This window comes from Mauremys reevesii, linkage group 6 (genome assembly GCF_016161935.1).
Source record: "Mauremys reevesii isolate NIE-2019 linkage group 6, ASM1616193v1, whole genome shotgun sequence".
In the NCBI taxonomy this organism is placed as follows: Eukaryota; Metazoa; Chordata; order Testudines; family Geoemydidae; genus Mauremys; species Mauremys reevesii.
In genome coordinates, this window is record NC_052628.1 from 118,499,716 (window position 1) to 118,643,894 (window position 144,179).

The following is a 144,179-nucleotide window of genomic DNA, read 5'->3' on the forward strand; positions in this document are numbered from 1 at the left end:
TTGCTGAGCCATTTTGGCTTCTGTACTTGAGAAGTAATCACTTCTTGTTACTTTTGGGGGACTCCAGTTTATATCTCTGCAAGTTTGACTTTGTCCACTTCACGCTTTGGTTGCTTGTAAATGATATCTCCAAAAATCATTCTTGGACTGTCCTGTACTTTAGCTGCTATCTCAGAAACTTTGTACAGTTTGATGTGTTTCCCCCTTCACTTTTAGCTTGGATTTTTGCTCTTTAATCTTATTCAGCCTGGAGTGTTTCCAGTACTGAGCACTGACACTTATTCTCCTTGTAATCTTTTGCAAGTTTCTTAACCTCTGGTTAATTTATAATTATAACACTTTGGTTTTGCAGGGGCATTGAGGATTAAAGTTTATTAAACATATCAAAGAGAAATTCTTTAACTGCTAATTCTTGTTGTTCCATCCAGATCTCTTTCTCTCTTCTTGTTGCTTTTCCTTTGGTGCAATACTGTTGACGATTGAGATGCTAACAGGAAGTTCCAGCTCAGCATTCGTTCCAAATGCTACAGTTCCTATGACCGCTTGTACCTGTTCAATCACAATGTAAGTAGAACTGTATTTAGTTACAGGCTGACCTTGCCTGTCAGAAATGTTATTTACAGGTTAAATCACTGTTCAATGGGTAGCAGCAGCAGCAGAACTAATGTTAGGGCAAAGAGGTTACTGTGAGAAGAAACTATGGCCTCAGCTCTCAGTGAAGGGTCAGGACAGTCACTTCACACATTTGCTCTCAAGGGTATTTAAAAGTAAATTAATTCCTTGAGCAGACGTGGTCTTGTCGTCTCACTCCAGGGCCGCCCAGAGGGGGGTGGAGCAAGTGGGGCAATTTGCCCCAGGCCCCACAGGGGCCCCGTGAGCCCTTGCCCGGCAGCAGTCCGGGTCTTTGGTGGCATTTCAGCGGCAGGGGGCCCTTCAGTGCTGCTGAAGACGTGGAGCGACTGAATTGTCCCCCGCCGCCGAAGATCCGGACCGCCACTGGGTGAGTACAAGCGCCGCAGCTCCCCCGCTTTGCCCCAGGCCCCCTGAATCCTCTGGGTGGCCCTGTCTCACTCTGATGTAGACATCCCAAGGAAGCAGACTCTTACAAAATATTGTAACTAGAGATGGAGAAATATCTGTAACTAGAAGCTGCAGAGTTCAGGCCTTATCTTTGCCCAGCTGTAGGGTGAGATATAGGAGGTTTAGGCCCTTCAGTAATACAAAACATCATATAAACTTTTACAAGAACTGCTGGAAGGTATTGGAACCTTAAGGCCAAGCCAAGTCCTGGAGCCTTTGACATACGTACTGGGGAGGTGCTGATGGATTTGTCTTGCAGCTTTTGCTTGACTAGTTAAGTGTCTCTCTGACTCACACACCTCCTGGGTGTGGTGCTCTGTCCCATCTAGTAGCACCGAGACCACTTAAAGAGAGAGAGATTAATGAGTCTGCTCTACAGCCTTAGCCAGGAGCGCCAGCAGCCTTTTTGGTGCCCTAGGTGGCGGAAGGTCCCGCCCCCAAAATGGCACCCCCAACAGAGGTGGCGGAAGGTCCCGCCCCCCAATAGTTAGTCGACCGCGGCGGCCGAACATTCGGTCGCTGCCCCCCAAATGTTAGTGCCCTAGGCGACCGCCTAGGTCACCTAATGGGTTGCGCTGGCCCTGGCCTTAGCTAATACCCTTATGGCTTTTAGGTCATGCAGAGGTTCATGCAATAAGCTCCAGAGGTCCCACCTGCCGCCGACTGGGGTTTTTTGGTGTTGCATCTCCTCTTGTGACACTTGCACATTTGTTAGCTCTGCCATGCTTGCCCAGAGACCTTTCCGCACCAAAAAGGTAATTTGGCCTAAGAGAAGACACTAGGCTGGAAAAAGCCAGGAGACTATGGGTTCTAGTTTCATTTCTGTTAAGTACTGATAATATTTCTGTGCAGTTCACTTTTTACTGGTCAGTGTCTCATATCCCAACCCCAGGAGGCAGGCAACCATCAGTTTTCATGTTTTAAATAAGGTAACAGAAGAACTGCATACAGTCATTTGAGGCAAAACTGGGACTAGAACCCAGTTCTCTTCCAGACAAGTCTCCTCCACTTGGCCATACTGCCTTTGAAGCTAAATGTGCCAAATCTATAGGTTTGGCTTACTGTATGTACCCACTGATCTAGTCACTAGATAACACTTTGCTCTTAGAACCAGGAACAGACCTCAGGAATAGATACATAAATGTTTAAGACAATGGTGGAATATTGGGTAACCCATGGGCAAAGTGCTGTGTCCCCTCTAGGGACTGTAGCACACAGGACAGCCTACCTGTGCTACCAATTGCTCTTCTAGTTGAAGTGGAAGCCACCTATGCTTTGTTTCTGAAAGTCCTGGGTTAAAATACTGCTGAACAACTATGTGGGGAAAGAGTGTGTGAGCATGTAACTAAAGAGTACCATGGAACATATGCACAAGGGGGAGATGCAGGTTTGCACTGGTAATTTTAATTCGGAAAGTCTTAATTTTGGAGTACTTGTCTTGCAACCTTCATGTTCTTTTCTGTGGTTTTTGTATATGTTTGTGCCCCTCAGTGAAAATGTTTCTGCAATATAATACCATTTCCCATTAGAACTATTCCATGATCACAATCTGTTGAGAACAGAATTTGGCTGTTGTGTTAATATTGTATTAGAACTGCATTTAATAAATCTATATTTCAAGAAAACAAGCCTAATTTTTGAAGGTGTGTTATTAGCACTTTACTGAGGGACTGGATGCCTCAGGGCACTACTTACGAGCTACGGAGCCTTTCATCTATAGGTTACCAGTTTGACCCCAGTCCAGCTCAGCAGAATTTATAATTTTCCCTCTAAGGGATAATGATTAGTATCCCCTATTTGGGATGAGTTTGGGCCTCAGTTACAGATCCCACATCACAAACTCACCACCATGCTTGCATGCATTGACAGACTTGATAGAGAGACAAGGTGGATGAGGAAGAGACAAGCTTTCGAGCTACACAGAACTCTTCTTTAGGTCTGAAAATCTTGATAGAACGTAATAACTGCATGGACCGTGGAGTCTGAACGATACCCCCTTTTCACTCCTAGAGGAAGCTGCTCCCCCAGATCAGTATTGCTCTAATGGCAATGTGGGAAGCTTATCCACTAAATGCAGAGGACTTCATGTACACTTGTCAAACCAAACCAATGCTTTTCACCAGAACTAAATCTACTTAGACCATACACTACAGTGTATGGTCTATCTGCAAATTAGCTCATTGGGTAATTTGCATATAATTCAGTGTTGCCAGCTCTTGTGAGTCTCACAGTAACTGGTGTATTTCTTAAACCTCAGCTCATGGAGGTATATGATCGAATGTCAGTTTTCTTCTTTTTCTTTAAAAAGTTATGTTTCTAGCCTTCAGAGTTGTAGAAAAAAAAGCTTAAAAAGATGTGTAACCTGAGACTCAAACTGGAAGGCAAGTAAAAAGCTCCCAAAAACTAATTGTCTTTAAATGGTCAGGATTTTCAAGTGAATCATGATTTTGGGGGTGACTCATGATTTTGAAGGCTTGGGTTTTTTGGCAATGCTGTGTGGAGGTTTCAGTAGATGTTTTTCTGGTGCCTTTAGCAGGGTGTGGGAGATTGGTGTGTGTGTTTTGGAGTGGGCACCAGCAGATATTTCTGGAGCCTTTTGCTTGTGGTGGTGTTCGCGCATGCCTGGGTGTTATGGTGAGCTGGCACTTCAGGGTGTTTAGCCCTGTCTCTGAGGAGATTGTTGGGGTGTGTTTGGTGGGTTGTCAAGGAGTCTTTAGTGCTAGGGTGGAGGGTTGGGGGTATCTGGCTGTCTAATATGGGGGGTGCCCTTCCTCTGTGTGTGTGTGGGGAGGGAGCGGTTGTCCTAGAGCCTTTACTGGAGGGTTGGGGGGTCTCGCAGTGGGGATGGAGGTGTCCAGACCTGTGGTGTGTGTGTGTGGAGGGGAAAGAGGTTTAGTGGAGGGTTGGGGGTGTCCAGCCCTGTGTGAGGGTGTGTATGGAGGGTTGGGCGGTGTCTGGCAGTGGGGATGGGGGGGTATCCAGCCCTGTGAGATGAGTGTGTGTGTGGGGGGAAGGGATTTAGTGGAGGGTTGGGGGGTGTCTATCCCTGTGTGATGAGGGTGTGTGTGTGGGGGGGGGAAAGGGGTTTAGTGGAGGGTTGGGGGGTGAGGTCCAGCCCTGAGAGATGAGGGTGTGTGCGCATGGGGGGAGATGAAGGGGTTTGTTTAGTGGAGGGTTGGGGAGTGTCTGGCAGTGGGTATGGGGGTATCCAGCCCTGTGAGATGAGGGTGTGTGTGGGGGAGAAGGGGTTTGTTTAGTGGAGGGATGGGGGGTATCTGGCCCTGTGTGATGAGGGTGTGTGTGTGTGGGGAGAGGGTTTTTTTTAGGGGAGGGTTGGCGGGGGTCCAGCCCTGTGTGATGAGGGTGTGTGGGGGGGGCAGGGGAGGGGATTTAGTGGAGGGTTGGTGTCCAGCCCTGTGAGGTGAGGGTGTGGGAAGGGATTTAGTGGAGGGTTAGGGGTGTCCAGCCCTGTGTGATGAGGGTGTGCGTGTATCGGGGGGAGAGGTTTAGTGGAGGGTTGGGGGTGTCCAGCCCTGTGTGATGAGGTGTGTGTGGGGGGCAGGGAGGGATTGAGTGGAGGGGATTTAGTGGAGGGTTGGTGTCCAGCCCTGTGAGGTGAGGGTGTGTGGGAAGGGATTTAGTGGAGGGTTAGGGGGTGTCCAGCCCTGTGTGATGAGGGTGTGCGTGTATCGGGGGGAGAGGTTTAGTGGAGGGTTGGGGGTGTCCAGCCCTGTGTGATGAGGGTGTGTGTGGGGGGGCAGGGGAGGGGATTTAGTGGAGGGGATTTAGTGGAGGGTTGGTGTCCAGCCCTGTGAGGTGAGGGTGTGTGGGAAGGGATTTAGTGGAGGGTTAGGGGGTGTCCAGCCCTGTGTGATGAGGGTGTGCGTGTATCGGGGGGAGAGGTTTAGTGGAGGGTTGGGGGTGTCCAGCCCTGTGTGAGGGTGTGTGTGGCGGGGAAGATATTTAGTGGAGGGTTGGTGTCCAGCCCTGTGTGAGGTTGTGTGTGTGGGGAAGGGGTTTAGTGGAGGGTTTGGGGGCGTCCAGCCCTGTGTGATGAGGGTGTGGGTGTGGGTGGGGAGAAGGGGTGTGTGTAGGGGAGGGTTGGGGGGTGTCTGGCAGTGGGGATGAGGGTGTCCAGCCCGGTGAGATGAGGGTGTGGGGAGAAGGGGTTTGTTTAGTGGCGGGTTGGGGGTGTCTGGCACTGGGGATGGGGGGATGAAGGGGTTTGTTTAGGGAGGGTTGGGGGTGTCTGGCACTGGGGATGTGGGGAAGGGGTTTGTTTAGTGGCGGGTTGGGGGTGTCTGGCACTGGGGATGGGGATGAAGGGGTTTGTTTAGGGATGGGTTGGGGGGTGTCTGGCACTGGGGATGGGGGGGATGAAGGGGTTTGTTTAGTGGCGGGTTGGGGGGTGTCTGGCACTGGGGATGGGGGGGGAGGAAGGGGTTTGTTTAGTGGCGGGTTGGGGGGTGTCTGGCACTGGGGCTGGGGGGGATGAAGGGGTTTGTTTAGTGGCGGGTTGGGGGGTGTCTGGCACTGGGGAGGTGGGGGGGATGAAGGGGTTTGTTTAGGGGAGGGTTGGGGGTGTCTGGTGGCGGGGATGTGGGGAAGGGGTTTGTTTAGTGGCGGGTTGGGGGGTGTCTGGCACTGGGGATGGGGGGGATGAAGGGGTTTGTTTAGTGGCGGGTTGGGGGTGTCTGGCACTGGGGATGGGGGATGAAGGGGTTTGTTTAGGGAGGGTTGGGGGTGTCTGGCGGCGGGGATGTGGGGATGAAGGGGTTTGTTTAGTGGCGGGTTGGGGGTGTCTGGCACTGGGGATAGGGGATGAAGGGGTTTGTTTAGTGGCGGGTTGGGGGTGTCTGGCACTGGGGATGGGGATGAAGGGGTTTGTTTAGTGGCGGGTTGGGGGTGTCTGGCACTGGGGATGGGGATGAAGGGGTTTGTTTAGGCGAGGGTTGGGGGGTGTCTGGCGGCGCGGGGGGTGTAGGCTGCTGCGAGGTGCTTCTGGACCCCGCACCCCGTGTCCGTGGGCGGGGCGTTCCCAGCCCCACCCACTGGTGCGGGCACGGGGCAGGTTCCCATGGGGATTCCCTGCGGGGGGGGGGTAGGGCTCCCCGCACGGGGGGAGGGGGCGCGCGGCTGCTCTAACGCTCCCAGCGCGCACACGTCACCTCCCCTCCCCCGCGCGGGGCTGGGAGCCGACCCCCCGCAGGCGGCAGCACGAGCGCAGCCCCCTCCCCTCAGCGCGTGGGAAGGGAGGGGGGAGGCGGGCGCGGGCAGTGCGCATGCTCCTGGTGCGCGGCGCCCCCGCTCGGCCGCGCTCGGCGCCGCTCGGCTATTTCCGCCTCTTTGTTTTAAACTCCGGCCGGAATTTTTTCCTTCTTTTGGGGGAGAGTCGGAGGGAGCGGAGCCCCCCCGCGGGCGGACACGGCGCCCCGCCGCCCGGTCCCCGCGCCGCCAGGTCAGTGCCCGGGCCCCCTCCGCCCCGCGGGGCTGACCCCGCTCCGGCGGGCCGGGCCGTGGCAGGCTGCCGAGGAGCAGCCCCGAGACCCCCGGCGTGGGGCAGGGGAGGGTCCGGCGCCCCCTCCCCGGGGAGACATCGCCTCCCCCCCGCAGCGTTTCCCCGGGGAGGGGGCGCGGGGAGGGGAGCGGGGCCGGTCCCTCCGCCCCCACAGCCTGGGGAGGGGGCGCTTTAACTTTCTGTGTCGGCGGCGGCAGCAGCAGGGTTGGTCAAGGACGTCTGCACCCCTCCCCCCCGACTGTGTCTGTCTGTCCGTCCCCCCCCCCGTGTCTGTCCGTCCGTCCCTCCCCCCGTGTGCATCCATTCGTCCCTCCCCCCGACTGTGCCTGTCTGTCCGCTCCCCCCAGCCCGCCCCCGTCTGTGGTGTGAGTGTCTGTGCTCCTATTCCCCATCCCCCCCCATCCCCGTGTGGGTGGGGGGGTGTCTGTGCTTCTATCCTCCCCCAGTTCCCGTGTGTCTGTCTGTCTGTCCGTCCGCCCCTCCTCCTCCTCTTCCTCCCCCGCCTTTGCATGGCCAGGGCTCTCCTCTCTGCAGCCCCCCTTCTCCCAGTATGCAGAGCCGCCTGGCATGTGGGGGAGCCCGCCCGGCCTGTCCTGGTAGTGCCCGGCCCCAGCCGGCTAAGCTTGGCAGAGACTCCCCTGTTGTGCAGTGTCTCAGGTGTGTCTGGGTACGGTGAGGGGGGTTTGGGGTGCGGGTTGGCTGAGTCTCCTTCTGAGCCTCCCCCCTCCGCCCCCCCTCCAGTCAGGGGTTGGTTTACATTGCTAAGAAAAACCCAGCATTTGAAAAATGTCTGTCCCTGGGGCCATCGAGAGAAGTGGGGTTAAACTGGGTGAGACATGACCTTATCTGTGAATAGCTATGGCTCTTAGTGGTGTGTTTGTGTGGGAATCTGGAATAGCTCATAGGTTTTCAGGCTTGTGAAAAGGATCACCTGAAGTGGTACCAATTGGTAAAATAATGGATCTGTTTTTGCCAAAATTTTCTCATGGCCTGATGTTACACAGTGAAGTTCGGTTGTTTTCAACTGTAATGTTTAGTATCAGAGGGGTAGCCGTGTTAGTCTGGATCTGTAAAAGCAGCAAAGAATCCTGTGGCACCTTATAGACTAACAGACGTTTTGGAGCATGAGCTTTCGTGGGTGAATACCCACATCCGACTAAGTGGGTATTCACCCACAAAAGCTCATGCTCCAAAACATCTGTTAGTCTATAAGGTGCCACACGATTCTTTGCATCTGTAATGTTGTGTCTTCTCAGCAAAGTGCAAATTTAATAGTAACACTGCAGTGTCTTTTAGTCCACAAGTGATTAGTGTCACCTCAAACTGGCCTGTGAAGAAATGTAGTGTATCATGAACTTGACACTATCATGGTTAAAGGTCTTGGTACTTACACCGTATTACTATTTGAATGCCCTTTTACTAATGCAAGTGGAACTCAGTCTGAAAAAATTAAATACTTCTAGTTTAACATAACTTTAATTCAGGGACCCAGGGTTAGTGTAACTGTTTTTCTGCACTCAGGTTTCTGGTTACCAATATATCAAATCCAATCTTTATAGATTCTGCTTAATTATCACATTGTGCTCTGGAATTTTCCTTTAAAAACTTCTAACTTTGATGTTCTCCAGCTTTATTACTGCCAAACTGTCCTACTTGTTTTTCTTAGAAAAACAAATATACTTATAAATTTGAAGAGTTTTTCTTATAGGCATGTATACCTCAAGGTGCAATGTGTACTACAACTTGTAAATCAGATGTGTCACTTCCAATGTTCGTTCTACACTATGAAACAATCTAAAGTTCATATTATTAATGGCAATTCCATGTACTTTGAGGACTTAAGTACAACCTTTCTTAGTGCTAAGTGTTCCATATTGATAAGATCCCTCAGTGACTGATTTAAATAAACTGTTTTAACCAGTGATGTGCCTTGTAAAGGTTTGTTTGTAATTCATAAGACTTATTTGGTAGATGAGAAGTTTCCTTTCTGGGAATGGATGACTTGTACACTTCATAGAAGGCCTTGTTTACATTTCTTTAATTGCCCACTAAAACCTATTAATTAAAAGTGTATGTAAGGGAATACATTCTGTGTGGAACTGGAAGAAGTCAGTGATCATTTACCCCCATAAGATGAGGGACACCAATCTTTTTAAAGAGTGCTCTACAGAAGGTACAGCAGAAAAGTTAATTGATTTAAATTTGGGTGCTGGTATAAATACTGCATTTTTTTCAAAGCCCTTATTGGACCAAAAATCTGTCATATTTTTTATTCATATGGACTGATCTAGCAAAATCTGATCATGTGAGTCAAGGATGAATGCTTGTTAAATTCTGTGTTGTCTTGAAGCTGATTGAGATTCGGTAAGCATTTATATTGTGCTAGCATTGCTATCTAGATAAAACTAAACACCATTGTATGAAGGTTTTTTTACTACTAGATAAACTCTGAACCAGAACCTCAAGGTACAGTACTATAATCATTAGTTCTGATCAACTTAATCCTGCATTCTCATAGCCTTAGTCAGATGAGTCTATGTCTACACTACCGTGGTAAGTTGACCTACGCTATGCAACTCCAGCTATGTGAATAATATAGCTGGACTTGATGTACCTTAGGTCGAATTACGTGGGGTCTACATCGCAGGGGGTTGACGGGAGAAAAATCTGTCAACTTACCTTACTCTTCTTGTCTGGGGTAGAGTACAGGGGTTGACTGGAGAGTGCTCTGCAGTTGATTTGGTGGGTCTTTACAAGACCCGCTAAATCGACTGCCGGTGGATCGATCTCAGAGCGTCGATCCCCGTTGTAGTGTAGACCTGCCCAAACTGTGTCCACTAAATGTGAAATAGACTTATACTGTAAACAGGTAACCTTACTAAATATTATTTCTCCACTAACATCCTTGATTATTAAATTTCTGCTTTAATGGACTTCAATATTATGTTCCCAAATGACTCCTTACACTGGTTTTAGTTAACTGAAAAAATGGACAGTGTGGTGGTTACTCAGAGCTGAAAATTAGAATCTTATTGAAAATTTGACTCTACAGTAAACCACCCATGGAATACATTAAAATAAATCTCTGCATGGAAACTCCAACTGGCTTATTGATGTTAGGGAGAAATCACCTGTTGAATTGGTATGAACCTGTGTTTTGAAAACCATTCAAGTCTGTAATCATCTGCTTCCCATCAACTGTTGTCTTTGAGGCTGTAATATCTTAAAAACATGCAGTGGAGCAAGATGTCTTGCAGGAATTTGAATGCCAGCATTTTTTGGTGCTCTTTCATATTGGGCAGGTGGCCCACTTGGTACATAGTTTGAAACAGAAATACTTACAAGCATTTATTAATAATTTGGAGCACATAGTGCTTGGTGATATACAACTAACTTTAGGTCTTCCGCCGCCAGGTGCTCTTGAATGTTCACTACTTTTTGATATCCCTAATAAAAATGGTTGAATGTCATCTAGGGCTATGCAGTAGTGTTGGTATAAGTACACTGTCAATTTTGTCTTGTGCTAGTTTTCTCTATCTTTTCTGCCCTTCAGTCTGATCAAAATAAGTTCAGATCTGGGTAGATACTGTCAGTGTCCAGAATCTGCTAGTTATGTGTTTCATTTTTATTAACAAAAGTTCGGTCTAAACTAAATTCATAGTAAAACTAAAGGCAAATGTTAAGCCATTAAATAAGGGTCAGGCTGACTGGCTTAAAGACTCTCTACTTGCTGTGTTCATGTAGACTAGCGAGGATAAAAGAAAGTTGCTTTGCACCAGAAGACATCCCAGCTGTTGTGAAATGCCATTGGCTTTTTGTTAGAGATGATGCCACTAGTCTGGTAGAAGAGATCTATATGCTACACTCTTGTATTGTAGTGCAACGGTACTAATTTTCAACAGTTTAGAAACATTGCCATACTTAGATTCACTCAAGAAAATATAACTCATATTTCCGAATTAATACTCTACCTGTGTGTCAAGTTCACAGCGTACATAGTAACGAGGGGGAAAAAAACTGGAGAAAAGTGGTGAGAACTCATGGAGTTGAAAACATTGACTGCTATTGAAGACATTAACAAAACCTGTCATCTCAGAGGTTTAGAATTCTTCCCTCTGTTACAGGGCTAAGTTTGTCGGGAGGAGGGAGTGGAACAGAAGCAAACAATGGCTTGATAGTTCAGACACTTTTTTTTACTCTTTCACAAGAGAGGCTGCTGTTTGGGTGAGAGTAAGAGTTTTTTAACCTTTCAGAAGGAACTACAGAGACAGAACTATGTTTGTGCAAAATAGTGAAAATTCTCTTCAGGGGAAAATAAGAAAATTGTCTGTTCCTGAAGTGACTTGTCAGCCCTTGCCAGACACAATAGTTACTGTATTTGCTTATTGAAAAAGGCCACCTCCTACTATAACCAAATCAGTTGTAACGTAGCTGTGTATACCTGAACTAGTGCTAATAGTGCTTTTCCCCAGAGGTGCTTCTGATCAGCAGCTGCACTGATGTGTGCAAACTCTGGAAAGGTATCTACCTATGTATGTACTGCAATGAACTTGATTCATGAAACATGTTAAGTGCATTTGCATTGCTTTGATGATGGTATGAAGCATTTGATACTGGAATGCAGCCTTCCCATTTGTTTTTTGAGTGTTTTATTAATGAAGATATTCTCAAATACGTTTTTAAATGTTTTATAGAAGATTAATTTGAAAAGTGGATTTGCCGCAAGAGAATAGTTTACTTCAAGGAAACCCCAAGTAGCAGTTCCCTATCTTTGTACTTTTCATCATTATAGTCTTTGTGTGCGTGTGCGTTTTAAAAGCCCTCTCACCTGAAAGTTCCTTCCATATTTCTTTCAACTACCTCAAAATCATTATTTTTATCTTGCTCTAGAGTGACAGGAAGTGAATTTATGATATCTCCATGGACATGCGTTTGAGCTGCTATTGACACATAACTTTATGATCCTTTCATATTCTAACCTTGTCACTGACAGTAACTTAAAATGTCCGAAAGTTTTAAGGTTAAAACTTGTAATTCAATGGCAATAACTTCTGTTAGTATCAGGTGAACTTGGGGATAATTGTCTACACTTCAGAAATAGCATAGCTTTTTCTTGGTTTCTGTTAAGATGGGAAACATTTATTCCTTAGTATACACCTGATGCTGCTGTGCAGTAGCAAGTTTTTTTAGCTAGTTAAAAGTGAATACCGTTGAATTGCTGACTTGCAAATGATTATCTTGTCAACAAACCTCTCAGTTTAACTAACACATGAATAATTTTTCACTGTTATTCTTATATCCAGATATTCAATATGTTACACTTCCGTATCTTCAGTAGAACATATATCTATATCCATAGAACATATATCCAAATTATGACTGTAATTTAAAATTAAGAAAGACCTAGCCCAATAGATTATCTCTGAGGGATTCTCTAACAGCGTGCATTCAAAAACATAATCTAACCGTGTACAAATATAAACCTCAACCTATTTAAAACAATATGTAAACCTAGCTGGTGTCCCCAGATTGCACAGCTTTTGTATGAAATATTCTTATACAATGCTCTTTTCATTTTGTCAACTGAAGGAACAACTTGAAGTTAGTTAGTTCTCTTGTACTTTCAAGTATTTTATCTAGAAAAGCTATGGTTCACTTTTGCAGATAGTGTTTCCTAGTATGTGGGAGTCATTTATTGGTTTAAGTACATAGATTGGCATAATTGAAGCTATGAGTAAATTGATTACTAATTCTGTGTGTGTTAACGTATTAGACAGGAGCAAGGCATTTTTCATGGTGTAATCAGGGTGGATTTGATTTAAATCACTAGTCAGGAAGACTCGATTTAATCATGGATTTCTACATAAAAGTGCATTCTTGTTAGTTGTTATAATATTAATACATATTCTTCACAACTCAGAGATAGATGTAGATTTCATTTTTAGAAGGCACACACTATACATTTTTAAGTGATTTATTTTGAAAACTTTTCAGATTAGTTTTACTGCTATATCAGAAAATGAATGATTGCTTGGTTATTTCATTTACCAAAGGTAATTCTGCAGAAAAGGACCTAGGGGTTATGGTGGACGAAAAGCTGAATATGAGTCAACAGTGTGCCCTTGTTGCCAAGAAGGCTAATGGCATTTTGGGTTGTATAAGTAGGGGCATTTCCAGCAGATCGAGGGATGTGATCATTCCCCTCTACTCAGCACTGGTGAGGCCTCATCTGGAGTACTGTGTCCAGTTTTGGGCCCCACACTACAAGAAGGATGTGGATAAATTGGAGAGAGTCCAGCGGAGGGCAACAAAAATGATTAGGGGGCTGGAGCACATGACTTATGAGGAGAGGCTGAGGGAACTGGGATTGTTTAGCCTGCAGAAGAGAAGAATGAGGGGGGATTTGATAGGTGCTTTCAACTACCTGAAAGGGGGTTCCAAAGAGGATGGATCTAGACTGTTCTCAGTGGTAGCAGATGACAGAACAAGGAGTAATGGTCTCAAGATACAGAGGGGGAGGTTTAGGTTGGACATTAGGAAAAACTTTTTCACTAGTAGTGTGGTGAAGACCTGGAATGGGTTACCTAGGGAGGTAGTGGAATCTCCTTCCTTAGAGGTTTTTAAGGTCAGGCTTGACAAAGCCCTGGCTGGGATGATTTAGTTGGGTTTGGTCCTGCTTTGAGCAGGGGGTTGGACTAGATGACCTCCTGAGGTCCCTTCCAACCCTGAGATTCTATGATTCTATGATTTGAAGCAGATAGTTCAGCTCCCAATGACTTAATAAATATCTCCAATTCAACAGGTTAATCATTAATATTTGGAGGATTTTCTTGCTATGCTGTATTAGGAGGAGAGCATCACCAGACAGACATTTAAAATTGTTTTATTTAACTAAAATAACAATGTTATGTATTCTGGATTTTGTTCTTCAACAGCAAACATATAATATTTTAACAAAACAAGCGCATGAATTTTTGAATTTAGTTAAACAATCAAGTTTTTTAAAATCAAATTTGTTTTTGTTAAAATTGATTTTTAACTAAAATAGTTAAATGAAATATTAAAAAAAATATTAAATCGACTATGTCAGCCAGGTCAACATGAGAAACTTAAAATATTGGCTTCTGCAGCTAACTCAGTTGGCTTCACCGTCATTTTCCTGTTTGTTCATAATCTGGAAAAGAAAAACAAACTTTCCTGCTTTTTCAGGTCCCAAACGATTTCTCAATTTGGAATGAATTAGTCCAAAGGCAGAAAATATTCTTTCTACACCAGAAATAGGCTTCAGGGTACTCAATATGTATTCAACATTTCTCTTAAGCCCAGTGTTGAGAACTTTGGCTGTGACAGTACCATCTATTTTTTCACGATTTTGTTCACAAACTGTCATCAGATTAGGCCAGTCCAAACCCCAAAGTGTATCAGGCCATTGGAAGTGAGGCTTCCAATGGTAGCGTTTAATGCCAGAAGGTGCCATTAGATCATCTAGTCTGACCTCCTGTATATCACAGGCCTTTAAATTTCACGCAGCTGCCCCTGTCTTGAGACGTGTAACTTGTGCTCCAGAACTTTTGATTTGAAGACACCGCTTCCCTTGATAGTTTGTGCCAATGATTAATCTCACACTCTGTTGAAAATTCTTGCCTAATTTCTAATTTGAATTTGTTTGGCTTCCACTTCCAGCCAATTGTTGGTATGCCTTTCTCTGCTAGATTAAAGACCCTTTAGTAACTGGTATTTTCTTCCCATGAAGGTACTTATACACCATAATCCATCTTTTTTGATTGAGCTTTTTAAATCTCACTGTAAGGCACTGACTCTAGCTTGTGAATCATTTTTGTGGCTCTTTCCTGCAACCTCTCCAACTTTTCAGCATCCTTTTAAAAATATGGATACCACAACTGGATGCAGTGTTCCATTACTGGTTTCACAAATATTGTACACGGAGGTAAAATCTCCTCCCTAAGCCTGCTCATTACTCCTGCTCCTGTTTAGATATCCAAAAATCACATTAGCTCTTTTTGCCAAAGCATTGCCCTTGAATCTTGTGATGAGTTACTTGTCTGCTGTGAACCCTGAATTGTTTCCCCATGTACAGTGTTTCCCAAACTCCTGCTATATAATCCCCCTTCAGGAAAATAAATAAAATGTACACCTATGCCATGTGCTAAAGGCCTACCCATCTTACACAATACTTCCACACATCCCAGTTGGTGGTTTGCTTTCCTGAAGCATTGTGTCCCACAGTTGGAGTAAGGCTGCCTTACTCCAACTGGAAAGGACAACCTAGTTGTGATAAAGTTGGCAAAGTATATTTTAACTCTCAAAATTAAATCCAATAGGTGCTCTAACTTGCTGTATTTTAATGAATTGAGAAGAATTAATCTCAGTAGGCTAGCATCTGTTGAATGTGAGACACTTCTCCTAAACTGCTTTGTAGTAGTTTTCACAGAAAGTGGTGGCCACTCCACACTCTGGAATAGTCTTCAGTCTGATGAAATCCCAGCTAAAGTCAATATCATGAAGGCCAGGTACAGAGATGCGAAGCGCTCTGTAAGGGCGAACCACCAGACAATAGAGTGATTCAATGTGGACACTGGTGTGAAGCACGACTGCATTTTACCTTTGTTATTTGGCATTTACATAGACTGGATAATGAAGTGAATTCAGTGGAACAGGTGCAGAGAAGGGCTTCTGTGATGATCAGCGAAATGGAGAATCTGCCATATGAGTGGAGACTTAAGGAGCTTGGCTTGTTTAGCCTAACCAAATGAAGGCTGAGGGGAGATATGATTGCTCTCTGTAAATACATGAGAGTGATAAACAGGAGGGAGGGAGCGGGAAGATGTAAGCTAGACACTAATGCTGACACAAGAAGAAATGGATATAAACTGGCCCTCACAAGTTTAGGCTTGAAATTAGATGCTGGTTTCTAACCAGCAGAGGAGGGAAGTTCTGGAACATCCTCCCAAGAGGAGCAGTGGGGGCAAAAAACCTAACTTGTTTCAAGACTGAGCTTGATAAGATTATGGAGAGGATGGTATAATGAAGTTGCCAGCAATGGCATATGGCCCATCTACGACTACTAGTAGCAAATATCTCCAGTGGCCAGAGATGGGACACTAGATGGGGAGGGCTATGAATCTACAGTGAATTGTTTCCAAGGTGTCTGGGTGATCGGTCTTGCCCATGTGCACAGGCTCCAACTGATCACCATATTTGGGTTTGGACGGAATTTTTCTACAGGTCACATTGGCAGAGATCCTCTGGGGTTTTCGCCTTTCTCTGCACCACGGGTCATCAGTCACTTGCTGGCTTAAGTAGAATAAATGGTGGAGTCTCTGTAACTAAAAATCTTTATATCACGATTTGAGGACTTGATTAACTCAGCCAAAGTTATGGGTCTAGTACAGAAGCGGGTAGGTGAGGTTTTGTGGCCTGCAATGTGCAGAAGGTCCAACTAGGCGATCATGATGGTGCCTTCTGGCTTTAAAGTCTGAGTCTATGGGCTTGTCTACACTTGTGGCGCTGCAACAGCATAGTTGCAGCACTTAGTGAAGATGCTGCTTATGCCGATGGGAGAGCTTGTCATGTTGGCATAGGTATTCCACCTCCCCAAGAGGCAGTAGCTATGTCAACATGCCACTGCCTACGCTGGGGGTTAGGTTGGTATAATTATGTCGCAGAGTTGTGGATTTACTGAAATTGGTAGTGTAGCCCATGCCTAAGTGTATTAGCAGCACAAAGACTGGAATATCATGGGCATATGGCAAATGCCCAGAAGACCTAGACTTTGCTGATGATACTGTGCTACTGAATGACTCCCCCGAAAAGTTACAGCCAAAGACAGGCAAGCTGGCAGAAACTGCAGGTTAACCAGGCTTAAAATTTGTTATGCTAAAACAAACATCTTTGAAACTCAGACATCAGGCAGTAACATCACATTAGAAGGCAAAAATATCAAGAAAGTAGAACAGTTCATCTGGGGAGCAACATATTGGTCAACAGATCTTAAGAAGAAAGTGACATCAAGATAGGAAAGGCACCCACAGCATTTACTAAACTTTAATATATGGAGGGGGGGAGAAGAGAGCATCAGAACAAAACTGAGAGTTTGCAATTCAAACATAATCTCAGTGCTAACATATGGCTGTGAAAGCTGGAGATCTGCCAAAGTGATAGACAGAAAACTAGAAGCTTTGAAAATGAAGTCTTTCCAACCAATGTAAGAACTTATTACCTGTGGAGAGATCAGAGAAATCACCAACCAGTAAGCTTGTTTTCCCCCAGAATCAGAAGGAAGTGCTGGATGTATTTGGGACATGTACACCGGATGCCAACATACAGACTCTCACATGAAGCTGTCAGGTGGAAGTCAACTGCTGTGAAGAAACAAGGGCGCCCAGAAGAAACAGTTAAGAAAAACTCCTAGCAGGGAGGACAGAACAATCTATCTTAACACAATAGAGCAGATGGAAGCAGCAGCAAATGACAGAGAAGAATGGAAAGAGACTCATTTCTGTCCTGTGTGCCAACATTAGTATGGGAAGGATGTAAGTAACGTAAAACAATGGCTATACCTTTCTCTGACTTAGAGGTGACTGGTGCCAACTGGCCCTGCTGTTTGACCCAACCCATAACTCTGATATTTCTGATATTAGACTGCCAAGATAAGAACTATAAATTCACAAAAGCTCAGCTTTCTTTAAAAATTAGTTTAGAATTTAGAAGTTTTTGGCCAAAGCACATATCAAGCTATTTACATTTTTGTAGGGTTTTCAAACTTTGGGTTAGGGTAGCTACCAAAATTTGAGTGTTTCAGATAATCTGATTATGACGCATTTCCCTCTTTCTCCTCCATTTCCTCTCCCTCCCAAAGATCCATAAATTGAGTGAACTGTCATTGTGTCATTTTTAGCTATAGGGAGCTAAAAATGTTACGTAGATCTCTTAAAGGGAGCATTTACAAATGCTATCTCATGAATTGTTTACTTGTGACTTTTCAGAAAATAGTCTATACTTGGAGTAAGTGCTGTAAGCATGTAGAGCAGGGGTTGAAAACCTTTCAGAAGTGGTGTGCCGAGTCTTCATTCGTTCACTCTAATTTAAGGTTTTGTGTGCCAGTAATACATTTTAACGTTCTTAGAAGGTCTCTTTCTATAAGTCTATAATATATAACTAAACTATTGTTGTATGTAAAGTAAATAAGGTTTTTAAAATGTTTAAGAAGCTTCATTTAAAATTAAATAAAATGCAGAGCCCCCCGGACCAGTGGCCAGGACCCAGGCAGTGAGAGTGCCACTGAAAATCAGCTTGCGTGCCGCCTTCGGCGCCCGTGCCATAGGTTGCCTACCCCTGATGTAGAGGATAACACTGTATTACCAATATTCAAATTGGATATTCATTTATCTCGGTAGCAGTCCCAGTAAAGTCAGCAACTCTTAATGAGACACCATATTCTGTTTGGAGTTACTCTATACTTATGACCTCCATAATGTAGTGTCTGAGAGCCTTGCAGTGTGTTTGTCCTCGCAACATTCCTGTGAGGTTGGGAAGTACCATTCCCATTTCACAGATGGAGACCTGAGGCACATAGGTTAAGTGAGTTACCCAAGTTTGTTGAGGGACTTGAAGCAGGTCTTTTAAATCCTAGGCTAGTGCCTTAACCACTGCATAATCCTTCCTCTCATATCACGGAAACATAAAACAAGATTAAATTTGTGTAAATTTAAATACAGCCATAATGATGGAGCCACTATGATGCCTCTATAATATGAGCAAATTTGAACTGAATACATTACAGTGACCAAAAATGCATCATGCAGATATGTTTGTACTCTTTTTTTACCTTTTGAAGTGCGGATATGCAATCTTTTTAAAGTGGTTAAGAGGAAAGTATTTCTCCATTTTAGCCTTAATCCGTTGGCCTTGTTCTGTGACCTCTTCATTGGAGCCAAATAAGTAAGGTGAGCTGCTCTGTGAGTTTTCTCACAACTGCCTTAGTCACTCAAAGCTCCCCATATTAATGAACCACTTCCTTAGCTAATCACCCGTATGGCCATTAATAAGTAGTAAAGATTTTTTTTGATAAGGAAAGAATTTTCAAAAACATTCCCTGGATTTTCTCTAGACCTAAAAGCAAAAAGGGACCAAATGCCTCTGAACAGAGTATCTTAGATCAGTGGCTCTCAACCTCTCCAGACTACTGTACTGAGTCTGATTAGTCTTACAAGACCCCCAAGTTTTGCCTCAGTTAAAATCTACCTGCTTACAAAATCAGACATAAAAATACAAAAGTGTCACAGCCCGCAATCGCTGAAAAAATGCGTACTTTCTCATTGTCTGTATGACATTTTAGTTTGTACTGACTTTGCTGGTGCTTTCTATGTAGCCTGTTGTAAAACTAGGCAAATATCTAGATTAGGTGATGCGCCCTTGGAAGAACTCTATGTTCCCCCAGGGGTACACATGCCCCTGGCGGAGAATCACTCTCTTAGATTATCTGGGTGTATTGTGTGCAGATCTGTTCATGTGGCTTCCCAAGTGGGATCTTCGCTCCTACCAGCCATCCAAACTTTTCGCTTTTAACACTTCACGTTATAACAAAATGGTCCAAAAGGTTATCAAACAAAGAGTAAGGAAAAAAATCTGGCAGTAGTGGCAGTGTTGGATAACTATAAATTTCTGATTGTCACAATGTGCAAGTCATATTTTAAGAGGTACTTTCAACCTAAAACAAAAAATAATAAAAAAAATCCCTCATACAGATCTTTAGATCTATCTTGTCCTGCTGCTGTTTATATTTTAATAGTTTTCTTCAGTCTGGTTTATCTTTCTATTTGATCTCTCAATTAAGTCATAATCCTCTTACTGCTGATATTTGTTACCATAGAAATTTTGTCATTCAGCATTATTATTTCACTGTAGATTTAAATAGAAAAAGGAAAAATGTTTGTATTAAAACAATTTAAACAGCAAAGATTGTAAAAAATAAAAAATTTGCAGTGTGGATAGATATAGGTTTAAATCTGATAACATTTATAAGTTTTTCCCCTAAGTATTAAAAGATTTTTGAATTGATTTGAAAGGTTTGTTTGTTTGTTTTTTGTTTTATTTTTAAATAATTGGTAGTGTCTGGGCAAAGCAGGAAAAAGTTAGTAGACTTCAGCTAGCCTTTGGGAATAACATACTAGTCAGAGGCCAGTCCAGTTCTGAGAAGCCACAGCTTTTCCCAAAAAGGGTGGGTGGAAAAAGGAGGCGTTAGGCATTATGCACCAAAAGGTAGGGGGGTACTTCATTGGTGCAAGAACAACTACTGGTTGGACCAGAACTCCTGACCTGTTGGGACTGGTGCATCTCTGCTACTCTATCTTTTTTTTTTTTTTTTTTTTAAATCTTCTCTTTGAACACCTCCCAGTGCCTACTTTAGGTGCTTGCAGCTTCTTCACATAGCAGCTAAGCAAGACTGGCCTGAATATTGTTTGTTTCACTGTTGCCCCCAACATTCTGAATAGCAGCTGAGAATGTGCCTAGTGTTTTGTTAACTTTGCTCTGCCTCTGCTTAGGGAAAGCAGCAAGCAGTAGACGCACTGGAGCTGTTTGTCTCCAGACTGAGGAAGGTGATATCAGTGCCTAGATATCATGGTGAGCAGCGCTATATTTGTATGAAAGCAAATTAAAAACAGAGACAGTTAACATCTGGATAGGTTTCAGAGTAGTAGCCGTGTTAGTCTGTATCAGCAAAAACAACCAGGAGTCCTTGTGGCACCCTGGGGACTAACAAATTTCACATCTGGATAGTTACCTTTGCAGCTAGAAACTATTTAAATTCTGCAGGAACAGTTTAGGCCCACCTCACCTCACCCAAGGAAAAGTGTGTGTTTTGCCACTTGTGCCTGGGCAAGTGGGTTTCTCAACATAAAGCACACAGTTCACTTCTTTTTTTAAAATAAGGGGAACATGTTGATAAAAACATATCTTTCGGCCCCTAAAATCAACAATGCAACTTGCAGCTCTGGAGCATCTGTGATCTTTTCTGGCCACCTTGGCGGATCAGCTAGCTCTAACAGGTGGTAGAACTCTAGATGGTAGTAGAGTTTATAGTAGTTGCACTTTCTGACTTTGTGAGAGCAAACATTTGCTTCATTAAATAACTTCATATTTTGTATAAATTCCAAGGATAGACATAAATTATACTTAGTCTAAATAAGTTATTAAATGGGCAGTTCTGTATAACAATTGGTCTCCTGTATGGATAGCCATAGACTGAAAGGAAAACATATCTCAGCTTGAAAAGGCTAGACTGATGCAGTAAAGTGAGATCCCACTAGATGACTAACACAACTTGGCTACATGTAGGTAAGTAAACTGTTTCTGTGAGTTAGGGTATGTTGGATCCTTCTGTCTGTTTAAGCTGAGCATAATGATTGATACTTCAGATTTTGCCTTATGGCACAAATCGATCAGCCAGAGTGCTACTTGATGACTTACAGCCAGGATCCAAATTCTATCATTGGAGTACCACTGAAGAGACTGCATTAGTTTTTGGCATCTTTACATTTAAAAATCACCATGTCCCCTCTCATGTCTACCACCTTCATTTTCATCCAGTGTTTGAACTGAGTAGTTTTGAGCTGGGGGAAGAATGAAGGCCAGTAGGGGGGCTTCAGGGTTAATCTCCCCAAGAACGCTTTTAGAAAGTACCTGTCATCAAATAATAGGATACTATAATACAAAGGCAAACAACTGGATTTTAGAGGGGTCTTGTTGCTAAGAATATATCATCTATGGTATGGAGTGTCAGATCCTTTACAGAAGGATGAACCCCATCAGAATGCAGGAAATCCCCTCCACCCAACATTTAGTTCAAATACTGGGTGTGTATACAGTATATGCAGAACCTTGCTAATTGGCACACTGAAAATGGTGGCTTTTACCTACTTATCAACAAAGCTGTTATATAGTGTCAAAAGTTCTCAAATTGACTTCATACCTCCAAGTGTATTACAAATATAATACATAAGAAAGGAACATAACCAAGTCGAACTATTTATCAAATATACTTTGATAGATCATTTTGCTCTTTTCTTTACTTGCTAGTTTCAATAGGCTTCTCAATCACTATTGTGAATTAGTGAGGTTCTGTGCTGTACATGAAGTTAGCTTATGTCTACATGTAATATTTGTGTTTGTAACACTGGCAAATTAATACATTAAAATATTCCTATTTGTATGTGAAGGGTCTGTACAAGCCTAATTGCACCATTGCTTATCTAACTTCGTTCTTACTTTCCCATGTATTTTAAAGTTGTCTTTAGAGTCTGTGTTTTGTCCCTTCAGTTACTCACATTGTCCACTTTCACTCTTTACTTCATCATCATCTTCCCATCTGTTCAGTTTTTATCAGATAGAACAAAGGGTCAGCAACATGTTAGCAGCCAGCTCTCTGCAGATCACAAATTGGGAACCTCTACTCCATCTGTTTTCTTTCCTGTATCTACTCCATCCTCATTCTTCCCCAGTGCTGCTTCCTTAGGTCGGGTAAAAACTAGTGTCTTCTGTGCCCTTTCTGGGGATTTTCTTGGTGGTTTTGAATATCACTATGGAGTAACTACATGAAAACAACATTTATTGAAGTTTGAGAATGGGCACATTAGACAAAACCTTTCCATTAATTGACTGAAGTTAAACTATCCTAAAAGTTAAAAGGGAAGGGATGACCACATTAAGGTTCGTGTTAAGCTTATTAGAAAACAGTAAAAAATGTCTGAAATCTAGAGTAGTTGAGTGTTGCTAATTAGAAGTGGGCTAGAGGGTGGAATCTACTATCATTGGCTCTTTAAGAAGGCTGTGGGCTGACTGTGAATGGTAGGATAGGGTGGCTTGGCTTGCTAGAATCTCTTAACTTTCTAGAATACCAGTGGGCATGGCATGTGGTTATATGGTTGTATGTAAAACTGGCACAGCTTCTAGTCTAGTGTTCACTTCATGATGTGCTCCTTTCTCATTCTAACTAGTAAATGCGAAGGTTGCTGATCAATAGTGAAATTAGTGTTGGATACCTTGACGCACAGATAACTGGTAATCAGTTTCCTTCCCTGAAGTGAATGAAGTGATTGGCAACAAGCAACGGTTCCACACTGAGATTCGTGCATTTGAGACTTTTTGAGACCACCACTGACCTTGATACCCAGCCACAATAATTTAGGCTTTTCATGCTGTTTTTCAAGATTAGCTTAATTGAAGAGTAGTTGCTCCTGTTTAATACCCAAGTGTCACATGAAAAATGAAGATTTCACCATTGCAAGTATTCATCGATCAGTGTAGCGGCATCTGCACTGGGGGTTCAGCCAGCATAGCTATGACACTTGGGGTGTGGATTTTTCACATAGTGCCATAGTTTTAAGCATAGACCAGCCCCAAATGTGCACCTTCTATGTGTCAGGGGATGGAATGTGGTCATGGCCGTGGGGGGAAAAAGGAGCACAAGTTCTGATTGTTCTTTGTGTTGGTAGCTCTTTCCTTTCTGTGGAAAGCAGACAGGTGTTGGTATCTTTGCAGTGCTCCTTAGCACTGTAGAGGAGAGAGAATCAACCTGTGATGTTGTTCTGCCATGAAAAAGGCGTTCCTTTTAAATAGACACAGTGGCTGTGGTGGTTTTACAGTTCTACATCTGGAGCAGGGCAGTGAAAATGGTGTTTTGACCCACAGGAGTTGTCAAACCACCATTCTTTATGAGGAGAGTTTTTAAATTTTGCCGTGCTTGGTATCTGCATGATATCATGGACCACAAGAAATCAGTGGCTACAAAAGGCCTATGGGGCTCACAATAAGTGCTAGTGTCTGTAAGAATAAGAGAGGGCATACTGTACTTGTCATTAAACAATTTGTAGGTCTAAAATGAATGATCATTTCCTGCTGGTCCATGTAAAGCACAGTTGTTGCTTAAATAATAGTGGAAGGCCTGCAGTGCACTTTGGCTTACAGAGTTGGGTGGCATAATTAAGGTTAAGAATTTCATGATAAAATTTGAAAAATTTCATGGCATTCTTTGTGCTCAAAATAGTATTTCACATTTTGTGATAGTGCTTTGAGTTTATAATGCATTAGAATTGTAATTGAAATCTTACTGCAGTATTGCAGGTTATTCCCTCAAAGCAGATTATGTACATTGAACTGATGCTTCAAATGTTGTCCTGTGGTGCCATTTACTTTTGTAGTTAATGAATGGGTATATTAATGAGAAATCTTAGATAACTGCAGTAATGCACATCTAACACTCGCAAAAGTGAAGGTGAAGTAATATTTATCGTCTAGAAACTGATTACTAGTTTCCCAAGTAAGATTACTGTCCCAAGTAAACTCAGAGGGCTTTACTTAGGTCAACTTTTTTTTATTGGTCAGTGGGATCTGTGTGCACAGTATCTCTGGAATTAAGGCTCTTTTTTTATTTGAGTGTTTAACTGTAAGTACTCAATACTGAAAACTTCAGCTTTAGTCTATGCTGGCTGTTTTTCTAGTGAGTGAAGATTTGGAGATGAATTTTTTTTAGTAGCTTTACAAAACTCAAGTTATTTCAAATTATTCCTTTTTAAGGGAGTAGAATTCCCCCCTCCCCCCCCCGTCCTGAGTCGGAGGACAAACAAATGTTTGTAGACTACATGAATTCTGTAAGCCTGTAACAACAGATCGGGTGACTGGCGGGGTGGGAGGAGGGAAGAAATAAGGGTTTTTTTTCAAACCTGTTCTACTGGTAAGGCATTGTCCAATTTAACAGGTTAAGTTCAAACAGATATGGGCTGTTTTGACTTCCGTGAGAAGTAAAATCCATTGGTTTGATTTTACCCATTTGCACTTACAGGGACTTTTGGTGTATTTGTAAACTTTAGGGAAACATTGGTAGGTTGAACCTATGACTTTCATAGCTAAAATGAGAATAGAGATCAATCCATTGGTGATGTGAACTGTTAATACATCGTTTCACAAAGGCAATGTACAGTCAGGTTTTAACGGTGGTTAAACTATTGCTGAAACAAACATCTTGGGAATTTAATACCCTCACAATTACTATGGTCTCTAACCTCCCTGTAGATTTTACATAAGGTTATTGAGAAGGTGGTATTGGGCCAACTCAGGAACGTCAGATTTTTCTTAATCTTTGTCAGTTTGTGTTCAGACTTTGGTATAGAATACAGTGTAATATCGTTGTTTATTGAACTTCTAGTGAAGTAGAGGGGTTCATGCTGATTGTACTGTGCCTGCCAGCAATTCTCTATACCATTGACCACAAGGTCCTCTTAATTCTCCTGTTGGGTCATGTAGGAGAGAACAGAGCAACACTTAACGGGGTTTGCTGCTTATCTCCCAAAAGTTTTGAGGGTAGTGTTGGATTCTGCAGCATTCTCTTTTGTTCAATGTATGTGTGAGAGAAATATGATTTTCTGTGCTGCAGTGTCCTCAATATGCTGATGCTTAGTTGTAAATACCCTTCATTTGTATTCTGGTAATGCCTAGAAGCCTGAATCTGGACCCCATTGTGCTAAGCTTTGTTTGAAAACGTAGAATCTTACCAAACCAAGATTCTGCAGGCTTTATTAGTCTTCTAGCATATGAGCTCTGGATTGAAGTGAACTGAAGCAGGGCATGAAGGGGTTTTCTAGTGTGTTGGCCATCTTTACCTTCTGCCAAAATGGTTTGCAACCTTAAAGTTCAGATATCTCCTTCTCTGTTCCTATGTTTTATGGATCGTAGTGCCTTATGATCTACAGCTGGAAAAGGCAGGTGTTAGTAATGGGAGATTCGATTATTAGAAACGTAGATAGCTGGGTTTGTGATGACCGGGAGAACCGTATGGTGACTTGCCTGCCTGGTGCGAAGGTTGTGGATCTCTCGAGGCATCTAGACAGACTTATGTGTAGTGCTGGGGAGGAGCCGGTGGTCGTGGTACATGTAGGTACCAATGACATAGGGAAGGGTAGGAGAGATGTCCTGGAAGCCAAATTTAGGTTGCTAGGGAAGAGACTGAAATCCAGGACCTCTATGGTGGCATTCTCAGAAATGCTCCCAGTTCCATGCGCAGGGCCAGGTAGGCAGGCGGAGCTTCAGAGTCTCAATGCTTGGATGAGACGATGGTGTAGAGAGGAGGGGTTCACGTTCATTAGGAACTGGGGAAACTTCTGGGATGGGAGGAGCCTATACAGGAGAGATGGGCTCCACCTAAACCAAAGTGGAACCAGACTGCTGGCACTAAACATTAAAAAGGTTGTAGAGCAGTTTTTAAACTAGGAGATGGGGGAAAGCTGACTGCTGCAGAGGAGCGTGTGGATCGGACACAGACTTCTCTTAGCGGAGAGTTTGATGATAGAGAATCTCCAGATTATAGTCAGGAGCAGAGGACAGAAGAGGATAATGTAAGGGCCGGATCAGATGATAAACAGTCACATAAAAAAGAATCTGGCACATCAGAAAAGGGCAGACAAATAAACAGGGACAAGTTTTTAAAGTGCTTGTACACAAATGCTAGAAGTCTAAATAATAAGATGGGTGAACTAGAGTGCCTTGTGATAAAGGAGGATATAGATATAATAGGCATCACAGAAACCTGGTGGACTGAGAGCAATCAATGGGACACAATCATTCCGGGGTACAAAATATATCGGAAGGACAGAACAGGTCGGGCAGTGGGAGGAGTGGCACTATATGTGAAAGAAAATGTAGATTCAAATGAAGTAAAAATCTTAAGTGAATCCACATGTTCCATAGAATCTCTGTGGATAGAAATTTGAAGCTCTAATAAAAATATAACATTAGGGATCTATTATCGACCACCTGACCAGGACAGTAATAGTGATGATGAAATGCTTAGAGAAATTAGAGAGGCTATCAAAATTAAGAACCCAATAATAGTGGGAGATTTCAATTATCCCCATATTGACTGGGAGCATTTCACTTCAGGACAAAATGCAGAGATAAAATTTCTCGATACTTTAAATGACTGCTTCATGGAGCAGCTGGTACGGGAACCCACAAGGGGAGAGGCAACTCTAGATTTAATCCTGAGAGGAGCGCAGGAGCTGGTCCAAGAGGTAACTATAGCAGGACCGCTTGCAAATAGTGACCATAATACAATAGCATTCAACATCCCTGTGGTGGGAAGAACACCTCAACTGCCCAACACTGTGGCATTTAATTTCAAAAGGAGGAACTATACAAAAATGAGGGGGTTAGTTAATCGAAAGTTGAAAGGTACAGCGACTAAAGTGAAATCCCTGCAAGCTGCATGGGCCCTTTTTAAAGACACCATAATAGAGGCCCAACTTCAATGTATACCCCAAATTAAGAAACACAGTAAAAGAACTAAAAAAGAGCCACCGTGGCTTAACAACCATGTAAAAGAAGCAGTGAGAGATAAAAAGACTTAATTTAAAAAGTGGAAGTCAAATCCTAGTGAGGCAAATAGAAAGGAGCACAAACACTGCCAACTTAAGTGCAAGAGTGTAATAAGAAAAGCCAAAGAGGAGTTTGAAGAACGGCTAGCCAAAAACACCAAAGGTAATAACAAAATGTTTAAGTACATCAGAAGCAGGAAGCCTGCTAAACAACCAGTGGGGCCCCTTGACGATCAAAATACAAAAGGAGCGCTTAAAGACGATAAAGTCATTGCGGAGAAACTAAATGGATTCTTTGCTTCAGTCTTCACGGCTGAAGATGTTAGGGAGATTCCCAAACCTGAGCTGGCTTTTGTAGGTGACAAATCTGAGGAACTGTCACAGATTGAAGTGTCACTAGAGGTGGTTTTGGAATTAATTGATAAACTCAACATTAACAAGTCACCAGGACCAGATGGCATTCACCCAAGAGTTCTGAAAGAACTCAAATGTGAAGTTGCGGAACTATTAACTAAGGTTTGTAACCTGTCCTTTGAATCGGCTTCGGTACCCAATGACTGGAAGTTAGCTAATGTAACGCCAATATTTAAAAACGGCTCTAGAGGTGATCCCGGCAATTACAGACTGGTAGGTCTAACGTCGGTACCAGGCAAATTAGTCGAAACAATAGTTAAGAAAAAAATTGTCAGACACATAGACAAACATAAACTGTTGAGCAATAGTCAACATGGTTTCTGTAAAGGGAAATCGTGTCTTACTAATCTATTAGAGTTCTTTGAAGGGGTCAACAAACATGTGGACAAGGGGGATCCGGTGGACATGGTGTACTTAGATTTCCAGAAAGCCTTTGACAAGGTCCCTCACCAAAGGCTCTTACGTAAATTAAGCTGTCATGGGATAAAAGGAAAGGTCCTTTCATGGATTGAGAACTGGTTAAAAGACAGGGAACAAAGGGTAGGAATTAATGGTAAATTCTCAGAATGGAGAGGGGTAACTAGTGGTGTTCCCCCCCAAGGGTCAGTCCTAGGACCAATCGTATTCAATTTATTCATAAATGATCTGGAGAAAGGGGTAAACAGTGAGGTGGCAAAGTTTGCAGATGATACTAAACTACTCAAGATAGTAAGACCAAAACAGACTGTGAAGAACTTCAAAAAGATCTCACAAAACTAAGTGATTGGGCAACAAAATGGCAAATGAAATTTAATGTGGATAAATGTAAAGTAATGCACATTGGAAAAAATAACCCCAACTATACATACAACATGATGGGGGCTAATTCAGCTACAACGAGTCAGGAAAAAGATCTTGGAGTCATCGTGGATAGTTCTCTGAAGATGTCCACGCAGTGTGCAGAGGCGGTCAAAAAAGCAAACAGGATGTTAGGAATCATTAAAAAGGGGATAGAGAATAAGACTGAGAATATATTATTGCCCTTATATAAATCCATGGTACGCCCACATCTCGAATACTGTGTACAGATGTGGTCTCCTCACCTCAAAAAAGACATTCTAGCACTAGAAAAGGTTCAGAAAAGGGCAACTAAAATGATTAGGGGTTTGGAGAGGGTCCCATACGAGGAAAAATTAAAGAGGCTAGGACTCTTCAGCTTGGAAAAGAGAAGACTAAGGGGGGATATGATAGAGGTATATAAAATCATGAGTGATGTTGAGAAAGTGGATAAGGAAAAGTTATTTACTTATTCCCATAATACAAGAACTAGGGGTCACCAAATGAAATTAATAGGCAGCAGGTTTAAAACAAATAAAAGGAAGTTCTTCTTCACGCAGCGCACAGTCAACTTGTGTAACTCCTTACCTGAGGATGTTGTGAAGGCTAGGACTATAACAATGTTTAAAAGGGAACTGGATAAATTCATGGTGGCTAAGTCCATAAATGGCTATTAGCCAGGATGGGTAAGAATGGTGTCCCTAGCCTCTGTTTGTCAGAGGATGGAGATGGATGGCAGGAGAGAGATCTCTTGATCATTACCTGTTAGGTTCACTCCCTCTGGGGCACCTGGCATTGGCCACTGTCGGTAGATAGATACTGGGCTAGATGGACCTTTGGTCTGACCCGGTATGGCCGTTCTTATGTTCTTAGGAAAGCTGTGACATTTCTCTCCAAAGTGGACTTTGCAATGGTTCTCCCTGACCTGGCCATCTCTGAGAAAAAGTAGTGAAATAAACTATGTTTAGGGTTACACTTGAAGTGAAACTGGAATGTTTGGGCCAAATTTTCCAGAGGATCTGAAACTGTACTTATAGCTTGTCCCTTGTTCACACATTTCTGTGTGCGTTACCCACCTTTGTATGTGACAATTAAGTCATCAGGAAGCTATCAAAACGTGCCCGCTAATGAGGGTTTGTTGCCTATTAGTTTGTGTGAAATATGGATTCTCAAATATTTGGGCTATATAGCTCATGTACAGTATAGTTGCTCACGACGTATGTGGGGCAAGCAGCTCTGAGTACAACATCTGTGTTCAAGTCTTTGTATTAGCTACTCATTTAATTTTCTTTTGACACCCTTTGGAGGCCAGAATGTTTGGTGCAAGAGACTGTGACTGTAGATTCTTCATCCCCAGGAGGCAACTGTTGGCTGCTTACTGATTGGTCAAGCCACTGAAAGGCTGTCCTCTAGGTTTTCCCTCTTGATGTGAGATCAGTAATGATAGGCAGAGGGAGGTCTTGATTTTTTGGGGTGTGTTTTGAAGAGCAGGGTGAAGAAAAGAATTCAGAAAACAAGGCTATTAAGTTTTTTTTTTTAAACTCACTTTACCGAAATTTTACACTACTTATTACTGTTTCCCCAGAAATTAACTTGACAAATCCACTGCACTAAATCTATAGTGCTGTAGAACAGTATACAAAATGTCACTAACTAGAAGTAGTTACGTTATTTTCCTAACATGTCACTAGAAGTATGCTAAGCTTGGGACTTGTCTACACTACATAGTGTACTTTCCTTGAGTTAATTGATTGCCAAAGTCATCTAGTGTAAGTTAACCTGTGACTTTTCTTTTCATGAGGAAAAAGATACATCTCATGATAATGAATACCTGGTAAAATCCGAGTGTGGACAAGGCAGCTTGTAATTTTTACATATATTAGCAGATCTAGCGGCATCCTACAGTTTTTGACCTGCTAATGTGTGAAAACTACAAGTTGCCCTGTTTATTCTAGGATGTTAATATGAGGTAAACCGCCAGTTATGTGAATTAAAACAACTTACTTAATGCAGTGGGTGTAAATGTGGTTTGTAGTTTAGGTCATTTCTATGCCGTGGGACTACAGCAGCATAGCTATGGTGCCATAACTATGCCAATATAACCTCATAGTGTAGAAGCAGCTACCCTTTAAATTGTAAAGGGTTTTTCAGTCACTGTAGGAATACCACCTCCCCGAGCAATGGTAGCTAGGTCGACAGAATCATTCTTCTGTTGGCCTAGCTGCGTCTACAATGGGGGTTGGATTGGAAGAGCTATGGCATTCAGGATATGTGGATTTTTCATGCCCATGAATGCCATAGCCATGTCAGTCTACATTTTAAGTGTATACCAGACCTTGGAGATCAGAAAACAAGGTAAACATTTTTTTGTACAAATTAACATTCTTGGTTAGGGTGTGATTATTATTTTTTTCTTACCCTGATATTGTTGTGGAGACATTACATGTTTGTTTTTTAATTCACACATTTATTCCTTATGATGGTGCTTATATTAGTATAGCTTATTTCCATAATTGGATGGAATAAGCTATGCCACTATAAGCGCTCTTATCAGTATAACTGTCTACACAAGGAAGAGATTGCCCATATAGCTATACTGGAAAAAATCTCCCAGGGGAGATGGAGTTTATACTGGCAAGAAGGTAGCTTATACTAGCTCTCTGAACAAAATCAGCTATTCCAGCAAAATAACTCTCTTTGCCAGTGTAACTGCATCTACACGAGATCTTTTGCTTGCATGGCTAGGCTTGTTATAAATGTGGGTGTGCTTTTTTTTCATCCCCGCATGCTAACATACATGTGTTAGGCCGACAAAATTTGTGTAGACCAGGCCTAGCTGGTGGTTCTGCTTTAAGTATATCTGTTTTGAAACAAGGCAAGCGCAACAGATTAGTGAAAGTTACATTTCATACTAGACTGCTTAGTGCTGTGTGTGCTCTTATGTGTTCTGATTTGACTAATAGCAAGAAAATGTTCTTATCACTATATGTGCAATAAATAGTAACTTCAGATGGCAACCTGTTGTACACTTACCTGAAGGTAAAACCTATATGTTTTCAACTGAAGGTGTTTAAATTGATTGAAATGTCTTATGTTCACATTGACCATGATTTCTTGGAAACCGTTACTGTGAAACTTTATTTTAGTTGACAAAGGGGAATTCTGTTAACACTAATGTTATGACAGTGACAAAGTAAATTAAGATTATAAACTTCTACTCTATCTAGATTAACCTGTAGTTATGTTATAGTTTCTAAACATACGGTATCTCTGCAGACTTGGTAATGTTTAATGAATAGCTTGACTTCTGAATTTATGGGCTATGTTTAAATGCTTTCTTGTAATTAAATTTGACTTCTAAACTTTATTGGAAATTAGAGACTATGCGTAGGCTAAATTCTGTTGCTCACTGAATTTTATAGTCTCTTTTCCTAGGTATGCAAAATCCTTCTGTATCAGCAAAGTAGAAAGTCCTTATATGAAGAATTGTTACTCTGGATACATTTTCAAACTTCTTACTCGGTAGCCAAGTAAAACAAGTGACTAATTTTCTGCTGATGAATCTAAGCTGTTTGCAATGTTTGTTCAGTCTTTTATTGTGGAGAAGAGAGGTGCTAGATGGCAACTGGAGGGAGCTTTGGAGTGTGGGACATTCTCCTGCTTCCAGTGGCTGACAGGTCTGGTTCCTCCCCTGAACTGCAAACAGGCTGAAGTATTCATTGTCAGGCATCTCTGGATCAAATTACATGAAGAAAAGAAACTTGCAGGTCAAGAGATCAATTTGCCTATTGTCTCTGAAAAAATTAATTTCTGTTGGACAAAGAGAAAATTTTGTATCTTGGGTGTAATACCACATTTAAATGCACATTCTGTAATTCTGTTCTGGTACTGCTGCAGGTATAGCCAAAAGCCCCAGTTGAAAAGAAAGTCCCATTGTTAGAAGCTGTGCATTAATATAGTAAGAGAGTTCCTGCCTCAATGCTTACAATCTAATAATTAATTTGTTTTGCCTCTTTAGCTGCATAGTTCTTTAAAGTTTAGGAAATGTATGGGATAGCTCAGTGGTTTGAGCATTGGCCTGCTAAACCTAGTGTTGTGAGTTCAATCCTTGAGGAGCCCATTTAGGGAGCTGGGATAGAAATCTGCCTGGGGATTGGCCCTGCTTTGAGCAGGGGGTTGGACTAGATGACCTCCTGAGGTCCCTTTCAACCCTGATATTCTGTGATCTATAAGACTTAAATGTGGAGAATGTTTAAAGATGAACTGAAAATCAATTAGTGGGGGCCTGTTAATACTTTCATGATTAAAGATAATCTTGAGTTTTAAAAAAAAGCCATATTAAAAAAAATTGTGTAAGTAAACAAAGCATAACATCAGGTTCTAACCTTCCTTTTTTGTTGGAGTTTGACAACATTGTTGGAGGATCAGGATAGTTAAATCACAGAAACCTGAACTGCAGCTTTTCCAGCCTCCAGATATAGATGTTAAATGAGGTCAACAAACTGTACAATCTGTATTCTCGTGGCTGCTTCAGTTTATCTCTGAAAGAGCAAAATGCTGGGGAGAGTAGGTGGCAAGATGAGAGCATAGTACTTCTGTATGTTGTTGCGGGCACCATCCTGTGGGTTTCAAGAGCTGCTGACCAAAGGAGTTTATGGAAGGCTCATTTTCCACTAAACTCTGTAAGGCTCTTGGATAACTTCACTTCATGCAAGTCTGAATGAAGGTATCCTTGGACTCAAATGTCTAAATATTAAACTTAGGAAGGGATTGGGGGGGGCGGATTTTCTTGCAGTTACAAGGATTTTTATGGACCATTTCACAGAATGACCTTTTTCACCTTCTGATTTACCAACTAATAGGAGACAGTTGTCCCTGGGTCAAAAAGATCAAGGAACGTGAAGACTTTGATCATTGTTTGAGACTTTCGGTAGCAGAAATATACAGATATTCAGATTTTCAGTTGAAGCCTGAAGTTTAGTTAGAGTTGAATGACTGTAATGCTCTAATTCAGGCTTTGTTTAATAAAACTTGTAACATCCCAGTAAAAATGAGAAGTTACAAATAAAATAGGAGCAATCAGTTAAGTTCCAGCACCGTTCTGCTTTTAGCAGCTAGTGGTGATTGGTGTCTCACCACAGCGTTGCCTTTTGTTGATGTCTTGATGATTTTGAAGGTACTTTGTCCTCAATGATGTAAGTATGAGGATTCTTTAAACCATTCTTTAATAACTGGAAGTTAAGAATCTTCATCTCCTTTTGATGCATGTTTTTACACAAGAACATAAGAAAGGCCGTACCGGGTCAGACCAAAGGTCCATCTAGCCCAGTATCTGTCTACCGACAGTGGCCAATGCCAGGTGCCCCTGAGGGAGTGAACCTAACAGGCAATGATCAAATGATCTCTCTCCTGCCATCCATCTCCATCCTCTGACGAACAGAGGCTAGGGACACCATTCTTACCCATCCTGGCTAATAGCCATTTATGGACTTAGCCACCATGAATTTATCCAGTCCCCTTTTAAACATTGTTATAGTCCTAGCCTTCACAACCTCCTCAGGTAAGGAGTTCCACAAGTTGACTGTGCGCTGCGTGAAGAAGAACTTCCTTTTATTTGTTTTAAACCTGCTGCCTATTAATTTCATTTGGTGACCCCTAGTTCTTGTATTATGTGAATAAGTAAATAACTTTTCCTTATCCACTTTCTCAACATCACTCATGATTTTATATACCTCTATCATGTCCCCTCTTAGTCTTCTCTTTTCCAAACTGAAGAGTCCTAGCCTCTTTAATCTTTCCTCATATGGGACCTTCTCTAAACCCCTAATCATTTTAGTTGCTCTTTTCTGAACCTTTTCTAGTGCTAGAATATCTTTTTTGAGGTGAGGAGACCACATCTGTACACAGTATTCGAGATGCGGGCGTACCATGGATTTATATAAGGGCAATAATATATTCTCAGTCTTATTCTCTATCCCCTTTTTAATGATTCCTAACATCCTGTTTGCTTTTTTGACCGCCTCTGCACACTGCGTGGACATCTTCAGAGAACTATCCACGATAACTCCAAGATCTTTTTCCTGACTCGTTGTAGCTAAATTAGCCCCCATCATGTTGTATGTATAGTTGGGGTTATTTTTTCCAATGTGCATTACTTTACATTTATCCACATTAAATTTCATTTGCCATTTTGTTGCCCAATCACTTAGTTTTGTGAGATCTTTTGAAAGTTCTTCACAATCTGCTTTGGTCTTAACTATCTTGAGTAGTTTAGTATCATCTGCAAACTTTGCCACCTCACTGTTTACCCTTTCTCCAGATCATTTATGAATAAATTGAATAGGATTGGTCCTAGGACTGACCCTTGGGGAACACCACTAGTTACCCCTCTCCATTCTGAGAATTTACCATTAATTCCTACCCTTTGTTCCCTGTCCTTTAACCAGTTCTCAATCCATGAAAGGACCTTTCCTTTTATCCCATGACAGCTTAATTTACGTAAGAGCCTTTGGTGAGGGACCTTGTCAAAGGCTTTCTGGAAATCTAAGTACACCATGTCCACCGGATCCCCCTTGTCCACATGTTTGTTGACCCCTTCAAAGAACTCTAATAGATTAGTAAGACACGATTTCCCTTTACAGAAACCATGTTGACTATTGCTCAAGAGTTTGTTTTTCTATGTGTCTGACAATTTTATTCTTTACTATTGTTTCAACTAATTTGCCCAGTACTGACGTTAGACTTACCGGTCTGTAATTGCCGGGATCACCCCTAGAGCCCTTTTTAAATATTGGCGTTACATTAGCTAACTTCCAGTCATTGGGTACGGCCGATTTAAAGGACAGGTTACAAACCTTAGTTAATAGTTCCGCAACTTCACATTTGAGTTCTTTCAGAACTCTTGGGTGAATGCCATCTGGTCCCGGTGACTTGTTAATGTTGAGTTTATCAATTAATTCCAAAACCTCCTCTACTGACACTTCAATCTGTGACAGTTCCTCAGATTTGTCACCTACAAAAGCCAGCTCAGGTTTGGGATTCAATTTAGAGTGTGATCTAAATTGAATCCAAGTGCCTTTTTAATGCCTGGTAATTTGTGGCTTTAAATTCCCAACAAAAAATCCATTGTAACGTTTTCTCCTAGTATATTACAAATTCTTTCTGTAACTTTTGTTAGAATACCTAATTTGGGATAGCATATGAAAATGAATATTTCCCCCCCCCCCCCCAAAAAAAAACCCCTGATGTCTGCACCAGTGATTTTGATCACTTATTAATGAGCTAGACTGTATTTAGAGAAGAATACAATGGGATTGGTTAATTTTAAAAAAAAATTGTCCCTGTGACAGTTCTTTATTTGGATAGGATTACTACGAGTTTAGAAAGGTTTGAGGCCTTAGCTTCAACAAAATAAATTACGGGTCTAAATTAGCTGTTAGCACTCAAGAAAAAGATCTTGAAGTCATCATGAATAGTTATCTTAAAACATCTGCTCAATGTGAAGCAGCAGTCAAAAAAGCTAACAATGTTAGGATCCTTAAGAAAAGGGATAGATAATAAGACAGTAAATATAATGCCACTATATAAATCTGCTCACACCTTGGATACCACATGCAGTTCTGGTCTCCCATCTCAGAAAATACATTAGAAGTGGAAAAGGTATAGAGAAGGGCAACAAAAATGATTAGACATATGGAACAGCTTCCATGTGAAGAGAGATTAAAAAACTTGGCATTGTTGAGTTTAGAAAAGACATGAGTAAGGGGCTGTGACAGTGTGTATCAGGCCCTTTGAGGTCCCCGGCTGGAGGCCTTTCCATCATACCATGCAAAGCATATTGTATTAGTGTCTTGTATGATTGGACTATGATTCCATCCTCATGAGCCCTGTGAACAGTAAAACTGTTCTAATTCTGGTCTTTGTTCTCAATGTATGATTATTTTCTTTAGAGCATAAATTCTTGAAGGTGTTACTGTTCTACAAAGCTTGTAAGAGGGGTGCTGATTGCACTCCGTGATTTACTGACTAACTTGTCTGGGGATTCCTTTTTGTGTTGAAAGGGTAATGCTGTGCTGTGCTTCAAACTATTCTTAATCATTTGCAGGAGGCTGGGCCTATGAACACTGATAGAATTGCCAAAAATAAAACAGATGAAAATAAGAATGGAGAAGTGAGAAATAAGTAGATCATGACTCTGTAGTAGTAAGACTGAGTAACATTGTGTCTTTCAGTGAAGGAGTTGTGTACTAATAAGCAACTTGTAAAAGCAAGTAAGTTTGACTCCACTTTATACTGACAGTATACATTTATTTACAACCAGCTAGCTATGCTCTGACCAATTAAACTGTGAAAAGCTGCTGACATCACTTGTGGAAAGTAACTTAACTTCAGAAGTGGTCTCTAACTCTGCTTTGGAGAGTTGGGGTATTTGAGTTAACTTGTCATAGCCAGTTCACACGTGGTAGAATTGACAGTGCACTTTAGACAGCAAATTTTATAGTCATGTGTGTCAAGTTATAACCCACAAACATAAATATATGGTTCTTGAAAATCACAAGCCACAAGTTTATACCACAGGGGTAGGCAACGCATGGCACATGTGCCGAAGGCGGCACGCAAGCTGATTTTCATTGGCACTCTCACTGCCTGGGTCCTGGCCACCGGTCTGGGGGGGCTCTGCATTTTAATTTAATTTTAAATGAAGCTGCTTAAACATTTTTAAAACCTTATTTACTTTACATACAACAATAGTTTAGTTATATATTATAGACGTATAGAAAGAGACCTTCTGAAAACGTTAAAATGTATTACTGGCACGTGAAACCTTAAATCAGAGTGAATAAATGAAGACTCGGCACACCACTTCTGAAAGGTTGCTGACCCTTGTTATGCCATATTGGCAAGCTGAAATATATTTCTAAGATTTAAGTATGCATTTCGTGAAAATGTATAAAAACTACATTGGCTCTTTATCCACAAAAGCAAATTGCTGTGATTCAGTCTGAAGGTGACAAAGGCATGAATGACTCTGGTGAGGTCTCCATTAGAATGAGCAGGTGGTCACCTTGCTGAGCTCAGTGCGAAATCGCATTAGGCAGCATCTCCTATTTGTTTATCAGAGTAGCAGAGAACAAGATTTTAGGTTGCCAACCTCACTGATAAATGACAATCGTACTACCTTGGTGAAGGGAGCTGAAATAACTTGTGTCTGACTTTCCGCTTGTTCCACCTAATTTCAGAATCAAATGGGCAGAAATGAAATACGGTCATTCCAAAAGACGATGCAACTTTTAAACCATCAGGCTGTGAAGTCATGCTTCACTTAAGTTTTGTAGAGGTTTTATTTATTTATTTATTTTTTAAAGGTACTCTTAACATCTATCATCCTGAAGAGCCAGATGGCTCTAGTACTATGAACACAACTATAAAGGCAGAGGGAGGATGAACTTAGTAGCAGTATAGACTTTAAATAGATTTAGAAGACCCTCCTAAAATACCCCTCTCCCTGCCCCCCATCCAAGATTGCCTGGTCCTAAGGTCTGATGTCTAGTGACTGACCAGAGCTGGAAGTCAGTGCTGTATTTAACTGGAGAGCTATGAAACTCAGGTCTCCAGTGATGAATGTTTCTAGATGTTGAGGTAATACGTCTTATATTGGTCACTGGTGCAGGATTGAATAAGGTAAATCTTGGCTAACAGACTTGTGACCTCTGTAGGCTGAGATTTCCAAAGGAGCCTAAGGGATTTAACAAAAATCCCATTGAAATTTGATATAGTAGGGTGCCAAAACTCCCTTAGGTTTCTTTGAAAAGCCTATCTGATTTTTAAGGCTTTTTTTTTCTTGACCCATATTTGTAAAAGACATCTCTTTTATGGTAAACACTTTAAAGAAAAAGGACTATTGGCAAATTCCTCCTAAATTTGGAGTTAGAAGTAGCCCTGCTTTGAGTGGTTTAGTGGGCATTGCACAGATGAGAAGGTCAAAGATATGAAATAGTATGCTTTCATATATCAATCTACAGTTGATTCCATGAGAAGGCGGGATGGTCTTGAACTAAAGATATGGAACAGGGAGACAGGAGACATGCCTCTTACTCCTGGATTTGCAACAGATTTTCTGTGTAACCTTGAGCAAGTTGCTCTTCATCACCTTTAAAATAGGGGTAATACTAGCCTATCTCATGGGTGATGTAACAAGTTTTTTTATGTTTGTAAGGTACTTTGAGAGCCTCAGATGGAAGGTCTTATCACACATTTCATGATTCTGCAGCCTACTGCATGGTTGTCACAAATTCAGGTATAAGCAGCCTAATACTTCCTTTCTTCTTAATGTTCATTATCACTCTAGGCTGTAACTTCAGTACTGCACTAGATCAAATGAAATAATGTATTGGTTATACCTAAGCACACTTGTAAATGAGTACAGTTCTTAGTGTTTTATGATTCCCATTTACTCTTTCTGCCTTCCTCTGTCACTGATAAACCAAACACTTGTTTACTTTGTCATTGGGAAAAGCTGTTACTTGACAATAACTTTGATTCACTTGTTACCAAGGATCTGTATGTACAGAAAACCTAGGTTAAAGTTTTTAAGCTTGCAAAGTAAAGCCCAGAAAAGATAAATGTTCAAAATAATTTTGATTATACATAATTTGGCTTCCTGCTTATGCATTATAGGCTTCAGTTACATGATGGCAGCAATGCCAGTCCCAAGCATTGGAAAAAATCATGAGATTGGCTGAAAAAAAGTTTTTGGTTCTTATTTGCATTTTTGGATTTTGAATTTTTAAGGTACAATTGGGTAATGTGTTCAAGCTTTTCTCTGCAAACCAGAAGGCTAGAAACTTTAAATGAAAGCTGAAAACCTCCATGTAGTTGCAGGACTCCAGGATCTGGGGCTTTAAGAAACACCAAATATCATGCAACTTGTCATAAAATTAATTGGTAGCGCTGTGGTTACATACTGTTTTTTTCATGGGCGTCCCTCAGCACACTTCTAGATATGGAGGGCTTTCATATACTGGGAACTGAGGCCCTCAGACCAAAACTTGTCCGCTAATCTTGTGTGCCTGATGATTGGTTGCCAAACTTGAGGCCTCAGGGATGAATTTTTCGAAGTTCTTAATGTGACCGATAGGGCAATTTCCTGCAATTTTCTTGAAAGACTGTATAGCATTAAGTTTATGTATTATTGTGGGCCAGGATTGCTTGTAATGTTAATAGTGGGGAGATGTGACGGATGGAAGACCTGAGAGTTCAAAAGACTGTATTGAAAATGTCTCAGGTGAATATGGAATTTTGGAAGGTTGGCTCGGGTGCCTGGAGCAGCCGGCAGAGATATAAATCAATGCAGGGGGTGGGAAGAGGGCTGGGCAGTCATGCGAGAGAGAGACACTGTCCCCCTCTCTCACTATTGCAGCACACTCGGTGTAGAGGGGCAGGGCTTCTGGGTGTTTCTGAGGAGGTAGGCATGGGGCATGCTCTGTCCCCTCTGCTCTGCCTGCTGAGTGAATTGTTCCCATTGTCTTTGTGAATTCCCCCAGGAGTATAAAACAGGTGTAAAAGTTTTAAGGCTCCTTCACATTGCCAGAGGGCTAGAATAATAGAATATCAGGGTTGGAAGGGACCTCAGGAGGTCATCTAGTCCAACCCCCTGCTCAAAGCAGGACCAATCCCCAACTAAATCATCGCAGCCAGGGCTTTGTCAAGCCTGACCTTAAAAACCTCTAAGGAAGGAGATTCCAGCACCTCCCTAGGCATCCCATTCAGTGCTTCACCACCCTCCTAGTGGAAACGTTTTTCCTAATATCGAACCTAAACCTCCCCCACTGCAACTTGAGACCATTACTCCTTGTTTTGACATCAGGTACTACTGAGAACAGTCTAGATCCATCCTGTTTGGATCCCCCTTTCAGTTAGTTGAAAGCAGCTATCAAATCCCCCCTCATTCTTCTCTTCTGCAGACTAAACAATCCCAGTTCCCTCAGCCTCTCCTCATAAGTCATGTGCTCCAGCCCCCTAATAATTTTTGTTACCCTCCGCTGGACTCTTTCCAATTTTTTCACATCCTTCCTGTAGTGTGGGGCCCAAAACTGGACTCAGTACTTCAGATGAGGGCTCACCAGTGTCTAATAGAGGGGAATGATCACGTCCCTCGATCTGCTGGCAATGCCCCTACTTATACAGACCAAAATGCCATTAGCCTTCTTGGCAACAAGGGCACCCTGTTGACTCATATCCAGCTTCTCATTCACTGTAACCCCTAGGTCCTTTTCTGCAGAACTGCTTCCTAGCCATTCGATCCCTAATCTGTAACAGTGAATGGGATTCTTCCGTCCTAAGTGCAGGACTCTGCACTTGTCCTTGTTGAACCTCATCAGGTTTCTTTTGGCCCAATCCTTTAATTTGTCTAGGTCCCCTCTGTATCCTATTCCTACCCTCCAGCGTATCTACCACTCCTCCCAGTTTAGTGTCATCTGCAGACTTGCTGAGAGTGCAGTCCACACCATCCTCCAGATCATTAATGAAGATATTGAACAAAACCGGCCCCAGGACTGACTCTTGGGGCACTCTGCTTGAAACCGGCTGCCAACTAGACATGGAACCATTGATCACTACCCACTGAGCCCAAAGATCTAGCTAGCTTGCTATTCACCTTATAGTCCATTCATCCAGCCCATACTTCTTTAACTTGCTGGCAAGAATACTATGGGAGACCATATCAAAAGCTTTGCTAAAGTCAAGGAATAACACATCCACTGCTTTCCCCTCATCCACAGAACTGGTTATCTCCTCATAGAAGGCAATTAGGTTAGTCAGGCATGACTTGCCCTTGGTGAATCCATGCTGACTGTTCCTGATCACTTTCCTCTCCTCTGAGTGCTTCAGAATTGATTCCTTGAGGACCTGCTCCATGATTTTTCCAGGGACTGAGGTGAGGCTGACTGGCCTGTAGTTCCCTGGATCCTCCTCCTTCCCTTTTTTAAAGATGGGCACTACATTAGCCTTTTTCCAGTCATCCGGGACCTCCCCCGATCGCCATGAGTTTTCAAAGATAATGGCCAATGGCTCTGCAATCACATCCGCCAACTCCTTTAGCACTCTCGGATGCAGCACATCCAGCCCCATGGACTTCTGCTCACCCAGTTTTTCTAAATAGTCCCGAACCACTTCTTTCTCCACAGAGGGCTGGTCACCTTCTTCCCATACTGTGTGCCCAGTTCAGCAGTCTGGGAGCTGATCTTGTTTGTGAAGACAGAGGCAAAAAAAAAAAAATAAAGGACAGTATGGCCTTATAAAGGCTTATGGTGCTTTCGTGATTAGAACTGATGTAAATTTTTGGACTGAAAGATTTCTATCAAAATGTGCTCCATGAACTGTTTGCTACTGACCTTTCTGGAGATGGTCAGTAGCCAATATAAATTGTGAGTTTTATTCCTCAGCCCTCACTTGCTCTTCAGTTACCTATGATGTAGCACTGAGAATATGGCTGCATATATTTGTTGACTAATAACTAGAAATAAAGGGTCAAACCTAGTTACATCACTATTTAGCAAGGGGGGTTGGGAATTTCCTCCATTGCTTCCCATTCTCCATCCATTGTATTGTACACCTCTACCCCGATATAACACGGGTTCGCATACAATGCGGTAAAACAGCGCTCTGGCAGATCAGCGCGTCAACTCCCAGCCGTGGTGCTCCGCTTCCCGCTGCCAGTGAGTGCGGGGAGGTTGGGGAAAGGACACCCCCCGTACACCTCTGCGGCAGGAAGCGGAGCGCCGTGGCTGGGAGCTGGTGGAGTGGAGCGGGCTGGGGCTGGGCTTCTGCCACAGCCGGTGAGTGCGGGACTTCCCCCCCGCCCCCCTCCCCAGCCCAGCGACACGGCTGGGGCCAGGGTAAAGAAAGCGGAGCGGGGTAGGGCTGCGGCGCTCTGCTTCCTACCGCTGGTGAGTACGTGGGGCGTCCTTTCCCCAACCTCCCCGCACTCAATGGCGGCGGGAAGTGGAGCGCTGCAGCTTGGAGCTGGCGGAGTGGAGTGGGCTGGGGCTGGCTGCTCTGCTTCCTGCCACTGCCGGTGAGTGCCTGTCGGGAGGCTGGGGGTGTGGATAGGGGTCAGGACAGTCAGGGGACAGGGAGCAGGGGGGTTGGGTAAGGGGTGGGGTTCTGGGGGTGATTAGGGATGGGGGCCTCTGGAGAGGGCGGTCGGGGACAATGAGCAGGGTGGCGAAAGCAAGTTTGATATAATGTGGTCTCACCTATAGTGCGGTATGATTTTTTTTTTTGGGTGTGGCTCCAGAGGATCATGTTATATCGGGGTAGAGGTGTAGTTTAAATAAATTACCAAAATAATTGAAACCAGAGCGATTATATTGTGGTGTTTTGACAACTTAAATATTTAAAATATTGGACACAGACATTTTTAATTTTTTGGTGCATGTGACAAGGTTGGGACTCACCACTGCAGTGCCTCCTACTGGTTGTCTCCGGGAATTAGCTCAGTCCAATGGAGCGCCCTCTCCTGGTGGTGTCTTGCCCTTGGTTGGCGTCTGAGCTCGCGTCACCCTGTTCCGGACCACTGCCCTCTGGCAATGCCCCTTTGTCCATCCTCACCCCTTCCGTGTGTGTGTGTGTGTGTGTGTGTGTGTGTGTGTGTTGATCAGCAGTCTTCCTACGCCCCAGCCACCATGTCCAACCAGACCCAAAAGTCTAATCCCTGTTGTCAGGGATCTGGCGTAGTCTGTGATGGCCGTTCCCCATGGCGTGGTGTACTGTAAGGGGGGGACCCAGGCCTGCCCTCTACTCTGGGTCCTGGCCCAGGGACCCTCCAGCAGCCTCGCTGTCCTCCTTCTCTCCCCTCGTCTGTCCACTTCCCCGGGCTGCTTCCCCTATAGCCCCTTGCACCTGCTAGGCCCTTCCCTTCAGGGCCTGCAGCCTGGCAGGCTATGGGCTAGAGCTCCTTTCTGCCCCACCCCCCCCCCCCCCAGCCTGGCCAGCACTGCTCTGTCCACGGTGCTAGTCTCCCAGCTCCAGAGACAGACCTTCCCCTGTCCAAGGTCTGGGACAGACTGACTCTCCCTTCCCTGAGCAGCCTTTTTATAGGGCTGAGGCTGGCCCTGATTGGCTGTCTCCAATCTTGGCCCCGATTGGCTCCCAACAAGCTCTTTTCTAATTGTCAGCCCGTCTGCGCAGGCGTACTGGCCTGCTGCAGCCTACACTCTCCGGGAGTGGGGCAGCTGCCCCACTACAGTACAGAATTTTTAATTTTTTGGTGCAGAATTCCCCCAGGAGTAGGTATTCAACTGCTTTAACCCTATGACCATCCTTTCTCTTTCTGCAGTCCCCGTCTCATTTGCTACACACGTTTCAACTTCTACAACAAATGAGACAGAAGTTCAACAGACAACAGCCTGATTCCCTACACAACCCTGATTTATTCCCCGAACACCATCCATCCTGTCCACTGAATGAAGCCGGGGTCCTGTGGAAAAACTAGTATGTTCTCATGTAATTACAGACTCTCATCATTCCTAGCAAGTGGTGGGGGGCTGGTGGTTAGTGAATTGAAGTTAAACAAGTAAGCTTTATTCTAGTTGTCCTAACGTATTTGATTTTTCTATCCTTAACTTTTTTTTGTCACTTTCTTTATGTAATTTACTAGTTTTTTTTTAAAGGTAAAATAAATAGAATTATGTGCAAATAACTCTCCAACATTATAGCACAGATTACTAGCACCTGTGCTACGATATTAATTACAAATGTTGGCAGAAAGAGTAACCTGTTACCATTTGTGCATCACCCACTAGGAGATGCAGCTGCATAATACACCATAACAGTTGGTTTTATGTGCCCGAATAGCCCCATTTTAAACAGCATAGCCGATAATTAAAGTTGGGCCAACTTTTTTCATAGAGACATTGGGTATGTCTACGCAGCGTTCTGGAGCAAGCGGGAGTGAGCCTTTCAGCTCAGATTGGCAGACTCGGACTAGAGGGGCTTGTGCTAGTGCTCTGAAAATAGCTCTCTAGACAGAGCTCTGAAGTTGTGCTCCAGATGCTGAAGCTCACCCTACTCTGGGTTTCAGAGCCTGGGCTCCAACCTGAGCTGCAACTTCAAAGTGCTGACTCTATAGTTATTTTTAGAGCACTAGAATGAGCTGTGCTGCACGGACTCTGTTAATGTGGGCTGGGAGGCTTGCTCCTGCTTGCTCCAAAACACTAAATAGACATACCCATTGTATCTGAAATGACTGGGACTTAGGTCTGTCATATTAGAGAGCTGTTCTATTCCCATCTGTATAACCTCTCAGTGGGTTAGGAGGCCTTGTTCAATTAGTAGTGAAGTAGATAGGACAATCACAAGTCGGTAAATGTTGAATTTGAACGCATGATTTCCAGGTTCCCAGTCTACTGCACCTTAGCCTAGTACAAAGCCTATTTTGATAAATCAGTTACATGTTTTTCTGTGGTTTGGCTGGAATAAGCCACAGTGCTGACAGAATTACAGAGGTTTTTGGCAGCAAACTGGGAGCAAGCTGTACTGGTAATTTTCCACCAGTGATTTGACCATCCTAATTTAGCTCCAAAACTTGCCCAAAGCTGGATTGGTTTTATGCTGCCAGCAAGTTTCAAGCTCTTGCTGCAGTGCCTGGAGGAAATAGATATCTCTCCCCCCTGCAGATTGGTCAGAGGAATTATTAAAAGTGTTATGTCACCATAGTTGCTGCTGCTTTAAAACACACGTGTATGTTAAAGACGCAGTTTCCTAATAGAGTGCCTTATTGTGAGTTGTGCTCAGTTTAATAGAGTGTCTGTAACTGTGGCATATAAGGCTATATCCTCAGTGGGGGAAAAAAGAGTGTGTTTTATAAATGTTAATAGCTAACACAACATATTTTGTGGTGAAGACATCGGAAGTACTTAGGTCAAGTGTCTAGCCAAGAATTCAAATTTTGTCTTTTCTCAATCTACAGATAAATTCTTTGTAGGTGATACACTGCAAAACTTGTCTAGTCCATCTATCTTCTGTCGTGACCGTTTCTTATTTGTTCATCACCATGTCACTTTTATTTCTCTGTCATGTTGAATGTCAGTAAACCTAATTATGACTTTCTTTAAACAGTCTTAACTGCCAGGATCACAGGAGTAAACTAAAATATCCCCTTAACCTAAGAATCAGAAAAGTCTATTCAAAGTAGATGTAAATGCAGCCTGCACTAGATCTGGCCCCTTGAGCATGCTAAGCCACAGTATTGAGTAAAACCTGGTGTTGACTTAGTAGTAGATACAAATTTAATAAAATCTATATATCTGATCATACAGTGAGTCTCACAGAAGATTTACACAGAAGTAATGTGCTCTACCATCTGTTTGTTCTTTGTTTTGTCTCACCTGACTGGTGATGTTACTGCTAAGGTCGTCTCAGTTTTTGTTTTTGTTTTTATTTTATTTTATTTATTTTTTTAACCTATATTTAAAGGTTTAATACCTTAACCGTTGCAAATAGCCTGTGGCTGAAGATCAGGCCTGTTTATACATATTTTCTTTTACTTAATAAAAGTTACATTGGTTCAGCTGTTTGAAGAATCCAATAAAAATATACCTCCTTGGGGTTTCTGATGTTTGACTGTTTCTGAATTGGCAACAGAACATAGAGTAGCATTAAGTGTGCTAGATAAACTCACGGAGGATAGGTCCATCAGTGGCTATTAGCCAGGATGGGCAGGGATGCAGAACCATGCTCTGAAGTGTCCTTAGCCTCTGTTTGCCAGAAGCTGGGAGTGGGCTACAGGGGATGGATCACTTGATGATTGCTTGTGCTGTTCATTCCCTCTGATGCACCTGGCATTGGCCAGAAGACAGGGTACTGAGCTAGATGGACCTTTGGTCTGACCCAGTATGGAAAGTCTTATGTTCTTATGTAAGTTGGATGTTTTAACTTGTCTAAAATAGTAAATACACCTCTACCTTGATATAACACTGTCCTCGGGAGCCAAAAAATCTTACCGCGTTATAGGTGAAACCGCGTTATATCAAACTTGCTTTGATCCACCGAAGTGCGCAGCCCCGCCCCCCGGAGCACTACTTTACCGCATTATATCCGAATTTGTGTTATATCAGGTCACGTTATATCGAGGTAGAGGTGTATTGCCAGTATTTCAAATTGGGCTAGAAGCAGTTACTCAGGAAGCCATATTAAGACCTACTTACATGGCAGTGACTACTTATCAACCATTTTACTACAACATTTATTGAAGTCAACAGGAGCTGTTGGGTTCTCAGCATCCATAACAAATCAGGCCACTTATGAGCTGTCTAATTATGGGCTCTTGCTTGGGATATTCAAAGGCGGTTAGGCACCCAACTTCCTGAGGCCCCTTAAAAATACTAGCCTACGAGCCTAACTTTACCAGTTTTCTAAAACCTTGGCCAACCATTGTGTAACAGTAGTGCTGTTGAGATATAGTGAAAAGTTTCTACCTATTATCTTAATGATTTTATTCTGCTGTCCATCAAACAAGAAATGTGTGTAAGTTAATGATGGTGTCTCTTAAAAAATCCTGCAATATTGAGTGAAGAACTGAGAGAGTCCCAAGAGTGAAGAACACTCTAAGGTCTAAAGCTTTGAATACAAATTTATTTTCCAGATGTTTTCATATTCCCACCTTCTGCTTGCCTCTTAAGTGTATGTTAAGAGTTGTGCTGCTATGCAAGTTATTTCTGGTCTCATTAGGAAATAGACAAAGTACGGTTATGTTAATAGAGTGCACGTAAGTTGTGAATTTCACCTAATGCACAGTACTAGGAAGAAATCAATAATCTGCCTCAGGCACTTAAGTCCTCCCTAAAGTAATTGTGAAAAGCATCTTTGTTCTAGTTTTAAACACGCTTCTTCAGGCAACAAGTGTGGTCTGCTTTTGTACCAGATTCAAAATTAATTGTGTTTTATGGGAGAATATTCTTAAAGTTTCTGCCACACTTAAAAAATACTTCTCTTAATGTGCATGTGAAGGCACATTAATTAAAGTGTTCAGAAGGGGCCTGGGACTTCACTTTCCTGCCTTTCTATGACGTGGTAAGAGATGTATGTTGATGTTAAGGGTTGTATGTGGAGATCAAAACATTTTGAGTGTCATCTCCTGTCCTCTTTTCCCTTTTAGTGAAGAGAACTTAAGACCGATTCTGGAATACTATTGGTAAATTTGTTCAGATGAGGAGACCCGGGGCTTAAATTGGATGGAAACTCAAATACTGGAGAAACTGGGGTAGGTTTATTCATCTTTTTAGAGTATAGCTTGTTGGACTTTATTCACATTACTGTACAGATGACAGGCTATCCCTGAGACATTTCAGGGGAATTAGTTTAGCTCAGTGTTAATGAACAATTATTTCTGCTTAATTGGAAAAGTACTAGCTAAAGGTATGTTTACACAACAATAAAAGATCTGTGACATGGTGGTGGCTGGCCTGGGTCAGCTGACTCAGGCTGGGGCTGCGGGGCTATGAAATTGCAGTGTAGCTTTTCAGGGTCAGGCTGGACCCCAGGCTCTGAGACCCTCCCCTCCTTGCAAGGTCTCAGAGCCTGGGGTCTAGCCTGATCTCAAACATCTACACCAGGGGTTGGCAACCTTTCAGAAGTGGTGTGCCGAGTCTTCATTTATTCACTCTAATTTAAGATTTCGCGTACCAGTAATACATTTTAATGTTTTTAGAAGGTCTCTTTCTATAAGTCTATAATATATAACTAAACTATTGTTGTATGTAAAGTAAATAAGGTTTTTAAAATGCTTAAGAAGCTTCATTTAAAAATAAATTAAAATGCAGAGCCCCCCGGACTGGTGGCCAGGACCCAGGCAGTGTGAGTGCCACTGAAAATCAGCTCGCGTGCCGTCTTTGGCACGCATGCCATAGGTTGCCTACCCCTGATCTACACTGTAGATTTATAGCCCTGTGATCTCCAGTCAGCTGACCTGGGCTCTGAGACATGGTGGCATGTTTTTTTAATGGCAGTATAGTCATACTCTAAAGTTCTAAATAGGGACTTGTTCAGTAAGTATAAAGTGGTTAAATGATTACCCAGTTTAAACTCCAGTTTTCTGATAGCTTAAGGTTCAGTTGTGGCTGTAAATGCAGACCATTAACTCCAATCACCACATTTTAAATCCATGACTGACCTCCCTTAAGCTTTCCAGAAAAATCCTTTATTAAAGGAACGCTCCATGCTTATTATCAGGTGTATTCGTTAGGTTTTCCTGAAGATTTTTCTTTTTTGCAAGGAGCTATTAGATTTTCTGATGTAATGAATTAAAATGGATTGTCTTGTGTTTTTTAATAATTAGTATATTTTAAGGATTTTCAGTTTTATAAAACTGGCATCTTCTCTTAATTGGGAGAAGATATGTAATAGATGTCTCAATTAAGAGGATTTTATGGAATGAGCATTTATTTTAAATCTTGGTGGAGCACTTTGATCCTGTTCACAAACCCCAAACTATTCACTTAAGTCTGGTGTGTGAGAACCTCCAGACCATTTATTTTACTTCAGAAGAAACCTCTTTAAAATAAGGCAAGAGTGTCTTTGTGTGTGTTTCCTCATTTCTGCTGTCCTCTGACTTGTCAATGAAATATGTATCCATGGGGACCGTCATCCCATCCTTGGATCCCGGAGAGTGATATGCCGTCCTTGATATGAAGGGCGCGTATTTTCACTTCGCCATTTATCGTCCACACAGAAGGTACCTCCGGTTTGTGGCCAACCGTCATACTCTCCAGTTTACGGTCCTCCCGGTTGGCCTATATACAGCCCCAAGTGTACTCAAAATGCATGGCTGTAGTAGCTGCCTCTCTCCGCCACCGTCGGGTACACGTTTTCTGTATCTATACAATTGGCTCATTCGAGGGACCAACGGAGCCCAAGTTACAAGTCATGTGGGCGTCGACAAGGATCTATTCCTGCGTCTAGGCCTGATGATCCATATACAGAAATCCGCTCTGATTCCCACACAGGGAATAGAATTCATTGGGGCCATCCTGGACTCCAGTCTCGCCAGAGCCTGCTTACCTCAGCCTCGGTTTCACGCGATTGTAACAATTATACAAGGTCTACGGACCTTCCCGACAACTTTGGCTCGCACTTGCCTAGGTTTCCTGGGTCTCATGGCTGCCTGCATGTTCGTAACCAATCGTGCCAGGCTTCGCCTCCGTCCATCTCAATCGTGGCTCACCTCGGGGTGCCACCTGGGCGGAGACAGCATAGTCAGGGTCGCCTTAATCCCCCCAAGCGGCCCAGGCTCCCCCGACTGGGGGTCGATGCCCTCCCTGGTGGGTGTAGCGATGCTGTTCCATCCACCTCACCCCTCGGTGTCCGTCACGACGGATGCCCCATCTCTCGACTGGGGGGCTCACCTGGGTCAGTTTCACACTCAAGGCCTTCGGTCGGCTCAAGAGCTGGCCTTGCACATCGATGTCCGGAAGCTGAGAGCAGTCTGCCTTGTGTATCAGGCGTTTCAGCAGCACCTGCAAGGGCGTTGTGTCTCGGTGTTCACACTCGGCACAATGGCCATGTGTTACATAAACACGCACGGAGGAGCACAGTCCTCCCCTCTTTGCAGGGAGCTATCCGACTCTGGGACTTTGGCACAGCCCAATCGATAGACCTGGTAACGTCCTTTCTCCCAGGGGTCAGGATCACTCTGGCGGATCTCCACAGCAGATCCTTCCGGTTTCTCAAGTGGTCAAGTCCTCCAGACATTATACATTCCGTTTTTCCAGAAGTGGGGCTTTCCCCGCATAGTCCTCTTCGCTCTCGCGAGGACGGAAAGAGAGAGGCAAGTTCTGCTCATTCCAAGACCTCTCCCTGGGCTCGATCTTGGAGGCTTTCTAATGCCGTGGACAAGCCGACTGCTGTACACTTTCCACCGTTCCCGCTAGTTCACAGGGTCCTGCTAAAACTCTGCAGGGACAGAGCGCTCCTCATCACGATCGCTCCAGCGTGACCCAGGCAGCACTGGTACACCATGTTGTAGGCCTGTCGGTGGCCAACACGATTCCCCTGCTTCTTTGCCCAAACCTCATAACGCAGGATCTCGGCAAACTTCACCACCCTGACCTACAACCCCTGCACCTCACAGCATGGCTGCAGTGTGGCTAAACTGATCCGAGTTACGTTGTTCTGCCTCGGTTCTACAAGATTCTCCTGGGTGGTAGGAAACCTTCCACTCCGTTAGCATACCTGGCCCTCCTAAACCTGGGTCTTCAGCCTGTTTCTAACCAGTCTTATGGCTGCCCCGTTCGAGCCACTGACAACATGCTCGCTGGTATACCTGTCCTGAAAGACAGTTTTTCCTTGTAGCCTTTGCATCGTCCAGACGAGTCTCCGAGCTTCAGGCTCTCATGGTGAACCCATGGTATACTGTGTTTCTCAAGGGCACGGTGCAGTTGTGACCACGTTAACGCCCCAACTCTTCGTCGTACTGGCAGACCGGACGAAGGGCCTACCTGTCTCCTCCCAGAGGTTTTCATCTTGGGAGAGGTCGTGCATCCGCACCTCCTCTGACTTGGCCCATGTTCCATCGAGCCACCTTACTGCACATTCCGCCAGGGCTCAGGCTTCTTCTGCTGCCTTCCTGGCTCACTTCCCCTTCCAGGGGATAGGTCGTGCAACTACCTGGTCCTCGGTCGACACCTTTGCCTCATTGGTTCGAGAGTCTAGAGATGATGCGGCCTTTGGCTCAGCAGTTTTGCATTCTGCAACATCTCACTCCGACCCCACCGCCTACGTAAGGCTTGGGAATCACCTAACTGGAATGCATATGAGCAATCACTCGAAGAAGAAAAGACGGTTACTTGCCGTTGTAACTGTTGTTCTTCGAGATGTGTTGCTCATATCCATTCCAGACCCGCCCTCCTTCCCCACTGTCGGAGTAGCCGGCAAGAAGGAACTGAGGAGCGGATGGGTCGGCAGGGGTATATATCCGGCGCTATAGCGGCGCCACTCCAGGGGGCGCCCAGCCGACCCACCTAGTGTTGCTAGGGTAAAAATCTTCCGACGAACCTGCACGCGCACACCTAACTGGAATGGATATGAGCAACACATCTCGAAGAACAACAGTTACAACGGTGAGTAACCGTCTTTTTCTATACATATATATGAAGCTTGCACATCATACCCAACAACTTTATGCAGAATTACACTGGTTGCATTCAATCAGATAATTTAACAAATGACCATGCCCATGCTGCTAATAACTTGACTTAATAAAACAGAATTTTAAAAATCAAATTCACTTTTTGCTCTTTAAGTGAATTTACCTCTTGCATTTCATTCCACATGGACAAAGAAAAATTATTCACTTGTTTTTAGATAGTTTTACTCTTGGTAGCACAATGCTATGATTATTTAAGTTGCAAACGCTGCAGGAAGAAATTTAATCTTTTTCTACTGGGATTGTAAAACATTTCATGAAAAACTTTTTTTACTCTTACACTTGGTAAATATTTCTGCGAAAATCTATAGCTGGAGCCATATTTGAACTTATTATTCTCTATTAAATGGTTGGCAAATTGTTTAGCAGGTTTGTGGCCAAAACAATTAAAACCAACAATACAAAAACGCCTGAAATAAACAACTTGTTTTTAAACCAAAGGACCTCATACACTTTTGCTTTCCCATCTCCTTTCTTCCTTCAGTCTCTTATGTTGTATCTAATAGACTGTCCTTTTGTTCTTCACGTTACTTTAGACCCTGTAGCAGTGTGGATAAAATCAATTACTTTCTTTAAAAAAAGTGTGGTTTTTTTAATTTAAATCAGATTTTTTTTTTAAATTTTAAATGAGCGATCTCTTTAAAATATTTAAAATTAATCTTGAAATTGACAGTCTGTGTTCAGGCCTAAACTTACTCTATTGAAATAATTTAAATTAAATAAATATTAAGCAGTACATATTTGCTATCACTTTTTTAAAAAGTCAGACCACTTGGACTAGCTGAAGCCACTGGCTAAGCTCCTGAAGGCAGAGATGGTTGAAATGCCAACCTAGCTTTTGGCAGCAGTAGATCATAACTTTTTTCCTCTGATACCTTACATGGTCTGCTATATGTGCAAGGTCACAATTATATATAAATGAGGAATATGGGGGTTACAGGGTGCTCCCCCAAGGTATAGAATGTCACAGAGATCTACTATATTTAAAATCTTGAAGGACATGGTGACCAGAACAATCAATTCAGTTCTCTAACTGCAGATAAATAATTACGTTGTCTAACCAATCAGTTAGTTTTAAATGCAAAACATGTCTTGCTAAACTTGTCTTGTATATCCAGTACATTTAACATAGTTTTATTTAATTAAAAATGCTTTTTTATGTATTTTAATTGAATTTGAATTTCCATCCAACTAGAACTTGACAGAAATCACAGAAACACACAAAACCCATTTAGGAAAAAAAATGTTATTCACAATTGAACGTGAATTAAACGATATAACTGCTTAAATAAACATGTATAGATATAGTGTGTCCTCCTCATTAGCAAAAAGAAGCACCACATTTAGTGTAAAGGGTATAATTAGTTACAAATCACATGTTTTAATGGTTACCAACCAGTGAAATCAGCCTTTAAGAAAATAACTAAAAAGTATAAATACAATCATTAAAATTGATTATTTAAATTAAGGTTTCCTACCCAGTGATTTAAATCTTGATTTAAAATAAGTGATTTAAATCACTTTGATTAGAATCGGTCCACCCTGCTGTATAGAAAGTGATGATCAACAAAATAGGGGATAATATCCCCAGATGTATTGAAGGTCAACTGGTGATTGCAAAGCATGTTGATATACTTGGATGGAAAGGTTTTGCAGCGGTGCCAGGTATTAGCATTTATCTGGTGGCAATGTAATTCATTAAATTGCTCCTTGATTTTTGGCCTGTAGCAGCTGGGTGTGAGACTGCCCTATGAAATTACTTCACTGGTTAGCAGAGTGAGGAAGTGGAGCATGGCTTGACCTGATGATGCACAACCTGTTTCGTTCATCCTTTACAATCTGGGTTTAAATCTTTTTTAACCATAAATGACAGTGTCCAAAGAGAGAAAATTATGCAAAATCGATATAAATACCATGAAAATGTTTCCAACATATCAAGGGATATGCGTGTGTGCTATGTGGAGCTTTTTAAAGAGTGTTGGTAAAACAGGACATACCATTTTGATTTAAACTTTGATTTCAAGACTGAAAAATAGTGAGTGGTGATATTGTGGTGGTTTAACTTGGTCAATCATGATGTCATTGTCTTGTTCACTTGTATACTGCACTCCTGTTGATTGAAATGAGGTTAAGGTTCTTCGTTTTCATACTTCATGTCTGTGACCTCATGACAATGCAATACTGCCCTCCAGTTACATCATGCTTTAAGTAATGATTATGACCTCTTGAGCAGTGATATTACACTTCAGCTAAACTGATACGTATGTTTATAGTGAGAAAGGATTCAGGATAGGCTCTTCTTACAGGAATCAGAGTTTTGCAGGCATCTCCTGTCTAGCTAGCATGAGCTGGTAATTATTGAACCAGATGAAAAGAGCTGTAAAGTCTGAAGAGAGCTTTTTTTTGGACTGAAAACTGTTGGTAGCCAATAGGAGTAATAAAGCTGGTCGCCAAGGCAGGCAATGTCTGTTTCTAAAGCTTAATTAACCTTGACCTAGGTTTGGCCACTTCGGTTCATCTGATCAGTGCAGCCAAGTGGAAACAGGACATCAGATAGGGCTACAGGTCAGGTAAGTGTGTGTTAGACAGGATTTATTCTCCTGATTCGAACCCTCCACACTTTCCAAGATGTCTGGTTGACTCATGGGAATGTGTAATGTGGTGGTGGCTCTTGAAGCTGGAATTTTCACTTTCTTTTAATACCAACAGTTGTGAAATAGAGCATACATACTTTACAGTGTCAAAACTTTTATAGAATAATCTCTCATCACTGTAATATCTGAACACATTCCAGTAGTTCACTGAGCTGTGTGATGAACATCAGTCACATGTGGTTCACTCTTTTTCCTTACCCTCTCCCCAGGAGGAGAATATGTGTACAAACTAGTTTTATTGGTGTTGGTTTATTTAAAAAAAAAAAACAAAAAAAAAGTATACTGCAGTGTATTTATATTGGTAAAAGCAAGGTCAGAGTATGCTTAGCAAGTGGAAAGTGAGGTGATGACTTTTTTTTGTGTGTGGTTCATCGTTCCTATGGGAATTCAGCCCAATCCTGTGCCAGCCCTTGAGAAGGCTGTGACTCTAGTAATATGGATTTTGTTTGACTTACATTTTTAGGACCAAGTCACAATGTTCATATTTTAAGTTATTGAACATATTCAGAAACACACTTGCCTGGTCACCAGGAGCCAGTCTTAATAGTGATCAGTTTCACTCTTCTCTCTCGCCACGGCCTTGTCTACACTAGAAAGGTTTTTCTGGTAGTGCTATACCAGTATAACTGTACTGGCAAACCCTCCTAGTGTAGCTGTAGCTTATACTGGCATAAAATTGCTTCTGCTGTCATAACTTACAACAGTTCAATGAGAAACATAAGACATACCAGCAAAAGTACTTTATACCAGCCATAAAAGCATATCTGTACTAGGGCTTATACTAGCGTAGCTGTGTTGGTAAAAATATTGCACTCCTAACAGACATAGCTATGCCAGTGTAAGTTTTAAGCGTAGACCAGGCACATCACTTACGAGTCATGCCCAAAGCATGAAGGTCCTATGCCACCAGGCCCTGTTAAATGCTTTGATCAGGAAGATTAGTCCTAGTCATAGGGTATGCTATTCTCTCGTATGGCATTGAGCATAATGAGGGCACCTGATCCTTCAGGATGTCTCTGGACGCTACTATTGCCTAAATATTTAACAATACTAATAATGGAACTACCCATATGCTGCTACTAGTGAAAGAGCAGGCAGCAACAGGGAGAGCTGCCATCAGCTTTCCCCAGTGTGTGTGTATGCACTCTCTCACTTTCACATCACATAGGTGCACATTCCAACGCTGAGCCCTGTCAGATACATGTGCATTGGAAAGTTCAAAGGCATGCTTATGATCAGTCCTGACTTTGCCTCAATAGCAGAGAACTGGAATGTGCCACCCATCAAAACAAACAAACAAAACAAAGCCCAAAAACATAATATAGGAAAGTTACACACCCTTCTCCCCTGGGTCATGTGAGCGGTGAGTACCACAGGGGAGCTTTACATCCCTTCCAGGCAGCTGGGAAGCAGTAAGGGAGAGAATGTTAGTGATCCCTTACCAGACACCTGAATTAGGCTTGGGTTGCAAAGAGATAAGTCGTGTATTCTTAAGAGACACAAAACACTTCGAAAATGCTCTATTTGTAAAATTGGCTCAATTTTTATAGTCACAATATTATAATGTTATTGCCAGCATTAATGTTGGTGGTTTGGGTTTTTTTTGCTGGGGTATCAAATGATACCTGTTAGAATCCTGCTCTTGGGTTCCTACTCTTATATACAGATGTGTCCAGGAACTCCCTCAGTTTAAACCCCCGAGTTGTCGATTTCAGCACAGGGACATCTCATGTCACTCCAAAGAATCTAAGCTGCTTTTAGTACAGCAATGGTGGATTCCTCTCTGAATGCAGTCAGCAGAAATGCTCCCACAGGGGTTGCCGGTAGATTTTTCTGTTGCATTATATCCCAATTCTGGTCTAATACAAGGGTGGTTGTGAATTATATCTTACTGTTTGCAATTTCTTCAGTTTCTAAGGGCTGGTCTACACTAAAAAATTAGATCGACCCACCTTCGTCGCTCAGGGTGTGAAAAATCCACACCCTTGAGCAACTTAGCTTAGCCAACCCAAGTCTCTGTGTAGACAGCACTAGGTCAACAGAAGAATTCTTCTGTTAATCTAGCTCCGTGCTTCTCAGGGAGGTGGATTTACTAGAGCAATGGGAGAACCCCTCCTGTTGCTATAGTAAGTGTCCACACTGAAGTGCTAGAGCGGCACACCGTAGCATTTTAAGTGTAGACATAACCTAAGGAAAGAGACTGAAGAGGGAGTTCTCACTGTTTGTCTTTATTATACCTGAGTATTTCTAGTATGACGTTAGCGTAATAAAAAACTTCCTTCTTTTGTCAAACTAAAACCATTAACATGCGATGACTTTATCCCCTTGCTGAAGATAATGGAGACAACAATTTCCTTTTATGACACTTAAATTCAGGGACAACTCCAGACTCCAGCATGCAAGCGCGTGCTTGGGGCGGCATGCCACGGGGGGTGCTCTGCCGGGAGGGCGGTAGGCGGCTCCGGTGGACCTCCCGCAGGCGTGCCTGCAGAGGGTCCTCTGGTCCCGCAGCTTCGGTGGCCGCACGGGACCAGCGCACCCTCAGCAGGCATGCCTGCGGGAGGTCCACCGGAGCCGCGGGACCAGCGACTGGCAGAGTGCCCCCCCGCGGCATGCCGCCCCGCTTGGGGCGGCGAAATGTCTAGAGCTGCCTCTGCTTAAATTGTAAACTTGTTCAGTAGTGTGTGTGTATAAATGGAATAGGGAGTTGGCACAAATATTTCCAAAGTGAAACAATCTAATAGAAATAGATAGCGGATAAGGATATATCTACACAAACACTTTTGTCAGTCGGGTGTGAAAAAACACACCCTTGACCAACATAAGTTTCACCGAGAGACGTGCTGGTGTGAACAGCGCTACCACCACTCATTGGGGATGGTTTACTTAAGCCAACAGGAGAGCTCTGTCCTGTCAGCATACAGCAGCTATACGGGAGTCCTTACAGCAGCATCGCTGCTGTAAGATCTGTAGTGTAGACAGAGCCTAAGCTTTTAAAAATAAGCTTGAAAACTGAAATACTGAAATTCACTTTGGAGGTGGTTAAACTGGCTCCCGTCCAAAATCTTTTGACCTCAGATGGGAAATGATTGATCTATTAAATTAAGCATGTGATTTGTGGTCCTGCTGAGTTTTTTGTCATTGTCTTATTTGTGCAGATAAATGGAGATTGTTCTTTCTGGCCACCACATGGTGATAGAAACACTTGAGTTTTAAGTAATTTCCCATGATATGATGAGCCATGTTAAGAGACATCATATGAGAGCTTCCTGGAATTCCTTTTTCTACTAGCTATGGCAGGGTTTTTCCTTCCTTTTTTTTCCTCTGCAGAAAGTAACACATTTTGCTGCTGAATGTTAGACTAGCAAATTTAGATTAGTATTAGGTGAATTGGTCGGTTAAATCTTTTTGTTAGCAGTGGTTGGATTTCTGGCCGCTCTAGTGTTTAACTTTCAGATTATTTTTCTGTCTTTTCAGGTCTCTGGATGGCAGACTCTGAAAAGAAATGCAGTTTTAAGAGGTATGCCTCATGTAGCCAGAAATATTCCTGACTAGCACGTACACCACTGGGGACAAGGCCATTCCTTCAGGGGATGTCCATTTGCTTGTCCTCTACTCAAGTCCCAGAAAATATGAAGAGGCTCCAAAATGAATTTCCACTAGACCAAAATGGGTCCTCAAAATCTCTGGGCAGTACTTCTATAGTCCACGCTGAAAAATAAAATTCTATTTTCAGCTCTGGAGTCTCTTCGCATATCTGAACAGGGGGCTTTTGATCGCAACAGAAAGAATGTCTCATCACTGTCACCACTTAAAATCTTCAGAATAAACCTTCTGTTTGATGATCTTGACTTCTTTATTGTTGACAGAACTATACTCTGGGAAACTACAAGTTGACTAGGACTGTAGCTTAACACCCAGCCTATCTCTCCCCTCCTCCCCCCCAACTAAAGATTTTCTTCCTTTAGGATGGGACTGTACTTCAAATGCCCTTGATAGTCACCCCAACTGGATTACTTGGGATATCAGATGCAAAAAGCACTGTAAAATAGTCCCAGTGATCCAGCAATGAAATCATATCCTCACCAGTACTCTCTTCAGCTGCCTTGGTTCCAGCCACAGCTTCTATCAAAGCAATAACTTAAGTATGTTGAGAGGGAGCTTGGTATTGCTCCTTGATTCCAGTTTAGCCTCCATGTTCCATCTCTTAGGGGACCGCTTTCGTTCCCTCTACAGATTTGGCATATGATCACGTCTACACTTAGTTTTATAGATGCTAGAGATGGCATTCCCTTCCAGTTTAAATCTGTGCTGCTTCCTCACCCTACTGTTTTCACGTCCATTTCAAGGATGACTCTCAAACTGAGGAAAAGTGTTCCTCCTATAATTCGGAACAATAGAACCAGGTTTTGGAGAACTTCACAAGAATAGGTTTTTCCCCCCTTATGCACAAAAAGAAAGCAGAGTCAACCAATTTTAGTGCAGTGAGAGCTCAGCAACTTTTTTCAAAGTAACAGCTATAATCTTTTCCTTGTTTGTCAGGATTGGTTCAGAACTGTCAGACTTGGGGAGGATTCACATTTCTCCACCATGGCCACAAGTATGTACCGTTAGTTCAGATTGAACAATGACCATTCCCAGTATAAATTGCTTCTGTTTGGGTTAGTAGCGACTCTCCAGCTGTTGACTAAGAGTCTGGCATCACTTGCTATTAAGTTCCATTGTCAAGGTCTTCAAGAACCCACCTACTTGAAAGACTGACTCACCAGTGCTCAGTTTTGCCAAGGGCTGGCCTATGTTTCATGCTTCCTGTTCCCTCTTTGAACAACTTGGACTCAGCTTAACTTCAGATCTATCCTGGAGTTGATAAAGGTTTCATGATTATCAGAGTTAGAAAGACTTACTGTAGAGTCCAGAGTATCTTATTTTAATAGTCCACAAACCTAGATTACAATACTAACATATGTTACCTCTCATGACTTTGGGCACTTGCTCCTTTGCTAAGATAAGAATTAAAGTTTTCAAGTCCAACCTTCAGTAGTCACTAGATTATGAAAATCTTTGGCAAAATGTTACATATTGTTTGGTCTATCTGGGAGTCTCTGCTGTCGTGGACTATTGCTTAAAACACCTTAAACGGGGGGTAGGGATGCAGGGTATGTTTCTCCCATCCAGATTCCCACAGTGACAATTATACTAGACTGCATTTGAGATATTTTATTAGCAGTGCAGCTCCAGCCTGGGAAAAAGCCAGAATTTTCATCCTTATCCTACTTCAAGTTCTTGCCAAAGTTAGTGTTTGACTTCCATTTGAATCCTATACTGCCAGTCTTCTAACACAACAGTGTACCTAATTTGGTCACACTACATTAACTGATCATAGAGAGTTGTTAATTTATACTTTGATTTGGCGAAGGAACTTTAAGATTGTCTTAGGTATTCACTGCAGTTGGAGAGAAGTCCAAAGGGTAAGAAAATTCAGTTCAAATATTGCCTAAATAGGCTGATATGATGCCTTAGTGTTTGATTTGCTGCTGCTAGGTAGGTGTGAATTATTTTTATTGTGCTTTGTCTTTGTCAGTTTTAAATAATTGTCAGGGTGCTTAGTCTCTGTATGGATACTTTTTATTTATTATAAACAGAAAATGTATAACTGCATTTAAACTTCAGTCGCAGTAAGGATCCAGGTACTTCTTGTGAGCACTATAATAGCTTGTCTCTGAATGTTACAATATTCAGAAATTGTGAGATGGCTACGTGATGTTGAATGTATACCTATTATTCAGCACTCCCTTTTCAGTGTCAAAGCTAGATTGGATTGGTTGAGCAATCCTCTACCAGCTCCTTAGCTTGCCTCTCTCGGAAACTGCTTGCCGATCTCCCACAACTAAGATGCTGTGGAGGTAGGAAGATTGGGTTTGTGGAAGCAGTATATTATAAAAATCCCAGGTCTATCTGAGCGGACTGACTAGGTTGTTAAAAAGGCTAGCAGACCCATATCAGTGGAAAACCTGAGAAGACAATGGAAAACCCCAATCATTAGAACATTGACGCCTAAGAAACAATGACCCCGAGGGAGGAGGAGGAAGCTCAGCAGAGACCCCTGGCTTGAGAGCAGGGACTAAGGTTTCAGGTGGGGGTGGATTTTTGGAAGAAGCAGGCTGCTGTCTATTGGGACTGAATAAGAAAATCAGAGACAGAGCCTGAAAATGGAGTTCATTACTGCTTGGCGGGTGAATTGATCTGGCTTGACTATGTGTTAATCTTTATTTCTCTGTGCTAACCTAAGGATTTCCAGTGCTGTGTTCCAGTTGACTAATAAATCCTACTCTGTTTTGAAAACACTGCTTGGATACTTGCAGAGGTGAAGGGATTCCTCCAAGAGACTGTTGATAAACTGGAGGCATATCACGGAGCCTGTTGAACTGTGAGCAACACCATCGAGGACTTGCCCGTTGACGGAACCAATCTCTTTAATGAGAAAACAGTCTTCGCACTCATTAAATGTCTCCAGGACAGCCCTCTGGTCTCCGGGCATTTATATCCTGGCCCTGAAGAGGAAGGCAACACAAACAGGCATACATAAGCCAAGGCCTCTTCCCCAGCGTTTCTGTCACCAGCAACCGTATGATTCGCCACACAAGCATCAAAGGGTGCGGGCCAAGGTATGCAACTCCATCCACCTCAATGACAGTCACCCAACCTCATTCACTTCTAAAGGACACTTGAGAGATGCAACCCGACAGTGACGCCATCGCCATCTGTTTCCATACTTGCCTTTTGGCATCCACCTACCTTACTTTGCCCACAACTGGAATGCTATAACAAAGGACAAGTGGGTACCAGATATCCACTTAGAAACTCAGAGGTGTAGCCATTCTCTGCCTCCTCCAAAACCCCCTCCATGCCCATCTTCAGGGACCACTCTCCCAAGGAGATCCTTCAGCAGGAGATAGACTCTCCTTGAGTGAGGAGCTGTATAGTAAGTGCCATCTCAGCATCAAGGGAGAGGGTTCTACTTAACTATTTCATAGTCCTCAAGAAAAAATTCTGCATGGTTTTGTTGGTATCAATAATTCCATGCACCTGCCCTCAATACTATACACAATACATAATCAACTTGGGGAACTGACTGCTACAAGATATTTCCTTTTGTTCTTTTAAAAATTTGTTGTCTTTATATTATTTGGACCTATATTTGTTGTTTTTATATTATTGAACCTTCTCGTGCATTATGAGGGAGGATGAATAAGATACAGATTACTTTCTGTATATCAGTAATTGCTGTACCTCTTCATGTCTTCCTTATTCATTTCCTCTCTAAATGAAACAGTGTCTGGCCTTTCTAGTGCAAATCTTGTAGAAGTCATTCTTTAACTGGCTCAAAACCCCTCTGTCTGCTGTATATTTTTGAGACTGTGAGACCATAACTGAAAACAGTGTTTGAGGTGATAAATCAATGATAGTGTTTTCTGTGTATACTAACACTTTGTTCCTTTATTTGACTGCCAATATGGAGCCATCCACAGTAAGGCTGAGGTCTTAAAGACCAGATTTTTAAAGTATCAGAGGGGTAGCCATGTTAGTCTGGATCTGTAAAAGCAGCAGAGTCCTGTGGCACCTTATAGACTAACAGATGTATTGGAGCATGAGCTTTCGTGGGTGAATACCCACTTCGTCGGATGCATGCATTCACCCATGAAAGTTCATGCTCCAATACGTCTGTTAGTCTATAAGGTGCCACAGGACTCTTCGCTGCTTTTACAGATTTTTAAAGGTATTTAGGCATTGTTCAGCTCAACATTGCAAGGCCTAAGTCTTCTCTTCAAAAGTGACTTAAGCATTTAGGAGTCTAATTCTCACTGAAACTTAATGAGATGTAAAGCTTGGTCTACACTACAAAGTTAGTTCGATGTGTGTGTCTACATGTATTGTCTAACACTCAATTTGTCTCTGGCCAATGTAAGTGCCTTTTCACAGTGACACAATAAAACCACCTCCCTGAACGGCATAGGGGCATGGTCGACCTACCGAAGTCGACATAGTGCGAGTGTAGACAGTGCATGACCTCTGGCAACCCTAACAGCCCTCCAGGCTGTCCCACAGTGCCTCATTCTCTGCAACAGTGTACACTGTTGTGTGTTTGATTTTAATAATTTCATTGTTAAACAACAGGTTTAAATGGTATTTGTCAAGGCTGATTCTCCACTCTGGCACTTCGAGTGCAGAAGGTGGGGGCCACTCCAGGCTTGTATTAAACTCCCAAGGTTATAGCTGTTCTCTGACCTTGGATTGGTAGATGCTGCCTCCACCCAAGTGCAGAACCCCTTTGAGAGCCCAGGAAGGCACACTTAGGAATTCCTTCCTGTGGGCTACCCTCAAGCCCTTTCACCCCCCACCCCCAGGAAGAGCTGAGGAGGAAGAAGAAGAAGGGGGGAAAAAAGAATATTAGCTGTTGCCACCAGCTAATTAATCAACATATCCCAAACCTCTTAAGACACAAATCCAATCCTGTTCTTAAAAAAGGTAAATCTTATTAATAAAAAAGAAAGAAAGAAAATACATCTGGGAACTCAGGCTATTGTTAGATTTTAAAAGAGCAACTACAAGGATTAAGCACCAAGCATAGCTTTCTTGAGATCCAGTTTAAAGGTCACAAGCAAAACAAAAGCACCTGGGGTTAGCACAGAGGACTCCACAAGCCATAATGAAATAAAAGGGATAAACCAAATCACGTATTCTAGATATTTACTGATCTCCGTACATATCTGGGGTTTTAAATGAGTAGTTTGTAGGTATGATATTGATGATTTTTTCATACCTGGCTCAAGCTTCTTACAGCATAGCTGCTGCCCTGTCTGTCCATCCCCGGGAGAACAACAGACAGACAAAAGGGGAGTCCTTTTTTCAATTTTACAAAGTTTCTAGCGTTCCCATTGGCTCTTTCGGCCAGGTGCCCACTCACTTCCTTTTACCTATGCATAGCAATGAGACTTTTTAACCTTTTACAGGTAGAGCAATTACAGAACAGCTATTAAGAAGGATTTTATAGCTACTGGCTTGCTGGGTGTCCATAAAAGGGAGCTACCCTCTCCTTCATTTATCTCAGTATTATTTAATCAAAGATTATCAATCAGAGGTTAGTACAGCATTATACCGAATACAGAAAGGATAGATACATTACTGTGGGATGTGAGGGAAGGAGCTGGCCTCTGTCTCTTGCACCTCTGTAACTGGTGAGATGCTGACAGTTTTGCACTCCTCATCTAATTTCCAAAACCCCTCTGTCTCTTTATAGGGTCTGAGACAAAGAAACCCCTTTTTGGAGGGAAAAATGCTTTCCCACAATTAATTTCCACTGTGTCTTATTTTGACGTTTTCTCTTTACCTGATTACTTCTGGAATTTCCTTTATCTTTGTGTTACATGATTGATAAAATAAAGGGAATTTATAAATCCAGTCATTATTACTAATAGCTGTGGCAACCAGTAATTCGTACTGAGTTAACATAAACATCTTTCATTGGATCCTTACTTTATCTATTACAGAAAACATCAGAAATAACAAGATCCTCCTCAATCAAAGAACATAACTAAATCTTAGGCACCCCTTATCAATCACTCAGTCTTGTTTTTACTGTAGAGCCTCAGAGTTACGAACACTAAAGTGTTATGGTTGTTCTTTCAAAAGTTTACAACTGAAACATTGACTTAGTGCAGCTTTGAAACTTTACTGTGCAGAAGAAAAATGCTTTTAACCATCGTAATTTAAATGAAATAAGCACAAAGAGTTTCCTTACCCTGTGAAATCTTTTTTTTTACCTTGTCAAATCTTTCCCTTTATTTTTTTAGTAGTTTACATTTAACAAAGTACTGTACTGTATTTTCCTCTGTTTTTGTTGGTCTCTTGCTGCTTGATTGCGTACTTCTGGTTCTAAATGAGGTGTGTGGTTGACTGGTCAGTTTGTAACTCTGGTGCTCGTAACTCTCAGGTTCTACTTCAGGGGTCGGCAACCTCTGGCACGTGGCTCGCCAGGATAAGCACCCTGGTGGGCCGGACCAGTTTGTTTACCTGCCGCCTCCGCAGGTTCGGCCGATCGCAGCTCCCACTGGCTGCGGTTCGCCACTCTGGGCCAATGGGGGCGGCTAATACCATAAAGAATAGTTAATAGGCAAGTGAATTTAATATATAAAAAGGAAAAGAGGACTAAAAGGGTTAATATTTGCTAACTGGTATGAACAATCTGGTCACAATTTTAAACTCCATTGCGCAGGGGCATAGAGGCTGGAAATCACCCCTCTTTAAAAGCTCCTGAATGTTTTTAAAATGCCTCTTCTGGTTGCCCAACTTGGTGAGCACGCTTAGCAGCTCACCCTTGCTGTGTGCAATTGCCCAACTCATGTTGGCTGCATGCACCAAATGCAGCCCTGCCTGGAGTAAACATGAAGTGTTGGATCTCCTGGGCCTGTGGGGAGAAAAGGCAGTGCAAATACAGCTGTAGAAATGTGGAGACCTATGAGCAGATTGCAGAGATGATGCAGGCAGCTGGGTACAGCAGCAGTACCAGGTGAAAGTGAAGGAACTTTCCCAGAGATACCCCAGGCCTGAGAGTGCAAGTATAGGTCTGGTGTTGCACTGCAGACCTGCCGCCTCTATAAGGAATTGGATACCATACTTGGTAGAGATCCCACCAGCACCGCATAGACCATTGTGGATACCTCGGAGGAGTCCAAGGCCTTGTCTACACTACAAGACTATTTCGAATCAACTTAGTTCGAATTTGTGGATTCGACCTTATGAAGTCGAATTTGTGTATCCATACTAAATACACTAATTCGAATTTCGGAGTCCACATTCACGGGGCCAGCGTCGACTTTGGAAGCGGTGCACTGTGGGAAGCTATCCCACAGTTCCCGCACTCCCCGCTGCGCATTGGAATGCTGGGTAGAGCCCCCAATGCCTGCTGGGGGGAGAAATGTGTCGAGGGTGGTTTTGGGTAAGTGTCGTCATTGAACTGTCAATCACAACCTCCCTCCCTCCGTGAAAGCGCCTGCGGGCAATCTGTTCGTGCACTTTTCTGGTCAGTGACAGCGCGGACGCCACAGCACTGCAAGCATGGAGCCCGCTGCGATCATCGCCGTTTTCTCCTCCTCGCACTTTATCATCCAGCTCTTCCACAGTCAGCTGCTGAGAAATTGGGCTACTTTTCAATGGTGCTGCAAGCACTGGGGGACCATACGGGACGTTTTACAAACATCAACGTCGGGTGGCCGGGCAAGGTTCATGATGCGTGTGTTTTCAGGAACTGTGGGCTGCTCTCAGACGCCTGCAGGAAGGTAGTTTCTTCCCGGACCACGAAATAACTGTTGTGGATGTGCAGATGCCTATAGTCATCCTCGGGGACCCAGCCTGCCCGCTAATGCACTTGCTCATGAAGCCCTATACAGGCGCCTGGGACAGCGACAAGGAACTCTTCAAATACCAGCGAGCAGCGTGACCTGTGACTGTTCAGTTTCTTTACAGAGAAGCTGAACCTGCCCCTGTTTCTTTACCCAATTACTGTTGACTCTCCTCTTCGGTTACATACCCCGTTCACCCGTTACCCCACTTCCAGCACACGTGTAAAAATAAAATACATGTCCCATTATTACTTAACAAAGGTTTCTTTATTCATGACTTTTCGTGAAAGGGTTGAAACTGGGACGCAGGCTGTGCTGGGTAGGGTGTGCGGTGATGTAAAGACCGCCTCTAAACTCAAGGAATGACAGGCTCCTGTTCCTAGAGCGGTCCGCAGTGCCGGAAGGCTTCTTTCAACGGAGCCTGCCATCCCTCTTTATGGAATTCTGTGTGCGGGCGGATATGTGACCTTGTGGTGGAGGAGGACAGATACAGATTCCTCAGCTGCGTGATTCAGCGGTCCAGGACAAGGACCGCTGTATAAGATCTGTAACCGCCCTCCCCTGCTGCAAAGTCACATCTCCCCCGCCCACACAGATCCTGGAAACCACCTCCAAAAACCGACCAGATTGCCTACTGACTGCACCGTGTGTGTGACCCGCTGCTGTTCCTGCCCCCGTGTCTGTACCCTGGGAAAGGTGACTGTCCTATGCAATTAACCACACCCTTCCCCACGCCCCCCATTCGAACACAGTCTTCTTTGAAAAAACATAACGGAAACAGTAATTAACAGCAAAGCGTTTTTATTAATTAAGTAGACAGTTAGGGGATGGGACTGGGATTGGGACTACTGTGAGTCTGGAAGTGAAGGATTTTGGCAACTGTAGGGTATGAGAGTTTTTGGGTACTTGAGCACTGTGCTGTGGTGCAGTGACAGTATTCACGTCCCGGCCGCCTCCTCCTGATTATTTTCGGTGAGGGGGGTATGGGACTTTGTGGCGGGGGAGGGCGGTTGCAGATACACTGCAGGGGGGCTCTGTCCTCCTGCGGTCCTGCAGAACATCCACAAGGCGCCTGAGCGTGTCCGTTTGCTCCCTCACTAGTCCAAGCATTGTTTCAGTCGCCTGCTTGTCTTCCTCACGCCACCTCTCCTCCCGTTCGCTGTGTGAGCGCTGGCACAGAGAGACGCTCTCCCTCCACTGGCTCTGCTGGTCCGCCTCTGCTAGGTAGCAGCCCATACGTTCCTCGAACATCTTGTCCCTTGTCTTTTTCTTTCGCCGCCTAATCTTCGCCAGCCTCTGCGAGGGGGATGCTGTGGCAGGTCTGGAGACAGTGGAAGCTGTGAGATGGGAAACAGGGAGTGAATTCCTTGCAAAGATACATTTTGGCGAACAATTAACTGAGTCTAGGCTGTCTCTGTGAATTCTGGGTTGAGACCCCTGTGCCTGCTGGGGCACAAATCATTTTCGCGGTGGATTCTGGGTAAATGTCGCCAGTCATTCCTTCCTCCGGGAAAGCAACGGCAGACAATCATTTCAAGCCCGTTTTCCCAGAATTGTATGTGTACTAGATGCCGCTGACAGAGGCGGGCCAGCAGCGCTACACAGCAGCATGCTTTTGCATGACAGCAGAGATGGTTACCAGCCATATTGTACCATCAACCATACCATAAATTGGTAATAAGATGGTAATAAGATGGGCATAGTTACCTGTCCTTTTGCACTGCACCATTTGGGGCTGTCATAAGTGCCCCTGGCCGAGCAGCCAGGGGCGCAAAAGCAAAAATTGGGAATGACTCCCTGAGTCAATCCCTCCTTTTTGGTATCTAAAAATAGAATCAGTCCTGCCTAGATTATGGGCAAGTGTACTAGAGAACCACTGTATCATAGAACCAGAGAGCACAGCCGCTCTGTGTCTGATCCTGCATAAATTATGAGCTGTATGCTATTCACAGGGGGTGCTCCTGCAACAACACCACCTGTTCATTCCGTTCTTACCCCAGCCTTCCTGGGCTACCATACCATTGTCCCCCCACTTGTGTGATGAAGTAATAAAGAATGCAGGAATAAGACACAGTGACTTGTTTGTGAGAAATGACTGGAAGGAAGCCTCCAGCTGCAATGATAGTCCAGGCAGGACATTAAGGAGTGTGGATGAAGGAGCCCATCATCCCTCTGCTAGTCCAGGGGCAATTGAATCTTTTATTTACAATGAAGGGTGGGGGCTGATGGAGCTCAGCCCCCTGTTGCAATGATGAGGACGGTTACCAGCCATATTGTACCATCAGCCATCAAAAATTAGGGACAGGCGCCCTTGATCGACCTTACTGATACTAGTCGGCATGTTTACCAGCCCTTTTGCACTGCCCCATATGCCAAGAGGCTGATGATGAGGATGGATTTCCATCTTATTGTACCGTCAGCCTTCAATAGCGTGGGGGGAGCAAGGATGTTGGTGTTGAGTGCTGCACCATCGCGTCTATCTGCAGCATTCAGTAAAGATAGGGTGACATGTAAAAGAGTCAACAGAGGATTGTTTTCACTTCTGGTGGTGGGTGGGGTGTGTGCGCAAATTGCCGAACTATGCCCTGACCCACCGCAGACACTGTGTTTGACCCTAGAAGCATTTGGAGCTCATCCAAGAATGCAAATACTTTTCGGAGACAGCAGGAACTGTGGGATAGCTTGCGTCCTCCTTCCCCCCTCCCTCCATGAGCGTCCATTATATTCTTTGGCTTTCCGTTATGCTCGTCACGCAGCTGCGTGCTGAGTCTGTGCTATGCCGTCTGTCTGTAGATTTCTGAAAAATACTTTGGACCAGGCGTAAAATTACAGTAATTACCCTAATTAGATGCAGGAGTCTCCGAGCGAGATCACCCTGAGGAGGGTCACTGAAGGAGATAGAGAGCGCATGCTGCGTGAAAGCTAGCACGAACCAGGGCCCGATGCAGCCGTGCTCGGGGAGGCAGTGCTCCTTGAGTTCCTCATGAAAGCCTCGCGCGGAAAACTCTGCTACCACAGAGCACCCAATAAGGCAGCTCTCCCCAGGAACCTCCTGCTGATGCTTTTCGATTAACGCAAGGAGAGCTTCGTGGAGCTCTCCAAGGATGATTTCTGTTCTATCCCCATATCTAGAGAGCCCTCCTTTTCACACAGTTCAGATTCCTGTTATATTAAGAATAAAAGTTAACATGGTTACAGCACTTACCGACTGCTCCTTAGCGTCCGTTTGCCGCTTTGATTTTTTGGTAGCCTTGTCTGGGGTCCTTGGTTTTCACGCGGCGATGCGTTGCATGACGGCTGTATCCTCTGTCTGGATCATGGCTTTGGAGACCTTCTCGTAGGTCTTTGCATTCCGTTTTTTGGAGCGCAGCTCCGAAAGCACAGACTCATCGCCCCACACAGCGATCAGATCCAAGAGTTCCCGGTCAGTCTATGCCGGGTCCCTCTTTCTATTCAGAGATTACATGAACTTCTCTGCTGGAGAGCTCTGCATTGCTGCCGGTGCTGCTGAGCTCGCCCCGATGTCCAACCACAAAATGAGATTCTAACTGTCCAGACAGGAAAATGAATTCAAATTTTCCCGGGTCGTTTCCTGTGTGGCTGCTCAGAGCATCGAAGCTCGGACTGCTGTCCAGAGCGTCAACAGAGTGGTGCACTGTGGGATAGCTCCCGGAGCTACTAAGTTCGATTTGCATCCACACCTAGCCTAATTCGAGCTAGCCATGTCGAATTTAGCGTTACTCCACCTGTCGGGGTGGAGTACCAAATTCGATCTAAAGAGCCCTCTAGTTCGAATTAAATGGCTTCCTAGTGTGGACGGTTGAGCGGTTAGTTCGAATTAACGCTGCTAAATTCGAATTAAAGTCCTAGTGTAGACCAGGCCCAGGACACGGACCCCTGACATGAACAGTGAGGGGGAGATGTGGAGGCTCCAGCTATGCTATGAGCCAGAATCTGTTTTGAGACTAAACAGGCAAGAAGCATTACAGGCCATGGCAGCTTTGGGATGCCAGTAGCAGCTGTGCCTTTGTGGTGCTCAGGAGTGAGATATCAGCTGAAATAACCACTGCCTGTGGAAAATAGTGCCAATACTCAGTGCCATTGTCCTATATTCCTACCCATGGAATAAGGACTGAAATGTTATAGCTTCATGTAAGAGAAAATACTTTCTCACCGTGGCTGGGGCAGGAGATTGATGCTGTGCTGAGGCCTTCCGAAGCTGCAGTGTCAATAAGAATTTATTAAAAAATATTTATGGGAATAAGGGAAGGGAGTTTGGAAAATACTTTCCCTTTGAATTGTGACTGGCACCACTGGATTTAGTCTCCGTTTTTATCAGCAGTTTCTGGCATGGGGGACTTGAGGGATGTCCCTTCCACACTCTCAGAATGGCTGATCCTGATGAAAAGAAGAGGACTAAGGAGGACATGTGCTGTGAGATCTTTCAAACTAGTGCTGCATCAGACTGAACAAAGGGCTTGGCTCTCCAAGATGACTGACAGCATGGAGAAAGGCAGAGAGGATAGGAAAAGACTCAGGAGTCCTAGCAGGATAAAAAGAGGGAAATGCACCTGGACATAATGGGTTTTCTCAGGCTGCATACTCAAATGCTGCAGACCCTAGTTGACCTACAAGTCCAAAAATGCTGGATTCTACCCTTTGCAGTCCTTGGAGAACTCCATGATCGTTGCTCCCTACAACCCCCAAAATACCACGTCATCACAGACTGCATCCTTACCCTACCACTCCACGTGGGGGGACAGCAAGGAAAACCACACCTTCGCATATGCTAATCTGGTTTACACAGCTCACTATATTTGTAGCCATAACAGACTACATTTGTGCACTCAAATGGACAAAATTATTTGTTCTTCTAATTTTAAATTTTTATCTCCTTGATTTGTTAGAAACTTGTTTAACATTGTGTCTGTGTGTGTGTGTGTGGGGGGGAGTTTGCGGGAAGGTTGGTTTATTTTTTGGCATATTGGTTTTCTGCACTTCCCCCTCCCTCCCATTCAGTAAAGTTCTATTTTTGGGTAATTTTATTATCTTTAGTAGTTCACAACAAATATTGCAGAATGCAGAGTTAGTCAAAGCATTCAGTGCTTATAAATACACACCAAGCACTAAGGAATTCATAGCTTCAGGAAAAACCCTGTCATATTTATGAATGTGTACAACAAGCACTACACAATTCAAACAGCGTCCAAAGCTCCAGGCGCAAAGAAGATTCCACTGAATTTTCCAACTTCAAAATGATTTCCCATGTTACAAGTTTCCAGAGTGAGATTGTTACCCACTTGTCCACTGTCCAATGCAGCTCTCATTCTGGTGTCCGTGTGCTGGAGGGCTGGGGCGAGCTCTGCACACAGATCCTGGAATGTGGCCTTTTGCATCCTAAAGTGCTGCAGCCGCTGCTGCTTGTTGTCCCATACCTGTGATACAGTCAGTGCTTGTTTCTCAAGCCCAGAAGCAGTGCTGCACAGTCTGCAGCTGCTTTTTGAATGCCACCAACAACCTTGAATGGTCTTTCACTGTGTCTCTCGGCAAGCTGTCCTTGGAGAAATTCTCCTGTCCCTCATTGCTGCAGTACTACTTGCAGGTCTGCAAATACAGGAGAATCATTCATCTGGTATTTGCAGTGTTCATGAGAATAGTGGAGAGCTCTGTAAACTCCATGCTTGTCACAGATGGCAAGCACCAAAAAGTGCTGTGTGGCTTTGTCGAATTTTTAAAAAGTGGTGTCAGAATTATGGGATACGGATGGCATTGTGGGATCGAGAAAGTTGCATGCTGGGAATTCGACCCCTAGCTCCAAGAGACCCCTTGGCAAGCCATTTCTATCCCACAACGTGTTGCAAAGATTTCCTAAAAGGTATTGTGCTGGGCAGGGACAGGTGGCACACTGGGATACCTACCTGTGGTACACTGCAATTTACATACTCACCAGGAATGCGTGTCTATGTGCAGTGATGCTGCAAGCAGCCAAGTATGCACACGCCTGAGCAATAGGCAAAGTTTGGCAGCTGTATGCTGATGTGGCTTGCGTCAACTGCAGTTTGTAGAATAGACATCTCCTTAGGCTCCTCAGTCCGTTAGGAGTTGTGATGCTGAGCTGAGCAGTGCCTAAATAGTTATAAAAAAAAATAGGGCCTAAGTGCCTAAGCGTAATCACAGGCTTTAACGTGGGCTGTAGAACCCTGCCCAGAACACTGGGTAAGTACTCGCGTTGCTAGTCTGTGCTGGGATCTGTGTTGCTGCATTTTCACTGCTATTTTTAGCAGCAGTAGCTAGATGAAGGTCAGTGTGGGTATGCCTGCCTAAACTGCAGTCACGCCTCTTGATTGTGATGCGGACACCCCCTAAGTGACTCAAACCTTGTGATGCTGAGTACTGCCTAAATACCTTTAAAAATCTGGGCCTTGGTGCTTAAAGGTGATACTGAACCCAATAATACGAGTAGTAGGAATTATTCCTTCCAATGTGCATTAATATGCATTTATTAACGTTGAATTTACCATTATGTCCCCATTTATCTACCTTCCCTCTTGTACTACCTCAGTCTTCTCAGGTTTGACTAATCTAAGTAGTTGGGATCTTCATAATTTGACACTTGCTGCGCACCCCATGTCCAAATATTTACAAATATGTCTGGCACTGGTTGTAGTACAGAACTTCGAGGCACACCACTGTTAACAGTTAGCTATGTTGAAAACTGAACAAGCACGTCTACTCTTTTTATTCTCTAGCCAATTTTTAATTTCACAGTACTCTTTTGTGAGTTATCCAGACTCCTTGAAAGTTCTAAGAAAGTTTGTCAACCAGTGTTGTGTTCTAGTTTTGTTAACATGCTCAAGGAATTTTAATGGATTGGAGATGTGTAGTTTTCCTTTACAAGAAACCATGCTGGCTTGTTCTGTTTTCCTGTTCATTCAGGGGTTTATTAATTAAGACTTCCCTTACCAGAACAGTTAGTTAAACTATTAATTCATTCCCAGGTTTGCCCCTGCTGCATCCTTTGGTACCCTCTGGTTTTCTGGTATAATAGCAGAATTTAATGAGGTTGCATATTTTTGTTAGTATCTCAGCTGCTTCATTCTTTAGCTCTTTCAGATCTGGTAGATGTGTAACACTTGGTCCTGGTAGCCTTTTGCTAGCTAGCTGCTCAGATTGTTCTAGCACCACTTGTTGCTCTTTCAGTGTTTTGATAGTAGCTCATCTTTACAATGTGAAGAATTCCCCCATCATTCTCTAGAGAAGGTAAATGTTTTTGCCTCAAAGTTCACCAGTATTTTTATCCTTATTAATTACTCTGTTTACTCCTTGCTGTTTCTGTGGACTCATCAGTTCTTTGGCTAGATTGCTACTAAAATACTTAGTCATATTTGTTTTTATGCCTTTGGCTGTTTGCCCTTCCAATATCTTCTTAGCCTTCCTAACTAGCATGCTATCTATTATGATTTATACTTTCTATGAGCTTCTAGTGTTGAATTTCCATTTTCTGACTGACTCCTATTTGGCTTGATCAACTTCTTGAAAGTTGCCATTTCACCAAACTGTTTTTTTACCTTTCCACTTTGTTTAGTGATATGTGTGCCTTTGATTATTGTATGGCTACATGTAAGTTTACTTGCACTAGTTTCATTTGGCTAGCTTAATCATTTTTGAAACGCCCTTTTCTAAAGTTTAGTTGTCACCATGACAGTATGATTCTTCCCCCCTCTCCCCCCTGAAGATGTGGAACCTAATTTGGTCGTGATCACCATTATCTAGTGCAGGCCTGCACAACATGCGGCCCGCCTCACTGTGCGGCCCGCGGGGGGATTCTAAATCCCCCGCACACGGTGCTCTGCGGGCAGCCCAGAGCTCTTTAAATCCCAGCCGCTGCTCCAGCGGATGGGCTGGGGCTGGGATTTAAAGGGCTCAGGCTCCCCTCAGTGGCAGGAGCTCTGGGCACTTTAAATCCCTGCCCCAGCCCCGGAAAGCTCCCGGTTCCCCTAGCCACTGGAGCCCCGGGCCCTTTAATTTGCCACTGAGGGCTCCCAGCCAACTCTTCAGCTGGGAGCCCCTGGTTGATTTAAAATCAAGTATCACCTCCCCACCCCCAACCTTCCTTTTTGGCCCACAGCTGTTTTGGTGGGGCGGCGCTGGGGAAGGAGGGTTTGTTTCTGCAGGGCTGGGTGGCGCTGGGGCGGGGTGTTTTTGCGGGGCCGGGAGGTGCTGGCAGGGGGGGGGGGGGTTTCGGCCCTCAGCTGTTTTCTTTGGAGTAATGTGGCCCTCGATGCTTTTCAAGTTGTGCAGGCCTAATCTAGTGGTTTATCAGTAGCTACTACTTGTACCAACTCCTGTACATCATTTTAAGAATAAGTCACAAATAGTCTGTCCTCTTTGGGTTCTGTAAACACAGCTGTCTTCTATGCAACAATCTTTTTAACGAGACTCCTGCTATCTATGAACTGCTAAATCTTTCAGTTGCTTGGAAACTAAGCTTGAAAATGAATATTGGAATAGGAGTAATCTATGCTACGGAATTAGGTTCTGACCGATCTGTTATACAGCACAAGTTAAATGCATTTTTGATGCGTCCTTAACAGCTAGTCATTACTTCATTTGATTATGAAACCTTAGAATTCCATGCAACGCTTTTTTGTACATTTATTTGTCTTCTCAGCCTTAAGAATTTGAAGTACTTCAAGTTTTTTCTCATGTCACATGCTATGTTTTTACAGTGCTAGCGGTGAAATGCATTTTAGTGTCTTAAAATAGAGGGTAATGTACTCCTTTCAGTCCAGTTACTCCTCATATTGGTTCAAAAGTTTGGTTTCTGCTGGCCCATAATGTTTAATTACATACCCGAATTAAACAGAGGGAAAGAATAAAAAAGCAAAGAGTGTAAGGTAGAGGTTAAACATTATCTTCTTGCTGTATCCAAATAGGGAAGCTTGCATGCTCTGAAGATCTTCATTCAGATTATGAAATGTATTCCAAAATAAACTAAAATTTGTAGTTCTGAACCAAACACCGTCAATCATTTTACTGAAATGCAGTTTGGTAACACCTGCAGTGTGGGAGCTGAATGTAACACATTGCAAAACCAGTTTTTCTCCCTGCTTTAATGTTAGTTCTATCATTTTATTCTACCAATATATGTTCCTTTACAGCAAGAATGTGTAAGCAGGTGGCTTCTTTACCATGCTTAAAATTGCACAGATTTTAGCAGGTCATAGCTTGGCCCTTTCTGGGTCTGCTGTTTAAATAAAAGGAACTAAAATGATGCACAGAATTTAGCTTAAGTGTTTTCCTCAGACGTGGTTGCTTTCCATAATCTGCCTGTGGGCTGCTCAGTTCACACCCTGGGTCCTTTCTACAGAGCCAATCCTTGCTCCTTAATATCTGGCTGGGGCTAACAAACTACCTGCATCAGGTCAGCAACGAAGTCACATTTTTTCCAGCAGGATCAGCTAACAGCAACAGAGGAGATAAATTATACACTTAGTGGTCATGTATTGAAATTTTGGGAAAGATTTAGTGTGTTAAAATATACTAGGGGCCAGCATTTAAATCTAATTCCGTATATGTTGCTTGTGTACTGTATGCTTATGGAAGTAAAGGGATATGGAAGCTATATAGCGTTGCATGCTGTAGTCTAATTTCAGGTGTGAGCTACTTGTTTGTGTGAGAGCCCTTAGTTTAACCAACTTTGTTAAGCTGTTTTTTGACAAAATGCATTATCGTAGCCATTTACTTTGTTTTCTTGTGAAGTTTTTCTCCACAGTTCCAAAAAATATTTGTTTTGCAACAAAATGTATGTAGTGTTAAAAAATTGATCATGTTCTCTGAATCCAAAAGCAATTTAAAAAAAAATACAGGTTATCAAAAACTTTATGGTGAAAGTTAATACTAGTGAATTACAAGTGTGGCTCTCAGGCTTCAAGTGCTCTTGATAAATATCTGTCATCCTAAAATGGTTTTAAGGGTGAAGTACAAAGTTCTTAAAATTTCAAGCAGACTTCTTGTGATTCCAGAAGAGGAAAAAGTACATACCTATTTCTTTGTATAATAGGTAGTGGTGTATTTTAACTATCAGAGGCATGTACCATCCCCTAAAAAGGCTTTTGCAGATTTCTGTTTGCTCTGCAAGTGATATCAGAAATACCATGAAAAATGGTTTGAAAAGAGCTATTCTGTTTTGAAATCCCTGTCTTCCTTTCCTTTTGTTATGGTATTTGTCATCTCCTTCACCTTTGAAGGAAAAAAGTGTTCAGTTCAGATTTCTTAGTTTCATAGGAGGCAACTTTGTTGGTACAGAGCTCATTTTATGTTTGAAGTCATATTTTTTGTTGTGAGAATCTAGTTTTAGCTTTTAGGAAAACCATTTCAGTTTACTTTACAGCCACTTTATTCAAATACAATTTTTCTTCAATTTCTAAGTAAAGTTTTAACTATAGGGAAAATAGGCTATAAATACAAAGTACAACTTGATAAATTTTACCGAACCAGACCTACTCCTTTTGATATTGTGCTCTGATGAACTTTCTTCAGGGTCCACTCTTCTCACTTTCATATGCTTTAATTATTGGCTTGAATGAGATTACTTATATGAGTAAAACAAGCAGGATTTGGCCCTAAAATGTAGTATTTTTCGTTGGTAAAGGAGCTCTGTTATGCAACATGCTGGCATAATTTAGAAGAAAAACTGTTAAGATCAGAATATCAACTCCTTCTACTTGCTTACAGAATCTGAGCTATATTAATGTAGTAATTACCAATCCCTCTCATCTACATTATTCAAAGTATAATTTTCAAATACAAAATAAAGGGTCATTGAAGCAACTAGTATGAAATCTGGCCCATTCCTGTCCACTAATAGCATGAGCTAAAGCCAACTGGAGTCAATGGAAGCACTCCAGTTACCTTTACTGGAGTTGGATCAGCCCCCAAGATCATCCAGTGGAAGGCACTAGATAAGTCAGAGGGAGGGATAGCTCAGTGGTTTGAGCATTGGCCTGCTAAACCCAGGGTTGTGAGTTCAATTCTTGAGGGGGCCATCTGGGGCAAAAATCTGTCTGGGGATTGGTCCTGCTTTGATTTGAGCAGGGGATTGGACTAGATGACCTCCTGAGGTCCCTTCCAACCCTGAGATTCTATGATTCTTACATGGTTTGTTTCACAGCCCATTTTTATCAGGTAAATCCTTTAAAATTATATAATACCCTTATTCCATACATAAAATGCCTGGGAGCGTGAAGTTGCATATTGATATCTGTGATACAAATTATTAGGTTACTCCAAGACTTGCTACATAATCAGTACACCTGGGATGCTAACAATTGTGTGTTTCTTCTACAGACACCAAAGATGCTGACTAGAAAGATTAAACTCTGGGATATTAATGCCCATATAACCTGTCGTCTCTGCAATGGATACCTTATCGATGCTACCACTGTAACAGAATGCTTACATACCTGTGAGTATGACTACGATTCTATAGTGTGTTAAAGAAGATTAATGTTTTTTTTTACATACTAGATACTTCCGTTTTCAGTTGACATTTAAAAATCTATTGTGGCTCTGCCAAAACAATGAAAATTTTGGTATATACTTCACGTTTTAAGCAAAAATTATATTGTCTCATGAAGAGAACAAGAGAAGCAAAACCATGAGCCCTAGCTGTGTTGCACAGAGCTGAAACCATATACATGTATAATAAATGGAAGTGGTTTTAAAAAATATCTTGCAGTGATTTTAAAAAGTAGTAGTTATCTCAACAGCAATAATCAGATGGATTTTTCACATTCGCAATATTGGTAGTTAAAAAAATTATTATACTAAATACTTATTAGAAAATTTGTATTTCAGAATATGAAGACAAATGCTAGAAGGACTTTGAATTGTAACTAAATTGTTTTGAAAAAAAACAAACCTTATTCTCTGGTTATAGCGTCTATTCAGAACTCACCCTGGCGTGAGACAGGCAGAGATCCCAAATTCTAGAGTATACTATAGGCAGTAGCAGCCATGAGTGCTAGTCCCTTCTCCCCAAACTTGTGGTCATGCCCTGCCCTTACAGTAACCTTAACTACTTGCCTTTAAACCACCTGTTCAACTTTTTCTTCAGTTACCACTCTAGCTCTTTGTCCCCTCCAGCTTTGGGGTGATGCAGTATCTCTTTTTAGTGGTTTTTCTCTGCTTTTTATCTATTCTGATTATGTTGATAAGGGCCATCGGAGAGAGGTACCAGTCTTGACACCCTGTCCTGTACTAGTTTTTACTTCTCCCATCCCAATGCAAGAATTTGGTTGTAGAGGCGGCCAGGGCTGTACTGTGCCCCATAACCCTGAAATGTTATGCTGGGATATCTTCTGATGAAGAGGTTGCTGGTACATTGCTGCTACTCTTTGCTTCATGAATTACCAGTCTAGTTTTGGAATCATTCCTCCCTGGTGGAATGAGATGAAAGTTTTTTTTGCTGATCCACCTAGTATCATACTTCAGCAATGCTATCACTAAAAGGACTGTGTTTAAATGGCTGATTGATACGATCTGCAAGGCCTAAGTCTAGAAAATCATGTCAAGGCTCATTTGATCTGAGGCAGGAAAGCCTTTGCTTGCCGGTAGCTCAGAAATGTGCATGGCAGGCAAGCATGTTCCATTCACATAGGCAAGGCATACATATGGTCATTGCTACATATGCTTGCCAAGCACTATTTCTTGGATTGGGACTCGAGAAGAACACAGGTTTGGGGTGACAATCCTGCAGAACCTGTATCTGAAATAAGAGAGCTCAAATCTCCAGCCCCTCGAGCTTTTGTGTTTTCAGGTATGTCACTTGTTTGCATTGTCTGTGCTTTTGGAAAGTTTGCTTAGTTCTGGATCCATCCTTTAGGCTTACGTTAAGCTGGACAGGTGATAGGAGTATGTTACCTTATTATAATTTAAAAACTACAACAAATCTTGTTGGTATTGGCATTGTTCATATTGCATGTGCTGTTTGGTGGGTATATGTTTGTCTTTTGGGATATCCCTTGAGTATGCAGGACACACTCTGCTGTAAAGTATCTTTAGAGGAAGGAAACTTAATTGCCTTTTTAATTTTCCCTTTTGGGAAATATTATCTTGGAGGAGTCTGTTTAAGATGTTGGATTATTTGCAACATTTACACACATTACATGCTGTCAAGGCACTGACTTCTCTCAATCAATTCTATTTTTGTGTCTGGCTTTAATTTTAAGGATTTTTTTTTCTACTAACTGAGAACCAAACTGGAAGATTCCAAGGTACTATCTGGTCACTAGCGGGGTGGCTCACATGTCTGGTTGCTGCTTATTGCTTTCAGGGATACTCAAACCTTTAGAATTTCAGGGATTCCATCTGTCATGTCAGGAATTTAAAACTAGGGTGAGAATCCCTGCAGAGGATCAGAATTATGGGGAAAGTAAATTTCCTCCATCTCTTCCCATGCTTGCTTCCTTCATCTGTATCTTGGTAATTATAACTCTCCAGTCTTATGACTTGGCCGGGACAAACTCCAACAGATACTATGTTTTGGTAGCTATTAACAGTCTTCTCCTGTTCATGCCTTTTCATTAACAATGGCAATAACAAAATGCCGCTTTTGTTAAATTGTTTTAATACTTCATCTTCTACCTTGATGGCAGCGTGTATATCATAGAATCTCAGGGTTGGAAGGGAGCTCAGGAGATCATCTAGTCCAACCCCCTGCTCAAAGCAGGACCAGTCCCCAATTAAATCATCCAACAGATTTTTGCCCTTTATTCCTAAGTGGCCCCCTCAAGGATTGAACTCTCAACCCTGGGTTTAGCAGGCCAGTGCTCAAACCACTGAGCTATCTCTCCCCCCTGAAAGCTGTCTTAATGTGTCATGAAAAGTTATACTCCAAATACAGGTTTTTATCTTCAGCATTCAAAAGGATAATAAAAGATGAGGAAAGATAGATTTAAAAAAAAAGCCAGCAGGAATGAAAATGTAAGAAAGGTGGTGCAGGATATTGCAGTGGATAGTGACTGCTGCTTTCTAGTGGATGCTTTTTAAAATAAACATTCTGAATTATAGTAAGAAAAAAACCTTACAATTGAGTTTAAAGCTATAAACGATGGGTTTGATTCTGCTTTCATTGACTCATTGAGAGCAGGATTTGGGCCTCCTGGTTGCCTTCCTGGGCTTCCTCTCTGCTTGAGACTCTGCTAGTCTGGACCCCTTCCCCTGTGTAGAGTCCCACTGAAGCAGATTCCTGTGCAGGATCTGGGCTTCAGTGAGCAGTAGAGTCATAGTCATAGACTTTAAGGTCAGAAGGGACCATTGTGATCATCTAGTCTGACCTTCTGCACAATGCAGGCCACAGAATCTCACCCACCCACTCCTGTAACAAACCCCTAACCTATGTCTGAGCTATTGAAGTCCTCAAATCATGGTTTAAAGACTTCAAGGTGCAGAGAATCCTCCAGCAAGTGACCCGTGCCCCACGCTGCAGAGGAAGGCGAAAACCCCCCAGGGCCTCTGCCAATCTGCCCTGGAGGAAAATTCCTTCCCGACCCCAAATATGGCGATCAGCTAAACCCTGAGCATGTGGGGAAGACTCATCAGCCAGCACCCAGGAAAGAATTCTCTGTAGTAACTCAGATCCCACCCCATCTAATATCCCATCACAGATCATTGGGCATGTTTACCTGCTAATACTACTAGACTTGTTTTATTGTTCAGGATAAGAATGCTGTCCTGCTAGTTAAGTCATTGACAACAGCTGCTAGCAATGTTATCTTTAATGTACTGACTGAAAATAGTGTAATACATTCATACATTACACCTTTGCTTTGCTGACTTTTGGCTTTTGATTTGTAATTATTCTTCAAACATACATCAACTTGTCTGAGAGGTAGATGGCACTGTTTAACTGTAGAAAGTATACCCCTGTAACTTAGTCTTTGGAACTCTTATAGCACTGTTCGGTAAAAATAATGAATTAGCCTGAGTTATTGGAAAGATGCTCACTTACCCAAATTGCCCACTTCATATATACACAGAAATTTTAGTAACTCAAAAATCATTAGAAAAAAAGAAAAATCTTTAGCTGGAATTTATTTATCACATAAGTAATTACTGTTTGCAGTGTTGTACTTGGGTTGGTCCTAGGATATTAGGGAGACAAGGTGGGTGAAGCAATATCTTTTATTGGACCAACTTCTGTTGATGAAAGTCCAGAAGAAGAGCTCTGTGTAGGTCAAAATCTTGTCTGTTTCACCCATCTTGTCTCTATAATCAATTACTGTCCAAGTAAATAATTTTGTATGATTTTCTTTAAACGGCTAATAGTATTAGGTTAAAATGCGTAACTTGTTTGTAAATTTCTGTAAAATGAAATAAACAGAATTATGTATGTAGACTTTGAAACAGGTCCAAAATCAAACTATTGTTCAGTGCTCTATTGTGATGTACGTTGTGTTTGGTGTGAGGTGAAACAGCACCTGAATGCCCTTTCAGGTAGGAGCTGCATGGTCACTAAACAGCAACTTCTCGGAAGGAAATATTTTCTTTGCCCCAAGTTTATGTCCTTGCCTCAATTTCCTTTCGTTTACAGCCACAGCTCAAAGTTTGCATATGGTATTTTGGGTTGTGTGTTATATATTCTAATAGTTCTGAAGTAAGCTTTACCTGTTCAGGAATAGGACAATAACATAGTACAGTTGAACCCATTTATCTCGACCTCGGTTAACTTGCCAATCCTATTAAGTCGACGTTTTAGAAGTGGAACCGCCAAACTCCCTCTTTGTCTTATCGGTTTCTCATCGGTTATGGCGGGCGGGCGGGGACCGGGGAAGCGGGGCCGGGCGGGGCCCCTCTTTGTCTTATCGGTTTCTCATCGGTTATGTCGATTCTTTAATCTCACCGAACCCTAATATCTTGAGCACAGAAGAGCACCGAATTTGCCACTAACCGAGGTCGAGATAAATGGGTTCGACTGTAACTCCGGCGGCGGCCCTGCCCGGCTCCTGCCGCATCCCTCCCCGGCCACGCGACTCCTGCCCTAGCCCCGGCTCCCCAGCCGCGCTGTTCCCCAGACGCCCGGCTCCCCGCGTCCCTGGCCGCCCGGCTCCCCAGCCCCGCGGTTCCCCGCGTACCCACCTGCCCGGCCCCGCTTACCCGGTCCCCGCTTCGCCACCCGCCCGTCTGCACCCGGCCCGGCCCGCTTCCCGGTCCCGCCCGCCCGGCCCCGCTTACCCGGCCCCGGTTCGCGCCCGCCCGCCCGCCCGCCCGCCCGGCCCCCGGTTCGCCGCCCGCCCGCCCGGCCCGGCCCGCTTACCCGGTCCCGCCGCCACCCGCCCGTCTGTCGGCCCGCCCGGCCCGCTTACCCGGTCCCGGTTCCCGCCCGCCCGCCCGGCCCGCTTCCCGGTCCCGCCGCGCCCGGCCCGCTTCCCGGTCCCCGCCCGCCCGCCCGCCCTTCCCGGTCCCGCCCGCCCGGCCGCCGCCGCTTCCCGCCCGCCCGCCCGGCCCGCTTCCCGGTCCCGCCCGCCCGGCCCCGCTTACCCGGCCCCGCGCGCGCCCGCCCGGCCCGCTTACGGTCCCGGTTCGCGCCCGCCCGCCCGGCCCGGCCCGCTTACCCGGTCCCGGTTCGCCCGCCCGCCCGGCCCGCTTCCCGGTCGCCGCGCCCGCCCGGCCCGCTTCCCGGTCCCTTCGCCCCGCCCGCTTCCCGGTCCCGCCGCGCCCGCCCGCCCGGCCCGCCCGCCCGCCCGCCCGGCCCGCTTCCCGGTCCCGCCGCCCGCCCGGCCCGGCCCGCTTCCCGGTCCCGCCGCGCCCGCCCGGCCCGCTTCCCGGTCCCGTCCCGCCGCGCCCGCCCGGCCCGGCCCGCTTCCCGGTCCCGCCGCGCCCGCCCGCCCGCCCGGCCCGCTTCCCGGTCCCGCCGCGCCCGCCCGCCCGCCCGGCCGCTTCCCCGGTCCCGCCGCGCCCGCCCGCCCGGCCCGCTTCCCGGTCCCGCCGCCCGCCCGCCCGCCCGGCCCGGTCCCGCTTCCCGGCCCGCCCGCCCGCCCGCCCGCCCGGTCCCGCCCGCCCCGGCCCGCTTCCCGGTCCCGCCGCCGCCCGCCCGGCCCGCTTACCCGGTCCCGCTTGCCGCCCGCCCGGCCCGCTTACGGGTCCCGCTTTGGCTGCCCGGCTCTGTCCCGGTCCCGCCCGGCCCCGCTTCCCCGTCCCGCTTCGCCGGATCCAGCCACGTGCAGGCACCGCGGTAAGGGGGCAGGGAGGGGGTGTTGGAGAGAGGGCAGGGGAGTTCAGGGGTGGGGGGGTGGATAGGGGTTTATCTCGATCATCGGTTATCTCGACGCTTTTTGGCAAACCCCTAGGCCAGCGACATAACAGGGTTCAACTGTATGTCCTTCATACGTTGTTTATAATCTACCATTGTTCTAAGAACTCCCATGAAAGATAATGGAAATTGTGTGTTATTCAGTGGTATATTACAAACTTATTTATATAAAATTTAAGGGACAAAATCTGAATTGTGTGTGAGTTGTTCTGTGACTATTTGTATGTAAATTAATTTCTTTTAAAATATTCACAAGAACACAAATGTGAACTTGTTTTAATAGTCTTTTTTCTTCCTAATTATAAATGTGTCTGCAGTCTGTAGAAGTTGCCTGGTGAAGTATTTGGAGGAAAATAACACCTGTCCAACATGTAGAATTGTTATACATCAGAGCCATCCGCTACAGTATATTGGGTAAGTGTCCTGCATACAATGAAAATCACAGATAATTAAAATCTCTGCAGGTCATGTGTAGATATCTCAGATTATGACACAATTCTTTACTAGATTTTCTTACTTCCCTGCTGTTCTTTCTTAAATACTTAAGTGATCAGCTTGATTTGAAATTAAAATAATGGTTCTGTGTAAGCAAAGTGGGAGACTGAACTTTGAAGTGATCTTTGAAACTTAATGTGTTTTGTCAAATTTAAGAAGAAGCGAAATATTTGTCTAGTTTTTACCAATTTCTACTGAAGTTTAGCTGGATTTAGTAATTTCTGGTTAGACTGTATCTGGTTCTCATAGGTTATATAGAATCTATTTCTGATTGGGCGAATTACATGTTTATCTAATATTTCATTATATTCACGACTGGTAGTTCAAATGTATTTTTTGTTATGGCAGATGCACTATGGTTTTAATGTTTTACTTGAGGTACTATTCAAAGATTGAAATCTGAAGATGGCAGCATTGTCATTGTTTAGTCTTCTGAGTGACTGTTAATTTGCAGGATAATCTAATTACACACAAAAGAGGTAAAGCAGCAGAAAGGTTAGACACTAGCTCTGACCTCTTTTGGTTGGAGCCAATGCTTAAGGATTTGTACCTACCCTCCTCCTATCCCCACAGCCACTCAATGTCCATTCACAACATGCCCTAGCGTGGTTGTGGTATCCTGCCTGTATTGTCCTCTCTTGTGTCTCTACTGTATAATATTTTTGCAGGTTGTGCTTTCCCTTACTTTTTCTCCTACAGTTTCCTCTCAACTTAAATATTTCTAAGGCATCGGTCACCATGATAATCAGCTGCTGATATTTCCTCACGTGGCTTGGTCAACCCTAAAGAACTGTACCATTGCAGCTTTCATTGCTGAAAATGCAGCGCTGTAAGTTGGATCGGGGCAGTGCATCTACACCAGCTCTTTCTTTTAAGGTGCACTTCTGCCCTGCCTCCAAGCAAAGTATTTGATGAAATTGTTAGTTGCACTACTTTGAATATGTATATAAAAAAGCAGTGGATTTTGAAAAGTGTAGTCAACCCCCTGCCTTCCTTCCCCCCATTTTCTAGTTGATGACACAAATTGGGGGAGTGGTAAATAATGAAGAAGACAGGTCACTGATTGAGAACGATTTGGATCACTTGATGAGCTGGGTGCAAGCACCAATGTGTTTTTTAATATGGCTAGTGTAACCGTGTACTTCTAGGAACTGAGAATGTAGGCCGTGCTTACAGGATGGGGGAGTCTATTCTGGAAGCAGTGACTCGAAAAAGATTGGGGGATCCTGGTGAATAATCAGTCGAACATGAACTCCTGTGTGACACTGTCCAAAAGGATTACTGCAGTCATGGGATGCATAAAAAAAGGAAACTCAAGTTTCCCAGAGAGGTTATTTTATCTCTGTATTTGGCACTGGTGCCACTGCTGCTGGAATCCTGTATCCAGAGCTCTGGTGTCTGTTGATTAAATTGGAGAGAGCTCAGGGAAGAGGCATGAGAATGATTAAAGGATTAGAAAACTTGGTTTAAAGTGATTAGTTTCAAGACGCTCTATCTATTTAGCTTAACGAAGAGAAGGTTAAGGGGGGACTTGATTACAGTCTTTAAGTACCTATATCGGAACAAACAGGTTCAGTCTAGCAGCGAAAGGCTTAACATAATTCAGTGGCTGGAAGTTGAATCTAGACAAATTCAGGCTGGAAATAAGGTGTAAACTTTTAACAGTGAGAGGAGTAACCACTGGAAAAATTTTTGCCAAGGGTCTTGGAGGATTCTCCATCATGAGTAACTTTTTAAATCAAAATTCGATCTCTTTCTAAGAGATTCTCTAGGAATTATTTTGGGAACGTTGTCTGGCCGGTGTTATACAGAAGTCAGACTAGATGATCACAATGGTTCCTTTGTTCAAGCTGCTGTTGAAGATGTACGATTTTTGGAATAGAGAATGTGTACAGGGAGGAAATTGTTTTACGTAAGTCTTAATTCTGTTAATCACTTGTTATGCAGACCCATAGCGTGACTTCTTCCCCTCCACAGACCCCAGTCCAGCTGGGAAATAAGTAACCTAAGTACCTCTCATGATTCAGAGGTGAGAAGGCAGTTAAGTTTTCATACCTGCTTGCTGCTGTGGGTTGGTTACTGTAGATTGACTGACTGCTTGACTATGGTTCATTTATATTGAAATGCTCTTGGTGAAGCTTTTGCAATCTGGAAATAGACCCCTCACATCCATGTTAGAGACTTAGCTACTTTTTAGTGTTCCATTAGTTCATTTAAACCTAATTGTCCTCCTCCAGCTCTTAAAATATTGTTTAAAAGGTTGAAGTAATGAATGAACTGCTGCTAACTCTGTTACTACTGTTTCTGTCTGGTTTAAGTGGTCTCCACTGTTGTGGAGTACTACTGAGAACTGACCTCTGTTAGGAGCATACACTCCTGCTGTGGAGTCAGAGCCAGTGCTCACCTTGGAAAAATTTACCATGTTAATGCCAGATATCAGCTGGGATGGGTGTATTTTTAAAATGATTGCACTGTTTTCGCTTAATATTAGAACTGGGTGGTATTGGTTCAGAGGTCTGGTGATATTCTGGCTCTTTCAAATGGTAACTTTTCTAGATAGAATTGCCCTTTCTTGATTTTTTTTTCTTTGTTTGAACTTCTGTTGAAAGCAAATCAGTAGATTAGCCTCTCCAAGGATGTTGAAGGCTAGAGGTTTAGGGTCTTAACCAATTTTTCTTTTTTCCCCCCTCCATGCCTAGTGTCAGGCCACCTTAACTTCCTGCTTAAAAATCACTGGACAACACAGCTTCTAGAGCTGCTCATTGCTCTTCTTAAATTTGAATGGAAGTGGTTGGATTAAGAGCAATTTACTGCCTCTGCTTATAAACAGCCGAATGTATGGGCTGAACTCCGATTTCTTGATTTATATGCTTTTCCTATGCATGCTTTTCTCTAGCTGTTCGTTAGAAAAGGAGCATATTATGGATAGTTCCTCCAGACATCCCCAGATGCAGGCTTGAAGTACCTGGGGATGTTAATGTCTCCTAGTGTCTCTGTGCAGTCTCATAACAAAATGGTCTATCTCTATCTATTTATATAGAAGTGTTGGTCTAATCCCATATGGGCAAATTCATTGCTAGTGGAAATGTGTAAATCTCTGTTGAAGTTGTTATCGTTTCACCTATTTACCACCAGCAAAGAATGTGGTATGTAACTTCATGAAACAGCTGTGTATGGAGGAAAACAAAATCTTCTAGACTCTGTAGAGACCCTGCAATTTAGATAGTCAAGCTGCATAGCATCAGAAACAGCTGGGACCAGATTCTCTGGTGCAGTGCACTATAACTAATGAAAATTTGATTTAAGTATTGTTCCACATGTATGAGAAATGTACAGTTATTCATAAAGATGTTTTTACCATTGCAAACCTTCAGTAATATCCTTTGACTGATACTGTGCTGAATAGGAAGGCTGTGTTAAAGTGTATTTTTCCTCATCTTGAGCTAAAAATTGCCTTCTTTAGGTCAAAATTCTATCAAGGTATAGTAAAATGTGCATTACCAACATGTGTACCTTGATGCAGTTGGGCACAATTCCACATTCTGCTCTAGACGGATCATTCATGTTCTTCTGTGTTCCGTTAAGGGTGGACTTCAGAAAATTCAAACAGCCTGTTAACATTCTAGTATGTCATCCTCCACATCACATGGGTCACTTTGTTACCTCCTACCTCAACTGTTGGGGCTTTATCAGGCTTCCTTTCTCATCTTCGTCATGCATCCAACGAAGTGGGTATTCAACCACAAAAGCTCATACTCCAAAACATCTGTTAGTCTATAAGGTGCCACAGGGCTCTTTGCTGCTTTTACAGATCCAGACTAGCACGGCTGCCCCTCTGATACTTTCTCATCTAGCTCCCTCTTGTCCGCTAAAATCATTTTCTCATATGACATCTTTCTGATGTTCAAGTGCCATTTATAAATCTGAATATTATCTACTGTGGTGTTTAAAAGTCTATATTCCTGGTTGCATAATTTATTTAATCTTGGAGTCTTTCTCTTTAAGTGAGATGACATTTAGAATAGAGATGATTGATTAAAAAATAGGAAGTTTTCAAATTCTAATTGTTTTGTTCTTTTTGCCAGTCATGACAGAACAATGCAAGATATTGTTTACAAACTTGTGCCAGGCCTTCAAGAAGGTAAGTCTTGGTATGTCTTATTTTAGCTGTAAAAGTTAGATTTACAAAGAGCTACAGTGCATGTTTAAGGGATAGCATAGGTTTTTCACCTGTCTGCTGCTTTTAGACAAAGATAGTGGTGAAAAATATATAGTGGAAGCATTTCGGCACTTATTCAAATTCTAGCACTGATTTTACTTTTCCCTTCTAATATGTGCTTTCTGTTAATTTTCAACAAAAGTAATGCTAACACCCAGTACTGGAAAATGTTCCAGTAATGAAAATTTGAAGATGTTTCAGGAAAATTAAAACGTTGTATAATGTTGCATAACACCTTAAAGGAAACCTTTTTGTGTTGGCATTATATTTTGTATGCGCATTTTGTTTTAAATTCTACATTTATTCAATCATTTGGTTGCTGCTTTCCTATGTTGTCAAAAGTGAAGCATTTAATGCAGAGAAAGTGTTTAGTTTCAGCATAATTTTCTTCCTTTTGTTAGAGTGCATACTTTAGGCCTTTGCTAACAGGTAACTTCTAATTTGTGTGCTGCTTCTCATAACAGTAATATTTTGACAATAATGAGTGTCTTGAGCTGAAGGAATATTCTATACTAACTACTGGGTCATTCTCATTTTTTTCCAATAGTGTTTTACTGCCTTTCTTATGTTTAGGTGGAAAATTTTCATTGAAACTAAGTTGTCAAGTCAAGAGGACATTCTCTCACTTTTAAATATGCAAGCTTAAGTAAAGAGACTATATATAAATGAAATTCTTCCAGGCTAAAAATTAGAAGTAGGGAGAAAAAAGGAAATTCAGAATCTCTTACATGTGTAACTGAACTGGCATGTATCATGTACTTCAACTGAGAGATTTGTAGAAGGATACATGGAAAAATATGGAGTAGCTTTAAATTCCATATGATCTGAAATCACAGAAATGATGTAATAGCAGCCTCAGAAGATGAGTTGGTTATTCTACAGCTGAATGACAAGATATGTGGTGTAGCTTGGTAAAGCTGTAATTAGGAAGAGCAGAGAGGCAGCCAAAAGTGAAGGGATAGCGGTGTTCACACTCTTCTTGCTGGGAAGTGTCTTCTACGAGGAAGTGGGAGGTGTTTGAAACAATTTTATAGATGTTACATTGGCACTTATTAATGAAACTGTTTACATTTTTAAACAGCGGAAATGAGAAAGCAGAGAGAATTCTATCATAAACTAGGCATGGAAGTACCAGGGGACATCAAAGGGGAGACATGCTCTGCTAAGCAACATTTAGATTCGCATCGGAATGGTAATTTATTTTCGTTTGCTTTCTTTAGAAAAATGCCATTATGCTGATACGGTTATTCTAAACACCAATCATAATTATAGAAATTGTTTTATGGAGTATTGTACATTGTGAATGTGAGTGCATTAAACATCTAATAGTGTTAAGCTGTTCTACTCCTGGAGAAATTCTGTGCCCTATGCACACACAGAATTCATGTCCCCCACAGATTTCTTTGCTTCCCCGCAGAAAAATGACTTTCTGATGGGGAAGCAAAGGGAAGTTGCAAGAGTGGTCACGCACCCCTCCCTAGCAGCTCAGGCACATAGTTTCATGTACCTGGAGCAGCTGGTGGAGAGGCAAATCATCATGGTGGCTCCTACCCTGCCCTGGGATCAGCTGCTAGATCCACCCCCAGAAACCTCCCTGGCTGCAGGAAGTTCAGCATCCTCCCTTGCTTCCTGCCCTCATCACGCCTCCGCTGCGGGGAAGGGGTCACTGTATGGGGAGCTGCTCCCCTGTCTGCCCAACCTCCTGCATCTGGACCCCCCATACTCAGACCCTTCCTGTCAAGCCTCACCCCATACACCCAGACCCCCCTCCCCCCCCCCCACAGCTCTCCATACCTGAACCCTATCCTGCTGAACCTCAGCCCCTACATCTGGAGACCCCCTGTCTCCAGACCCCCACCTCTGCACCCAAACCACCTGCTGCACCTGCACCACCCCAACAAGCCCCCTCACACCCAGAAACCCCAGAACAAGCCTCTGTGCATCCAGATTCCCTCTGCACCTGGACTCCTCACTGAGCTGTCTGCACTCAGATTGTCCCACACACTGAGCCCCTCTCCACTTGGTTCCTGCCTGCCCACACCTGGTGCATTTGGCATGGAGTGGCAGGGCCCTGGAGTGTTTCTGGGGTAGGCCCAGCCCTTGCACTGTGTCAGGTTGGATGCAGCCTCACTGCTAACTCAGTGTCCTGGGACAGGGGAGGGAGGCTGTAGGGTGATCTCCCACCTCCGTGCAGCCAGTGTGCTCCCCAATGCCATGCTGGAACCTCCACATTTATTCCTTAACAAATAAAACTTGCAGAATTTTTAATTTTTTGGTGCAGAACTCCCTCAGGAGTACTATACGCTCACCTCCTGTGGTGTGGTGAAGCCGCTTTGCATCACACCACCCCTACTCTTAAACCATCTTAACTGGCCATAGGAAGACCACCCCAGCATGGGGGATCTTTTGGAGTAGTGCTCGTGTAGGAGCTCCTATGCTACCGTGATACTGGCTGCTAGCAAAGTTGGGCATGGTGTGGGTTATGGTCTGCTGATACCCAGTTGCCACCGTGGACCTGTGGGACTGTTGACAGACGCTTAAAGTAGCAAGCCCAAGATTTGGTAGAGAGCAAAGGTCACATTCCTGAGCTGTGCTTTCCTCTCTTGCTATATCCAGGGATTTGGGCCATAATTTTGTTTCAATCAGTAGAGATTGATTGTGCATGCATAATTCAACCCCCCCCCCAAATTTCCCATTAAATATCGTTTTTAGTGACCAAAAAAAAAGTATCACACAACAGTTATTCAGAGTTTACTTAAAATTTGAGTGAAGAGCACATCAATGCATAAAGCTAGGGATATCTCACTCTAATGCTAGGAACTGAGCAGTTAGGGCTGGAATTATATTTTACTAGTAAATGTAATACCATAAGGCTTCCTTATGAGAGGAAGAGGAATAGAAATTACTGTGTATATAATACTTGGCAGAGTTGACATTTCTTTGGCAACCTGCAGTTTTTGAAATTCCTGACTTTTGAATACAATCTTGGGACAGTAATGGTGCATTGATAATATCTTTTTTTTTATGGAGGAAAAATGTTTTTGGACATGGTGACTGTCGAGAGCTTGTAAGTTCTTCTTCGAGTGATTGCTCCAATGCATTCCAGTTAGGTGTGCGCGCCGCGCGTGCACGGCATCTCGGAACTTTTTTACTCTAGCAACACCGGCGGGCCGGCTGGCGCCCCCTGGAGTGGCGCCGCTATGGCGCTAAATATATACCCCAGCCGGCCCGTCCGCTTCTCAGTTCCTTCTTCCCGCCCGTGACGGCCAGTTGGAACAGTGGAGCACAGCTTAGCTGACCTCCACTTCCCTAGCTACTCGTAGATTTCTCGTTCTGTTTATAGTGGTAGTTAAATCTGTTTGTTTGTAGTATAGTATAGTGTATTTATTTTACAGGGGTTGGGGTTTATCCCCTTCCCCTCTCCCGGGGCCGGGTCCGGTGCCCGGTCCACAGGGTTTTTCTACTGCTCGGCCGGCCACAAGCCGCTGCCGACAAGAGATCTTCTCCTAAGTGCCTCGAGGGATCTTACCTCACAGATAAGTGCCGCGTTTGTGAGGTCCTTAATCCGTGAACAAAGGGGAGCGGGGCTTTCGTTTTGAACAGCTCCTGAGGGAGGCAGCTCTTGCTCCTCCGCTCTCGGCGCCGACCGCTAGTTCGCTTTCACGGCGCGCTCCCTTGGCACCGGACCGCCGGTACCGACAAGGCCTCCTGGCACCACCGTCGCTGACTCCGACGTACCCTCGGCATGGACCTCCCTCCTGGAGGATAAAGAGTTACTCCGGCCAGGCAAGAGCCGTTGAGTCCGGTGCTGGAAAGCTCCCCGGTATGCACCGTGGTCGAGCTCACCCGGAAGCTGCGTCCGAGCCGCTTGCTCCGCAGCCGGGCGCTACGCTCAGTCGGAGCGTCCGGCACCGATGTCTGCCGCGGCACCGACAATATCCGCACCTTTCACTCCGGCCAGGCAAGAGCCGTCGAGTCCGGTGCTGGAAAGCTCCCCGGTACGGACCGTGGTCGAGCTCGCTCTGACGCTGCGTCCGAGCCGCCTGCTCCGCAGCCGAGCGCCATGCTCCGTCGGATCGCCCGGCACCGATGTCTGCCGCGGCACCGACGATATCCGCACCTTTCGCTCCGGCCAGGCAAGTGCCGTTGAGTCCGGTGCTGGAAAGCTCCCCGGTACAGACCGTGGTCGAGCTCGCCCGGAAGCTGCGTCCGAGCCGCCTGCTCCGCAGTCGAGCGCGATGTTCAGTCGGATCGCCCGGCACCGGTGTCTGCCGCGGCACCGGCAGTATCCACACCGTTCGCTCCGGCCAGGCAAGGGCCGTCAAGTCCGGTGCTGGAAAGCTCCCCGGTACGGACCGTGGTTGAGCTCGCTCTGACGATGCGTCCAAGCCGCCTGCTCCGCAGCCGAGCGCGATGCTCCGTCGGATCGCCCGGCACCGATGTCTGCCGCGGCACCATCAATGTCTGCAATCTATATCTAGCAGGCAGAGCCCGCTTGTAACGCCGCCAAAACCTTCATCGTACCGCCATACCGGACGAAGGGCATACCTGTCTCCTCCTAGAGGATTTCATCTTCAATGATGTGCATACGCACCTCCGGTGTTTTGGCCCATGTTCCATAGCGCCACCTAACTGCACATTCCGCCAGGGCTCAGGCTTCTCTGCTGCCTTCCTGGCTCACATACCCTTCCAGGGGATGTGTCATGCTACTACCTGGTCCTCTATCCGGACGGACCAGTGCCTCTTTGGTCCAGCAGTCCAGAGCTGATGCAGCCTTTGGCTTAGCAGTTTGCATTCTGCGACATCTACCTCCGACCCCACCGCCTAGGTAAGGCTTGGGAATCACCTAACTGGAATGCATTGGAGCAATCACTCGAAGAAGAAAAGACGGTTACTCACCTGTAGTAACTGTTGTTCTTCGAGATGTGTTGCTCCAATCCATTCCAGACCCGCCCTCCTTCCCCACTGTCGGAGTAGCCGGCAAGAAGGAACTGAGGAGCGGATGGGCCGGCTGGGGTATATATTTAGCGCCATAGCGGCGCCACTCCAGGGGGCGCCAGCCGGCCCGCCGGTGTTGCTAGGGTAAAAAAGTTCCGAGATGCCGTGCACGCGCGGCGCGCACACCTATCTGGAATGGATAGGAGCAACACATCTCGAAGAACAACAGTTACTACAGGTGAGTAACCGTCTTTTCTTCAAAGCAACAAATGCGTTCTTACTTAGCTTTGCATTTATGTCCTGATTTAAAGCCCAGTGTCTGTCTGTCTGTCCATTGTCTTCAGTGGGTTTTGGATTAGGGCCCTTGAAACATAGGTGCACTGCCCGTGCATCTACATCTAGCTAAGTATGCATTCAGAAAATACCAAATACCAAAGATGATTAAGCTCCTTTTCAATTTTTATAAAATGAGCTCACCTCCAGTCTAATGCATTCAAAAACTTATAAAACCCCATTTGCTTTCTCTTGATTTGATTTTTGTTACTATCGATTGAGATTACCTACAGTTTAACATGAAATTACAAGATGTTAATAATGCTTTCCCTTCTCATTTAAGGTGAAACTAAAGCTGATGAGAGTTCAAACAAAGAAACATCAGAAGAAAAACAGGAAGAAGATAATGACTATCACAGAAGTGATGAACAGGTAGAATATCTTTCAGGCAACTTTTACTTTGAAATCAGCCAGGTTTTTTTAGTTTTAGGTTGCCATTTAGCTTTATTTTCATTATGTGCTATGAGGGACGAATAATCTTTATATCCATACTTTGATCAATCGATGGAAGCAAGGCACTGTTTTTCTGTGTTTTTTAGTAGAATGTATAAAGTTGCACCAAGTGCCTTTATGTATAGGGAAGGAGTGGCGTTTGTTTTTCAAGAAAATCTCATTAAGGATCAGTGGCAGTTATAATTGTGATTGTCTTCTATCCTGAAGTGAATTAAAAAATGTGCCTCAAAACTGGTATGTGAGATCTGTGGCTGAGAAAATTACTCTATAAAAATGCAAAGTAATTTAAATCTACAACTTTATCTAACACCTTAAAATATATTTAATACAGATGATGATTTTTTGCTGCTTTGTAGCAAAAACAGAAAGGAAGGAAGAAAACGTAGTGACATCTTTTTATACTCAAGATCAGGACCAAAATATCTGTCATAGGACCAGCTCCATAGCCCCTGACCTAGGCAAAGCAATTGACTGCCTAGTCTGCTGTTTGGATGAGAGCCAGATGGCTGAGGCAAAATCCATAGAAGTTGGAGTTGTGATGTTGGTCGGGAAAAAACAGAAAAAATGACAGAGATACCACCTCCACTGAGGGTGTTCAGTTGTCATTTGTGGGGCAGGTGTGCATTTTATCAATCTGTCTGGACTGTCATCTACTAGTAAAGTAGGTCAGTTTTTTACCTTTCGTATGGCCAGGTGATTGTAGTTGTTAACTGCACCTTCGTCCACTCCAGAATAAATTTAATGCAACATTTAATGCTCTACATGGGGCTACAGCTTAAACCACTCATCATGTAAAAAACATGTAGAATAAACTAACTCATCTGTTATGGAATTCCCCCCACCCCACCAAAAAGCATAGGAAACCGTGCTTTTAAATCTACACTGGCTTCCCATGCCCCAAGTACTGGCTACAATTGAAGGTGTTGGCTTTTACCTGTAAAGACACAAATGGCCTGGGACCTACTTTCCTGAAAGTTGACCTCTCAGTGAGGATGCCACCCAGATACAGGGCCGCTGGCAAAGCATTCTCTGAAGGCTCCTTTAGGTTTGGGACACTCGCTCCCTGTCTGAAGCTGCTCTCATTAATCCACCTTGTGGCACACTGCAAGTCCCATTTGTGTTTTCCCAAGCTATGGCCTGGTCTACACTACGCGTTTAAACCGGTTTTAGGAGCATTAAACCGATTTAACACCACACCCGTCCACACTAAGAGGCCCTTTATATCGGTATAAAGGGCTCTTTAAACCAGTTTCTATACTCCTCCCTAACGAGAGGAGTAGCGCTAATATCGGTATGACCATATCGGATTAGGGTTAGTGTGGCCGCAGATCGACGGTATTGGCCTCCGGGCGGTATCCCACAGTGCACCACTGACCGCTCTGGACAGCAATCTGAACTCGGATGCAGTGGCCAGGTAGACAGGAAAAGCCCCGCAAACTTTTGAATATTTCCTGTTTGCCCAGCGTGGAGCTCCGATCAGCATGTGTGGCGATGCAGTTAAAAATCAAAATAAAGAAAGAGCTCCCGCATGGACCATGCGGACGTGATCGCTGTAAGGGCAGGCAAATCTGTTCTATCAGCGCTCCGTTACAGAAGACTAATTAAAAAACATTTTTAAAAAATCTCCAGACAGACGCCATAGCAGGGACTCAGCGCACTGCTGCGTGACAAGCGTAACGGAAAGCCAAGGAATCAAATGGACGCTCATGGACTGGAGGACTCAAGCTATCCCACAGTTCCTGCAGTCTCTCTGAAAAGCATTTGCATTCTTGGCTGAGCTCCAAATGCTTCTAGGGTCAAACACAGTGTCTGCGGTGGGTCAGGGCATAGCTCGGCAATTTACGCCCCCCCCCCCACCCCCAGAAGTGAAAGGGAAAACAATCCTCTCTTGACTCTTTTACATGTCACCCTATCTTTACTGAATGCTGCAGATAGGCGCGATGCTGCAGCACTCAACACCAACATCCTTGCTCCCCCCCGCCATGGGTGGCTGATGGTGCAAAACGACTGGTACCCGTCCTCATCATCAGCCTATTGGCACATGGGGCAGTGCAAAAGGGCTGGTAACCATGCTGACTAGCATCCGTCAGGTCGATCAAGGGCGCCTGGCCCTAATTTTTCCTGGTAGATGGTGCAGTATGGCTGATAACCGTCCTCATCATAGCAACAGGGGGCTGAGCTCTGTCAGCCCCCACCCTTCATGTGTAAAAAAAAGATTCAATTGCCCCTGGACTAGCAGAGGGATGCTGGGCTCCTCTCCTCCACACGCCTTACTGTCCTGTCTGGACTATCATAGCAGCTGGAGGCTGCCTTCCACTCATTTCTCACTAACAAGTCAGTGTGTCTTATTCCTGCATTCTTTATTACTTCATCACACAAGTGGGGGGACAATGCTACAGTAGCCCAGGAAGGCTGGGGGAAGAACGGAATCAACAGGTGGGGTTGTTGCAGGAGCACCCCCTGTGAATAGCATACAGCTCATAATTTCTGCAGGATCTGACACAGTGCTCTCTGTGCTCTCTGATACAGTGGTTCTCTAGTACACTTGCCCATATTCTAGGCAGGACTGATTCTATTTTTAGATACCAAAAAGGAGGAATTGACTCAGGGAGTCATTCCCAATTTTGGCTTTTGCGCCCCTGGCTAAGAGCAGCCAGGGGCACTTATGACAGCAGCAAATGGTGCAAAACGACTGGTAGCCATGATCATCTTTTTACCAATTTATGGATTGGTAGATGGTGCAGTATGGCTGGTAACCATCTCTGCTGTCATGCAAAAGCAAAAGTATGGTGCTGTGTAGCGCTGCTGAATCGCCTCTGTCAGCGGCATCTAGTACACATACGGTGACAGTCACAAAAGGCAAAACAGGCTCCATGGTTGCCATGCTATGGCATCTGCCAGGGCAATCCAGGGAAAAAAGGCGCGAAATGCTTGTCTGCCGTTGCTTTCCCAGAGGAAGGAGTGACTGACGACATTTACCCAGAACCACCCGCGACAATGATTTTTGCCCCATCAGACACTGGGATCTCAACCTGGAAATTCCAAGGGGCGGGGGAGGCTGCGGGAACTATGGGATAGCTACGGAATAGCTACCCACAGTGCAATGCTCCAGAAGTCGATGCTAGCCTCGGACCGTGGACGCACACCACCGATTTAATGTGTTTAGTGTGGCCGCACGCACTCGATTTTATACAATCTGTTTTACAAAACCGGTTTATGCAAATTCGGAATAGTCCCGTAGTGTAGACGTACCCTATGAAGGGTTGGAAGGATGCTAGTAGGAGATGGTTAAACACCTTACCCACGTCTACCCCTTCTGGGTGGGGATTTAGTGCTTTTTACTGGGCAAAGTGGGAGTCCATGGAGCAGTCTGTAACTATACTTTTATCATGTGGCCAAGAGTGTCCCAAGCAAAGGATCTCCACACTTCCAGTCTTTGTGTAAGCAAGAGATGCTAGTTGATTAGTCTAATTTTAAGGTTATTAATACATTGAATAGACTGTCAGGAGCTGCTGAGCTTGCTTTGACTTGCTGCAAGTTCCGGAGACAGGCCTGGGGAGGCAAAAGGAAGCAACAAGGGAGGGGTTGTCTATTCCTCAGTTCTCCTGTGCAAAGCCCAGTGAGATGATGGATAGTTACCCTCTCCTGCATTCCTAAAGTTTGGTTGTTGCAAGAGGGCTTTGTGGGAGAATTTCGGGGAGGGTTCCCCTTCCTATACACCTGCTCAGGACTGCATGAGGAGACACTGTACCTCTTCTGACCCACAGCCAACTCCCTGGCAAACCTTAGGAGGGTCATATAGGGCCCAGCGCCATGAACCTCGGTAAGCTTTGCCAGTCCCCGGTGAGCATTAATAACTTCATGCAGGAATATGTGGAGCCGAAGGCTCATTTGTTAAGGGCCCTACCAAATTCACAGTCCATTTTGGTCAATTTCACGGTCATAGGATTTTATACATTGTAAATTTCATGATTTCAGCTATTTAAATCTGAAATTTCAAGGTGTTGTAATTTTAGGGGTCCTGACCCAAAAAGGAGGGGGGGGGGTTGCAAGGTCATTGTGGGGGTGTGTCTTTGTGGTACTGCTACTCTTACCCAGCAGCAATGCTGCCTTCAGAGCTGGGCAGCTGGAGAGCGGCAGCTGCTGGCTGGGAGCCCAGCTCTGAAGGCAGAGCTGCCGTCAGCAGTAGTGCAGAAGTAAGGATGGCATGGTATGATATTGCCACCCTTACTTCTGCACTGCTGCTGGCAGGGCGCTGGCTTCAGAGCTGGGCACCTGGCCAACAGCTACCACTCTCTCGCCACCCAGCTCTGAAGGCAGTGCAGAAATAAGGGTGGCAATGCTGCACTCTTCCCTCCCCCCCCCCCAATAACCCTGTGAACCCTCCTGCAAGTCCGTTTTGGGCCAGGACCCCCAATTTGAGAAATGCTGGTCTCCCCTGTGAAATCTGTATAGTATAGGGTAAAAGCACACAAGACCAGATTTCATGGTCTATGATGCATTTTTCATGGCTGTGAATTTGGTAAGCCCTACTGATTTGGGATGGGGACCCTGATAAGTTGCCTAATGTGGTGTGGGGTTTGGTGACAAACCACTAAGATATCTTTTTTTGGGGGGGGATATCACTTTGCTAAGTGGAGCTCTGTTGCCATGCACCACCTTCTCTGAAAGTCATGAAGATTGCCCCCTGTACTGCTTTTCATGTTTCCGACAGTGCAGTGTTCTTCAGTCTCAGGTTAGGATTAGTTAAAAATTAAACTGTAATATGAAAGTACCTTGTTACTGTTTAGTGCCTGTTAGTAAGGCTATGATTTTGGGACAGCTGTCAGTGTTCATGGTAATCTTAAATTTGAATAAAGTTAGTTAACCCTGCAGCAGCGGCTTCCTTCCCTTCCAAATATTGCAATCTGGCCCATATGGCTGCAAGACCACTCAGGCGTGGTGCGTCCACCCCATGTAGATGGTGACGGGGTGGATGTGCCAGATCTGAGTGGGGCTGTGAGCATGTGGGCCAGGTCACAATGCCCGGACCAACAAACTTGGCCTAGCCTTGTGGGATAGGAGCTGCCACTGGGGTGAGTGCGGAGAGAGCTTGCTGTCCAAGCCACCCCACGTCCCCGTGGGCCATCTGCTTTCCCCCATTTCTGTGACATAGGCTTTTTTCCCCCTGCACCCCTGTCATGACATTTATTAAAATTTCCATGAAAAAATTATAGCCTAACCTATCAGTAATTTGAGCAAAAATCTTTTGGTGTTTTACTAGCTTTCTTTTGATTTTTTTTATCTGTTTTCTTGTAACACCTTTAAATCTCAGATAAAATAACTTTCAAGTTGATGATCCTTTTTAAACCATGCATGTAATCTGAGTATACATTAACGTGGCCTTTAAAGTTATATAAAGATGACACTGTAAACAGTCATTGAAAAAGTGAAGGTGGTTTTCACACTGTACACTTGTTACAGTGTGTACACCTTTGGTTTGTGGTTTGACCTGGACTGCTCCTGAGTTAGTCAGAATGACCTCTAAAATGTACAGATTAGCGGCTGTCAACTTCTATCCACTTCTGTCTATTAATTTCCACTACATGCATCCGACGAAGTGGGTATTCACCCACGAAAGCTCATGCTCCAATACGTCTGCTAGTCTATAAGGTGCCACAGGACTCCTTGCTGCTTTTACAAATCCAGACTAACACGGCTACCCCTCTGATAACTTCTATCCAGACATTTAAAAGTTAAGTGAAGTGTAACTGTAAGATGACAAGTTATAGACCGACCACTCCTTTGCTTTTAAGTGAAGTGACAGTGAACGTTTGATTGCAAAGATGTTTAATTTTTAAGTTTTGACCTTATTTTGCTAGACCAATGAAGGCTGCCTATAGAATGCATAATCAGGATTGCAGGAAATCCTGTTAACCAATTCTGGGTTGTGTTTGCTTTTCCCTGAAGGTAAGCATCTGCTTGGAATGCAATAGCAGCAAATTGCGTGGATTGAAACGAAAATGGATCCGCTGCTCAGCACAAGCAACAGTCTTACATCTAAAGAAGTTCATTGCCAAAAAACTTAACCTTTCTTCTTTTAATGAGGTAATATTTTAACATAAGAGGAAAATCACACTGTAAATAAGCTTGTAGCAAGTGTATGAAGCTCATTTTTTAAAAGCAAAGCTTTTCCTTGTAATCTTGTTCTTAGAGAGAACTGAACAAACCACTTTTCAGGTAAAATGTGATTATTGAAGTAGGACTTAAATAGCTTTTTCATCTGAGCTGGATCTAGGCAAATCTGTCAGCCTTTTTATAAAAATAAAAAGGTAAAATATGAATGTTGAAGCACTTACCTTTTTCCTTCCCCACCTTAATCCTCTGGGGTTTCAGCCCTTGTTGGTTCTTGGGCTAGTAGTATGAGCCACATGGCTTGTCTAATACCTTAACTCCTCTTTTTCCACATCCAGTTTTAAATGATTGTCATTAAAGTAAGCTTTGGCATAGTCTTCCATTAGTGTTATATGTTTATCTGATCATGTGTGTAAGAGAAAATGGAGAATTTCACCCAGTGTATAGGGCCAGTGCTAGGCCTATCCACCACTGAAGTCTTTTTTTAAGACATATAGCTTAAATGGTCCATAGCCCTTGTGTTGCTGTTACGCACAAGGATGAATTTCACCCAAAGTATAGGGTCAGCATGTATCCAACGTAATCTGGAGGGACTGTTGGTCGTGCTCCTATGCTTCCTTGCAGGTTGATCATGCTTCCAAAGTGGAAAAACTAGGAGACTGTGGGTCACTGGGAAGCCATTTGGTGGGGGGAAAGAGAGGTGAATGAAGAAGTAGGAAGAAAAAGGGGGTCGTCATCTTCCCTCTGACCTCCCCCATTTCAGATTGTAAAACTAGGATACATTATTATGAAGGGCAGCGTCCCTATAAACAGTCCTATCCTCTCCTCACACAATCTAGTACAGGGTTTCTCAAACGCTTGTACTGGTGACCCCTTTCACATAGCAAGCCTCTGAATACGACCCCTCCCCCCCATATCAATTAAAAACACTTTTTAATGTATTTAATATCATTATAAATACTGGAGGCAAAGTGGGGTTTGGGGTGAAGGCTGACAGCTCGTGACCCATGTAATAGCCTCATGACCCCCTGAGGGGTCCCAACCCCCAGTTTGAGAACCCCATATCTAGTACTTACTCTACCATGTCCTGCCCAACGGACATGCCACCAGTTCATTCACAGCCTCATTCCCAATTGAGTGTTGCCTTGGTATTCAGCCCTGCCAACTCCTTATCTGCTTCCCAGCTCAGAACCTCCTTTCTGCTCAGAAATACCCCTGTCCCCACTTACACACCTCTCTCTCCTCTTCCTACCTAACCTCTCCACAGCTCTGAAACATCCTCTCCCATGCTCAGAATACAACCTACAAAAACAGCCAGCCTTTCAGACTCTGAAGCCTTCCCCTTCCTACCTGACCACAACCACAATCACCCACTCCTAGCACCAACCAGCATGTAATCTACCGACCTACCTCTATTCGAAATTATTGTGAAGGCTACTTTTACTTAAAATAGAAATTGTCATGTGAAACAGCTTCACTTCTTCATGTATATAACAAGAGAAGACCACCTGTACCCTTGTTACGGTCACCAATTAAAAATCTTATTTGAGTAGTGTGAAGGAACATGCTTAATTTTATTGGCTCTTAATTGTATGTATAAGTGGTTTTTTCCCCTGTGTGGTCGCATGGAGTAGTTCTTCGAGTCATTGCTCATGTGTATTCCACAATAGGTGTGCGTACTTGCCACGTGCACCGGTGCCGGAAGTTTTCCCTTAGTAGTACTCGTACTGGGAGAGCACCGCGGCAACCCTTGGAGTGCGCTCCCCCAACCCTCAGTTCCTTCTTGCCGCCAGTGAAGGTAGTTGGAACTTTGTGCTCCAGCTCTGCTGCAGCCTTTCTACTCGTCCTTAGTAGTACCGTTTGTGGAATTGTTTCTTCAGTTGTTAGAGTGGGCTCGGGGCATGCCCCGTACCTTAGGCTTCAAGTCGTGCAACTCCTGTCGCCATTCTATGCCTAGGAGTGACCCGCACACTGAGTGTCTCCACTGTTTGGGTGAGACTCACATCAGTGAACGTTGTAAGATCTGCAGATCATTCAAGCCGCGGATCAAGGAGAGAGACATTAGACTCCGTGCTCTCTTGATGGAATCGGTGTTGGCCCCAACTTCGGCGTGCCGGGCAGACTTGGCTCCTGCTGCTGCTCCGTCGGTATGTAGCAAGGCACCCTCTACTAGCCGGCACCGTTCCCCCTCCAAGAAGCAGGGAAAGGGCCCTACCTTGTAGCGGCACCGAGGCAAGGAAAGAGGGGAGGCTGGTCTCGCGTTGGGCAGCCCAGGGTCCCCCCAGGGCTCAAGGCCTCCGACTTGTGTTGAGCGGAGCAGCCCGGCGCCATCCATGTGCACATCTCCACTGGTACGGATGCTGTCGATGCCAGAGGCGATGCAGGCTGCAAAAGACATGAGTCTCTCGGTTCCTGGCGCACAACCGGTGATGGGTCCCCGGTCCTGGGGCAGACCCCCATTGGTGGCCCATCAAACCTCTCCTGCGGGTCGCAGTTCCCACTCTGAGGACCATTCCCCGCACCGTTCAGCACGCAGCGACCAGTCATCCTGCAGCTCACGCCCTTCCTTGACGCCGACCAGACCGTCTCGGTCATGACCTGGATGGGAGTTTCGGGGACCCTCTACGCTGCCTGCCAGCAAGCATTGGCATCGAGAGAGGTGCCGGAAATGTTTCCCTTCGTGGCGCGACTACTGCAGCCGGTCTCGACAGGATAGACATTGTCGTTCTTGTTCCAGTTCCCGCTCAACTAGACGTCGCGCTCGAGATTCCCCTGCTGCCGTCATGGGTACTGAAGCAGCTCTTCGGGCGGGTACCGTTCCTCAGCTTCGAGTTCCAGGTCCCAAGGGAGGTGGCATCGCAGGCACCGCCGCTCATACCGTTCCTGTGAGACCGTGCACTCGATGGTGATCTCAGCCTCGGCACCCAGCCACCCATTGGCCCGCGTGGCTCAGCCAGGACAGCTACCGCCAACGGGCCCTCAGCCGGGTCAGTGGCAGGGACAGTGGTGCCAGTGGGCACCATGGCTGCCGATGCCCGCCCAGATGGGGTCCTGCTCGGTTGTTGGAGCGTTTCAGGCTCCATCAGCCTCGTCCAGCCGTCTGAGACAGATTGACGGGCCACAAGTCAGCGGACCCGCACCTGAACTCTGATCTGGGACTCAACCCCCCGGTACCGACCGAGGCCCATGGCTCTGCGCTGGCTCTTTCCTGGCACCAGACGACACCATAACGGTGCCTCTGCCACCAAGCCCTCAGGAGGATTTTAAGGCACACCAAGACCTGCTAAAGCAAGTGGCATCCAGCCTTCAGCTGCAGGCTGAGGAAATGGAGGGACCCTCCGATTCCCTCTTTAATGTGTTGTCCCCCTCAGCACCGGGCTACGTGGTTCTGCCCCTGCACCAGGGCGTAGCCAACATTTCCAACATCCTGTGGCAAACTCCCACCTCCTTGGCCCCAATCTCCAAGAAGGCTGAAAGGAAGTGCCCACCAAGGACCATGAGTAACTCTATTCCCACCCAGCACCTAACTCATTTGTGGTAGAGTTGGTAAACCACAGAGAGTGTCAGGGCCAACCCGCATCTACCCCCAAGAATAAGGATGCCAAATGACTGAACTCCTTTGGTAGAAAGATTTATTCCTCGGCAAGTTTCCAGCTCAGGGTAGCCAACCACCCAGCCTTACTGAGCAGATATGACTTTAACCTATGGGAGTTCCTGCCTAAGTTTGAGCCTCTCCTCCCAGACCAGGACAGGAAGGACTTTAAGGCGCTAGTAGAAGAGGGGGCGGCGGCAGCAAAAGCGGCCCTGCAAGCCGCATCGGATGCAGGCGACACTGCAGCCTGCTCAATGGCTTTGGCGATCTCCATGCGCAGGGCATCGTGGCTCCTTCTGTCTGGACTGTCGACGGAGGCCCAATCCCTTATGCAGGACCTCCTGTTTGATGGGAAGGTGCCCTTCGCAGACCAGACGGATGTCAGGCTGCATGGGATGAAGGATTCCCGCACCACCCTGCAGACCTTGGGCCTCTACGACCGTCCAGCTAAGGATAAGGCCAAACCACAACCGCCAGCTCAACCTGGGAGGAGCAGATATGAGCCCCTGTATAAGAGACCGAGAGACCAAAAATGCCAGTCTCAGTGACAGTCCCGCTCCACCCTGCAGCCTGGGCCTGCTAAGGGCAAGAGGCAGGGAAAGAGGCGGTTTTGACTCTTTGCAGGGGGCACCGGGCCAGTTGTCAGGGAGACCTCCCCCCCAATTAATAAAGTGTGTGTTCTGCAACCGTTTGCCTTCTGCGTGGCGTGGTCCTGTATCACATTGGACCAGTGGGTCCTCAGCACCATTTCCCAGGGCTACAGGTTGCAGTTCACGTCACCCCCTCCAAACCACCCGCCCTCCCCTGTATGCCCCAGGGACCCGGAGCCTACCCACCTCTTAGGGCAGGAGGGGGACCGTCTCCTGCACCTGGGGGTGGTGGAAAGAGTATCGGTAGAATTCCTGGGTAAGGGATTCTACTCCCAGTACTTCCTGATCCCAAGGCCAAAGGGGGCCTCAGGCCCATCCTGCACCTGTGGAGCCTAAACCATTTTCTAGCCCGCTCCTTGTTCCGCATGGTATCTTTGGCCTCTGTTATCCCCTCCCTGGACCCGGGGGACTGGTATGCTCTCCTGGACCTCTAGGATGCGTACTTTCACATCCATGTTTTTGAGGGGCACAGGCGCTTCTTCAGCTTCCTAGGACCACTACCAGTTTGCGGTCCTTCCGTTTGGCCTATCCATGGCACCCAGGGTTTTCACAAAGTGTATGGCTGTGGTAGTGGCCTACCTCAGGCGGGAGCGGGTACAGATCTTTTCTTGCTGGACGACTGGCTTCTCAAGGGAGACTCTCATTCTGAGGTAAAGATCCACGTGAAGCTGCTTGTGTCGACGTGCGCCGGTCTCGGCCTAGTGGTGAATGAAACCAAATCAACCGTAGTTCCAGTTCAGTGCATAGAGTTCATTGGGGCACTGCTGGACTGCTCAAGGGCCACAGCCGCTCTTCCCCTGGACAGGTTCAAGGCCCTAAGAGATCTCATCACCTCGGTCACGGCTTTCCTGGTGACAACGGCAAGGGCGTGCCTTCGAATTCTAGGGCACATGGCAGCATGTACATACGTGGTCCGCCATGCCAGGCACCGAATGAGGCCCCTCCAACTCTGGCTAGCCTCCCAATTCTCCCAGGCCCGGGACGGGCTAGACAAGGTTCTCATGGTTCTGTCCCCCGATACTGGCTTCCCTTCAATGGTGGTCTTACCCAGGCAACATGCTGCAAGGGGTTCCCTTTCGGGATGTCAACCCGTCTATGGACCTGGTGACCGATGCGTCAGGCCTGGGTTGGGGAGCCCACATGGAACGTGCAACCTCAGGGGACGTGTTTGATCCCGGACTTGTCCCTTCACATAATTGTCAAAGAGGTCAGGGCAGTACGGTTGGTGTGCGTGGCCTTCCACGCGCACCTTCGTGGCAAGGTGGTCAGGGTCCTCACGGACAACACCGCCACCATGTACTACATCAACAGGCAAGGCGGGACTCGCTCCCTAGCCCTCTGCCGGGAAGCCCTGAGCCTATGGGAGTTCTGTATAACCCATGATATCTCCCTGAGGGCCGTACACCTCCCAGGCGACTGCAATATGCAAGCGGATCACCTCAGCAGTTTTCTCCTCCCAGTATGAGTAGTCGCTCCACTTGGAGGTCGCTCACCGGCTCTTCCGAGAGTGGAGAGTTCCCCAGATCGACGTCTTTGCATCCCGCCAGAACTGGCGTTGCCCCCAGTTCTGCTCCAGGGGAGGAGTGGGGAAGGGCGTGATCTCCAATGCGTTCCTCCTGCATTGGTCGGGCCAGCTCCTTTACGCTTTCCCACCGTTCCCCCTCATTGACAAAGTCCTGCAGAAAGTAAAGGCAGACAAAGCGAAAGTCATCCTCATAGCCCCAGTGTGGGCCCGCCAACAGTGGTACGGGACCCTCCTTTGCCTCTTGGCGCCCCCCCATCCCGAGGATGCTGCCGCCTTTCCCGGACCTCCTCTCCCAGGATGGGGGGCTGCCTCCTCCATCCTCACCTAGCAGCACTCCATCTGACAGTGTGGTTGCTTCGTAGCTAGATGAGGAGGAGGGCAGATGTTTGAAGCAGGTAAGGCGGGTCCTCCTGGAAAGTAGGAAACTGTCCACACGCCGGACGTACATGGTGAAGTGGTCCAGGTTCTCCAAGTGGGTAAGTGAGTGGGGAGTCTCCCCTTCCTCTGTGCCTCTCCAGCTTATCCTGGACTAGCTCCTGTCCCTTAGAACCCAAGGACTGGCACCCGCCTCTGTCGGGGTACACCTGGCGGCATATCGGCCTTCCACCCGCCAGTGCAAGGGCACGCAGTCTTCTCCCATTCTATGACCTCCCGTTCCCTTAGGGGCCTTGACCGCTCATTCCCGTATGCTAGGCCCCCCCCGTGCCGCAATGGGACCTGAACCTGGTTTTGTCCCCACTCACGGGTCCTCCCTTTGAACCCCCGGCCACGTGTTCCTGGTCTCACCTCTCATGGAAGGTAGCCTTTCTTGTGGCAATGACGTCAGCCCGCCATGTCTCCGAACTCAGGGCCTTGACCTAGGGAACCCCCCTATATGGTCTTCCACAGGGATACAGTCCAGCTTCGCCCACACCCGGCATTCTTCCTGAAGGTTGTCTCCGCCTTCCATATGGATCAGGGCATCTTTCTCCCCGTGCTCTGTCCTAAGCCCCATTCCTCCACACGCTCGATGTACGTAGAGCGCTGACCTTTTACTTGGATCAGACCAAACCATTCTGGAAATCCTCGCAGCTTTTGTTGCCTCAGCTGAGCGGGTGAAGGGGCAACCAATCTCCACCCAGCATCTTTCCCACTGGATTACCTTGTGTCTACGCAAGTGCTATGATCTGGCAGGGGTTCCCCCACCACCGATCGTTAACACACTCAACGAGGGCTCAGGCCTCATCAGCTGCCTACATAGCCCATGTCCCTATCCAAGACATTTGTAGGGTGGCCACTTGGGCCTCAGTTCACATGTTCACTTCGCATTATGCGATCATCTCCCAAACTAGGGATGACACTGGGTTTGGCAGAGCGGTACTCCATCCCAGGCTATCGTGAACTCCTACCCACCTCCAACAGATATTGCTTGGAATCACCTACTGTGGTATACACATGGGCAATCGAAGAAGAAAGGACAGTTACTGTTCCGTAACTGGCATTCTTCGAGATTTGTTGCTCATGTCTATTCCTCACCCCGCCCTCCTTCCCCACTGTCGGAGTTGTCCGGCAAGAAGGAACCAAGGGTGGAGGGAGCGCGCAGTCCCCCTTATAGCGTGATATACAGGTGCCATTCCAGGGGTCGCGGCGGTGCTACCCCAATACGGGTACTGCTAAGGGAAAAACTTCCGGCACCAGTGCATGTGGCGAGCACGCACACCTACTGTGGAATACACCTGAGCAACACATCTCGAAGAACGCCAGTTACGGAACAGGTAACTGTCCTTTCTCACAAAGGGAAGTTGCATCCCTGTCCCAAGTGAAGAATAGACTTAAGGACTCAAGTAATTACACACTTAAATTATCTAAATTATCACAGAGACTCTTACTGGTTCTAACACCTTTTTACTAAAATGTTAGTTTTCAAATCTGCAAAAAGCTACTGTAGCCAATGTTAATTTATATAAAACGCCGTCCCTGTGAGGGAGAGACCAGCCATTAAAAATAGGGCTTACATCCCAGGTTGTCATCTGCCATATAATGCCTAGAGAGACAAGGCGGGTGAGGGAATATCTTTTATGGCAACTGTTGGTGAGAAAGACAAGCTTTCGACCTCACACAGAGCTCTTCTTGAGCTGTGTCACTCTGAGTACAAGGTGGAACAGATTGTTTAGCATGAGTAGTTAACACACATTTCAAGGGACCATTCAAGGTGAAAGCTCAAAAGCTCGTGTCTCTCACCAACAGAAGTTGGTTCAATAAAAGATATTAACCCACCCACCTTGTGTCTCCAACTCCCACACTATGGCAAGGGTTAGGATTTTTCCATTGTCTTCAGATGATTCTGGACATGTTTAACATGACTTTTATCCATGTGCATTGTCTTGTCTCAGAAGTGTGTTCGATGTGTCCCTTAATGAATTTAAGTCTCTCTTCCTTTTCAATCAGCTGGATATATTATGCAATGAAGAAATTCTTGGCAAGGACCATACGCTCAAATTTGTAGTTGTCACTAGATGGAGATTTAAGGTAGGCCACAACTGCTTTTTCATGAATTCACTGATATTTAGAATTAAAATTAAGTCATTAATCTGGTTATAGAACAGAGTTCATAAAGTATCTGTCGTACACAGTTTTATACCTGCAGTAACTTTTAAAACTGGCTAAAAAATTGGTTAAAAGTCCATCCTGGTTCAGGGGCAAAGTGAAGGCAACAATTAGAAATAAAAAACAATATATAACAACTGGGGAAAAAGGGGAAGTAGATAGTTATGAATATAAATTAGTAGTTATGAAGTGTAAAAAATTGGAAAGGGAACGCTAAAGACAACAGGAAAATATCCATGGCTGGCAAGGCTAAGGACAGTAGGTTTTTCAGATAAATCAGGAAAAAGAGAAAGTCTAACAGTGATATAGCCTCTTTACTACATGGAGCTGGTGCAAATGTTAATGCAGAAAAGGTAAAAGTGATCAATGTGTAGTTCTGTATTTGGAAAGAAGCAAGATGATATACTTGTGTTATGTGACGATGATGAACTACTTTTCAGTCCATTAGGAATTGAGGACATTAAGGATGCTAGGGATGATGATAATAATTAGCTCTTATATAGTGCTTTTTTATCAGTAGATCTCAGTGGTTTACAAATCAGATAAGAAACATTATCCCCATTTTACAGACAGGGAAACCGAGGCACATGAAGTGACTTACCAAAGGTCATCCAGCAGGCCCAGATAATGTGCACCCAAGAGCCCTAAAAGGGTTGGTTCAGGACATCTCTGGATTGCTGGTGCTGTTTATTATTTATATGACCATAGCACCTAGGAGTCCTTGGAATAATGGGGAAATTCCAGAAGATGGGAAGAGTTTCTCCACAACTGGAGATGGGACACTGGGTGGTTGGCCATTGCTCTGAGGTGGTTCAGACAGTTCTTTCTCGATGCCCAGCTGGTGTCTTGCTCACATACTGATCGCTAGATTTGGGGATGGGAAAGAATCATAGAATCTCAGGGTTGGAAGGGACCTCAGGAGGTCATCTAGTCCAACCCCCTAGGTCAGATTGGCTGGGACTTGGGTTTTTTTTTGCCTTCCTCTGCAGCAGGATGTGGTTTGCCTGCTGGGATCATCTGGGAATGACTCACCAAATCCATTCCCTGTCATTGCAGAGGCTTCAGGCATTGGTGGCACCTTGGTTTCTCATGTTCTCTCCCTGTGACACACAGTAGTTTAGTTTCCTGAGGTCTGGAATGCTTTGGTCTAACTAAAGTCTTTGGCCTTAATAGAAAAAGGTGAAAACTAATGGCCTGTGGTATGCAGGAGGTCAGACTAAAAGATCTCATGGTCCCTTCTGGCCTGAAACTATGCATATGGGCACAACATTAGCAAAGGGCAAGCAGGATGACGTGAGTAAATAGCCTGACATCAATCCCAGGCAAAATAATGGAGAAGCTGATACAGGATTCAAACAATATAGAACTAAAGGATGGGCAAATAATTAATGCCAGCCAACATGGTTTTATGGAAAATGTCTTGTTAAGCCTGATTTTGTTTTTTGACAATTACAGATTTGGTTAATAAAGGTAGTTGCGTAGATGTAATATTCTTACACTTTTGTAAGGGGTTCAACTTAGTACTACACAGCATTCTGGTTTTAAAAATTAGAACTATACAATATCAATAAAATACCCATAAATAGATTAGTTGACTGACTAAGTAATGGTCAATAGGGAATACTCATTGAGTGAGATGTTTTTAGTGGGGTTCCCCAGTGATCAGTGCTAGACCTATGCTATTTGGTATTTTTTATCAACGAACTGCAAGTGAATATAAAATTATTGCAGATAAAATTTGCAGATGACACACAGATTGGCCAGGTGCTAAATAAAGATGAGGCCAGGGCAGTCGTGCAGAATGATCTAGATCGCTTGCTAAGCTGGGCCCGTTCAAACAAATTATATTTGCCAAAGGCAGTGTGATACATCTAGGAAGAGGGAATGCAGGCCAGACCTACAGAATGGGGGACTGTATCTTAGACAGCAGTAACTCTGAAAATGATTATGGGGTCATAGTGGCGGACAAGCAGCTCAGCGTGTGCTCCAAATATAATACTGTGGATGTGATCCTTGGCCATATAAAAAGGGGAGTAATGAACTGGAATAGCGAAATACTTCTATATGTGGCATCGGTGAGACCAATACTGGAATACTGGGTCCAATTCTAGTGTCTACCTTTTAAAAAAGATGTTGAAAAATTGGAGAGGGTGAAGAGAAAAGCTATTAAAATGATTTGAAGGTTGGAAAAATACCTTATGGTGAGACTTAAAGCTCAATCTGTTTAGCTTATCAAAAATAATATTGATAGGTAATTTGATTATAGTGTAAAAGTACCTTCATGGGTAGAAATTGCTGAGTACTAAAAGGCTTTCTAAGCTAGCAGAGAATGACATAATAAGAAGTAGTGGCTGGAAGTTGGTCAGACACATTCAAATTAGAAAAATAAGACAAATTTTTAGCAGTGAAGGTAGTTACCTTGGTAGTTTGTTCTAAAGGTTGAGTGGTGGATTCACCATCTCTTCTCTTCAAAGCAGACTGGATGTTGTAGTTAGGCTCAATGTACAGCTAACTGGGTGAACTTCTGTGATCTGTTATACATAAAGTCAGACTAGATGATACATGGTCAGTCCCTTCTGGCCTTAAAATATAAATCAATAACATATTTTGATAAGTTGATTACCTATCACATAGGAGGATTCATTTTGCTTTTGCTTCTTAAATTAGCTCATTATTTTATCTTGCAGAAAGCACCTCTCCTGCTACATTACAGACCCAAAATGGACTTGCTGTAAGAGACCTTTATTGTCCTTCTGGACAGCGTTTTTTGCAGAGACTATCATCAGGCACCTTCTTAGTGCATCACTTAACTCACATCTGACACGAACCAGCAGAATTTTTTGGAAGACTGTAGTGCTCTCACAGCCAACCAACCTTCTGAATATTTCTTCTGGGGACGTGTTGCCCAGATTTCTGGACAGAAAATATTTATACTTTTTTTGTACGAAATAAATAAATCACAAGAGGACACTACCAGCACTAAGTTTACAGATCCTGAAAACACTTCACAGTTCCATGTAGCTCAACTTGATTCATCTCTTTGCTGCAGTTACGCAAATATAAGTTAAAATGTTGTGGGGGTGATTTAAAAGGTTGGTTTTGACACCAAAATTACCTTTAGTTACTTTCCATCTTTTGAAACTTCTGAAGCTTATTTTGATCTATTCTGCAAGGTGTTCCTGTCTTACATAGTATGCCTCAGTTACTTTGGCTTTCATTGAGCCCTTTGAAGAGCATTGAACGTACCTTATGATTATAGAGACTGGTGATATTTATGCTGCATTAAAAACTTCCTAAAAATCTAGGCATCTGAAAACTCCATGAGTTTCACACAATGCTTGATCTCATTTTATATTTCATTCATGTTTTGGCATCCCCTGCATGTTTTGATGAGGCTAATGAAAATGCATTTACTTTTTTAACATGGCTCAATATTTTGCTGTGGCATAAATTGCATCCGATCATAACACAAGAGTACTCAAAGTGCTAAATTTGTGAATTTTAAGGTAGACTTGTCTTTATACAGTAGAGGCTTGCAGAAATCTTTTTTTTTTCTTTAGGGAGAGTGGGGTTTTTGTTGTTGTTTGTTTTTTTGCTAAATTTGTAACTAGTGGTTAAAGCATTTTTATTTTGGGAAACATACCCCATAGAAAATTACACAAGTTTCCATGTCACTGGTTTAAAAATTCAGCTGTTAATTACTGACCAGTTCTAGATTTCCTTTAATGGTTTCCTTAAGAAGCTATTGTTTTCTTTAGTGCAATCATTGGCTATCTTGGAGGTCAGATTAGATCGTAGCGGCACCTTCTGGTCTTAAAATCTATTAATCTAGCTTTTGTGTTCAGCCTTGAGAGATGCCGGACGCTACTCTATGTATGTCATCAAGTCCACGCTCAGATAATGCTTAGTGGGGTGTTAACTTAAAAAAAAAAAAAAATTTGAAAGCATCTTAAAAAAACTGTTAATACTGGTTGAAAGTGATTTCTGCAAGCGATATACTGTATAACATATAATAAAAATATGAAATGTTAAAATGTTTGACTGGCACAGGGATTGTAAGATACTGAAAAGAGGGTGTGCAGTATGACACACTGGCAGCTGGAGGTTATTACTTTCTTTTTAAATGCTCAGGAGGGAAAGAGCATGAAAACACCAGTTTTGTATACATATTATTAAACCCTTGTATTCCTCCATAAGGCAAATGTCACTGGCTAACATAAGCATTATGCCTGTTGGCACCACCCTACTCCATCCAGTTGTGCTCCTTTGCCCTGCAAAAAATCATTATTTAAAATTAGATTCAACATCAGGAAGTAAATCATGAAAAATACTGGCTTATCCAAACATGTACATTCTCTTTTCTCCTGATTCTGAAAGAAATCCACCTCCTCCCCAAAACATCATGTTCCTGTGTGCCTCCTTACACATTCTTAGCTGGAGCCTTCCATTCCTCCATTTGTCTCCTCCCTTAGCTTTCCTACTGCCACATTTGTGAGAGGGAACACAGTCTCACCTATATATATTTCAAAACAGCATTATAAAGCTGCATTCTTTTATTTTTATTCATAATCATAGAGGTGAATGAGGAGGAAATCAGAATGGGTGCAAACGGAGAAACAAGGGAAATCTACTGGACTAGTAGGAGTGCCCTCTCTGCAAATCTAGGGCATGAGAGATGTAAATGTACTGAGGGCTCGTTGGGCCAGGCAGGATGACTTCACATCTAGGCCTGGAGTATTTCAGCATTGGAGGGGGGAGGAATAGAATTTGGCTCTAGTTTGGTCTTTCTGTTCGTGTATGCACCTATCTACAGTTCTGCTTTTATCTACAAATAACTTGAAGAAAAAAATAGTGTCGGAAGAGGAACGGGGAGACTTCAGTAGTTTAGTTTTAGCAACTGGCCCTTTGTGAGCTTTTCACAAAATGAACCTAGGTGATGTGACCCTATACATCAATTGATTTACCAGGACTTTGTGGACCTGTTAATCAGTTGTCCGCATTGTGGGGTGTGTAAGGGAACTTCAGCCAAGTGACCCTATCCTAATCAATCTGATTCATTTGCATCTAAGGGTTTAATAAATATATATACACAATGTGTCTACCTCAGAATATGCACTACAGCAGCATTTTGTAAAACCAGATGTTACTGCAGTGCCACTGAAGTACATCAGAATTTGAATATTTTCCTGTGTAATAAAACTGAGGAGCGATTAAACGGTATGAACATGCACATTCAAAAAACCCTCTGCCATTCAGTTCTAACTCTCACTGTAGCAATCTACAGTACAGAATATATATTTGTAAGTTTGTAGCTATCTTTGGAATCACTTGAATTTGCTATGGTGCTATATCAATATATTTAAATATCAGTTGATATCTGTATAGATACATAAATCTGAAGCCTGTATTAATACCAACAGCTGGTTATAGCTCATAATTGTGTGCAACTCTGCTTTTTTAAATGTATTAACCTGATAAAACCTCAGTGGTAAAAATACCTATTTTTCTAAATTGCATCATGTCAGAATATCTTCACTACAGAAACTATTTCCCATAGGGGTTTGCTGCACCAGTTGGTTTGATTTTAGCTTTGTAGAAAGAGTAACATCCAATTAAATTCAACAGTCAGTGTGAGACCTTAAGTATTCTATTTCTGAAATTTCTGTTTTACTTCTGTGAAGCTTAAGAGACAGTTGATTTAATGTCAAAACTATATTGGGGAAAAATAACTATTGATTTTTTTTTAATATTGTTTAATGTCTGAAAGCCAGGCTCAGCTTAGATATCTCTTGGTCCTGCTTGGTCATGTTCAGTTTATTTTGGTTTTAGTGAAGATGGAGTTACTGTGAAGTAGTTTTCACAACTGCTTACGCTGGTAAGTAATTGCAGTACAAGTATCTTGTTGCATTATCCTCAGCAGCAATGAGACTAATTACCCAGGCTCATAGTCTCACTAGATATAGTTTTCATTTAAAATAGATAATTCAGATAGAATATATAATATTGAATTTAAATAAGATTTGGGGGTTTTAAAAAAAATTAACTTTATAAAATTATTTATTCTATTTTAAGCCTTCTATCTTATTTTACCATCCAAGTATTTTGGTTTCAATGGTCCAGCTTTATTTACGGGCATATAAAATGAAATTGTGAGATGTTTTTACAAGCTTCTTCCTTTTACTTTGAGTTTGAGTAGTTTTTATTTGTTTTTTGTATGGATAAAGAGCATTACTTATGCTTTTGTGCAATAGGTTTGAAACATGCATTTATAAGGCATATGTTTAAATTGTAAATGTAGCATCTACTTACCGCTAAATTGAGAAGGAATGTAGGTGGGATTTTTAAAATGTACATTCAAATGGGTTTTTGTTGTTTTTTTTTATTTTTTATTTTTGGGTTTTTTTAATTATTATTCTGAAGTGAAGTTTGGGGTTTTAAAATTGTGTGTAAGTGCAAGAACTACCTGTCAGCAATATTTTAAAATAAATGATCTGGCAAGAAACATTAATGTGAATTGTGGAAGCAATCTGCAAGACTTGCAGCCTATCCGAAATTGTTTTTGTGCCATTGTTACGTCTGGTATCTTTGTGTACCATCTAACCTGGGAATATTTATTTTTTATTGGTTGTGCAATACTACACACAACACTATAACCTCTGGGGATATGGGACCATATGAAATATCAGACTACAACTATGATGGTGCTATTTTTTCCAATAGGCTCTGAGCCTTTGAAAGCTTATCTGGCTCTATTGTCTTCATAACAGCATAATTAGTCTTAGGAGAGTCATTGGACTCTCCCCCCCGCCCCCCCAATGAATGGTAAATGTAGAGGTATAGCTACCCTGTTTTACAATTATTTGAATCTTACCATTGAGATAAGTGTAATAGGAAAAAGCCAACCAGTTTGTACATCAACAGATGAGTCTTTGATAAATTTATATTGTAATCTGTACTTAAGAAATGCATTTAATGCAGACAGCTTAAACTGTACTCTACAGAAAAATCCAGTTTCTGTATTTCCTCAGGTAATCACTTCAGTTCGGATGCTTCACTGGAAGTTTTAAAGCAACCTACATATTTGTTCCTCTGCTTCAAAATTAAAGAAAAGAAAAAATCCCGTCGTATAGGCTAGAATTTTTGCGTAACTTAACTATACTTAACTATAATGGAGAGGTTCACTTAACATTTCCTTAGGTACCAGGTGCAGAGAGAACATTTATTTTAAGGTGCATAATTTAGCTTTGAACTGCCTTTTGATTCTGCGCTTTGATGAAAGCGGAGTTTAGGTACAGATTTTCTGGAAACTTGCTCCTCATGGTAAGCCCACATTTTTAATTTTTTTTTAATAGTATTGAGTTTGAATTTGCTCATGTACAAACTTAAGCTTGAGTCCTGCAATCTGATCCACCTGGTAGATCCTTTTGCCCTCACGGAATCCAGTTGAAGTCAATGTGGCCTGCCCCAGAGCAGATTGTAGGACTGGGGCGTAAAGGTCCAATACTGCAAATCCGAACCTTGTAACTTTACTCACATGGATGGTTCCATTTAAATCAGTGGGATTATTCACAGGAGCAGAGTTACTTAGCGGCATGCCTGCACAAGTCCTTTTAATTTACAACATTGGTTTAATATAATCCTTAACATCCAAATGATTTAACTGGACAAAAGGAAACTTCTTCTTTTTTTCTGGAACAAGATTAATTTAGGGTTAAGGGACAATAAGCCAGTGCAACCACTAAGCCTTTATCCTCAATATGTGGTATATAAAGATACTGAAACTATCACAGTATAAAATCATATTTTTGACTTAGTTTCATTTGAAAGTTTACATTTTTTTATGCTTTGTGTTGCTGTGTAATTTTTGTACTATTGGTGGCTAGTTTTTGTCTGAATAAGCCTTTTGGGATTATTGCTTAATGTTTTGATTTTATGATAGTGAAGCTTGTATTCAGTGTTTTGCCAATTAATATTATATGCTTGTTAATAAAAGCAAAAAAAAAAAACTTACTAAAATTCTCTCAGGCTGAAAGTTTGTCCATTTTCCTCCAAGAACCTAAAGGACTAGCTAGTACAATACAACGGTACTATACAATACTGCATATACCAGAACAATCCCCTATATATAGTTCTATAATGCATCTTCCCCCTGAAATGTATACCATTTTTTTTGCTTGAATCCAACACTAGCACTGCACAAAATGTTACACTAAATACAAAACTTCTTAAATTGGTAAAATGTTTGTGCCAAATACATGGCACTCTATTCATTAGCAAATAAAGTGACTTCTGTTGCATGGAGGAGGTTATTTTAGGTACTTTGGACTCTTCGTGCATTTGTGCGTATGGATATATTTGCCACACTGTACATGGTATCAGATTTACGCCTCATCTGCTAATGTCACTGTGCGGGGTCATATTGGAGTCCAACCTTCTGTTGGACACAATTAACAAATTTTAAATAAAAAAAAACCAACCTGCCCAAATCCATATTTTGTTTTAATTGTTAATGATTGACAGATACTAATAGTCTATTTTCTCTCTGGTTGAAAGTTAGAAAAAGGTCTTAGGCTAGCTAAAATGCCACTCCAGAGAGTGTTGGTTCATGAACAAGAGGTAAATTTGCCTTCAAAGAGTTGATCTAATTTTTGGTTGCTTTCTGGGTTATTTTAGCGGTTTCTTCCCTAACTGTTTAAGATCGTCAGGGATTATGTAGGAACTCCTCAAAAGGATTTACTGTTTTAGGTTTAAATGAATCTCAAGGTTAATCTAGATCAATGGTTCTCAAACTTTTGTACTGGTGACCCCTTTCAAATAGCAAGCCTCTGAGTGCCACCCTTATAAACTAAAAACACTTTTTTATATATTTAACACCATTGGAAGGAGGGATAGCTCAGTGGTTTGAGCATTGGTCTGCTAAACCCAGGGTTGTAAGTTCAATCCTTGAGGGGGCCACTTAGGTATCTGGGGCAAAAATCAGTACTTGGTCCTGCTAGTGAAGGCAGGGGGCTGGACTCAATGACCTTTTGAGGTCCCTTCCAGTTCTAGGAGATAGGTATATCTCCTACTATTATAATAAATGCTGGGGGCAAAACAGGGTTTGGAGTAGAGGCTGACAGCTCACGACCCCCCATGTAATAACCTCATGACCCCCTGAGGGGTCCTGACCCCCAGTTTGAGAACCCGTGATCTAGATACACTAGTAAACTGCAAAGCATATAAAAACCTAGGTGAATTTCTTTGCAGTATCTGCATACAGTAATGTATATTTTTAGAATTGTGTGTGGTGTTTTCTTCATATTGGGAGAGGCAAAAGGTTTAATATTTCTGCCATTTTGCTAGGAATTGTAAGGAACTCTGGTTCTAAACCACGTAGCGGTCTGTTCCTGCACTTGCACTAATGGTAGTGATGTGTAATCATCCTGAGGAGATGAGGCTCACTAGATAGTTTTGCCATTGATTGGCCGTTTAAATACCAGTGGGAGATATCTGTCTCAGAAAGGTCACTTTGTTCATGTGTGTCACTAAAAAGTGAATAAATAATAAACTTCTAAGTTTAGCACTATTTCTGCTGTCAGCAAGCACTATATTTCATAAACCTCCTTATTCTCATTGTTAGTTCATCTATCATTTCTCCATGACTTTGCTTTGTTGGGTGCTTGAAAACGCACCTACAGACCAGTGATTTATGCATGGGTGTTTCTGGTTAGTCCAGTACACTGCACTATTGGCAAGTATTCCAGGCATCTAGAGAGAAATTAACAGTGCTAGACATCAACTGAAGCCTTTCCCAATAGGGTAATTGTATGTTCCTCGCTGCCCCTCTTGTAACTTGCTGGAATAGTTAAGTGATGACCAACTGTCTTTGCCAGCTGTGACCCCTGAGCCATGCCCTACACAAAAATACATAGGAACACAAATCTGCACACTAGCCTAATGTTTTTAATAAGCATCTACGTGGTGAGAAAGTTGCTCAGGTGTACAGTAAGAATGATGCGCACATATACCTCATTTCAGGAATGGATAAAGGCACCGCCATCAGCATCTGTTGTGAATGTGACCTTTTGAACTATGCTGTTGCAAAACTTGTTTTATAAGTTTATGTTTTGTATTGCTTTGTGTATAATATATTATATTTGTAGTTATTCAGATTGTCTTTGGCATTGATTTTGGACATAAAAATAAATTCTTTGATCATTACCTTTTAATTTTCATGATTTTTGTGCTAGTCTGAACTGATGGAACTAAATTAGGTTTGATTGTGAATCATAGAAAACTAAACACCTGGAAATGTAGGGAGAATAAACCAAAAAGAAATGATCATCCCAAAACACAATTGTTAATCTGCAGAACAATAGAAACTATTTGAGCTTGGTTGTGGAATTCCCAGAGCCTCACAAACATAGCTTAATAGTCATGTTAGTGTGACTATACCCATGTTCCTACCGAGCTCTGAAAGCTCTGCACCTGCCAATGAGCAACAAACTAAAATTCTCCTCAGAGGTAAGCAAGCCCAGGAAAAGTTCAGAAATCCTAATAGTCCTTTGCCTACTGTGACTCTCCCTGGTTGAATATTTCCAATACTCCTTCAGTGAGAATTACACTTAAGCTAAACATTGATTTTAAAAAAAAATTCAATAGCTTTTGTATATGGAAGGTCTGTTATCTGCATACATATGAGGCACTACCCTTGGTAGTAGTGAGTTAATGTTAAGTCAAAGAATTGGTTAATTGTTTTCATAGTGGTTCAGACCGATAGAAATGTATATAAACTATTTAGTGCTGGCATCAAAAGTGATGGTCTCATTATTCTGTCCTATAACTTACTCAGTGTTTTCAGGTTTCCAATATGTGGGCCATTTATTCTAAAAACTTTATTTTCCTTTATCTGAGAAATCCCCAGCCGCGGTATATTTGGGCTTAGAGGAAGAACAGTTTGCTTGATTTTGACTTTGAAGTGAGCTGTTTTGCATGCTTTGAAGTGCTGTCAACAGTGAGGATGAGGCCTCTGTGAATATATAATATGCTTCAGAGATGCCTGCCGATGAGGTTTGAGTGGCGTTTCACATTTGGAGACTGTTCTAAACAGGAGTTTTTCACCTGGTGATGTTTTTTGGATATATTTTGTGGTCTATGCTTGTATGAAAGTTGTTTATATGTCATGCTTGAGGGGGAAAGAAAAAGACTTATTGGTGCATTTTGTGCAATTGAAGTTACTTTTAGTATCTATGGCAGAGAGAGAGAGGATTGAGACGATAGAGTGGTCGACAAACAGCTAACGTGGGGGAAGTAGCAAGCTTTCTTCTTTGGTTCTGTTATTTCCAGTTGTGACGAATGTGGGGATGCTCAGCAATGAATCTGTACCTTGTAATGTGGCTTGCGTTTAGGATTTCCAAGACGTTTTCAACTATCTGGGGATTACACTGTTTCAACACACTTCCTTCCAGACACAGGTGGGTACAGTCAGAAGTCCTGTGATTGCAAGCCAGGGAGGCTGAATGGGCCTAGCTGCCAAACAATGGAGTCACCATGATGGGGTTATTCTCCGAGATGTCTGTGCTGGCCAATCTTGAAAAAACAGTTTCAAGCAAAGGAAGACTTCACACCGTGACCTGTAACAGACCCAGAAGCAGTGTGGTAATTGGGAGCCAGTGACTCTCACAGGGAGTGTGGAGTTGGAAAATCCCAGCTTCTCTTAAAGAGAGAAAACAGACTGGGACAGACATTTAGACACAAACCGTGACCAGCCTGGGTCCCAGGAGTTCCTGGAATTCCTAAGAGAGTATAAATGTTGTTTGTTTTTTGTAGCTTTCACGGAAAGCCCATCTAATATAGCTTGTTGTGAAGCATAAGATTAGATGAGACTAAAGATGCGCGTAGGCCTTTTGTTTCAAAATCATTTTCTCTAATGCTTTGATCCATTTGCTAATAAGTGTTGTTCTTTTAAGAAGGTGGTTGGTCACTACCTCTGGTAGCTGGCTCCCGAATGGAGGATCAGGCAGGCACCTGAATCTCCTCATGGGGACTGACCAGTAATAAGCAGTTGGCATCAATGGGGTGTTGTAAGCATATGTTGGTCTAAGAATGGGAAAACGCAGATTGCACCCCAAGACTTGCATCCGAAGAAGCGGGTATTCACCCACGAAAGCTCATGCTGCAAAACGTCTGTTAGTCTATAAGGTGCCACAGGATTCTTTGCTGCTTCACCCCAAGACAGGTAAGCATTGGAGTCCTAATACCTGATGGGATGCTCTGAGGCCAGAAAGAGGCCAGAGCTGTGGCTAACCCTATAACCATGACATCACTATTACCATTGTTTCTTCATGAGCAGAAGAGGAGCAAAGTTTTAAGTGAGATTTCGGTGAAACTTGCACTCTTTCGACATAAGGGTCACTGTCTCTTGCAAGAATTGCTGCGTATTTCCAACAACAGGAAAGGGTCCCCATTATCTTAGTGAGTGATGCCCTAGTGCAGTGGCTCTCAACCTTTCCAGATTCCTGTACCCCTTTCAAGCATCTGATTTGTCTTGTGTAGCCCCGTTTCACCTCACATAAAAACGACTTGATTACAAAATCAGACATAAAAATACAAAAGTACAAAATACACGCTATCACGGAAACATGGCTGACTTTCTCATTTTTACCATATAATTATAAAATAAATCAATTGGACTATAAATATTGTACTTACATTTCAGTGTCTAGTACACAGAGCAGTATAAACAAGTCATTGTCTGTATGAAATTTTAGTTTGTACTGACGTTGCTAGTGCTTTTTATGTAGCGTGTTATAAAACTAGGCAAATATCTAGATGAGTTGATGTACCCTCTGGAAGATCTCTGCGTACCCCTGCCCTAGTGCATCTAAGGTGATACCAGTACTTCAGTGATATGCTGCCAATCCTTCAGTAATGAGCTGCCACACAATATATCCATGGTAGTGTGTGTTGTGTGAGTTTGCAAAGAATATAATCTAATGGAGCAGGTGTCATATTTTGTTTCCTATTTAAACAAATGTCTTTAAACACCACAACAAAGGAAGGGGGGAGACAGTATCATTTGGACTATCTGCTGAGTATCCGAGGGCTTATGTTTTTTCCTGAAAAATCCAGTGTGTGCACTGATAGGCCAGGGAATGGAATGAAATAAATTGAAATAGGAGCAGGAATAACACATTTGTCAATAAGGGGAAGATGGAGTATTCCTTCCCCCCGCCTCCCCAAATATTTTGGAAGCACCAGCTATTTGGGGCAATATAATCCTGCCCTAAGGGTCTTTATGGATTTGCTCTTCAGAAGTAGTTTGAGCTCAGGGATAATTCAAGAACACTCTAGCAATATTCAGCAAGGAGGGGAACTCCATCAGCAACAGGGAAAACACCCCAGCTTCATACAGTCTGGTAGCCAAGATTTAACAGAGTACTGTCTGGAGACCTCAAAAGTTCCATCCAGTGTATCACTGCAGCATCTGCCTGAAGCATCTAGGATGTAGTAAGGCCTTTTTCATTGAGTTGTTTCTTGAACTTCTTAGAGGTGCAAACACTAGGGGCTATGTTAAAATAAACTTGGCCCTGGTCTACATTAGGAGTTTAGGTCGAATTTAGCAGCGTTCGATCGATTTAACCCTGCACCCCTCCACACCACGAAGCCATTATTTTCAACTTAAAGGGCTGTTAAAATCAATTTCTGTACTCCTCCCTCGATGAGGGGATTAGCACTGAAATCGACTTTGCTGGGTCGAATTTGGGGTAGTGTGGACGCAATTTGACGGTATTGGCCTCTGGGAGCTATCCCAGAGTGCTCCATGGTGACCGCTCTGGACAGCGCTCTCAACTCAGATGCACTGGCCAGGTAAACAGGAAAAGGCCTGTGAACTTTTGAATCTCATTTCTTGTCTGGCCAGCGTGGCAATCTGCAGGTGAGTGCAGATCTCATCAGCAGAGGTGACCACGATGGAGTCCCAGAATCACAAAAGAGCTTCAGCATGAACCAAATAGGAGGTACGGGATCTGATCGCTGTCAAAAAGACGAAATGCCCAAACATTTGAAAAAATCTCAAAGGGCATGAAGGATAGAGGCTATAACAGGGTCCTGCAGCAGTGCCACGTGAAACTTAAGGAGCTGAGACAAGCCTGCCAAAAAAACAGAGAGGCAAAACGGCTACTCCAGGTCAGAGCCCCAGACATACTGCTTCTATGATGAGCTGCATGCCATTCTAGGAGATGCAGCCACCAGTATCCCAACCCTGTGCTTTGACTCCGTCAATGGAGTAGTACGCAACAGGGATGTGGGTTTTGGGAACAAGGAAGATAGCTCACAGCAAGGAAGCAGAGAAACCATTTTCCCCGACAGCGAGGACCTGTTTCTCACCCTGGACCTGGAGTCAGTACCCCGCAACCCACCCAAGGCTGCCTCCCGGACCTGCCAGGCGGAGAAGGGACCTCTGGTCAGTGTACCTTTGTAAATATTATATACATGGTTAAACCAGCATGTTTAATGATTAATTTGCCCTGGCATTCGCGGCCAGTATAGCTACTGGAAGAGTCTGTTAACGTATCTGGGGATGGAGCTGAAATCCTCCAGGAACATCTCCATAAAGCTCTCCTGGATGTACTCCCAAAGCCTTGGCAAAAGGTTTCTGGGAAGGGCAGCCTTATTCTGTCCTCCATGGTAGGACACTTTACCACGCCAGGCCAGTAGCACGTAGTCTAGAATCATTGCATAACGCAGCGTATGGTCCCGGTGTTTGCTGGCATTCAAACAACATCCGTTCTTTATCTCTCTGTGTTATCCTCAGGAGAGTGATATCATTCATGGTCACCTGGTTGAAATAGGTTGATTTTTATTAAGGGGACATTCAGAGGTGCCTGTTCCTGCTGGGCTGTTTGCCTGTGGCTGAACAGAAATGTTCCCCGCTGTTAGCCACACGGTATATGTGTGTGTGTGTGTGTGGCAACCATCCCAGAGAATTGTGAGGGGGGGAGGGGGGTTCATTGGGTTTGTGCTGCATGTTAACCTGAAAACCACAGCCCCTCCTTTTAAATTGCCAACCCATTTTAAATGGCCAACCAACGGCTACTTGGTATGGGAAATGAGGGTGCTGCTGTTTGAAACCATTCCCACATGTTATGAAGGTTAAAGAAGCCAAAAGACTGTCTTACCATGGCTGCCTGCAAGCTGAATTCTGTTGCCTGGCCTGCGTGAGTGATCTCTCACACCAAACCAGCATACCCTCAATAAGAGGCAAAATCCAACCTTGTACCGAAAGCACATGTGCTATGTAATGTTAATAGCAAGGTATACGATGAAAGAGTCTACCCGTTGTTCTCTAAAATGTGTCTTTTTAACTACCACTCTCCTTTTTTTCCTCCACCAGCTGGAAATGTTTCAACGCTCACACTATCTTCTCCTTCCCAGAGGCTAGCAAAGATTAGAACGCCAAAAAAACCACACTCGCGATGAAATGTTCTTTGAGCTCATGCAGTCCTCCCACACTGACAGAGCCCAGCAGAATGTGTGGAGGCAGACAATGTCAGAGTCCAGGAAAGCACAATATGAACGTGAGGACAGGTGGCGGGCTGAAGATGATAGGTGGCGTCAGCTTGGTGACAGAAGGCAAGAGGCAATGCTGAGGCTACTGGAGGAACAAACTGATATGCTCCGGTGTATGGTTGAGGTTCAGGAAAGGCAGCTTGAGCACAGACTGCTGCTACAGCCCCTATGTAACCAACCGCCCTCTTCCCCAAGTTCCATAGCCTCCTCACCCAGACATCCAAGAACACGGTGGGGGGGCCTCCAGGCACCCAACCACCCCGCCCCAGAGGACTGCCCAAGCAACAGAAAGCTAGCATTCAATAAGTTTTAAAGTGCACTGTGGCCTTGTCCTTCCCTCCTCCCCCACCCCTCCCAGGCTACCTTGGCAGTTATCCCCCTATAAAGAATGCATGAATGTGAAGCAACAATGACTTTATTGCCACTGCAAGTGGTGATCAAAGGGAGGCGGGAGGGTGGTTAGCTTACAGGGAAGTAGAGTGAACCAAGGGGGGGTGGGTTTCATCAAGGAGAAACAAACAGAACTTTCACACCGTAGCCTGGCCAGTCATGAAACTGGTTTTCAAAGCTTCTCTGATGCGCACCATGCCCTCTTGTACTCTGCTAACTGCCCTGGTGTCTGGCTGCGCATAATCAGCAGCCGGGCGATTTGCCGCAACCTCCCATCCCGCCATAAATGTCTCCTCCTTACTCTCACAGATATTGTGGAGCACACAGCAAGCGGTAATAACAATGGGAATATTGGTTTCTCTGAGGTCTATCCGAGTCAGTAAACCACGCCAGCGTGCTTTTAAATGTCCAAATGCACATTCTGCACTTGTTCAGCCTATAGTTGAACAGCTCCTGACTACTGTCCAGGCTGCCTGTGTATTGCTTCATGAGCCATGGCATTAAGGGGTAGGCTGGGTCCCCAAGGATAACTATAGGCATTTGAACATCCCCAACGTTTATTTTGTGGTCTGGGAAGAAAGTCCCTTGCTGCAGCTTTTGAAACGGACCAGAATTCCTGAAGATGCGAGCGTCATGTACCTTTCCCAGCCATCCCACGTTGATGTTGGTGAAACGTCCCTTGTGATCCACCAGTGCTTGCAGCACCATTGAAAAGTACCCCTTTTGGTTTATGTACTCGCTGGCTTGGTGCTCCGGTGCCAAGATAGGGATATGGGTTCCGTCTATCGCCCCACCACAGTTAAGGAATCCCATTGCAGCAAAGCCATCCGCTGTGACCTGCACATTTCCCAGAGTCACTACCCTTGATATCAGCAGCTCTTGATTGTGTTGGCTACTTGGATCACAGCAGCCCCCACAGTAGATTTGCCCACTCCAAATTGATGCCCGACTGACCGGTAGCTGTCTGGCATTGCAAGCTTCCACAGGGCTATCACCACTCACTTGTGAACTGTGAGGGCTGCTCTCATCTTGGTATTCTGGCTCTTAAAGGCAGGGGAAAGCAAGTCACAAAGTTCCATGAAAGTGCCCTTACGCACGCGAAAGTTTCGCACCCACTGGGAATTGTCCCAGACATGCAATACTATGTGGTCCCACCAATCTGTGCTTGTTTCCCGGGCCCAGAATTGATGTTCCACGGCATGAACCTGCCTCATTAACACCATGATGTCCACATTGCTGGGGCCCGTGCTTTGAGAGAAGTCCATGTCCTCATCACTCTTGTCACCGCGCTGCCGTCGCCTCCTCGCGTGGTTTTGCTTTTGCAGGTTCTGTTTCTGCATATACTGCAGGATAATGTGTGAGGTGTTTACAGTGCTCATAATTGCTGCGGTGATCTGAGCGGTCTCCATGCTTGCCGTGCTATGGCGTCTGCGCTGAAAAAAGGCACAAAATGATTGTCTGTTGTTGCTCTGATGGAGGGAGCGGTGACTGATGACATGGCTTACAGGATTGTCGCACAAAATGGCCCCCTCAAGGATTGAACTCAAAACTCTGGGTTTAGCAGGCCAATGCTGAAACCACTGAACTATCCCTCCCCCCACTATTCACAGAGGGAGAGGGGGAGCAAATGAATACAAAACAAATCTGGTCTCTTTATTGTTTTGATCCACTCCATCTCTCTCATACATCTTAGGTTGGCAGGAGACAGTGCAATACGACTGCTAGCCATGGTCGTCTCCTGGCTGCTTGCCAGAAGATGGTGCAGTACAATTGCTGGCCATTGTCGTCTCCCATTTATGTCCAGGCGCCCCCAACCGACCTCACTGAGGTCGGCTAAAAGAGCACCCAGGAGACGACGAGGATGGCTACCAGTTGTAATGCATCATCTGCTGCCAAAAGGCAATGAGCTGCTGCTGTGTAGCAATGCAGTACCTTGTGTGCCAGCACCCAGGAGACGTATGGTGACAGTGAGCTGAGCGGGCTCCATGCTTGCCGTGCTGTGTCGGCTGCCCAGGTAACCCAGGAAAAAAGGTGAGAAACGATTTATTGCTGTTGCTTTCCCGGGGGGCTGACGACATTTATCCAGAACCACCCACGACAATGTTTTTGCCCCATCAGGCAGTGGGAGCTCAACCCAGAATTCCAATGGGCAGCGGAGACTGCAGGAACTGTGGGATAGCTACCACAGTGCAATGCTCCAAAAGTCGACGCTAGCCTCGGTACTGTGGACGCACTCCGCTGACATAATGGTCTTAAGTTGGGACACACACAATCGACTGTATCAAATCAATTTCTAAAAAATCGACTTCTATAAATTCGACCTAATTTTGTAGTGTAGGCATACCCTTAGAGAACCCATTGGCACCTCATGTTAATGAATCAGACAATTGCTGCTTTCTTTTGGGCCTCAGCAATATATACTGCCCAATTGGGTAATACTGTATCAGGAAGAAATAACTCCTCGCATGGTCATTTCACATGCTTGCTGAATGTTGCTTTTCTCCCATCCTATCCAGCTACAGCAGTGACTCTGTGAGTCCGTCTACTGTCTCAGAGGCAGAGTCAGTTACAGACAGTACTTGTACCAGTTTTCTGGAGATTAGGGGAGAGAACTCACCTCAGTTGTCTTACTCCTCTATTCACTCCTGCTTTTGTGTACAAGTTTGTTACCACGACTGTACATCTGGCTGTCTTTTGGCCTCTGCATTTAAGTCCCTTTGGAAAGGATTGAATGAGTGTCAAGCCGGTTGCAGTCCTCCCAGCTTGTTTATCTACATCCAAACTAAACAGCTGTGGGCATCTTAGCAGAACCTACTCTGACAGCCTCCTACCTGCGTGATGCACTTTGGATCATGCCTGAGCTATTGTCAGACCCACTGGATGCTGCTTTTAAGTGCAGTTGTATCTGGATACAAAGCTCTGGTGCAGATGTAGGTGTAAAGTCTAAACTAGCAGATCTTCCTCCCGTAGGGTGACCAGATGAGAGGAAGAAAATATTGGGACACATGGATGGGGGCGGTCTGCCAGTGAGGGGAGAAAAAGAAAACCGCCAAGTGCTGCCGGCGGAGTGAAATATCGGGACAAATTGCATCCCGACCAAAGATCGGGATGCGGGACAAACACCTAAATATCGGGACGGTCCCGATTTTATTGGGCCGTCTGGTCACCCTATCCTCCCAAGGGTGTTAAGCTGTTTGGAAAAGATGTGGATCAGGCCAATGAGGAGCCCTCAATCTGGAAGTCACCTGCTCCCTTAAGTCTTCACTTCTTCCTCTTACTACTGAGACCCAGTAGAAGAGCTTCGGTTTACGTTCTACCTCCTTCCTCTGCTGCTCCCAAGGAGCAATTTTGTACCTTCCAGACAAGATTCCTCCCTATACTTGATTTTAGCTGTCCACTCGGTGTATGCCCGCAAGGAATTTAACTGAAAGCTTTCCCTTACTGCTCTAGTTTTGCACTCGTATTCAGCTTGGAGTGTGTCTCCTGACCTTGCTGGTGTCATAGGCAGTGCAATTCATTAGATGCTGTTGCAATGGTGGTTTCAAACAGATACACAGTTGACTTCCTTCTGAGCCCTCGTCCCTTTGGTTTTCAACTAACTTGGTGTGCACTGGACCCTGAGAGCTGCTTTCTTGGAATCTGAAATCCCAGAGGACCTGCCGGAAAGCTAATAGCGGTAATTACTAATACTAAACTGCTCAAGATAGTTAAGACCAAAGCAGACTGTGAAGAACTTCAAAAAGATCTCCCAAAACTAAGTGATTGGGCAACAAAATGGCAAATGAAATCTAATGTGGATAAATGTAAAGTAATGCACATTGGAAAAAATAACCCCAACTATACATACAACATGATGGGGGCTAATTTAGCTACAACAAGTCAGGAAAAAGATCTTGGAGTCATCGTGGACAGTTCTCCGAAGATGTCCACGCAGTGTGCAGAGGCAGTCAAAAAAGCAAACAGGATGTTAGGAATCATTAAAAAGGGGATAGAGAATAAGACTGAGAATATATTATGCTCTTATATAAATCCATGGTACGTCCACATCTCGAATACTGCGTACAGATGTGGTCTCCTCACCTCAAAAAAGATATACTGGTACTAGACAAGATTCAGAGAAGGGCAACTAAAATGATTAGGGGTTTGGAACTGGTCCCATATGAGGAGAGATTAAAGAGGCTAGGACTTTTCAGCTTGGAAAAGAGACGACTAAGGAGGGATATGATAGAGGTATATAAAATCATGAGTGGTGTGGAGAAAGTGAATAAGGAAAAGTTATTTACTTGTTCCCATAATATAAGAACTAGGGGTCACCAAATGAAATTAATGGGCAGCAGGTTTAAAACAAATACAAGGAAGTTCTTCATGCAGCACACAGTCAACTTGTGGAACTCCTTACCTGAGGAGGTTGTGAAGGCTAGGACTATGGCAGTGTTTAAAAGAGAACTGGATAAATTCATGGTGGTTAAGTCTATTAATGGCTATTAGCCAGGATGGGTAAGGAATGGTGTCCCTAGCCTCTGTTTGTCAGAGGGTGGGGTTGTATGGCAGGAGAGAGATCACTTGATCATTACCTGTTAGGTTCACTCCCTCTGGGCACCTGGCATTGGCCTCTGTCGGTAGACAGGATACTGGGCTAGATGAACCATTGGTCTGACCCAGTATGGCCGTTCTTATGTTCTAATTTGTGCATGAGACATTGAGTAAGAGAGATCTAATTAGGAGTCAGGGCTCCATTGCTTTAGATAGTGTAGAAACACACAGTAAAGAGACATAGTAATCTAAACCGTATCCGGAGTACAAGATATCTTGATTGAAAGTTCACTTTGGTTTCTGATGATGATGTAGGCAGATAAGATTATACCAAGCATTGGATATAAATAAAATCACTGAGTATTTCAAGAATGGCAGTTTAACACCTAACTTATATGAATAACTGTTAAAAAAGAGACCTGCACTGTTGTTTGTTAAAATCATGCCATTTGGCAAACTGCTTTTGAATAGAATAACAAAATTAGGAGAAGAAGAGAACACAACAGCTGTAAAAACTTAATTTTAGCAAAAACATGATAGGTTGAGTCTAGAAAATGATGGTGGGTTGTCAAGTTGAACTAGAGACAGATGTTTAAAGTTCTCACTTAGCCAAAGCAAAGGCTAACTAGAAAGTTCTGGAAAAGGAATGTGCACACTTGGACATTTTAGCATGGAACACACATTGGTGAACAATCATTATTTGCCTTGTACCAAAGTAGATAGTGTAGGAGGAGAATGTTCTATAATCACTTGCATTTCTCATTTTCAGCAACAGCCCGTGCTATCAGTTTCTGCATTTGTTATAGCATCCAGATCTCAGCATACACAAATTACTGAGCCTATATTGAAAAAAAAACCACAAATACCCCAACTGGATACATGATGAATTAGAGTATTATCTACATGTAGGCGAGCGGCAGACGCCACAGATTTGGTCGAGTTAATGTGCCCCCTCTCCACATAAGCACATCATACATCATTTGAAAGCTTATTATGCCTACTTTTGAGAGGAAGTATGATGTGGAGCTGTCAAGTGGTGCCATTACCATAGAAATGGGATAAACAATGACACCATCAACATGTTAAAATGACCCACTTTGAAATATTTGCTTTTTTTTAGCTTCATGAGACTATATATTATGTCAGACACAAAAGTTGATTTCTTTGTGACCTCAAAGCACCACAACATGCTATCTTGTAAAACAAAATATAATAAATGTGTACAGGTATCATTGAAATGTAATAGGGCTGATGACATTTCTAATCAACATTTTTATCATCGTTCCTTGACATCTTCATTGCCTTAGCATGTACGTAGTTTTTTGCAGGGAAGATTGCCCGGAGAGCGTAAGTGACTTTTCTTCCCCATGCTTTAGTGATATTTCTTGTGATGCAGAACTGTCTGCAGACTGTTCTTCAGTATCAATCTAGTATCACTCTAGCCATTGAATGGAAGGTGTTCTTTCCATCAATGGTCTCTGCGTTGATGTCTGTATTATCCTCTCCTTCATGGATGAGATTTCCACCAGCATGAAGTGGCACCAGGTGTGGAATGAACACACCTCCCAGGAGTCTTTCTACTTCAGTTTCTGCCGCACCATTGATGACCTTCCTCAGCTCATCATAAGTGTTGCAGAATCCATGGATGTGGTAGTATGTCAATAAAATTGTGAGACCCAAACTCGTGGGTTTGCTGTGCAGCAAGGCTTATATATGGGGGTGCTAAATACTATGCACTCTGCGCCTTCTTTCAACGTCTTCTGAAGGATGATACTCATTGCTGGCTGAATTTTATGCTTCTTTTTCAGCCAATGGACAAACTGCTGCACTGGTTAGGGCAGAAAAATAGCTGACCTGTGTCAGTGACCTGGTTTTGGATAATATTCTGAGGCTTTCATTTTGGCTATTGCAGACCAAAGGGTTGAAGCGGCATTATACAAAACCACTCATTCATTTGAAATCAGGATCACTTGCTAGAAGAACTTCCACAAAACATTTGGACAACTTAAGTTCCTGCTTCAGATTACTAGCAGCTTGGGTAGCATCCGGTAATGTTATTGCACTGCATAGAACAATGGTAGACTCACCTTGTCCATGCTGTACATGGAATGAAATTGCAGAACTATAATGTTTTTTTGATCTTGCCTGTTAATTGCTACTGGAATAGCTTGCAGTTGCTACATCTGAGGGCTTTATATCTTTGTAGCAGCTTGGATAGGAGAAGAGACATCTTGTACTCTCTATCTTTTCAATCCGCTGATAAAATGCAATGTCCATAAGGTGACTATTGTTGGAGTGTAACTAGATGGTTTTGCTTTAAGATTTGCTTTATTCAAGTAGGAAGAGCAGCATGTTGAGTGATAAACCGGATCCTTAGCAACCAAGTCTTCCACAGATACTCTGTACAGCATGTTGTCATCTTTTCTTTTGAAGTGCTGCCTCCCTCAAGTTGGTTGCTCTCTCAAATGTTTCTATTTTATGAAGTTTCTTGCCTCTTGGGTTTTCTCAAGCAAACAGTGCAACAGGACCAATCGCTAGAGGACGTACTTGTTCTGGTGAGGCAAGTGAATGTCATGCTCTCTGATCAGATTCAGAGCCGGTTTTCTTTCATGAGTTCAATACAACTATGTGTGCACCAAATTTGACATGCTTATGTATTGCTGAAAGCAGTCCTTGTGGGAGAGTATTGGTGGCACATCATCCAAACAGGACAATTTTTCCTGTAGCCACCAATATAATTAATCTCTCTTGGCTTCTGTTGCTAGCATCACAGAATTCTGCCCAGCACTGTAGGCTTTTGAAAGTTTTTTTTTTTCATTCTTCCTTTTTGCTTTTCTTGGCAAACACCACATTTTTCAAAGTTTGTGGAGAGACTTTTTCTCTTTTGACATAAGCTTTAAGGAGCATGTATCCTCCATGTCTTCATATACTGTAACTTCCCTGGAGAGGTAAAATTCCCAAAGTACATTGTTAGCATTACCACCATCCTTTTTTGTTTTGTACAAGTATACAGATTTGTGAATTAAAAAGCTAGTTTCTAAAATATTTCAAAGGCTACTACTGCATGAGGAAACCATTACAAATTAAAACCTTCTACCAGGAAGACTAGATGATACCATTGTATGTACAAAAGCTTACAAATGGAGAAGCATAACATTAGGAATTCACGGATAGTTATTTATTGCCCACTATGCAATACAAACTATAAGCACACAATCTGTTGCTACTGGTGCACAACTTTCAGTGTGAAATGGAATTTCAATTGAAAATACAGACAAGTATCACACGTGAGATACTTTGACAATTAAGAAAATGCAATATGAAATCATTTCATGTTAGTATATTGCAAAATGTTGATATTTGCCGGTATTAGAGATGACAATACGCAGCTTCATCATTGCTGAAAAAAATATTTGCTCATGCAAAACCAATAACAAATCTTTTAATACATTGTCAGTTGGAGGCTTTGAGCAGTAAACACCACCTTAAGGTGTTTACCGTTTTTACGGTTTAAGTTAGTCAGTCATCTTGCAGTGTTTCTGGAACTGTGCAAAAGGTGACATTGTCTCATTTCGGTACCATTGTTTGCCCTCAACTACAGGCTTATGGCACCACTTAACAGTTCCACATCATACGTCATCTAAACATACATAAACTAAGCTTTCAAATGGTATCTGATGTGGCTGTGTGCAGGGTGGGTACGGTAAACTCCAGAAATATGTCCCTCTTGGAGAACTGCTGCATGCTTAGGCCAGTACACTTCAGATACTATCCCATGCTCCAGGTACATTACAGAGAATCAACTGATCCCTGGGCCAGCTTCTCAGGTACATTTGTCCCCTCTGGCATGTTCTGCAGTTAAGTGGTGGTTAATCCATTGTTAATCCATTCTTGCTATGTTCTTTCCCACAGAGAAACTCCTACTGTGTACCACGGCAGTGGAATGCAGGAGCCAAAGTGTTAAACATTTGTGCTCTGAACCTGATTTGATTTTTTGACTCTAACAGCTTGCTAGCCTGGCAAATTGACCACAGGGCATTTGTTGTGTAAAAACGGGGTCAAGACAGTGGCCAGCTTGAATGAGTGACCTTAGCCACCCTCTGCCTCAAGCAAGGAGCTTCAGAATCCCATTAAAACTGAAGCCAATAGGTTTGGACAAGCAATCAATAAGCAAGTTAAAATCCCCCAAGATCAAAAGGGGACAAGTAACAGTGGAGAAATCAGCAAGCTCTATTAATCAAATTCAGATTAAAAGCTTCTTGGAGGATACTGAATGATTGCTATCCCAGCAGAGTGGGGTGAAAACGATTGAACTGCAAGGCAGCTAAGTGTGGCTAGAGCGGAGAAACTGGCCAGCAATAAGTATCAGAAAGCCAAGCAGGAAGCAGACACGATCCACCCCAGTCCCTTTCTGGGAGCCCACTCTCTGAACAGCCGCATGATCAGGTGTTGGTGGCATCTGAGTGAAGAACTCTGACTGTTCCTGCTTCACTCTCTAACCGTTCGTTACCATAGCATCAGACAAGTTTAAATTGTCTTCCAGTGTAGATATTGCATTTTGCATCTTACTCTAACCGCTGTCTCATGCTTCCCCCTCCATATCCACTCTTAGCCCTCCAACCTCCCCAGGTGCTCTTAGCTCCTCTCTTCCTAATCCTCACTAGCTGCCCTTTGTCCCTTCACTTCCTCCATTCCCACCTTGTTTGACCCCCCCTCACCCCTCCTGTGTTTCCATCTCTCTTCAAATATCACCGGAAAACCCTTCTGCGTCTTGAGAATTGCACACCTCCGCTGCTCTGTGCCCAGCGTGGCAGTGGTCCCTACCTGTGGCATCTTTCCGTAGCTACCGCTTGCTAAAGAGTTCTGTGGGACATGCCTTTAGAAAATGTTGTATGAAACAGAGTAACAATGATGCTGTAAGAGTGACAGAGGCTTTTGGGGGACAACCCAGTCTCCACCAACAGGCCAATGTTGAGTTGGTGGTGGAGGCCAATAGGCAGACTTGAACATTCAGGGATCTTAAGATTTTTCAGCCTTCTCTCATCCTTCCTCTCAAGTGCCCAGAGCCCTCTGCTCCTCCCCATGGGGCGTCTTACTCATGGGATCCCAATCTATTCAATAGGCCACAAGGTCCCCTGTCTTACCCTCAGCTGTTTGATGGTGCAGCAGAGGAAGTGGCTTAACAGCTGTCCATCACTTTCCTAACGGCTCCGGGGCCATATCCCTCCCTTGCCTCTTCTCTTGCTAAACTGAGCCTGCTCTCCCCAGCAATGGCTTATAAGGACCATCTGAGAAGCTGACAACCTGCCTGCTTCCTCTTCCATCCAGGGATAGGAACTGTAGCTCCTGGTCTTGATATTTTAACACTTAGGAATTTAAACGCCCCAGGGAACGTTGGGTGAGTCGTCACTGTAACCCTCAGCCCAAGATGGTTAAACGGCCGGTAGCGTCAGGAGCTGGGGGAGCGTTTCAGAGAGTAACGCGAGACCCTTTCCCCCACAAGCCATGCTCAGAGTTCTAATGCTCCCCTTATTCCCACCCCCCCAAATAAGCAAACCCCCCAAGGCCAGGCAGAGCTTTTGACCCCCTCTCCCTTTTCAGGGAGCAGTCTGCTACTGCTGTAGATTTCACATGGAAGGCACCCAAATACTCTGGTGATGGGCAGCAGCAGGAAATCCTTAGAGGTCTATAGCAAAAAGGCCTCAGGGAGATGGGGTTGCAGGGGCCCTTTCTGTTGCCTCTCTCCCCTGCAGCGATGGGTGGAATAAAAGGCTTTGGGGCCCCACACCTAACCCAGAAATTAGCTCCAGGTAGTGAGGGAGGGGAAGACCACACAGTAGATTTAATCTTATAGTCTGTAAAGCATATCGACTCCATCAAGCCCCAGGGTCAGGAGACTTGGGAGGAGGGAATTCTCTGCTCCCTCTGTAAGGTTTGGGATCTAGTACACAGGAGCGGGTGGCCTACGGCGGGCAGGGGTCAGACCGGACCATCATGATGGTCCCTTCTGGCCTTAAAATCTGAGACTAGAGACTGATCTCTGCCTTCTGTGAATTTGGAGCAAACTTCCTGCTAAAACATCGCACAATACTGAACAAGGAGCTCTTCGACAATAATAAATAAAATGTGCTTCATTGCCTGCAGTGTCAGATTCAGAGAGATGGACGGGGTGGATTGGGAATGCAAAATTGGAGTTTCAACAGGCCAGTCCCTAAAAAACACTAACAATCTGGTAATGAGTGCTGTAAAGAACAGTGCCAGCTGATGAACGGATCTAGTGCCGGCACATGGTTAAATGCTAATGATTCTCGTTCCCCCATTAATTTCTGATTTGAAAATCCCTTTGGACTTGCTTCTCAATTATTGCATTAATACTAAGCCATGTGCTTGTTTGAGCTGAGTAGGGCCCCTGGGGATGTGTGGCTGTTCTCTTGATTGGGAACTCCTGCTTTGAGGAGCACGTCTGTCCTGCTGAACTGTTAGGGTCTGTGAAGGAGCAGAGAGCCTGCAGCCGGGCACAGCAGGGGTTAAAGAACACCTGTGGGTTCAGCTAGCCCCACCCTGTTATACCTGCAGCCAGTGCCAGGCCTGGAGGCGGGAGAAAGGAAGGGAGCCTGGCTCAGTCAGGGGCTGACTGGCGAAGAGACAGGAGTTCTCTGTGCGCCTGCCTGAAGGCACAGGCCAGCAACCTGCCAGCCCGGCCACTGGAGGCAAGTCAGTCTTCCCCTGCCAAGGGGAACCTGCAGACAAGCCCCAACTGCGGGAGAAGTGGACTAGCAGGACCCTGCCCCAAACTAAAAGGACTTGCATAGAGAGCAGCCCAGGAACACAGGTCCTAGAGCCCTCCACACCGCTGGGGGAGAGGTCCAGGGGCGGCAAGTTATATGGGCCTATGGTGCCTGGGGTCCAGCAAATTCAGGGCCCGGGGAGCCTGGCTACACTGATGTTAGGGGCCGCCACCCCCACCCCCTGCACCTGTGCGCCTCCCCTGAGCATCCCTGCCTGCCCTGGGCAGTGAGCGGCTGCCCCCTGCAGCTCCGCACTGCAGACCCTCACCGGCCCCTGCCGGCTACAAGGGAGTGGCACTGGGGGCAGGCCGAGGTGGCTGCTGAGCCTGCGGAGGGAGGAGGCACATGGCAGTCCTCCCCTCCCTCCCCGGCAGGTGACTCCCAGTCAACTCCGGGGGGGGCTTATCCTGGCTGGACCGACTGAGCAGCAGCCTGGGGGGGCATGGGTGAGTGGGGGGCTGGGGAGGGGCCTCCGCTTCCCCGGAGCTCGCTGCTGCCAGTGGGGAGAGAGCTGGAGGGGGGAGTCCTCTCTGGCCTCCCACCCAGCCCTGGAGCAGCCTGCCTACTGCACCCCAAACTCCTCATTCCTGGCCCAGCCCCATGCCCTGCATCCCTTCCCGCACCCCAACCCTCTGTCCCAGCCCAGAGCCTGCACCCCATCTCCCTGCCCCAGCCCAGAGCCCACACCCAGCACCCAAACTCTGTCCCAGAGCCCGCATCCCTCCTGTACCCACCATGACAGCACTGAGGTCACCTATGATTCACACCAAGACTCCGGTACCACATCATATGGCACCGTCTTGAGGCAAACCAGCGATGATATGGCCCACGGCACCGCTTCGAGTCTCGGCACCAGTCATACTCGCGGTCCCGCTCCAGGTCACACCAGCGCTTCCGATCACAATGCCAATCCACACCTCGGTCCCCATCACGCAGCAGGTCCTGGACCTAGCACCGGTCCCGATGCTGCTCAGCGAGCCTCATGGCACTGCTCCCCAGCGCGCCGCCGCTCACTGGATCAGCTCCACTCCGCACCACCCTGCCCTCATGGTCCAGATCCCGGTCGTTGGACTCTGGGGCAGGATCTAGGTACTCAGAGCGGGGCAGACGCCGGTCAGGCCATGGACGCTCTGAGGTGGGAGCAGGGCTGTGGCCTGTGCAGTGGCAGGGACCAGCTCAGTGGCCATTCTGGACCCCATGGGCAAACCACCAGGCCCAGGGTGCCCAATCTAAAGGCTCTTGATCGGCCACCTCTGAACCGAGGGTGCTGGAGGCCTCAGCCAGTCGGCCCACCCCTAGAGGGGCTGAGGAGGCGCTGTGCCCCAACCCCCCCTTGGAATCAACTCTGGTTCCGGAGGCTGGTACAGCCAGCGAGACAGGTCATCAGGCTCCTGATGAGCAGGAGGAGACTGTCCTCCCATTAGTCTCTTCATCGTCCTCCCGGGATGAGGCCGTACCAGGCACTTCCATCTCTGGGCCGCCTCCCATAGACAGCTGCACCCACCAGGAACTCCCACGCATGGTGGCGCACAACATGGGCCTGCAGGCCCAGGAGGTGGTGAAGTCCAAGTACCCAGTGGTTGACATTTTGGCCCCAGAGGGTCCTTCGAGGGTGACTCTTCCCCTCATCAAAACTATACACACCAATGCCAAGACCATCTGGCAGACCCCGGCCTCCATCCCTCCCACAGCCAAGGGTGTTGAGAGGAAGTATGTCGTACCCTCAAAGGGGTACAAGTACCTCTTTACGCACCCACAGCCCTGCTCACTGGTGGTTGCGGCAGTAAATGAAAAGGAGAGGCAGGGGCAGCAGGCCCCAGCACCCAAGTCCAAGGAGGCTAAATGCCTGGACTTGTTTGGTCGTAAGGAGGACTCCACAGGGGGCTCCAGCTCAGGATTGCCAACCAGCCAGCAATTCTGAGCTGGTGTAACTTCAACTCCTGGAACTCGATGCTCAAGTTCAAGGAGCTGGTGCCAACTGAGTCCAGGGAGGAGTTTGGAGCTATCGTGGAGGAGGGCAAGGCAGTGGCACAGACCTCTTTACAGGCCTCACTGGATGCTGCGGACTCTCCGGCGCACACCTTGTCCTCCGGTATCGCCATGAGGTGCACCTCATGGTTATAAGCCTTGGGCCTACAGCCTGAGGTTCAACAGATGATGCAAGACCTGCCTTTTGATGGGGCAGGCCTGTTTGTGGAGCAGATTGAGTCTCAGCTGCATCGCTTAAAAGACTCAAGGGCTACTATGAAATCCTTGGGTAGGGACACCCCGGCAACCCAACGTAAGCATTTCAAGCCCCAACAGCAGCAGCAGCGCTCTTACCCTCCTTGAGCGAGGCAGGAATTTTACAGAAGAAGGGGCAGGATGGCAGAAGGAAGCCTTCTAACCCCACTTCTGGACAGGGACAGGGCCTGACCAAGCCACTGTCGGGTTCCAAGCAGACCTTTTGAAGGGGTGCCTGAGGATGGTGCACCAGACTCATTCCCAGATCCTTCCCCGCCCTTTCTGAATCGTTTGTCCCACTTCTACTGCGCTTGGTCCCAAATAACCTTGGACCACTGGGTCCTCCCCACGATGAAAGTGGGATATTCTCTCCAGTTCTGCTCCTCCCCTCCCTCCCACATCCCTCTTCAGGGACCCCTCTCACGAGCATCTCCTTATCCAGGAGGTGCAGGCACGCCTCGCCATGGGAGTGGTGGAGGAGGTTCCTCAGAAGCTAAGGGGCAAGGGATTCCACTCCCAATACTTTCTAATCCCCAAGGCCAAAGGGGGTCTCAGACCCATTTTAGACCTGTGAGGACTCAACAGATTCATGGTAAAGTTAAAGTTCCGCATAGTCTTCCTGGGCACCATTATTCCCTTCCTGGAGCTGGGAGACTGATATGCTGCCTTCGACATGAAGGACACGCACTTCCACATAGCAATTCATCCAGCTCACAGGTGCTTTGCTTTGTGGTCAACCACAAGCATTACCAGTTCACTGCCCTACTGTTCGGCCTCTCAACAGCCCCCCAAGTGTTCACCAAGTGCATGTCGGTTGTGGCTGCTTTCCTGTCGCCAGCAGGTGGAGGTACACCCCTACCTCGATGACTGGCTGCTTGGGTCAGGTGCATATTCGAGCAACTGGGTCTCCTCCTCAACTTGAGGAAGTCGATCTTGGAACCGACCCAGAGACTAGAATTCATCGGGGCAGTGTTAGACTCAGTTCAGGGGAGAGCCCTTCTGCCGGAGTCCCGATTCCACGCCATCATGAACATAATTCAGAGCCTCTAGCAATTTCTGACCACAACAGCCAGGGAATGCCTGACTCTCCTCAGCCACATGGCTTCCTGCACCTACGTGACCCGGCATGCCAGGCTGCGGCTCAGACGTGGCTCGCATCAGCCTACCACCCAGGGCGCGACCGCTTGAGTTCAGTGGTCACAGTGCCAGGGCAGGAACTCATGTCCCTACGCTAGTGGCTCGACCCCCAAGCTATGTGCGGAGGAGTCTCCTTCCACAACCCTCAGCCTTCCTTGTCACTGGTTACGGATGCGTTGGCTCAGGGGTGAGGGGGCTCATCTGAGGCACCTCAAGATACAGGGCCTCTGGTCGCAGGACGAGCTCTCCCTAAATAGCAACATCAAGGAGCTGAGGACGGTGCGCCTAGCTTGCCAGGCCTGGCTGCAAGGCCAGGGCGTAGTGGTTCTAACGGGCGACACGACCACCATGTTTTACATCAACAAGCAAGAGGGAGCCCGTTCCTCTCCCCTATGCCGGGATGCCCTCCGGCTGTGGGAGTTCTGCACAGCCTCCTTTCTGCCAGGAGTTCAGAACACGCTGGCGGAGCACCTCAGCAGGTCCTTCCGCGCACACGAGTGGCCCATCTGGCCGGATGTCATACACCTCGTTTTCCAAAGGTGGGGGCTTCCCCAGGTCGACCTATTCGCCACCCGACGCAACAGGAAGTACCCAACATTCAGCTCCTTCCAGGGTCATAGCCCAGGCTCCATCACGGATGCATTCCTGCTACTCTGGAGAGGTTGCCTGCTCTGTGCATTTTCTCCATCCCCTCTCATGCACAAAGTCCTGCTCAAGGTCCGCAGGGAGGGGGCAAAGTCATTCTGATAGCTCCAGCGTGGCCTCAACAACGCTGGTACACTATGCTACTGGAGCTGTCGGTGAATGCATTGGTCATGTTGCCTCTCCTCCCCGATTTACTCACTCAGGACCACGGTCGCCTCCATCACCCCGACCTGCGGTCCCTCCACCTCACGGCTTGGAAGCTTCATGGCTGAATCCCATGGAACTTCTGTGCTCAGAATAAGTAAGGGAGGTCCTCCTCAGCCGCTGGAAGCCCTCTACTGGAGCCACGTATCTGGCCAAGTGGAAGAGATTCTTGTGTTGGTGTGACCAGTGTCGCACACCCCTCATCCAGGAGCCTGAACCTCTCATCTTAGAATACTTCCTACCCCTGAAACAGCAAGGCCTGGCGGCGTCCTGCATAAGGCTTCACCTCACTATTATCTCGGCCTTTCACCCAGGAGTATCTTGTCGATCCGTCTTCGCCAACCCTATGCTTGGTCACTTCCTCACAGGTTTGGACCGCCTACATCCCTAGATCCGGCAGCTTGTCCCTGCGTGGGACCTTAATCTGGTCCTCTCCAGGCTCATGGGACCCCTATTTGAACCACTGGCTACTTGATCCCTCCTGTATCTGTCTTGGAAGGTAGCTTTCCTGGTCGCCATTACGTCTGCAAAAAGGGTGTCTGACCCGCCTTACATGGTTTTCCACAAGGATAAGGTGCAACTCAGGCCACATCCGGCCTTTCTTCCCAAGGTGGTGTCGCACTTCCACACCAGCCAGGACATTTTCCTACCTGTCTTTTACCTTAAGCCTCATGCCACTACCTGGGAACAGAGGCTGCACTCCCTCAATGTTCGAAGAGCCCTACCTTTCTACATCAAGCACACTAAGCCGTTCAGAAAATCGAACCAGTTCATAGCGGTGGCAGACTGGATGAAAGGCCTCCTGGTCTCATCTCAAAGAATATCCTCCTGGATCACGTCATGCAGCCGCACGTGCTATGAGCTGGCCAGAGAGCTGACCCCGACTCTTACGGAACACTCCACGAGGGCCCTGGCCTTGTCAGCAGCATTCCTGGCCCACGTCCTGATTCAAGAAATCTGCAGGGCAGCAACTTGGTCCTTGGTACAGACCTTCATCTCGCATTATGCCATCGTCCGATGTGCCAGAGACGACACAACTTTTGGCAGAGCAGTGCTCCAATCAGCGATTCCATAACTCCGACCCCGCTGCCTAGGTAAGGCTTGGGAGTCAGATTCTTAACCCACCCTCCTTCCCCTCTGTCGGAGTAGCCAGCAAGAAGGGACTGAGGGTCATATATTGAGTGTCATGAAGGCGCCACTCCAGGGAGCTCCACAGCTAGGGGAAAACTTTCTGACGACCGTGAATGCGGCACGCACACCCCTAATTGGAATGGACGTGAGCAGCACACCTGGAAGAACAACAGTTACGAGAGGCGAGTAACCATTTTTTCTGGCCGCGCTTTTAGGGAAAAGTGAGTCTTCTTTAAAATGTTGCTGCCAGATCTGGGTAATGCTTCAGAATACGATAGCAAAGCTCTGCGCTCATTGGCTGTAAATATTTTTGTATGTTCTCCTTTATGTTGCAGACTATGTAACTTTCTCTTGCATTCTCATTGCTGATTTTAGGTATGATAAGTGTGCGTTTTTCTCTTTCCTTCATGATCTGCTTCCTAAATAGACCAGTGCCCTCCCAAATCCAATGTGACATTGTGATTCATTACCCTGGATGTGTATGGAATGATCAGGAGCAACTGCCCGATTAGAAAGACAAAAGCGTCAAGGTGACTCGAGCACAGTCTCTGTGAGGAACAGAAATTTGCACATCAAGAATTGAAGGCTGGAAACTGTTGCTAGACAAATTCAGACTAACAATAAGGCACAAACAGTTCACAGTGAAAGTACTTAACGATTGGCACTACTTAGCAAAGGTTCTGGTGGATTCTGTACCACTCAGTTTTTAAATCAAGGTTGGATGTTTTTCTAAGAGATGTACTGTAGTTCAAACAGTAATTAATTCAGGGAAGTCCTATGGCATGTGTTTTGCAGGAGGTCAGACTAGATGATCACAATTGTCCCTTTTGGCTTTATAATCTATAACTCTATAATCAAATATCTTGGTAATTGGCAAGACTGGGAATTAAAAGTTAAATAGAGATCAGGTTAACCAAAAGCTGCCTGAAGGGGGCAGCAGTTCTTCAGAAAGGAGCTATTCAGCCTCTCATATGTGAGTGCTGTGAATTCCTACTGACTTCAGTTGGAAATGCGGATGAACACCACTTCCTGATACCAGGCTGTCGCAGAGTGAGAAGGTCATTGTGAGCTAGAGGTGAACCAACTCCTATAGCAAAAGGGCTACTTGGAGTGAATATGTTTGGATACACACATCAATTTTTATGGTTTTTTTTTTCAGAGGCATTTTTTAACACTTCCCAGTTTTGTATAAGAATGTGGCACCTTTTTCATCCTCTGTTCTCCCACTAATCCCAGTCATTTGAACTAAGCAACAAAGAATCCTGTGGCACCTTATAGACTAACAGACGTTTTGCAGCATGAGCTTTCGTGGGTGAATACCCACTTCTTTCGTATTCACCCACGAAAGCTCATGCTGCAAAACGTCTGTTAGTCTATAAGGTGCCACAGGATTCTTTGTTGCTTTTACAGATCCAGACTAACACGGCTACCCCTCTGATATTTGAACTAAGGATACCCTAGAATAGCACAAAAATAAAGAGGAGTCCGGTGGCCCCTTAAAGACTAAAAAATTTATTAGGGCATAAGCTTCCGTGGGTAAAAAACCCATTTCATCAGATGCATGGAGTGAAAATTACAGAAACCAGCATAAATATACTGGCACACGAAGAGAAGGGCGTTACTTTTCAAGTGGAGAACCAGTGTTGACAAGGCCAATTCAGTCAGGGTGGATGTGGTCCACTCCCAATAACTGATGAGGAAGTGTCAATACCAAGAGAGGGAAAATTGCTTTTGTAGTGAGCAGCCACTCCCAGTCCCTATTCAAGCCCAAATTACTGGTGTTACATTTGCAAATGAATTGTAGCTCTGCAGTTTCTCCTGTTTTTGAAGTTTTTTTGGAAGGATGGCTACTTTGAAATCTGTTGTTCACTGTCCAGGGAGATTGAAGTGTTCTCCTACTGGCTTTTGTATGTTACCATTCCTGATGTTTGATTTGTGTCCATTTATTCTTTTACGTAGGGACTGTCCGGTTTGGCCAATGTACATGGCAGAGGGGCATTGCTGGCACATGATGGCATATATCACATTAGTAGATGTGCAGGTGAATGAGCCTCTGATGGTGTGACTGATGTGGTTGGGTCCCATGATGGTGTCGCTAGAGTAGATATGGGGACAGAGTAGGCAGCGGGGTTTGTTCTTGGATTAGTGTTTCTGTGGTGTGGTGTGTAGTTGCTGGTGAGTATTTGCTTCAGGTTGGGGGGCTATCTGTAAGCAAGGACTGGCTTGCCTCCCAAAGTCTGTGAGAGTGAGGGGTCGGTTTCCAGGATAGGTTGTAGATTGTTGATGATGTGCTAGAGAAGTTTTAGCTGGGGGCTGTATGTGATGGCCAGTGGTGTTCTGTTATTTTCCTTGCTGGGCCTGTCCTGTAGTAGGTGACTTCTGGGTACCCGTCTCGCTTTGTCAATCTGTTTCGTCACTTCCCTAAGTGGGTATTGTAGTTTTAAGAATGCTTGATAAAGATCTTGTAGGTGTTTGCTGCAATCCCTCAGAGAGACAAATGCGGTTGTATCTTAGGGCTTGGTTGTAGACAATTGATCATGTGATGTGTCCTGGATGGAAGCTAGAGGTATATAGGTAAATGTAGCAATCAGTAGGTTTCTGGTATAGGGTGGTGTTTATGTGACCATCAGTTATTTGTCCAGGAAGTGGATCTCTTGTGTGGACTGGTCAAGGCTGAGGTTGATGGTGGGGTGGAAATTGTTGAAATCCAGGTGGAATTCTTCAAGGGCCTCCTTCCCGTGGGTCCATATGATGAAGATGTCATCAATGTAGCGCAAGTAGAGGAGGGGCATTAGGGGACAAGAGAACAATGCTTCCTCAGCTAAGTCAGCCATAAAAAAATGTTGGCATACTGTGGGGCCATGCGGGTACCCATAGCAATGCCTCTGACTTAAAGGTATAAGTTGTCCCCAAATCTGAAATGGTTGTGAGTAAGGACAAAGTCACAAAGTTCAGCTACCAGCTGTGCCATATCCTCATCGGGGATACTGTTCCTGACAGCTTGTCATCCATACTTGTGTGGAATATTGGTGTCAAGAGCTTCTACATCCATGGTGGCCAGAATGATGTTTTCAGAAGATCACCAATGCAGTGTAGTTTCCTCAGGAAGTTGGTGGTGTCTAGAAGATAGCTGGGAGTGCTGGTAGCGTAGGGTCTGAGGAGAGAGTCCAACTAGCCAGATATTTCTGCTGTAAGAGTGCCAATGCTCTAGGGGTGTGTCTGTGTAGATTTGTTCTTGTGCTGTAGCAGGGAGTTTCTTGAGCAGATGGTGTAGTTTCTTTTGGTATTCCTCAGTGGAATCGGAGGATAGTGGCCTGTAGAATGTGGTGTTGGAGAGTTGCCTGGTAACCTCCTGTTCATTATCTGACCTGTTCATGATGACTACAGCACCTCCTTTGTCAGTCCCTTTGATTATAACGTCAGAGTTGTTTCTGAGGCAGTGGATGGCGTTGTGTTCTGTACGGCTCAGGTTATGGGGAAAGCGATGCTGTTTGTTCACAATTACAGCCTGTGCACATTGGCGGAAGCACTCTATGTTGAAGTCCAGTCTGTCATTTCGACTGTCAGGAGGAGTCCACGCAGATTTCTTCTTCTTGTAGTGTTGCAGGAAGTTTCCTGTGGGTCAGTGCACTGTTCAGTGGTGAGTTGAAAATATTCCTTGAGTCGGAGATGATGAAAGTAGCTTCCAGATCACTGCAGAACTGTATCACGTGCATGGGGGTGGTGGGGCAGAAAGAGTCTCCCCGAGATAGGACAGACTCTTCCGTCGGCCTAAGTGTGTGGTTGGATAGATTAACAATATCGTTAGGTGAGTTAAGGGTACCACTGTTGTAGCCCCCGGTGGCATGTAGGAGTTTAGATAGTTTACTGTCCTTTTTCCTCTGTAGAGAGA

General features: G+C 44.6%; 1 protein-coding gene across 6 annotated transcripts; it reads left to right on the top strand.

Moving 5' to 3' along the window:
• The first annotated feature begins 6,313 nt into the window (after window positions 1-6,313).
• PCGF3 (polycomb group ring finger 3) lies at window positions 6,314-114,189 on the top strand. 6 transcript variants are annotated; one of them, XM_039544370.1, is made up of 13 exons: window positions 6,314-6,538; window positions 43,553-43,719; window positions 47,372-47,476; window positions 57,547-57,589; window positions 58,612-58,669; window positions 76,818-76,935; window positions 83,100-83,196; window positions 87,363-87,418; window positions 88,578-88,688; window positions 93,051-93,139; window positions 99,170-99,307; window positions 107,529-107,609; window positions 110,375-114,189. In XM_039544370.1, exons 4-13 carry the CDS (start codon window positions 57,555-57,557, stop codon window positions 110,420-110,422), a joined length of 831 nt encoding a protein of 276 aa, XP_039400304.1. In that variant the 5' UTR covers window positions 6,314-6,538; window positions 43,553-43,719; window positions 47,372-47,476; window positions 57,547-57,554; the 3' UTR covers window positions 110,423-114,189. The 6 variants fall into 6 exon arrangements, with proteins under 6 accessions (XP_039400304.1, XP_039400303.1, XP_039400307.1 ...); XM_039544369.1 differs by having other exon boundaries at window positions 43,553-43,707; XM_039544372.1 differs by lacking the exon at window positions 58,612-58,669 and having other exon boundaries at window positions 6,315-6,538; window positions 43,553-43,707.
• Window positions 114,190-144,179: the final 29,990 nt, after the last annotated feature.

Coding starts and splice junctions, on each gene's coding strand:
- PCGF3 (XM_039544370.1), top strand. CDS start 57,555: ATGGCAGACTCTGAAAAGAAATGCAGTTTTAAGAG. Junction 87,419..88,577: donor TGTGCCAGGCCTTCAAGAAG/GTAAGTCTTGGT, acceptor ATTTTTAAACAG/CGGAAATGAGAAAGCAGAGA. Junction 88,689..93,050: donor TTTAGATTCGCATCGGAATG/GTAATTTATTTT, acceptor TTCTCATTTAAG/GTGAAACTAAAGCTGATGAG.